We start from the raw sequence: 143829 nt of genomic DNA, 5'->3' as shown, positions 1-143829 counted from the left end.
AGGCTGGGAGAACTGTCACCACAGGTAGTATAAACGGGCTGGAACATTCGCAATGTCAGCTACAGGTGCCCATCTCCATCTCAGACCCCGAGTAGAGCTCAGCTTAGGCCGGGGACTCCGGAGGTGGTTGGATATGGCTCAGGGTAATTTTGACAAGGGATTCTAAGAGAAGCATGCATTTTTATGGCGGGTTCCTTGGAGTGATTCACTTTGCTTTGTTCATGATCCCACTCTTTAGTGATGGAGGTTTTATCTGGGCTCATGACTGCCCATGGCAGCGCAGTACCTTCTCACATGACTCCATCATGTGGATGGAGGTGATGGGGGAAGCGCCTGGAGCCAGGAAGATGTTATTTTCTCCTTTCCCCTCCAGTCGGAAGTCACATGGTAGCAGCCATCTTTGGCCTTCCTAGGCAGTGCCTCTGGAGCAATTTCCCGGGTTCATAACAAGGCATCACACAGTTGGGGCTTCCATAGCAGCCATTTACTATCCTACAGTTCATGAGGCTGAGAGCCAGTGTCAGGGTAGTGGCAGGGTTGTCCTGAGGATGTGAGCTGTTCAAGGCCTCTCTCCTTGGATTGTAGATGACTATTTTCTCTGTGGCTTCAGTCTTCTCTTTGTGTGAGTGGGCATGCAGATGATTTTCCATTCTTATAGAGACCCTGGTATTAGGCATTAAGGGCACATCTTGATGACTTCATGCTAACTTAATTGCATTTGCAAATGACGCTGTTTTCAAATAAGGCCATGTCCTGAGGTCCTGGGTTAGGATTTCTGCGTACATGTTTTTGGAGGAGAAACAATGCAGCTGATGTAAGCCTTGCAAACAGATCTCTTTCTGGGACTGGGAGGCTCTGTGGTGGCCAGACTGAAGCTCTCAATGCAAATCTCTACCAAGGAGTCTATGGGTCCAAGATCACACCCTTTCCCAGGTAGCCCAGTGTCTTTCTGTGAGTGTACTACAGCCTTGAATGAGGCCACCATGGCTTCAGGGTACTTCCAGGCAGCTGAAGCTTTGTAACCACATTGCTACCCAGCTCCTCCTCTGCAGACCTGCTTCTATTCCTCTCTGTTGATGCTGATCCTGAGGCCAGTCTGAATAACTCAAAGTCAGCTTCGAGTTGACTTCCTAGATATATCACAGAGAAGCCAGAGCTGAGAGGAACCCTGTGCACATAATGCCACCAGCCAGCATAGGCATGTAGGCTATCTACAGCTGGGCTGTGACATGCATGAGAAAGACATTCTACCCCAGGGATGCAAGGAGCCTATCTCCAGGTTCTGTGGACCTGGCATAATACATGCCTCCCACCACTACCCCAGGTCTGTCTGCACATCACTAAAACATGCTTACTTGTGGCTTTTACCCAGCATGTTGGGAGGTTGTGTTACAGGCACTGAGCCTGGCATGCAGCTGGCATCGGGGGGTGCACTGGTGCTACCGAACATGTTGAACTTTGACTCAGGCCCTCAGTTCAGTTCTAAGCATCTCTTCCTGCCTCTGGATTTCGATCTCCCCATCAGTAAAGCATCGCCAGGTTACCTGAAGTCCCCTTGTTCTGCCTGTTTCATAAAGATGCCTGAGGCCGAATCAAACCCAGATGAGGACCTTAGGAAGGTCAGCAGCACAGTCCGAACCCAAGGTGTCCTTAGCATGATTGCTTTTGACATTAAAAGGCTGGTTTGGTTCCAGGTCACATGCAGCTTGGGCTTGACAGATGGTGCTCCCCAAATGCTCCCAGGAGCCTCTTAACTTGGGGATTTTCCACTGAATGCAGCTTTCTTTCAAAGTTTTGTTTTGTTTTGAAACCAGAGAGCCAGTGAGGAGCCTGGGCTAATCCTACATGCAGGGCCGAGAGGCTCAACCCGCAGAGAGCAGGGCAGGCCTTTTATTCCAGCTTGAGCTGCCTGAACCTTTGAAGAGGTAGTCGCTCAGTCCCCAATACAGCTGGCCACAACAGACCAGAGGCGAGAGGCAGGCTATGGCACTTCCCGAGGTTCCTGGGCTGAGCTGAGCTAACTCCCAGTCTTTGTCTTGTTATTAGGAGGGGAGGTAGTGGATGTGGGGTGGAAGAGAGGGAGAAGTAAACAAGACTGGATTTGGAGGATATCTTTCTCTATCAATTCCAACCTTCTCTATTGCTAATTGGGGCACAAGGCCCAGAGAGGTCTAGGAGCTCACAAACATCACACAGTTCCAAAGAGTGCAGAGGACTTCTAACCTCACAGCCCTTGGGCTGCTTATCATTCCCAGTTGACTGCAGCAGCTGAATGGTTTCATCAGAGTTGGAGAGCAGGGGTAGGGGGGGAAGGGGGGAGGGAGGGTGTTGGACCCAATGTCACATTCAGTTCCAGGGTCCTCTCTCTGGTATGGCTAGGTGTTTGGTAGATGGGCTGATGGTAGACAGGCAGTGGCCTGGGTGATTCTACAATAGCACAATAGTACAATAGTAGTTGAAGTCAGTCTTATCACTAGAGAACCTGGTCCCTGGGAGCCCCTAAGAAGCCAGGTTCAGCCACCTGTCCTCCACAGTCCAATTAAAGACACAATTACTAATGAAAAGCAGAATAAGGGAATTTATTCAATGTGACTACTTTGGGACGAAGAACAAAGAGGTCCAGTGAACCCTGCCAAGTTCATCTTTAGTTTCTTGAAGGAAGTTTATGTTTAAACAGAGGGCAAGAGGTAAGCATAGCTCTTTGGACCTGGCCAAGACATGGCCTCTCCTGTCACTGGAGTCCAGGCTCCAGTCTCTTCTGCATGATGGCCCGACAGACATCAGAACTGAAAAATCTCTTCCCTGGAGATGAGATCCTCCCCTGGCTCTGGTCTGTTCCTTCACCCATCATGAGAGTCCTGGGAAATTCCAGTTTCTTGGGAGCCTTTGTGTCAATAGTCTGATAGCCAAAGGGAAGGACACAAGTATTTCTCTAGAATCTTTTCCTTCTTGCCAGGATGGCCAAGTCCTCAGACTGCCCCAACCCAGGGAAGGCATCCCTTCATGAAAACCCCACTTTGGGATGCCACTTTAGACTCTTCTGGAAAAAAAAAAGATCCTGGGAGTACAGCTGAACTCTGTGGGCAGCTGGTGTTTCTGTAGGCTGGTGTTGCCTGGAGGGACATCTGCCCCTCTTGCCAGATAACCTTGGCCTGGCTTCTAACTTGGCCCAGGCAACCTGGGTAGTCCAGACTGGCCTCAAGCCTTCCTCTCACTTCTCTTAGAGATGAGGGAGTAGACTGGGGGAGAGGGGGAACTTATCCCCCTAGAGCTGAGATGCTGAGGAGTAAGGGCCCAGGAGGAGGGCACTGCCTCTTCAGGCCATTTCAGGGGCACAGAAGATCTCAAGCAGAGGCATGGCTCTGCTGTGTTGGCCAGATGGGGAAGGTCTTTTCAAAGAGGGTTGTGGGTGTGGCTCTGTTCCTGAGGTGGGTCCAAGGGAAGGGAAGCAGTACTCACCGACCCCTAAGCTTGTCCCCAACTGCCTTCTCACCAAGGGATCAGCATGTATTGAAACAAGAGCATTAGGACAAATCAAGCTCATGTTTGTCACAGAAAATGTATAGACATTCCTAAAGAAATTAAAACCAAGCTCCCAGAGTCCTGCTCAGAGCTCCCCATTGTAACTGCTGGGCATGTGTCCTCCAGTATTTGGGATCTGTGTGAATATAGGATCTGACAAAAGCAGATCTTTCCTGTGCAATGTTTGAGCCTCTTGAGAGCATAGGCAGGATAGGTCCAAATGAAGAGGAATGATGACTGGCATTGTGAAGGTTAAGGACCAAACAAGCAATGGCCCCACACTAACAACAAAGAATTCAGCCTCCTGTGGGGATGCTGGGAAAGCAGAGGGTTCCTTTTGGAGAGCCTGTGGCTACAGGGCAGGATACAGGTCTGTGAAGGATCCAGAGACTGCTGGCAAGAGGGCATGCACCACCCTCTTGCTCCTTGCTGGAGTTTCCCATTGCTACACCCAGCTGGAAGCCAGAGGTCAGTGGAGTGCAGGATGGGAGGGACAGCTCATGGGGGCAGGGGTGTCAACCTCTGGGGCAGGAGAATGGATGTCATGTGACAAGTCTTCTTCTCCTGGGAGAAAGGAGTGAGTGAGGAGTCAGAGGGGTCCATGGGGACAGCAAGACTATGCTGCAAGGAAATGAAAGGTCAAAAATGAGAAAACCGCTTCAGGTCCATTATCTGTGTATCTGTCATCTTCTGTTTATTTACATTTCTATCATCTATCTATCTCTATATCATCTGTCTGTCTGTCTATCTATCTATCTATCTATCTATCTATCATCTGTCTGTCTATCTAGCTGTCTGTCTGTCTATCTATCTATCTATCTATCTACCTATCTATCATCTATTTAGCTATCATTGATTTGTCTGTCTATCAATAGACATTAATTGCATCTACCTATCAAGTATCTGCCTATCATTTATTTAATTATCTACTTATCAACTATTTATTTCTCTATCATTCTCTCTTTATCTACATATCTGTTATTGTCTACCATATCTATATATCTATATTATCTATCTATATGTCTGTTATGTATCTAATTATCACCTATCTACCTATGTATCATCCAGCTGTCAATCATCTGTCTGTCAATCATCTATCTATCATCTATCTATCTATCTATCTATCTATCTATCTATCTATCTATCTGTCTGTCTGTCTGTCTGTCTATCCATCCATCCATCCATCCATCCATCTATCTATCTATCTATCTATCTATCTATCTATCTATCTATCTATCTACTATCTAGATCAATATTGGTCAGTGTTCTATTGCTGTAAAGAACACCATGACCACGGCAACTCTTATAAAGGAAAACATTTAATTGGAGCCTGCTTACAGTTCAGAGGCTTCAGTTCATTGTTGTCATGGAGGGAAGCATGGTGGTATGTAGGCAGACATCTTGCTAGAGAAATAGCTTGAGAGTTCTACATCCTGATCCACAAGCAGCAGGAAAAGAGAGAATGACCACAGGGTCTGGCTTGGGCTTCTGGAACCACAAAGCCCACCCCCAGTGACACACTTCCTCCAACAAGGCTGTACCTGCTAATCCCTCAAGTAGCACCATTCCCTAATGACCAAACATTCACATGTAAGTCTATAGGGGCCATTCCTATTTAAACCACCTATCTGTCTGTCTGTCTGTTGATCTATCTGTCTTGATCTATCATGTTATCTGTTTCTAAATCCTAGGAAACAATCAGAAGCAGTGTAGATTAGTAATTAAGTGCAGTCATAGAACCAGGTCAAGAGGGCTTGAGCTGAGTGCTAAGGGATCACTTACCACCTGTGCAAGTTTGAACTGGTTATTTACTTCCAAGGCTCAGTTTTCTCATGTCACAATGAGACTCCTGGTACTTAGGAGACCTAGATGAGTAAATAATATTAGAAATGCCACCTAGAACATAGCAGGCAACTTCGTCAACAAGTCACCATAAAGAGACTGGTGAATATTTGGGTAACACTTTCTGATGGAAAAGAAGAGCCAGTTCCTATGTCTGTATCTATGGGTGGGTGGGTGGGGGGAGGGTCTGCTTGTCCCTCACTTCTCGTGTTGGCTCACCCTAGGTTAGATTTAGTAAGTAGTTTCCCTCTGCAAGCCCAGGAAGTGGCCCTCCAGAGAGTTTTTTTGGGATTTTCTTTTCCAGTTCAGCCTTTGAAAATAAAATCCTCCAGGAGAGGAAGGAATGAGTCTCACAGAGGTGCTGAGAATTCACTAGACCCTGGCAGGCAGGAGGGAGCTGTTTACCTTGCCTAGATCCTGAAAAGAGAGAAAGGGGAGGGGATGGAGCCAGGAGAGGAAGGGATCACTAAAGGGAATATTGTATTGGAGACACGAAGAGCAGCTGCCCAGGCCAAGTGCTCACTCACTTTTCCCTCCTGGCTCCCTTCCCAGAGAACCTGCTGTCTGAACTGCTGGGTCACAAGCCTGCCTCAGATCCTTCTCTGCTCCACCTGGGTGTGCACTGGGGCAAATCATTAAAAAAGACTCAATTGCATCAGCTGAAAAATTGAAGTAACATTCCTCACTTGCTTTTAGCAAATTTAAATGACTAATGTCCCTGTGGAGCTGCAGAGGAGCCTGACAAGAAATATGGAAGCCATATGTGGTCACAACAAGCCAAATCAAGGAACTCGGATAGACATTTTTCCACAGAGAAATGGCCATGTCTACAAGTGACCAATAAGGGTAGGACAATAATCCAGACATAACTAATCATGTGCAGAATGAAAAAAAATACAAGTATGACAGTAATCCAGACATAACTAATCATGAAAAATAAAACTATATGGACTACCATTTCAAACCCATTAGGATAGTCGTTATTATTATTATTATTATTATTATTTTACAACAACAACAACAATAACTAAAATCAGAGAATAAAAGGTGTTAGAGAAGACACAGAGGAATCAGACCCTCTGTGGACTGGTGGGCTGGTAAAATAGTGTAACCACTGTAGAAAATAGGATTGTGGGTCTTAAGAAAATTAAACAGAATAACCACATGATCCACAAATTTAACTTTTGTGTACAGATGTATCTCAGAAATGACAGCAGGACTCAGAGGAGATATTTATACATACATGTGCATAGCAGCATTGCTCACGGTAGCTAAAGCATAGAAATAACCTAAACGCTGACAGATGGATGGATGGATGGATGGATGGATGGATGGATGGATGGATAAACAAGGTGCAGTCTACACAAATGTGGGAACTATGAAATGAAGGGATTCTGAAAACTACTATAATGTGGGTGAAACTTGAAGTTATGTTTGTTGAAGTTAACTAGGCACAAAGCACATGTAGTGACCAAGGCCACTATCTCAGATACTTCGGACAGTCAGATCCACAGAGACAAGAAGAGAATGGTGGTTGCCAGGGACCAGGGGGAGAGAGATGGAAGTTAATGATGGGTGTCCAGTGATATGAATGAGCACTGTCCCTGAACTATACACTTACAAAATGGCTAAGACAGTAAATTTTGCTACACAATTTTATCACCAAGAGGTGATAAAAATAAATAAAGCAAAGTATTATGGCACTGTTATTAATGGCAATTAGTTAATCTCATCTTTCTGAAGTAGATCCTGTTCATGGACGTTCCTGAGCTCAGCTTTGTCAGGTTCTTAACACATGACAACTCAAAGCCTAGCAGCCCAAGTCCCAATCCCAGGCTTAGGAAGATTTTCTGCCCTTGGGGGTCCGTCCTTCTGGAAGTTACATCCTGCATCTCTTCATCATTTTATTTCTGGAGTCTACCAGTAGGCCAGCTTGCTAGAGGCTTTTCAAAGAATGAATAAAACACAAAAGGATCTAAGACAAGTCCTGCTCACTCCTTAGGGCTACTGAGGTGGGGTGTGTGAATGCAGCTGTGAAGGAGGCATTGAAGAGGTTAATAGGATATATTGTTCCTCTCTCCCGGGTGATCAGAAGTTCTCTTTAGCTTATTGAGACAGCCAGGTAGGGAAAGCAGAAGCTTTGGGCAGAGGGGTTGGGCTTGGTTTGAGAGAACTGCTGTAGATGCAAAGTCCTGATCACTAAACAGAAGAGCAGAGCAGTGTCCTCTGCAAGGCCCTGTCACTCCATACAGACTGGCTTTGTTCCTTTTGAATGACTCGAGAGCCTTCCTGGTACTGTTTTCTTCACAGAACATTCCTTTGCCGTGTTCTAATTCTGGGCTACACAATAGTCACTTCCTGTTAAAGCCAGGCCCGTCTCAGGTTTGAGGTTTGGTGTGTTGATGCTTTTGGAGATTGGAATGAGCTCACGTGTGGGGCTTATTTTCACGGTTGGCCCTTTCCCATCCTGGTGGTCAAGTGACTGGCCTCTAGAATAAGGGCAGAGGGGAAGAGGTGGGACCAGGCTCTGCAGCTTACTTGCTAAGGGCAGTAGGTGGGCTGCCTCACTTCTTTGTCCCTGCAAGAGTCTGTCCCGTGTCCCCTCTCCTCACCATCCCCACCATTGGGTACAAATCAAGGCAGCCCATGGTGTTAGTGAGCTTTGTAACAACGGGTTTTAAAACATGGTAGCTGAAATCTCCAGCCATTCATTTAGCTTCCAAGACTGTAGTTTGTTTCTGCTGTCTTGGGGAGGTTCGACTTCTGTCCTCTGGCTTCACGCATCTGAGGTCAGATCCAAGCTGACCCGAACGATTGGCTGTGATGTTGACTCATTTGCAGACTTGACTGTCCACTCACATGTCTGCCAGGCCAAGGTCATGGAATACATACTTAAATAGGGGAGTTAATATTTATGGGTGAAGTAGGAAGTCAAAAGCACTGGGTAGCTAACCCCCAATTTACCTGAGGGATACCCTAGAACGAGGTCGACAGGGTCGACCAGGACAACAGCGATGGTGGTTAGAATGAGCTTAGTTTTTATGAAGAGTCATCTATCTATTCACTATTTGTGTGTTATACACATGTTCATGCATGTGCAGGTGCATTACATGCATGTGGAGGCCAGAGGACAGATTTGGCTGTCTTTCCTCAGGCACTCTGTGAACTTCAGTTTATGAGGCAGGGTCTCTCATTTATCTGGGGTTTATGAGCCACTGGGATCCACTTGTCTTTGACTCCCCAGCTCTCATAGTATAAGTTTGTGCCATATCTGGCCTTTAAGCAGTTCATTATCATGAGAAATAGAGACAATAAAGCCATGACACCAGAGCCCTGGTCTGGGCTGATGGCATACTCTTGTCTCAAAGTCCACAGCCTTGGCATTTTACTGTACTCTTCTCATTGTTTATGTAGCCACACGGCTACACAGCTTCCAGGAGAGCCTGGGAAGTCAGTCTTCACTCTGAGTGGGCATCCATACAGTCAAAAACCAAGACTTGTATTTGTATAGAGACAAGACAGTGTGGTGGCACGGGCCTTTAATCCCAGTGCTGAGGAGGCAGGGGCAGGCAGATCTGCTTGAGTCTATGGGAGTCCAGCTGGTGTCTCACAGTGAGGCCCTGCCTGTCTCTAAACAACAGCAGCCACCAGCACAACACAAACAAACCAAGGAGACCACTAGTACCGAGGAAAGTCATGTATTTATTTTGTGAAGACCTTTTAGAACCTCGGCTTTCTCAAAGCGGGGTGGGTGGGACAAAGGGCTGACAATATTGGTTACCCAATGGTGTTAAGATTAACTATGATAGCCGGGCGGCTGTGGCTCATGCCTTTAATCCCAGCACTCAGGAGGCAGAGCCAGGCAGATCTCTGTGAGTTCAAGGCCAGCCTGGTCTATGAAGCAAGATCCAGGACAGGCACCAAAACTATACAGAAAAACCCTGTCTCAAAAAACCAGTTAAAAAAAAAGAAAGAAAGAAACCAAGATTAACTATGAAAGGGTGTCAAGTAGTGACTATTGTAACTGTCCTCAGCAGGAGCCAGGATTTGCTAAGGAGAGACACTTCTGCGCCCCTCCCTTTTGCTATGGAACTACTGAAACAATGGATCCCAAGGAATTGAGAATTCCCCAGGATGCTTATATGGGCGGGCGTAGGGTGGGGGGGGGGGGGGGGGGGGGGGTGAAGCCCAGTGCCAGCCCAAGGGGAGCTTGTCTCCCAGGAAGGAATTTCACAGTTCTGACAATTCATCACACATCTTGTGGGCCAGAGTGGCGCTAAGACAAGGACGGGTCAGAAATGGGCAGTACCGTACCTTAGATGGGACTGCTCATGGAAATGTACATCTTGTCCTCTACTTAAACCCAAATCTCAGTGCCAGGAAGACAGACTTGGGTGGGTCCCTGAACCTCTTTGTTTGTTCTTCCCAATGTGCTACACTGAATAAACCTCCTTTTCATGCTTTTGCCATTTCTCATCTTTTTAATCAGTGTCCTGAAGACAGGAGGCCCAGCCTCGCTGTCAGGGTTGTCCGAGTCCAGACAGCAACTCTAACAGCTCCAGGAGCACCACAGCAGAGAAAAAGTGGCAATAATAGGTGTGGGGCAGACAGAAGTCCCTTGGGAGCATAAGATTTTGTTTTGGTAAAATCATTGTGTTTATTTGTGTGTATGGTGTATGTCCTCCCGTGGGCCAGTGCCTGTATGTCCAGGTCAGAGAACAACTTGCTGGAATCAGCTCTCTCCCTACACAGTGTAGGTTCTAGGGATCAAATTCAGCTCAGCAGACTTGGTAGCAAGTGCCTTTACCGGCTAAGCCATCTCGGAGCCATCTTGGAGCCATCTCGGAGCCATCTTGGAGCCATCGCCAGCCTGGAGTGTAACCGTTGCTGTTCTAACATCCAACGGGTTGGGGCATAGGAAACTGGAAAGCAGACTATGGCTGTTCACCTCTGCCTTGGATATGAGCCAGGACTGAGCGCCCTCTCTGAATTTTCCTTAGCCTCTCCCCGGGGTGAAGGAGCTTCCTTAAACTCATGAAGGGCTTCACCTGGAGCAAGTAAAATTCAACCTTTCTGGATCTCAGGTTCCTCAAAGGGGGAAAAATGAGGCTCACAATGTGGCCACCCAGGGATGTTGCATTTAATGACAGCAGTGATACCAGGGATTTGCTAGAAAGCTTGTAAGGAGTTGGTACCCAGGATACTACTATTATTTATGGGTTCACTGCCGAATCACTGCCCAGCCTCAAACTGAATTTTGATTTCTAACAGAATGATAACTCTGAGAAACTTTGTTACTTCCTTAGCAGTTCTCTCTCAGCCTGGTTTTTTTTTTTTTTTTTCTTTTTTCCTTTCCTCTCTTATCAGCCTGAGTAAGTCAGATTTCCAGCTTCCTTTGCTGGGCAGCTGTGTGGCCAGATTCTGATCAGTCTGTATTGGGAAGTATTTAGAGCCCTTGTTCCCCTGGCCCATCTTCAGGCCTTCTCTTTAAACTGATAGCATGAGAGTGTGGTATCTGGGACCGTGGCAGCTATCTATGCCCATAAGGTAATAACCTAAATGCTTTAAAAACAAACAAAAAACCAAACCAAACCAAAACAACAACAAAACAAAACCAAAAAAGCTAAGCAAAAGAGGAAGCCAACTATATCCTTGATGTAACTGCAAAACAATTTACCCCCAGGCTTCCTCTCCTTCTATGGTCACAGTCCTGCACCTGCTCATTCAGCCCCTTCAGGTTGAAAACCTTCTGCTGTGATCCCTCCTCCCATCCGAGGAAAGTGCACCCCACCCCCAGACTGTTCAAAGTTCTGTATCCTGAAAAGACTTTTCCAAAAGGCCTCATCTGCCCTTTCTGCTGGCTAGTTAGAACTGGACATGTGGACTTTGGAATTCTGCATTCTGTTGCGTTTGTTTAAAAATACAATCAGCCTTTAGCTGCCTCCTCTTGTGCGTGTGTAATTGCACTTCTGGCTGGCCGCATAACTTAATTCGTATTTGCTCAATACCAACCTAGCGCTAGAGGTGCAGAGAAAAAGACTCAGACTGGATGGTTTCAAGAGCTCAGCATTTAGGAGAAGGACAGGCAGACGGGCAGATAATCCCAACAGAATCAGGAAAAGCAGGGGCATGTAGACACACTGAGGTGGTGTGGAAATATGATACAAATCAACTGAGGAAAAAGAATACTTATTGCCCACTCTGGGCTGTACAGTTTGTGTAGACACACTACTTTCAACTTGAAGTCCTAGTTCATCAGCATGAAAGAGGTCCCTGATGCCATTCAGGGACCACTGTATCTTCTCAGCCTCCATATATAAGGTAGCTAGATTGGACTTTACAGATACACCCTCCAAAGACAGCCATAGGAGGACAAGAAATGGGTGGGGAGGCAGAGATAGTTTGGGTACCAGACAAGCTATCTAGGAACAACACGGTAGGCTTGCTTATTTGCATACGGCCAATCAGAACAAGAGGGAGAACCATAGGGAAGCCAATCACAGAAAAGAAAGTCCCAGACCCCATGATAGCAACTAGCTAGGGGGCAGGGGCATGGGCTGTGTACCCCCCTCAACTACTTTCTTTTGCTGTGTGAAGATCCTAGAGTACAGGGTTCTTACTAGAACCTTCCTAGATATTAGTGGACTGATAGAGCCTTTGATCCCAAAAGAATATAGTCTGCCCTCAATCTGGAGGTTGTGTATCCGCAGATTCAACTGTCCATAGACTCCAAATGCTTAAAAATGGCCGTCCCCAACCAGCACTCTTGTTACTAGTCTCTAATGCAGTATAATGACTGTTTACTATTTGATTACACTTCAGTGAGTAATCTGCAGACAACTTCAAGTATATGGAGGATGGATGTAGACTAAATGCAGACTATGCCTTTATCATAAGTCACTGGAACATGGCTCAAGGGACTTTGTTCTCTGTAGGAGGTCCTGGGACCCTGGAGAATACCAAGGGACATTTGTGTGCCTGTGCATATTAATGAGAAGGTTTTATTTAGACAGCCTAGGTAATTTTTATATTGGATGATTTTTCTAAGGTTAGAAGGTGTGTGTGTGTGTGTGTGTGTGTGTGTGTGTGTGTGTGTGTGAGAGAGAGAGAGGGGGGGGGGCTGGGAAGATTTCATTCAGTAGACGCCAGCCTCGGAGCCTGCCTAGTGGCACGATCGTCACACACCTCAGATCCCTGTGGCTTTGACTGGGTGCTTTGTAAAGGGGCCCTGACAGATGCTTCTGCTAAAGTAAGATGGATTCTGGGGTGTTTACTGGGGTCTCTGCAGCTTCATTGTCTGCAGGTATCACTCACAAGACCAGAGCCACAGCCCAGGTTGGACTCTACAAGTCCAGCCTCTGAAGGCAGGCTGCCTTTCACCCGTGCTACCATACGGCACTTACTTCCAAAGGGGTGGATAGTCTCCTTCACCCACATCGGCTTTTCAAGCTTTTTTGGCTATGTCCCAGTTTTGTATCTTTTTGGTTAAGCCAAACATGGAATTTTTCCAAGTATTATTAAAATACAGGGCCAGTGAGATGGCTCAGCAGGTAGAGGTGATTTCTAAGCAGTACTGGTGACACTAATTTGATTCTTGGAACCCACATAAAGGTGGATGGAAAGAAGTGACTCTAAAAAGCTGTCCTCTGACTTGCAAATGTGTGCCATAACAAGCATGATCCCCCACATATGTAATCATGCACACAATATACAAATAATAAATAAGAAAAAAACACATTAAAATACATCCCCACTTGGAGAGTGTGCTTTCACACTGAACAAGGACAGGGATGCTTTTGCACTTCCATCCTGTCCCTGATGCCCCTGACAGTGGTATATGATAAGTCTGATGATTCTACTCGATTATTGCTGTGTAAACAGAGGCCTCCAAAGAAACTAAAAAGCAAGCCCTTGGCATGAATTCCAAATCTCTATGGATGATGCACATTCTCTGGCCTCCACTTCGCTTGTCTCCAAGTTGGATACAATAATGTGTAGCTCTCCTAACATTTATCTTTTTTGCTAGTTAATCTACCTGTCCATGCAGCTGTGCATCCCTGCTCCATGCATCTATGCATCTGTGCATCCATCCATCCATCCATCCATCCATCCATCCATCCATCCATCCTTGAACACATTCCTTCATTTGCACTTAGCAAGTGGTTCTTTGAAGCCTTGATTTAAAGTACAAGGAACTACCAGGGTGCCGAAAGAGAAATCACTGCCTCAAAATAACAAAACAATATATGTCTGTAGGGGCACATGCATGCCATGGTTCCAGTGTGGTGGCCAGAGGACAACTTTGTGGTTATGCAGGCCGCAAGAATATATTATAGAGATTCAGCTGTGTATTAAAGCTATACTTTGACCAACCAAGGGTCTGTCAAATGGGAAGCCATTTTACCACAGAATATTTGGTGTTATACAGCTTTAAATATTCAGCTGCACCTTGTGGGCCCATATACTATAGACCATTTGACAAACAGTTCAGCTTCTCAGACCTGTTGAACCGCTAGGTAACTAACTCCCCTGCTGAGCCTAGGAGACAAGCAGGCTGTAGATACATAGCTTTGTTTCTTTTGCAAAGGAAGCTCATACCATCCTCTTCCCTCAGGCTAGGGGCATGGCAGAGAGATTGACTGAGGACAGTAGGGCTTTTTGCACAAGCAGGTGCAGTAAGGACTGGCATGGAATTCCAGAGGCAACCCAGAACAGTGTGGCCAGAGAAAAGAGAGGGGACAGAGATTCTGGAGAGGGTAAGGCAGATCTCTTGTAGAGTTTATTAGGACCAGGGAGGGGTAAGGAGCCAGGAAGGATAGATGGAGGACAAAGGAACAGAGGACAAAGATGAGACCCAAAGCATAAGGGCTTAGTTATTACCAGGGCTATGAGGGGACAGAAAAAGTGGGTACAAAGAGGAGCTGAGACTTGGGACGGAACTGAAGCTGTATAGATAGTTTTGGCATAAAGGAATAAAGTAAATGGACAAAAGAGCATAGTGCATGTAGATTCCTTTCCCTCAGATATCCCATGACAGAGACAGTGTCTTCCCTAGGACTCTGGGAGGAATTTTCTCAGGGCTGGAACTTGGTAAAATTCTGTTATGTGGGGTTAGTTCTGTCTTTTACATGGGTTCTGGGTCATGGGAACTTAGGTCATCACACTTGTATGGCAAATTCATTAAACACTGAGCCATCTCACCAACTTGTCATTCCCATTTTGTAGGTGCAGAAACTGAGGCCCAAAAAGGTTAAGTGATTTGTCCAAGACCATACTAGTAGACACAGAGGGGTTGGGATTTGACTACCAGCTTTCATTCACAGTATTCTGCAGTCTCTTCCACATTGGAATTCCTGTTATTCTTTCAACTATTGGCTCAGGTGCAACATGGTCATGTGATGGTCTGAGATGGCAGGTAGGTAATAATCCTGGCACTGAAAGTGTTAAATGGTAAAACAATTCTAAGAATATATTGTATATTCAACATATTTTACCCCTACTCCATTCCCTCCACACCTCCTTTTCTCACCTCTTCCCCTCCCATACGTACCTTTTGTTCCTCTAGATAACTTTGTTTTTATTCTGAATATATACACACATGACTTTATGTTGTGAAGGCCTAGACTTAACTTTCCAGGCTTAGGAATATGCCATGATAACTCGAACGGATACAGAGCAGAATCCTCCTGCAGACTTCCTGTCTGCTGTTTATAAAGGAAAGCTTAACAGGATCCTGTCTGTGGTTTATGGCCCTTGGAGATATCTAGATAATCCTGCTGAGCAGTCCAGATAATCCTGTTCAACAGGTTGTGGTTCCCCGCCAAAAGTCTAGACCAATAGTTTCAAAAAATCACCTTGCCCCTTCTACCCAAGCCTAAGTTGCCAATTCCTGGCTTGTGGTTTTTCCCTATAAAAACCCTCTACACCTGGGCCGTCTCCACATTTCCTTCCATCAGCCATGCAGCAGCCCAGGTTAAACCTGAATAAAAGGACCCTTATGTGCTTGCATTGGAAACCGGCTCCTTGGTCTCTGAGGGTTTCTTGAAACGGTACAACAATATGACTATATAAAATCTAGGAACCACAAATGACAGAAAAAAATGTATGCCTTTCTGAGACTGGCTTAATAGAATTGTTTCCATTTGCATCCATTTTATTTCAAAGAATTTCATTTTTCTTTATGGCTGAAAACCTTCCTCCCCCGTGTACATACACCACATTTTCTTTAAACAAAATATTTAGGTTTTATGTGTATGAGTGTTTACCTGTATGTATGTATGTGCACCATGTGCAAGCCTGGTACCCACAGAGGTCAGAGGAGTACATCAGGTCCATTGAAACTGGAGTTATGGATGGTTGTAAACCACCAGGTGGGTGCTGTTAACTGAACCCTAGGCCTCTGCAAAAACAAGTGCCCCTAACCACTGAGCCATCCCTCCAGGCTTACACACCACACTTTCTTTACCCATTCCTCTGTTGCTGGACACTAGTTGGTTCCATAACTTAGCTGTTGCGAACAGTTCAGCAAGAACAGTATGTCCAGGTATTTGACTAGGAGTCCTTGGGTCAATACACAGCGGTGGGATAGCTATGACCCAGGCGTTTTGGTGAGCCCTCTGGGACATCAAAGTTAAGGTACCGAGGGGATCGATCACTCTGATCCCTGCTGGATCTGTGCTATGGCTAGAGTGGATGGGAGGGGCTGCTCAGTCTCCTGCCTCAGCAGCAGATTCTCACCTCTTCTCTTGCACCACCTGGGGGTGTGCCCATGGCCCCTCTTCCTCATCATGGGGACTTGATCCTCTGGGCCAGAGTCCACTCATTACCTGTCATGTGTCTGCTAGGTGTGGCTGGTACCAGATCTGAAGATTGAGCACAAGTTTAACCTGAGGTCTGGGCTGAGACCTCCTAAGCAAGGAAAAAGGACTGTTGGGTCAAAGTAACCCATGGAAACTGATTTCCCAAAGTGCCCTTGCAGGAAAACAAAGGTCCCAACAATCCAATCAACCTCTTTTCAAAAAGAGCAGTAGGTTAACACAGCTGCTCTTTCTTCAAAAGCAGGAGGCAGGCTAAACCTTTTGTCCTGGCTTATGATCTTCTAGCCTACAGGCTGAACACCCATTGTATTCTATTTCATCGTAGGAAGGATATTGGAGACCTAAACTAGACTGCTTTCACGGAGGCACCAAGAGATTGTGGCAGCAGGTGTTAGAGGACCCTGACTCTAACTTGGCTCTAATCTAATAGTGGACATGGCATGTGTTTTCCTACACTATTGGTAGAGTGTTTTGAGTATATTAGTTTTTGTTTGTTTGTTTGATTTTGGTATTTTTTTTTTTAACCACTCAACAAATCTGGTGATTAGGGATCTGTCTGATTCTGAAGATCAGTCAGTGGTGAATGTAGTCCCCTCACTTCATGCTGTTCTCTCCATCTCAACACCCAAGCCTCCATCACAGGATTTGGACATTTTCCCTTGCTGTAATGGACACCTATACAGGCACTCCATGCACTTCTGCACCCAGAGCTTGGAAGTAGGCACAGATGTTCCTAAATAGGTGGACATGGTTGGATTCCTGTACACTTTTGTTTCTGCCTCTGGAATTTGTATTGAAATCATTGAACAAAGATTGTTCTTATTTTATTTCTTTTCCCTAGCCACCTAGCAAAGAGAACACCATTTTTTTTTTCTTAGCATAATTAGCAGAGAGCCTTCCTATCAACTGTAAAGATAGGGAGTTAATCTTACATGTCCTCACCTGAGGACATCACGCTTCTGGGTTTCACCTGAATTTCCACCCATTTTTATTCTGCCTACCGCTTTCTATTGTCAGTATTGTGACTGGACTCACTCGGGAGAGGTGAACCAGCAATCTCCTGGTGTAAAAAGACTCAGCCACTGGGTGGCGCTGTGGGAAGACATTTACACTGGCAAAGGCATCAGAACACAGAGAATTCGGGCTTGCAGAGTTACAGACATCAGAATTGGTGCAGGCTGGAAAGACTGTGGTGGCGGTGTGGGAACACGTGTGCTTTCCTGGTGTGTGCTCTCAGTTTTGTTTACACCCTGCTAGTTTGGGCAGTCTGTGCTCTGAGGTCAGATGTTTCATGAATCTTAAGGAGATCACTTGGATTGAAGGAAAAAGGCAAAGCCAGATGGGTGGGACAAGGGTCTCCAGCCATCACATTTCTGGAAGTTCCTCGGTGGTCCCCATCTGTTCTGGAGGGAATTTTTTTCCTCATCATGTATAACCTGCAGTTTCTTTTGAAGTCACTGTTATACAATTCAATGGCCCTTATCTTCCTGCGAGTTCGGTTTTGAACATTTTTCTATGACTGTAAGAGAGATGCCATGTTTAAATGTCATGTGATAGAGAAATAACTGAGTCCTGCTTCCTCATCTCTAAGCTGCAAGAGCTCAGTGTGGTCTCTCAGTCTCTTTGCATATCTGTGAGGAATAGGGAACATAAAAATCAAGTCCCCGGTCAAATGTTAGCACTAGTATTAAAAGATCACTGGTAGTCAGATGTCCTATAAACTGTAAAATCCAACTACAACGGCAGTGTCAGAAACCCCAGGAGGACAGAGATCCATTCTGTCTTTTTTTTTTTTTTTTAGTTCTTGTTTCTTTTGTTTTCATTTATTTGTTTGTTTGTTTGTTTTGTTTTGTTTACAGCATGTATGACTGCAGGCCAGAAGAGGGCACCAGATCTCATTACAGATGGTTGTGAGCCACCATGTGGTTGCTGGGAATTGAACTCAGGACCTCTGGAAGAGCAGTCAGTGCTCTTAACCACTGAGCCATCTCTCCAGCCCACCCCCCGCCCCCATTCTGTCTTTTTATCCCAGGCTTGACACTATGACAATCACCACAGACTATGTTAGATGAGTGATGAGTAGCTGTTTCCATAGCTCGATGCAGCAGGGCACAGATTGGATACGTGCCTGGTAAATGACGGGCTTCAAAGGAGAAAGCTGGAGAGGGGCCAGAGAAGCAGGCCCTTAAGGGGACTACAGGGCTTGTGCCTCATCTGCTAGGAAAGCATTTAGCACGTCCCTAGCCATCTGGCCCTTGGGGAGCCTGGCTCTGCTGGGGCCCAGTTACCAGGCTCAGGCCATCTCAGGCCAGAGTGACTTCTCTCAGAGCAGGCGGACTTAGAGTTTTGTCACCCACCATGGCACTCTGTTGACCGGCCTGGAATGTTGTCCTTCTCATGGCCACTTTGAAGGCCTTAGTCCCCGGTGATGGTAAACACCCTGGACACAGGGCCTGACACTGAGATGCCCTGGATCTGAGCAGGTTGGGACTGACTGACCTGTCTCCCATGGTTAACAAACACAAACACAAACAGCACAGGTACGCAAACACAGGCAAGTGAGGAGCAAAGCCTCATCTGAGCCTATTTTTTCCTGACCTACTTTTTTGTTTGTTTGCAACAGAACTACTTGGGAAATCGTCACTGTTTCACGTGGTGGTCATGGATCTGGGAGAAGAATCTAATAATAAGTCTGTTGTGTAAATAGTAGTAATGGCAACTACTATTTTGCCCCTGCTCACCACATAGTTATTATGCACTTCCTAGGCATTATCTTAATTAGTCTCTTAAGGTGGTTGTGAGCCCTGTAGGATTCTCTCAGGCCACCCGTAGGACACACTACTACTACAGCTATTTTATGGAGAGGAAATTTGAAGTCCAGCCACTTCCTGGATCACAGAACTAGAGATGGAAACTCAAACCATCATTTGCTCCTCTGTTCATTCCCAGAACTATTATTGAGCTTGTGCTATGTACCAGCCACAGTGGGTCATGTGAAGTAATGCAGTCAAAATCCCGGGTGTGCAGCTAGAGGGCCAGGTAAGCAAAGGGAGCGATGGAGCACACGGCAGGAAGAGCAACATAGCATCGAAGGAGGAAGGATGTGGGGATGGTGGAGAGAGAGGGTGGGGACACTGCCTTGGACAGGGAGGAACAAAGGTGGCCTCTGGGGAGGCTAGGTCTCTGAGTCGAGTGGGTCAGAGGACAGAACCCAGCTGCTGATAAACTGTCCAGTGGGGTAAATGGTCAGGTTACAACCTAATGAAGATTTACTTATCCTGGATCTCACTCTGTAGCCCAGGCTGGCCTCGAACTCACAGAGATCCACCTGGCTCTGTTTCCTGAGTGCTGGGAATATGTGTGCCACCACCGCCCAGCTCCCATTTCTATGGATTCATCTTTCCCAGGGTTTCTCTTCACTTCTTTTCTTGGGTTATGCATTTCCAGGATAGGAAGTTGAGTAATACTTTAGGAAGGAAATAAAACAAATTCATCTACTCCTTCTTGTTATTCAACTCTGTTTACCAATCTATGCATCATTCCCATCCATCCACCCACCCACGCACCCACTCATCCATCCACCCACTCATCCATCCACCCATCCACCCACCCATCCATCATCTATCCATCCATCCACCTACCCACCCTCCCATCCATGCACCCACCTATCCATCTGTCCGTCCATCCATCCATCCATCCATCCATCCATCCATCCATCCATCCATGTTTGTAAGGTAACCAATGAGTACTAGTCAGATCTATACCCCTGCTGCAGATATGAATAAGATGTAGCTCTGTGCTTTGGTGTCTAGTAACAACTAGCTACATGAGGCCATTGAATCCTTGAAATGTTGGCTTCATGACACAATAACTTAACAATCTATACAATGAGCTAAAGTTGAAATGAAACAAACCAGAAGCAGCCCTAACTTTTTCTGCTAAATGAAATTTCATTGCTTTGATAGTGTCATCCATATCCCAGTGTAACCATTGAACACTAGCCCTGAGGTGAAATTGGTGTACACAATCAATTTTAGAAGACAGCATAAAAAAGAATGTAAACTATTTCATCAGTGAGCCATTTTAATAAATTAAATATTTAAGCAATGCTTTGACATATCTGCTAATATCACACACATTATTAAAATGTGTTTCTTTTGTTTTTGATGTGATGTCTGGAAAGGCTGGATTCCTGTATGTGGCTCACACTAAATTTCTGTTGGGCAGAGCTTCACTACACCTGCTCATTCCAGAGCAGGAGGCAGCTGGGGGCAGCCAGGCCAGCACACAATGGATCATTGGAATGTCATGAGCTAACGGCTATAACAGACCCTGGAACTGAATGCTCTGGGGACAGAGAACCAAGCCTTAGTTCTGTCCAGTGCAGGATCAGAGAGATGACATCTTCTGCCAGGTCTCTGAGATGAGCAGGGGCTTGTCATTGAGAGGACAGGGCAGGGCAGGGCAGGAGGCATTTCCAGAAATGAGTGCAGCATGTGCAAAGACCACAGGGCATATGTCATGGAGAAGTGCCCTAGAATGTGAGGTGCTGTGGCGGAAGGAGATGGTGTGGCTGAAATCAGAATCGGCAGTGGCTGTCTCTGCCTGAGAGAATAAAATCCAAAGTGCTAACGTCATTCCGCAAGGCCCCAGGGATGCTGTCTGCTGTCTCTCTCTGGACTTAACTTCTACCATTTCCTCCCATTGCATTCCATCCTAGACCATGCCAAGGATATTTCTGCCTTAGGGCCTTTGCTCATACCAGTCCATTGGCCTCTATGGCTCTTCCCCAAGATGCTGAGATTGTCCAATGCTGATGTCTTTGAAGCTTCCCCCTTCCACATCATCCTTATCTGCTCCCCTTTACACTGCCTTCCCAAGCCCCTTCAGCCTCAGTAAATCCCCAGGCCGGTTTATTGCAGCTATCTGCCCTTTCCTCCCACACCCTTTGGCACATCCTTGAATGCCTATTCAACCTCTCCGCTTTCCCACCGGCCGCTACTCTTCCTGGTGTGGCATGGGTATTGTCTGCTCTGGTGTGCTCAATGCAGGGAATTCACCACCTGTCCATTTCCCTTTTCTTGAGAGGAGTGCTCTTATTTTTCAGTATAAAGTCGAAGAAAGAGAAAGACAGAGGGCATTCAACCCCTTGCCATGTGCACAAGGAGCTGAGGAAAATGGCCATGTACAAGGAATGTCAACTCTGAAGGAATGAGGACTGTCAGCACTGGGGGGTCATGGGTTATCTTCTGTCCCACTGACTATCCCCAAACTAAGATGAATACCTGTTCACTCTTCCCAATGGACTCCTTTGCCCTTCAACTGCCAAGTACAGAAACGGGAAAGAAAATGCTAGTCTGAGTGATTTGTTGGAACGCTTGTATTACCCCAATTGTTTTGCAGACTTTTACCTCTCATTAGGCGTTCTTGGGACCAGGAGTGAGTGTTGCAGATTTTTATTTTTATTATTTTAGATTGTGGAATATTTGCATATGCATGACAAGGTATCTTGAGGCTAGGACCCAAGTGTAGACATGACATCCACTTGTTTCATAGAACTTTACACATAGGACCTGATTGTGTAAACATTTAGCTAATCTTGTGCATGGCACAGAGCATCCATTGTGGGATTCTCTTCCTGTGCCATAAAGATTCTGACTTTGGACTTTTGGATTAGGTAACTCTCTGTATCATCTCCCAACCCACCTATCAGTCCCATGAACAGACCTTGTGTGTGTTTGCCTGTACAAACTGTAACCCCACTGGGAAGGCAGCAGAGCATATTTACATCTGACACTTAGTTCATGCTGCTGCCTGGGTCTTACTGTTCTTACTGCCTTCTGTTTTTTGCACTAACTCATGGTTCCTGTAATCTGCTTTCTGTTATTGTAACAAATCCATTTGATTATGAACTTAAAAGTTTATGTAGGCTCACGATTCTGGAGGTTTCATTTCCATGACTGGTCGACTCTAACTGCTTTGGGCCTGTGTCAAGGTAACAGGCCCTCTGTGGGGGAATGCAGTAGAACAGGGGACTGCTCACTCCATGACTAATAGAGGCAGGCAGAGGGAGCAAGAAGCCCACACTTCTGTTCATGAGCACCCCTAGTGTGTGGGAAAACCTCTTGCTAGGCCCCACATTTTCTTTTTTGGAGTTGAGGATTGAACCCAGGGCCTTGCTCTTGCTAGGCAAGCACTCTACCATTGAGCTAAATCCCCAACCCCATAGGCCCCACATCTTAAAAAGGACTAACCAGTAGTCCCACACTGGGGAGTAAGCTTTTCTACACTCATCTTTAGGAGACACTTGCCAAACTGTAAGAATCTTCAACCAAAACTTTTTAAATGCCTCTACTTTACAGATGAGAAAACAGACATGAAGAGAAGACAGCCCAGGACCACACAGCCAGGAGAACTTGAACTTGGCTGCCTTTGATTCTGAAACCTGTGCCCCTGCAGTTGCCATAGTTACAGGCCCCTTACCAGGTGGGAAGCATCTGAGCCTTTGTTATCAATTCCTGATTGACTTTTGCTGGTGTCTGTCCCATGTTCAGATAGCATGAGTTCTCCCAAGCTTAGTGGCTGGAGTCAGCAGGATGCTGTAACTGCGCTTACTCCTCACTACTCTAGACTGGTAGCTGGAAGAGGAACCATGCCTGACCGAAACCCATTGTCAGCCCTAGGCACATCGCAGGAAAGAGGTACTTCTGAAGAGATTGTCTTTTGTACCATTTAATAAAACTGTTGAATTCTTCTCTAATTAGATCTCTCATATAAGTGATACTAAATAAATAAATGAAACCTCACCACCTCTAATCAGAAGCAACTTAAAGGAGACCATGACTCCTTCTGGTTCACAGTTTGAAAGTCTCCAGTCCGTGGTGGTAGGGAAGTCAAGGCAGAGTTCATGGCAGTGGGAGTCCGTGGCTGGGGTTACTCACAGCTCTGGGGACCTGGAAGCAGACATCACCTGGGACAGGACTATAATAAATCACCACATCCTCTCTGCTGTGATCTACTTCCTCCAGCGGTGCCTAACTCTAAGATTCCACAACTTCCCCAAACAGCACTATCATATGAGAAACAAGTGTTCAAACACGGGAGTCTATGGGTGACAGTTCAGTTTATTTAAACCACTATATATATGCTTTGAATGAGATACACACACACGAACCCCACACACCCCAGGCAGAAAGGCCTAGGAAGGAGGAGTATGAATTTCCGGTTGACAGATTTATTCTGCCATAGTGAAGAATAAGAATGTTCTAAAGTGGCTATTTCCAAGTCAGCTGTCCATCAGCTCACAGATCCAAGTTAGAAATGTCATAATCTTAGGTAATGTGTCAAACCTCACCTATTAGTATAGACCAACAACAGCAACTCATGCGAGTTGTACCACAGGCAGCTTGGAGCCTTAGTTAGATGAGTGGGTTCAAATCCTGACTTATACTGTTACTGTTTGATAGCACACAATGTATTCAACCTTTGTTGATATTCCTCTCAACAGTGAAATGGGGATCCTAATAACACACACACACACACACACACACACACACACACACACACACACACACACGATAAACAATAGTTGGTATTATTGTGTTTTCTGAACAAAGCTTTCTTAAGAAAGCAAACATACACACTTTAAGTTGCTTTGAAACAGCAAATGTAATAAAGGCCCCATGATGAACCTAAGGCTACTCTAACTTGTGAGTACAGATGTTACAACAGTACCAGAAGCTGACAAGTAGTATGATCAAACTGCACATCATTCCTCAGAGCTTGAAGGAAATAGAGTGAGCCTGACAGCAACAGCCATCACCTACTGAGTTTGTATCCTATCCATTAAGACCCACACCAACTGGCAGTGACACAGGGAAAATAATGGTTCAAGACAGTCACCATGAGTGTCAGGACAGGATTTGAACCCGGTCAGTTTGACTCTGGAACTCAAACTCTGAACCAAGGAGCCTGGGCTGGTTAGAGGAGATGTGCTGTGTAAAATAAACCACACATGCCATGCCTCAGCAGATAAAGGCACTTGCCATCAAGTTTGATGGTCAGAGTTTGGTCCCTAGGTGCCACATGGTGGAGGGAGAGAACTGACTTCTGAAAGCTTGTACCCCACACATGCATACGTACATGCATACATATACAGGAGAGGTTCATGTAATTAAAAAACCCACACTGACCAATGCTACAGGAATCCAGGCTTGGCAGGAGCTGCCAATGCTCAGACATGACTGTGCCGCACACTGTAGTGGGTTTTACTCCTTCCCATGGCTCCTGTAGGCCAGGGGCAGGGAGGGCTGTTACTCAGTACAAGCTGAGTGATGTTAGGCAAAGTTTTAAACCTGTCTGATATGACTGCCCCAAGTGAAAACAGATTACAGCAGCTACCTTCCACAGCGTTTATAGTTGTGAAACAGCTGCCAGCTTGTGGCAGGTTCTGGCCCTTCAGGTGGGACAAAGCCCTCACACTTGAGGGATGCTCTCAGAACAGGCTCTGCCACTGTAACGAACACACATCATCTCACCGGCTGAACACAGCAAGCGGCTTTGCTCAAGCTGCCTTTCCAGCTCAGGCGTCCTGGGGACTATTCTGTTCGCTGTCCAGGGTCTCAGCTGGCCCCTTCTCTGCACTGCTTGTCAAGGTGAGGAGAGCACATGGCAGTTTACTCCCTAGCTGTCAAAGCTTCCAGGTAGAAGATTGATCATTTTTGCACTGACTCTATCAAGCTCTGTAAGCTATATGGCCACATGGTACCTTGAGGGAGTCAGGTAAGAGTTTCCTACCACATCCTGGGGGGAGAGAAGGGACCAGAACACTTGTCATTTTAATGACCAATACAGACACAATCTGTTTACCTGAAAACCAAACCAAACAAAAACTAAAATCAACCAGACCCAGTGACACATATTTTAACAAGAGCAAACTGAAGAAGGTTCACAAGGTTAAGTCGTTTGACTAAAGTCTCCCAGGCAATTCAACGGGGGCCCAGGACTCGACCTGCAGGCCACTAACTTGTCTCACCCTCTACACATGCAGGTCTGCGGACTGTTTGAAAAAGCAGCGTACAGCTTCAGGATGAAGGCAGGGAGATTCTGTAAGGGCTGGTGGGATGAATAGATTAGAATAAACATGGCCTTTGCGTTTGCTGAGTGCTTTGAAGGAAGGCAGTGGCTGGTAGAGGGGTTTCCGGCGTCAGTGAAATAAGTCAATGAAGTTTGGAGAGAAGATTATCAAGTGCAGAGCGGAGCAGAGGGGTGGGGGGCGATTTGAGTCCTGCAGTGTTTCAGGCCATGACTCTGGCAGCAGGGAGGGGGCTGTCGCGCAGGCAGTCTGTTGCCTGAGTCCCGTGTAAGGTGATAAGTGGACAGGAGTGAAGACAGAAGGAAGGCCGAGGGCCGGAGGAACCTGAGAGGTGCAGAGGAAGCGCCAGCGCAGTCAGGCAACTTGCGGGACACAAAGTCGCTCTTCTGACCCTAGTCTGGAACACTGCAATTTACATGCAATTACTTAAAAATTTTTCCTAACATCTGTCTTATTTTTCCTCCCTACAGCCTAGGCGCAGCTGGGAGGCCTTCCTGCTTGACCCTCACCTGGTGGGGTGAGATCCGGCCTTTTTAAGTCAAAGGAAAATTCCCATCACCTGAGGGGGTCAAGAGGCCTGCAAGAGGCCTCTGGCTTGGGCAAGGAATTGCTCAGCAGGCCCAGGCCCTAGTCCATCCCAGAGCCATGGTTTGTCCACCTCGGAAAGGGGCCTTTCCACTGGTGCTAAGCAGCTCAGGGAACCCAGCTCCATCCAGGCCCCTCTCCTCCCCTCTTTGGAGGTTGTCCCGGACCTCACGGGGAGACCAGAGCCTGGGAGAAGGCCCGGGTTCCTCCTTCGAGTCTCCCTTCGTACCCGACTCCGTTTTTCTCCCCGAGAGAGCCCGGAGCGAGGTCCCGGGGTCCCGAAGTACCCCTCCCGGGAGACTTTCCTGGTTCTGCCGTTGCCCAAGGAGGGCGCTGCCCTGGCCGGGCCGGAGTTGGGGGGCCTGCAGGGCCTCGGCAGCGGGAGGGGACCGTGACTCACCGCCGGTAACCCAACACCGCCGGGCCTCCTCTCCCCGGCCTCCCCCAGCTCTCGCGGGCCTGGTGGCCGCCGCGACACCATAACAAACACGAGGGATGGCCCGGGGAGGGTGCAGCCCCGGGCCACCACGCGCACGCCTGGGCTACCGGGGCTCTGTGCGTAGTCGCCTTTGCGGCCTCCGGGCCCCGCGAGCTTTATCCTGGGCCGATGGGCCCAAGCCAGCGGCAGATCGCCCGCAGTGGCTGCGGAGGGTGAGTGCCGGACGCCCGGGGAGGGGACAAGCGCGCTGAGGACCCCTCCCCACCCCACCCGGGACCGTCCGTCCCCGCCCGGCGAGGACAAAGCGCCCCTGGCCGCCGCCCGGGCCTGCGCCGCGCCGCACAAAGGGTGAAAAGCACGCACCCCGCCCCCTCCCGGCGCGGTGGCCCGACGCGGAGGTGGGGACACCCGGGCGCCCGCCCCGCGCTCCCCTCCCGCCCCGCCCCGTCTGCGCGTCCTCCTGGCGCGGGGGCGGGGGGCGCGGCGCCCCACATAACACTCCCCTCCCGGCGCGCGGAGCCACCCTCTCCCCTCCTCTCGCGAACACCACCGCCTCCCCTGACACCGCCGCCACCTCGCCGGACGCTCGGCAGATTGCGGCGGCCGGCTGGGGGGGCGGTGCGCCGAGCGTGCGCGCCCTGGGCGCCAGATGTGCTGTCTCCGCCGCCGCGGGTGATCCAGCGGCAGCCCGAGCCAGGTCCGGTTGTCTCAGCAATGCTGCGGGGGCGACCTTGAACGCACCCTGCTTTCCCTCAGCCGGGACCACTCTGAGCCCCTGTGCCGGGTCCTGCCCTCTCCAGCCCGGCTCGCCCCGCGCTCGGACATGGAAGGGGCCGCAGTGCCTGCGGCAGGGGATGGCCCTGATGTGGAGCCGGGGCCGCAGGGCTCTCTGCGGGAGGCGGTGGCCGGGGCGACTGCATCCCCAGCGGAGCCCAAGAAGCCGCACGGGGTGAAGCGACATCACCACAAGCACAACTTGAAGCATCGCTATGAGCTGCAGGAGACCCTGGGCAAAGGTACCTACGGCAAAGTCAAGAGAGCCACCGAGAGGTTTTCAGGTCGAGTGGTGAGTAGGGGAACCTCCTGGGTGGTACCTGCTAGCTCCTTAGGGGAACCAGTGGGGTCTGGGCACACCACACTACCCGGTGGGGCTTTCTCCACCAAGAGAGGTCTCAGCAGTAGCCCCCCAGTCAGACTCCTCACTTTCCTTTCGGCTCCTATGACTCAGGTTGTATATCTCTGGAAACACTTGTTACATCCTATCTGCACATATTTTGGGGCTCCCCCCTTTTTAAATCTCAGCTGGCAAAGTAGTTGTTTAGAATTCGCAAACATTTGGCAGCTTTGGGAACATGGGGTCTCCCCCGCACACACACCTTTAGACCTTGCCCAAGAGTTCCTTATTTGTACATCCTCAAAAAGACCCTCATCCTTAGTCATGAGGCTGGACTCTCAGTCTTGGGTCCTGCAGCTGCTCCCGACCCTCACTTCTTTCCCATCTACCCACAGTCCCCCTTCTCTGTATCCTTTCACTGAGCTTGACCGCCCTGCTGCTGCTGCTGCTGCTGCTGTAGCTGCACAGGACGACAGACTTCTGCCTGGAGAAACCAAAAGCTGCTACTGACAGCTTGCATTCCGGCCTCTGCAGGACTGACATGGCCAGGGCATGGTGGCCATTCTGACAGAGCTCTGACTTGCCAGGCTCGCCTGCCTTCCAGGTCCTGTTCCAGGGGTCTGGCTAGCTGCCCCTATGGTCCCAGCTTTGGTTTGTTGTCATTCAGAGCAGGCCCTTGGAATCCACACTGCTTGTGGCTAGAGCTGGGTTCAAAGGGACTGGTGGTTGCAGAAAGGGATTCTGTGGTGTGGCCGAAACGAACATGGTTCTTTGATTTTAAAGTGCATTAGATGCATGTTAATCGATTTAGGGCCAAAGTCAGAAACTAACTAGGCGACTTCTCCCGTGCACTTTTGGGGGGTATTTAGGGGCCCACTGTTGCATATAAACCTAACCGGTGGCTACAAGGGAGGGTAAGTGAGCTGTCAGATAGCATTTGGGTGTTATTTTACAGTTGTACAGCGACAGGTCTGTGGAAAATGATGGCAGGCAGCAAGGTTTACCCTCCTAATTTTCAAATATGTGGCCAGCTAGGTACCTCTCCCTCCTGCTTCTTAGGTTCACTGCCCAGGTTGACACAACATTATCACTTAAAAAGTCTGTTATCAATGAATTGGGGATCGGGACTTGTGTTCTTAATAAACTGCACTGCCGCACATGAATTCTATGTTAAGTTGCAAAGCCATTGTGCAGGTGTCCTTTGCTTTACAGGCTGCGATGTTGCAAAGGTGTTCTCTGCTGAAGGAAGAGCTTGAGAGGCACGCTTCATTCATGCATGTCTTCTGAGTTGATATTCCCCAGGCTGGGTGTTGAATAAGCAGAAAACTAAGAGTAGCTCCTTGCCCTGGTTGTCTTTAAAGCTGCTGGAGAATCGTGCTGAGGAGCTGGAAAGCTGGATGATGAAAACCAGACATAGTTTGAGGCGCAGGTTGAAGATGTGCGAATGTGAGGGGCTGCACCTATCTGTGGCACCTAAGTGCTCAGGAGTCAGCCCAGCTGCATTGAGTCTTTGTGGCATGTGCTTGCCTGCTGAGCTCCATTGTGGCTTTCAGTCAGGCGTTCGCTGTCTGAGCCCCAGGCTGGGCTAGACTTGCGTTGGTAGGCAGGCGCCTGCCTTCCTCTTTCGGTGGGTGTCTGGCTCTTTATTTGCACAAAACTGAACATTCTGCCAGGATTTAGCCTCGTGGCCACTAGGGGGCGCCCGGAGAACGATGGAGCCTCGTTTATCCTCAGCGAGACCAGTTCGCTGTTATTGTCTAGTTCACCCTCCCATTGTCCTATTAATTTCGGCGAAATTGCTTGTTTCATTAAAAAAATTATGTAAAGATTTTGAAGCTGGCAGTAGATATAGGCCCAGGGACTGACAGTTCCCAGGCTGCGTCACTTCTCGTGGGACTGTTTTCTCCTTGATTGCTAAGTGGAGTGCTAGCAAGACCCTCTGGTGAACAGCTTGCCCTGAACAGATAGGAAACTGACAGTTTGGAGGAGAGAAGTCCTCCTGGGTCCAGCATCCTCCCCCGCCGAGTGCGCTGTTCACAGATGGCAGAGGAGCTCAAATGAGAAACTGGATTTGTCAGGTGGAAATTCCCCATGTCTGGCTGCATAGAAAAGAATAGAAGTAACAACAACAAAACTATCGGTCAGCTTTGTGCTTGCCCATTCAGTGCCTGGTGACTCAATGTCAAGAGCAGCGAAATTTCATGAGATTAGTGTGACACTCGCAACTCGCCTCCAAGCTCCTGTTGAGGAAGCGCAGGAGCAGGCTTAATTCTGCTGGCTGCGGTGGATGCTTTTGATCCAGTCCCTTGGAGAGCATCTCGCAGCAGCAGCAGTGATGTCCCCTGCTCTGTTGATGTAAATCAGGTGCTGGGTATTAATGCGAGTCAACCAGTCAGAAATGCTTGGGGGAGTCAGCCTTCCTGCCCAAAGCAGGGGTTCTGTTCACAGAGGAGAGTAATTTCTTGTAGCTTAGAACTTCTACCTGGAAGGGCCTTCTGGGTGAGACACTGCTTGGCACAGCATTGTGGCAGACTTAGGAGCCTGCAGCCAGCTGGTTCAGCTCTGCATGGTCCAGCTCTTTCCTTGTCATGCCCAGATGTGGTCTCCCGGCCACAGCTTAAGCATGTCTGTAAGGCAGGAGCTCACAGTGGCTTTGGAGGACGAGCCTGATGTGGGGTCAGCCTTACATAAAGGCTCTGGCTGCCATTCCAACTCTTGACTGATCCCTTCCTGGCACTGGAGCTGTTGGGAAGCTGTTTAACTGTGAAATGCCAGTTTCCTCAGCTGGGAAGTTGGATGCCTACAGTAATAACTTCTTAGGCTTTTGAGAGTTGCAGAAGATAAACTGGGTAGTCTCAAAGGGGAAAAATGGAAACATTCTAGTGTCCCTTCCTGGTAGATTTTATTTCTTATTCTCATTTATGATTGCATCTATATTTTAAGGCTGTCAGAGAGGTTGCAACGGCCAATTAGCCTTGGATCTTTCAGAGAGAGAGAGGGAGGGAGAGAGAGAGAGAGAGAGAGAGAGAGAGAGAGAGAGAGAGAGAGGGGCAAGGGAGCTACTCACTTTGCCAGGGTAATTAGATTAATTAGGGAGGTGCAGGCATAGGAAGGCAAGACAGTCGACCAGATCCAGATAGGATCTGAATGTGTTTCTACAGTGTTGAATTTGGGCCCCATTTATTACACAACCTTTGTTTGGATGAAGTTTTGGACTGGCTGTGGAATGAACTTCTGGGTCATCCTATGGCATGCACTTTTTGGGAGCCAATTCCTTGGACCTTTAGGGCACACAAAGTATTGCTAAAACAAACACTATACAGCACAACAAAACAAAAAATAGAACCCAAACACACAATTTGGGGTGGAGCATTTGACCAAAGTGAATCTTACAAGCATAAGCTCTTGCCAAAAGCAGTTCCTTCAGCCCAGTGATGGCAAACTATAGATCTGAGAGCTAAGCGAACAAGGTGGCCTGCCCAGCTTTGTGATGCATGGGCATCACGTGCACAGTGGCTGAGGTGCTGTATTAGAATTAAGGCTCAAGTTCAGTTTCCAGAGAACCAGAGATCTCTGCCAATGTGTCAGCCCAACCTCTCACAGAAATGTTAAGTGACTAGCTTGGGTGAAGAAACCTGATTGTTGATCAGGGATGTCTGTCTGTCCTTTGTTTAATGACGTGGTCCTCGTTCTTTAAGAACTTATCTCTAGCAGCAGACATGAGATGCATCTGCAGATATTGAATGAATTCTGTTAGATAGTATGACTAAGATTTCATACTGTCTGCCACGCACACTCACCATGTTAAATGTGGAGCCAGGCGTGAATAAGCCCAAGGAGCCTACAGTAGAAGACAGGGAGGGGACAGTTCCCAGGCCTGTGTCACACTTTATGGAGGTGTCATAATTTCAGGGGGTGACCAGCACTAGCTTGATGGAGCTTAGTTCATTAATATGAGTTTGATCCTGAGCGGAAATATCTGTTCCTGCTGTTACAACCAGAAGAATGTGTGTGAGAATATTTAAGAGTGTGTATAAGAGAGAAAATATGTAAGTGTGTGTGTGTGTGTGTGTGTGTGTGTGTGTGTGTGTGTATGAGAGAGAGACTATTTAAGAGTGTGTGTGTAAGTGAGAGAATATGAAAGAGTGTATGTGTGTGTCTGAGAGAGAGAACGTAAGAGACTGTGTGTGATAGAGAGAGCATATGTAAGAGTGTATGATAGAGAATATATAAGTGTGTGTGTGTGTGTGTGTGTGTGTGTGTGTGTGTGTGAGAGAGAGAGAGAGAGAGAGAGAGAGAGAGAGAGAGAGAGAGAGAAAAGAGAGAGAATAAGTAAGAGTGTGTGTGTGTGTGTCCCTGTGTATATGTGGGTCTACATGTTCATGTGGGTGAACATGTGGAGACCAGAGGAAAACCTTGGGTGCTGTCCCTTTCTGCTTTGAGAATGTCTCTCATTAGTATGGCTGTGGACTGGCTGGCCAGCAAGCCCCAGGGATTTACCTCCCCAGTGCTGGGATTTCAAGAGTGTATCACCATAGCCAGCATTTTTATGTGGGTTAAACTCAGGTCTTCTTGCTTGTACAAGTAATGCACCAACTGAGCCATCTTCCAGCCCTCACCACTGATGTTGTGAGATGAGGTGTGTCATGTTGAGCCTTCACAGACATGTCCCTCATTAAACCCTCTCCTCTGAGGTGTTAAACCTTAGTTGGACCCATTTTACAGATGGAGAAAATAACACATTAGTGCATAATGAGTCAAGGGTCACAACTGGACAGTGTCTCATAGGTCTGTCTGGAAACACATTGCTGTTAGAGGAATCAAGAACCTCCCTTATGCCACACAGCAGTGACTCTGGACATGCCACTTTGCCAGTTGTACCAGGTCAGCTGCAGCCTGCTTCTGTTTTGAGATGGGTTCTTGCTGTAGTTTAGGAAGTGACTAGAGAGGCAGGGCCTTGGCAACTAAGGCTTCTAGGATGGCACAGGGGCAATTCACAGAGCAAAGGACTATCACGGAGGGGTGGAGATTATGGGTTACTGTCTATGACCTCAGAAGGCACTAGAATTTGTTGGCAACAGAAGGCATGGCTGGTAATGAGTGAACAGAAGCAGAAAGTCTGCAAACAGGCAGACATGCCCTGCACACACCCCTGTGCTTGCTGTTCTAGTCTCTACCAGCCAAGGAGAGGGGAGGCCAAGTATCACTGAAGCTGTCGCTGCGTCTGGGCTTCAGAAGCCTGGGACCTGGGGACATCACAGGGATGGGTGATGTCAGATTTATGCTGGGCTGTAGTGGGATGCAAGATTGATCAGGTAGATGGAGGCTGGGATAGTTGAGAATAGTAGCAGTTAATACTTCTCTAGTGTTGGGGGATATGCCAAGTACATAGTAACAGACCGAACTTCCCGTTTTCCAGAAGAAGCAGCCGAGGCCTAGTGAGGTTATCCAGCTTCTACAGGGTCACACTCAGCAGCAAGGCCAGTGTTTGCCCCAGAGACCTTGGTCATGACTCTTGGAAGTCAGCAGAGCTGGATGCAGGTCATAGAGGGGTTCTGTGCTTGGGGGTTTGGGGTGCTGGCCTGGAGCAGGGAGGGTTTCCCAAGAGTTAAGGTATGAAAAGATTAAGAGTTGGAAGCATCTTGGGAAAGAGATGGGCCAGGGGTGGCAAGGTGTTGTTTCTTGTACCCAAAGCACATGTTAATGACTCAGACCAACCAAGGAGCTCTTCATCACTGCATTCTTTGTTCCCCAAAGAGCCTGATCCTGAATGCCTGGGGCTGGGGGTGGGGGCTTCCATGGTGAACAAGTTTGCTTTCTTAGCCTGTAGAGAAAAAAGCACCCACAGTGTGCCAGGATTTCTTGATCTCCTTCCTCTTAGGATGTGGCAGGAGATAAGCAGGTCAGCTGAGGCTCCTTGTCTGAGTTACACCCTGTCTGACTGCCTTGAACCCATCTCACACGGCCGCCCACCAGAGATGTTTCGCTGAGGGCCAAGCATGAAATAGGCCCCCAACCAAGACTTGCAGGATGGAGCTGAGATGAATAAATCTAGCTCGGGAACATCGGAGAAGTGTAGTTGCTGAAGCTTGTCCTCCCTGACCCCGAGGAACATTTACATTAGTTGGCAAGGAAACACAAGACTGTAGATGAATGGATGAGCAGAGCCATGTCTGCAAAGACAGGCAGACCCTTCCCTGCACGAATTCCTTTGCTGTTACATTCGCTCATCCATTCATCAGGGAGAGACGTAGATCCAGGGCTTGTCGGGTTCCTGGCTGTGGCTTCCTGTCCTCAGTGGCTCCAGAGTCAGACAGCAGAAATCTCATTCATCTTTCCCACATGAAAGTCTTGGAGCATCTGTAAGTTATGATTTGTGAAGTATCCACTTTAAAGCAGAATGCATTTATCACTGCGCGGGTCCAGACGACACTGGCAAGTGTCACTGTGAGAAGATCCCAGGCCCCAGGAGGGGAGGGGCTGGGCCAGATGACCCACCCGTGAGTGGAGTCTGGCGAAATTGATAAAATTCCCTGGAAACAGCCCAGGAGCAGCCAGATGTTGGCTTCATGGCAAGATTCTTCAGTAAGCTTTTAACTTACTGTAAAAACCGAGGCTGGGCAATTTCACTCCTAGGTCTACCCAGGAGAAATATAAACACATGTCCTCATAGAAACATGTTCACAAAGACTTGGAACAGCTAAGTGGAAGGCGTACAAATGTTCACCTCCCTATGAATGGCTACATGAAATATGGTGTGTTCACTTTACTTGGAATATTCTTGTGACCTCTTGCATAATTTTATTTATTGAGAATTTGTGGAATGTTATTCAGCAATGAAAAGAAACAAAGGGCTTCGTATGTGCTGTGGCATGCAGCAACCTTGAAGACATGACGCTAAGTGGAAGAAGCCAGTTGTGAGAGACCACCACACAGCACACGATTCTATGTCTGTGAAATGTCCCACGTCAGCCAGACTGTACAGACTGAAAGATTAGCAATTGCAGTGCTGATGGGAGAGTTGGCAGTAAGCGGGAAGTGCCTGCTAACCGGTATGTTTATTTTTGGGGTCATGAGAATATTTTACAGTTGTGATGAAGATTGCACAACTTTGAGAATAGACTAAAACCCCTGACTTATGTACTTTAAAGTGAGTGAACTGAAGGACATGTGGATCATATTTCAAGAAAACTGTTATTTGAAAAATGTGGGACTTTGGGGCAGGGAGTGGTGATGACTGGGAAGGCCATGGTCTGTCTGTCAGCCCTCCAAGATGTCAAACCTGCAGTCCTATGAGACCCCCATTTTTTGTAAAAAGTGTTGGGACACACACGCACATGCACAGGCAAACACGCAGGCACATACATCTTGGAGATAGAATCTCTGTATCCATATCTCATCCCAGTCCTTGACAGCAAGGTGACCTTGGGCAGGTTACTCTATTTTGGCTTCTGCTTCTCTTTTTCTCATCAGGAGGCTATGATGGATCTTGTCTGGTGGCTTGCTGAGAGGATTCAATGAGATGATGTAGCTAAGTCTACTGCCTGGTGTGGTAGCCGCCATCCCTGCGGCCAGGGTCATTGCTAGTCTAGATGTCTTCTGCTCACTTGTCTGACCTTGTGCCCGCAGGCATGCATATCCTGCTTGGCAAACCCAGGTGGTGGCTGTAACTTTTCTCTGCTCTTCCCAGATGGCATGCTGCCCTGCTCTGGCTGACACAGGACGCATGTACCTTTCTTCCTTCCCACTTAGCAGTCACCTGGAGTGTTTCACGTGTGCTGAAAATGGGCCCAACACTGTGGGGACATTTCAGAGGAGACTGTGGTGTCTCCTGCTATCGAGATACCTAGAATTTAGAATATAGCAAGTAATTCATCTGAAATAACCAGAGTATAAAATCAAGCAGTTGTGTAAGAAATGCCAGCAGTGTAGTAGGCAGACCGAGGGCCACATCCCACTTGCTTCTCAGTAGCTGCAGGCCCCTGGGAGAGCTGCATGTTTTTGTGGTTAGCAAAAGCATCTCCCAGTACCATATTACTTAGAATCAACATTAGAAGAAGGATTTGGAAGCTTCTGATGCAGAACCTGTGGCACAGTAGGACTTTAGACACATTAGCTAGTAGTTTTATTACTGATAAGGTCTGGATTGATGCTTTCTGTCAAAAGTGTATGGAGCTGGGTATGGTGCTGCACACCTCTGGGTACTGTGGAGAACCCGAGGGCCTTGGCTCGGCTCTCTCTGTTAAAATCCCCCTTTGGGTTCACAGGGACTCAGTTCTGTGTTTACATTTGCCATAGCCATCAAGATTCCTTCCTTGTTCCTCTGTCCCAGCTCAGCTTTGGTTTCCTCCCAGCATGGAGGTTGGATTTTTGTGTGTGCAGCCCCTTCTTGTCTATCAGCCACTAGGGAAGACCCAGGCTCTGTCGCACTGGTGTTGTGTGCATGGTAGGTACTCTGAATGAATGAATGAATGAATGGGTAGTCTGAATGAATGAATGGACAACTGCTGCAGTGTGTCACCATCCTGAGAAGGGAAGGTCCCGGAAGGCCAGAGGCAGCAGGAAGTTCCCCTGGGGGCTTTGTTATTGCTCTGCTCACCATTTGTACAGACGTATGCTTCTGTGTGGCTGGGGAGAGAAGAAGGCGGAACCATCCACTGCCTGCTTCCTGCGCATCTGCTCCTCACTTCTGGGGAACTCTGTACCTTCCTTGCCTGGGCCGCTTCTGGGAGCCTACTGTCTAGCCCTTTTCATGGGCTGCATGTTGTGGGTTTCATCCTGTTCGATATTACATCAGAGCAGCAGGAGCCAGGGTGTCCTCTGCTCGTCCTCCTCCGCCGTAAGACACACCCCACTGCCCAGGGCCTTTCGGCAGCCTCGTTTTTCTGTTGTTTCTGTGTGGCTGAGAAATATGGGCAACCCGAGTGCATGAGTGATTGCAGTATCTGTTTTGCTAATGAAATCTCAAAGCCAGGCCTGGTGGCACAGGTTTATAATCCCAGCCATTTGAGAGACTGAGAGGCGGGAGGATTGTAAATCCAAGGCCTATCTGGGCAATTCAGTGAGACCTTGTCTCAAAATAAAAAGTATAAGAAAAGGCTAGGGTTGTAACTAAGTGGTAGATCACGTGCCTAGCATGTGCAAAGCCCAGCGTTCAATCCCCAGCACTTGGGGGGGGGGGGGGGGGGGGGGGGGAGGGATCCCAGGATGTAAATGTTCTGGAGTTAAGTGAAGTCTCAGAAGAAAAGAATTAGGCTGTGCAAGCCCCATTTTCCAGGAAAATGCTATTATCAAAAGTTTTTAAAAATTACTTTTTTTTTATTTCGAAAACTACTGTTTTTATAAATCAAGATGTAGCAGAAAAAAACAGGGTTTGTTGCTACAAAGGAGGAGGGGGTTAGGCAGGGCTTCTTAATGCTTCATTTGGTGATGCCATTTGCAAACCACAAATGAAACAAAACAAAAACACAATAACCCCCCCCTCCCCCTTGCTTCAAGTAGAAAAAGCAATTGTTTCCTAAAACAGCTCACGAAGGAAAAAATATAACAACTATTTAGCATTTCTCTGGGGACAGTACCGTCTGACATTCCTTTCAGCCCCACGATGAGCTCTAATTTTATGAAAAGTTTGGATCGGCCACCAGTTTTCTGGAGGAACTTAAGAGACTTGTATTTGTGCTTATGCGTAACGTGAAGAAATCTCCTAAAATCTGCCTAGCTTGCCAAGGACAAAGTGGTCACCAGTGGAGTGACAGAGGGGAGAGAGATCTCTGTCAGCTTTGGCTGACAGTGGCGTGTGCTCGGCTTCAGGCCCTGGCGCTTGGCTGGCCTGCCTGCTGCTTCTAGCTGGTCACGGGCTATGAAAGCTCCAGCTGAGCACAATGCCTCACACCTGACTTTGTCCAGTGTTCTCTGAGCCGGGAACATTAGGGCATCTGGTAATTGGGTGAGACGCACTGGGTAGCATGTGGTGCTCTGGACGACCCTTGCTCACAGTGCGTGCTGGTCTCTTCCTCTCATTTTTATCTCTCCTCTGCCCCAGACCAGCACTGTCACATAGGGACACCTGTAGTTATTAAAATTAATTACCATGAAATTAAATGAAAGGTTCGGTTTCTTAATTGCATAAGTAGTCCTGTATGCTTGGAGTCTACCATTGGATAGTGCATGGCAGATCAGTTCCACCGACCCAGGAAGTTCTGTCTGGCAGAATTTAAGCTCTCTATATGCTGAGTTTAATGAGGTAGGGACAGGTGCACCTCCTCCCCACAGCTCCTGGTACTGCTTCACAAGCACCTCTTCCGGGATTTGCTGTACTCCCCACCCCCATGTCTAGATGAGAGCCTAATGAGTGAGAAAATGTCTGTGTTAGCATTGTTTGGTGTATGCATGAAACCTTCCAAAATATGAAATACTTCCAGGGTTGCCACTGACTGGAGTTATTCTGGTATTTTTGATCATGTCCTGTGTGTTGGGCACCATGCAAGTCTCTGGGGATACAGGGATGGGGCCTCTCTAGTTAGGGTGCTTATGTAATCCAATGATTTTAAATTTGGAGGGACAAGCCATACTACAGGCTGCCGCTGTGAACATTCATAGACAGTCTTTGACACCCCCACCCCTCACCCCTGCCACCAAGAGTGTGATGAGTAGGACTGGGCTAGTCTCTGGGACATGAGGGGCATCTTAAGTTAACCAGGATGCGCCAGGGAATGAAAGGAAGGTAACCCACTACAGTTGGTATTTCGAGAAATAGCTTTGGACAGAACAGTGTTGTTTGGGGACACACCACACTGGTTTCTGCTGTCTGTTTTATAACACGCAGCACATGCAGAGGCCCTTGGTTCTTGTCTTGGGGTAGAAGCTTGTGATCTCCTTTCTTATTTCCCTTGTACAACGTGGTAACAGCAACAACTACATGAGTGAGGGTCATTGTGTGTTAGTGACATCCCAGTTGTGTTAAACTGCTGATCTGCATTCATCCTCACGGGGACCTGAAGAGACATACCTCACTGTCGCTCCTATTGGACAAATGGACAAGCTGAGGGCAGGAAAGTGATGCTCTCATTCACACTTACACAGCTTGTAAGTGGATCTGAATCCTGAACCATTGTGATACCGCCACTCACAGCCTCTGTGCTCACTCTCCAGAATGCCTGATATACCTCTTTTCCAGTTGCTTAAAGACAAGTTCAGGTACATTTAGGAAGTTTGTTTAGAGAAGTAACTCTCTAAACAATGTGAACATAGGTAGATACAATGTCCACTTCTGGATCCCTGTCTACCCCTACATCTCTGTACCTAAGGAACATAATTAATTTATTTAGAGAATATTCCTGTAGGCCTACTGTGTGCCAGTCCTGTTTAGTGTACAAGGCATATAACTTATACTTAGCTTGCTAAAGACTGCCTGAGCAAATGTGACCCCAGGTCATTGTGCCCTGCTGGAGTGGAGAGCACCAGCTGTGTATAAGCATGGAATCACAGAGGCTCTGGGGCCTGCACTCCTGAAGATGTCCCCATCTAGGCCTGGTCACACTGGGGCCTCACTCTTAGCAGGATGAGCCTCCCATGTCTTTGCCCCTGTATGTTCTCTCCATAGGGACCTGGCTGTCCAAGCCATCTCACAGGGCCTGGGCTGGGACCTTTTGCCCTGTTGCATCATAAGCTTGCCCGTAACTCGGCAGCTGGCTTGTTTTCTTTCTAGGCCCCAGTTGTAGTGACCTTTGCCTGTCTGTTTATTTCAGGGAAATAATTCCATCCGGCAAGTATCGATTCCCTGGGGGCTGGAGAGGCATGTCTGGAGGGATTTCTTTTAGTGGGGTGGCCTGAAATGGCCTCTCTAAGAGGTGACAGCTGTCTCCTTTCCCTCAGCTCCTTCTCACGTTGCCCTCTGACATCTCCTTCTGAGGCTTAGCGTTTGAAGTCTTATGGGAATGTTCTTAGACATATGTCTGCATAGCTCTGTTTGTTAGCAACATTGATAAGAATAACCATGAGCATGCTTGGAACGTATACAGTGCTGTATATATGTGGGTCTGGGCATTTTCCATAGCTTAGCTCATTGTACTTTGCTTGTTCTTAGAGGTAAAACTAAGCTTTTTAGTCTTATAAGGGGGGTTATGATTGTGCAACAATTTCCTGGCCTTAGAGATGCTGTGTTTCATGATACAGAGAGGGCCATGTTGGGGCCGCTGACCGGCTGGGTGGGAATGAAGCATAAGTGAATGAGGAAAGTGGCCTTGCAGCCCCTGAACATTCAGCCTGCCCCGAGCTGCCGGCAAGGAAATGCAGGACCGGGCAAATCGCATGTTTAGTGTGGAAATAGTAATGAGTTATAACAGTCTGAATGCAGATGTGTTTCCAAGTGGACAAAGCCCACTTGTAGATGAACCAGTTCTCTTAAAAGCTGTAGGCATTAAGGACACTTTGTCAGCAGTGTCTCTGGCTCACCCCTAAGTGTTCCTCAGTAGTTCAGGAATCTTCATGTCTGCTATTTACAGTGGGTCTGTCTTCTCCATCAACTTTTATTCCTCTTTTTGTGACCTGTTTGAAGGATAAAATTCCCCTTTTCCTACAGTAAAAGAAATGGCCCGCTCTAATTCTGAATGTTCATGAGACAGAGGAGTTAAAGATTAACGTTAGTTGACATGTCTCAAAAAACTTTGTGTATCTTTTTCTGTGTGTGCATGCATACATGCAGGTGTGTGTGTTAGTTAGTTGATGTTAGGTGCCTTCCTGTGCGAGTATGAGTCTGTGCATGTGAGTGCAGGTACCTAAAAAGGCTGAGGCATCCAGTCCCCTGGAGCTGGAGTTACAGGTGGTTGTGAGCTGTCTGACATAGATGCTGGGATCAAAATGTGGGTCCTCTGAAGAAGCAGTATGTGCTCTGAGCCACTGGGCCATCTTTCCAGCCCCCTCCTCCTTATTTTTTGAGACAGCATCTCTTGCTGAACCTAAAATTAATGGATTAGGCTAGGTTGCCTGATCAGCAGCCCTGGGATCCTCCTGTCTCTACCTCCACAGTCCTGGGGCTACAAACCTAAGCCACAGTGCCCAGCTTTTTTATGTGGGTGCTGGGGATATGAACCCATGTCTTCGTGCTTGTGTGGCAAGTACTTCCTGTCCCCATCCTGGTAGCTGCCACATTTTAATTCTGTCAGAGAGGCTGTTTCTGAGTCCATGTGTCCAGCTTCTCTATTGTTTGCTGTGACTAAACTTTTTGAAATTACATTAATATGAATACTCTGCATGGGTGTCTGCAGGGGCCCAGTGCATGGATTCTGGGGCATTTCTATGGGTGGCTTTCTGGGGGTTACGGTCCATTCTTGTATTGGTTCTGAGAGTGCATCTAATGAAGTCTGTGTTTTTTAATCACTGGGTGAGCCGATGGTGGGGAGCAGGGCTCCTGGGGTCGTCACTTGGTTGGCATGTGGCTGAGCTGGGTGTCATGACTGAAGGTCATGAGCATTTCATATTTTCTACCTGTTACTTGTGTCTTAGATTGTGGGTTAAGGGGTAAGTGATTTGGGTATAAAGGAGCCATGGCTGTTTGGAAAATTGAAACCAGAAAAAATAGTCCTTCTCTTAGTTCAATCATCTATGGTGCTCAAGAGACAGAATTTTGGACAGCTGTTGTAAGGGGATAAGAAACAGCATTTGGCCTCGTTAGCAGGCCAGACCAATCTCTGTTGGAGCACCAGTCTTAGGTTAGTTAACTCTGAGATCGACTCCGAAACAGACTTGAAAGCAACTTGCATTATTATCTGTACATAGCTTACGTTTTATGGCCTGCTTAGAGCCTAGCTCTTGGGAAGGGTTGTCTCATTTACTTCTTCGTCTTCAATACAGATGGGTGCTCACATCAGAGGGAGGCTGGCTTCAGATGTCTGCTCCAGGTGTTGTAGCTGGACTGTAGGAGTCCACTAAATAAATGTAAGAGTTTGAGGGAAGAGAGAGCTATGTCTCAAACCAGATGTTTTACATGCAGAACATCTGGGCAACACTGGTATTTGTGTGTATGGTACACCAGAAAGCAGCTTGGTGGGGCTCCGCTGAGATGTCTCTGGCCTGGTGGCTGGGTCTGGCAGTTCTGCTGGGAGGTCCTGGTTGTTATGAAGCACTGCCTTGAAGGCCCTGCTCTGGGATGAGTGTCTCTGTGGCTACACACTCTGGAGTGTGCTGGTTAGCTCATCTCCCTGACCAGATGGTCACCACTCATGGACAGTTTGACAGCTGAGCTGTCTGTGCCCTGAGCCCGTCTCCTAGTGAGATACATTTCTGCTTTACCAGTTGTTTGACTGCCACCAGTTCCTGCCCTCCTTCAGGCTTCGCTTATGTTCCCCGGGAAAGCATAATAATGTTGTTGCAAGGCTTTAATGAGGGAGAGGCTGAGAGATTTCACAGAATGGTACCCGAGGCTAGGCATCCACTAAGAGCTTGATAACTGGTAATTATTGTGATCACTGTTAGCAATTACGTGAGTCAGTCTGAACCATTTCCATTGGAAAGATGGGAAGTTCACGGTCAAGGAATTTGGCAGCAACTGGGGATTTAGCACCTCAGAGCCATGTAATGGAAGACTCAGTGGCTGGTGGCTGAGGTTTGGGCTGGTGGAATGAGGTGATCTATTATAGTTTTGTCTGTTTTAACCTGTCTTTTAAAATTCTTAGAGTACATCTTAACAGCAAGCCTTGGTGTGGACTGTGTATTGGGAACTTGCTCCATCCTGGGTGTGCTATGATTTGGCTTGGATATGCTGTAGAGGTGGCTTCAGTGTGAATAGAGTTTATGATATTGGTGATGGAGGTGATGGGAGGCAACCCAGGTGTCCAACACAGGACCATGTCTCCAGATTGATGCAGAATCCTTGGCAAGATGGAAAAGTTAGTAGAGATAGACTGTGGAAGGATCCTGGCAGAGCAAATGACAGGCACAGACCTCCAGGGAGACATGATCACACTCTCTCAACCCAGGCCTTCCCAGAGTCCCTGGGATGATCACAGAGCCCTTCCTCAATTTTCTCAGGAGTGGGAGACCAAGGATGTGACACTGGCTAAGTCTTCACTGAGTGGGGCTTCAGGAAGTGCCAGCCCAAGAGGAGTATACTCCATGGGGTTCACGTTGTCATTGCTTGGGACTGTTGTCAGTAGCCAGAAGGGTGTTCCCACAAGCATCCTTGAGTAGGCCTGTGGAGCACTAATTAGGGAGCTGAGAAGCCTGAAGAAGTGTAAGGGGTGTGAGCTGGGATCAGCCTATTCATTCTGAATAGTGAGCAGCAAGGGCTTCCCTTTGCAAGGAACAAAGGTGCTGATGAGGCCAGAGGGTGAGGCTGAGGTGACAGACGGGAAGCCTGTGACATCTTCACTCCCACTATATTATGGCCTTGCACATCATAACTGTTATTCACAACTTTTCCTAATAGCGGGAGTTCTGTCAGGATAAAAATAACTTCTGACAAATCTTTCCTTTACTTATCAGTAAGATCATCCATGATAAAGATGGAAAATAAAGTTCTATTGGAAGGAATGGCTTTGTGCCCCTGAAAGCTTTTATCTGTCATGTCCTCCACCAGGGCCCCCCATTTCAGCATCTGTAATAACATGCTCAGCTGGCTCATTCCTCTGCATCCATACCAAGATGCAGCCCACGCTCTGCTGTAGTCTGTGGCACACAGGTCCCTTTCCAGTCCTCTGCTTCTGCCTGTTGTACCTCACCATCTTATGACTTGAACGACTTTGTTCAGATCCCCAGCTGAGGTGAACGCAATAGAGTAATTTCCTTTCTCATTGGAACTGAACTTGGCCTCTTAGGCCTTTTGTGTCCTTGGCTTATTGTTTCCAATGTCAGTGATTCAGCTACAATCTGAAGTTAATATTGAAAATCATTTGCAGTGAATGAAGCAAGGATGGGACCCCCGCCCCAGTACATGTTATGTCTGATAGCAGCAGGTCAGGCCTCAGAAATTGGAGCAAGGTTTGCACCCGACATCACCTCCACAGCTCTGAGGACATCGCCCTGACATCACCACTATGCTTAGACAGTGCTTTCATTTTCTTCCTTAATTTACTAATAATGCAAGAGTTCTGCCGTAGGAGCCTGCCTCACATGTAAATGTTAACAAGCCTTTGTCCACCAGTTTCTACACCAGGACTTCCTGCTCAGACTGTTAGTCTCTCTCTTGTGTATTATTGTTAAGTTTGGGAGCCTTGGCTTATCCTTTAGCTGCCTCGGGACCCAGTTTCCTCATCTGTGGAGTAGGGAGGTGGGCAGGGACCATCGTACCATCCTTACAGGTCTGGTGTCTACTTAGGATGCCATGGTTATGCCTTACATCCTCCCTGCTCCTTCCTCTAAAGCTTGATGTGATTCCCATACTGGCCTCCTGAGGTTAGACCTGAGGTCAGCCTCATTGTCAGATGGGGAAACAGAGCATGTGACTTGCTTATCCTAGGACCTCTCCAGCAAGTTTGTGGATGTACTGACAGGCCTGAGCACTGATGCTGCCTTCTCAGCGGTCCCGGCTGGAACTTTATTGGGTTCAGAAGTCCATAAATATAAGTTGTCCAGCCTTGACTTACTGAAATCCTGCTGTAAACAGCAGCAGGGGACCAGAGATTGGGATGGAGGTCTTCCAGCTTCTAGGCTCACCCAACCTCAAACCTTCTACCTCTTCTCAGGGCATTTGTCACCTGGGAGAAAACCATCTGTACTTCATGGGCTGGAGACATGGGTTAGTAGGTACGAAAGTCTTTGCTGTGCAAGCTTTAGAAACTGAATTTGGATCCTCAGCACCCTATGAAAGACTGAGTGGGTGTGATGGTCCACCTGTGTTCCCAACACATAGCAGGCAGAGACCAGGTCTTCAGAATAAGCAAACTAGACTAGCCAATGCCATGGATTCTGGGTTCAAGTGAGAGACCCTGCCTCAATCTGTGTGATGGAGAGTGACCAAGAAGGACAATGGCAACCTGGCCTCCACATGTATGTGCATACACATATACAGGTATCCACCCCATGTGGCCTGCCCCCCATAAGCATGCATACACATGACACACATGCACTAAAAATAATTCAGTTGCATTGCAGAATTGTGCTCTGGTGTGTTTGGCTTTCAGAAATGTGCAGCGCTAAAAATAAAGAGCAGTTTGGTGATTCTAGGCACAGCCCCCAGCCTTGCATTTGGAGTGCTTTTGTGGATCTAACAGTGTCAGAGTTAGCATCTCTGATGTTACCAGCAGGTTCTCAATGCCTCAGGCCATGTGCAGACTGTGAAGACACCCATCCGCCTTGGCTTCTGTGGCCTTGTGTCATCCATAGGCTCACTTTGAGCCAGGACAAGTGAACTGTTTCTTGGCAGCTAAGTTTCCATATGCTGGGGGTAAATTATCTGGGCCTCCTGCAGGAAGCAGCTCACTTTTAATCGTCCTCTGTATACGTGGGCAGCTCATTACCTCTGTCGGTCATTTAATGTGTAATGTGACTTATGTCATGGATAAGCTACAGACTAGAAAGAGCCAGCAGGGTCAGTGACACCTCAGAATATAGTAAATCACCTGAGATATAAAGTCTTTGGTATAGTGGATTTCAGGTCAGCCATGGTGACCTTATCTCAAAAACAAGGACTTCCCCCAAAAAACTCCTCCAAAAAACCAAAACAAAGCCTTGTGGTAGGGTCTCCTCTAGCCCCACCTCCACTCCTGAATTTTATCATTGCTTTCCACTCACCCATCTGGGATATCCACTGCCCATCCCTTGACAGCCACTGGTTCAGAGAACCTGCCCACCCTTCTTGGCCAACCCATTACTTGCTGTTGGCATGATCACCTGACACTACCTTTCCACGTGATTTCTTTTCACCCCTCTTGGTTCTTGCCAGGTCAGCCATGATCACTAACTTGTGTTTGTAAACCTTGACATAATACAAGGAGTGTAAATCCGCACTGAAATGTCTTGGCCCTAAGTTCCCCCTGTTGCAACATTGATACTGCACTCTGGGCATACTTGGCACAGTCCTTGGAGGGGGAAGGGTAGGTGGGGTGGATGCAGGAGAGTGAGGACTGACTGTGCAGATGAAGATGTTCCCAATCATTGCTCTGAGCTGACCCAGGCCAGAGAGAACAAACCTTTGCTGTTTAAAATCTGGAGCTAGAACATGTTTCTCGTAGTAGAAGAAAAATTGAAATCATCCGAGGAATCGTTTTGTTTCTGATGGGAGTTATAGAGAATATAGGGTTGAGACAGGTTGTTGAGGACTGTAGTTTCCAGAACTTCTTTCAGTGGTGGGCTGCCTTAGGGCACACACATACAATTCTTGGCTTCTCCCTACCCCTTGCTTGCAAAAACACCCATATTGGAACGTGAATAAACAGGCCTGGGAGGAAGGCAGAGGAGCCACCTGCCCTCAGGCAGAGCTGGCACAGGCCCTAGGTGGCCTGTTGAAGCCTGGCAGCTTGCTGCTCGGCACAGAGTGGAGGGTCACTGAATTGATTAGGGTTTAGGTTGCAACATAGGCTTCTGGGTGGCATTATCATGATCCAGGCAAAGACTTTCTGAATAAAGGCCCTCTGGTGGTTTGGGAAATCTTGGGTGTGTGTGGCCCATATGGAGCATGCAGGGCTTTGCCAGACACTGGCTGTGCTGCAGGGCTGTTGCTCTCCTGCTGTGGACTCTGACCCTTTGGTAAGAAGGGAAGACCCGGCTTACCAGGCTGCCTCTGACACAGTGTCCTGCTGCTCCTTTGGTGGCACGTGGAACTGGACCGGGCAGGTGTGAGATCACACCTTGTAAATGGCAGAGGGGCTGCCAGCTGGCCCTGCTGGGATTAGATGCACTCTGGTTCTGAGTGGTGTTTATGACAGGCCTCTTCCTGTGAGGCTCACCCCCCCAGGCTTCCTTTCTTCAGAGACCTCAGTCCAAAGCCCTTCACCATCATTTCTGAGGATACCCATTTTACCAGCTTTTGGAGACTTAGACATTCTTCAACACCCTCATTTGCCATGTCAGTGTTCTGGTTTTTAAGTTTTCTTTTGTTTCAATGTTTTGAGAAAGAGTCTCACTGTATAGCCCTGGCTGTCCTGGAACTCACTAACTCACTATGTAGATCCTTCTGCCTCTGCCTCTGGAGTGCTGGGATTAAAGGCATGTACCAATGTACCTGGCCCTTACTAGTGTTCATCCTACCTGTATCTACAGTGTCTGGAGTGAACAGTCTCCAGGCTCAGTGTCTGGCTATCAAATGTTGTAATTAGGACCAAATGAAATAAGATCTATGGATGTCAGTTATTGCTCTCATTGGGAACAGCATCAGAAGTTTGACCTGGTGGCAAAGGTTGCATCCTAGCCACCTCGGAGGCCGAGGCAGGCAGATCACAAGTTTAAGGTCTGTTTGAGCTATAGGCCTATTTGCAGGCCAGTCTGGGCAACTCAGGGAGACCCTGTATCTAAATGAATAGATAAATACAATAGGGTGGGGCGTGCAGCTCAAGAATGCTTACCTAGTATGCACAAGGCTTCAGGTTCCATCCACAATATTGCAAAAAAGAAAAAAAATACCATCAGTTATTGTAAATGTTGTTATGTTATGTCAGGCCTAAAGACAGGCAGTCATAGCTGGCTCCTTAAAATGAGGTCCCTTGAATAGCATGACTGCATCACTAGCAGCTTGCTACAAATCCGGAATCACGGGCCGTGCCCCCCACTTCTAGATTTAGAATTTGTGTCTTGTTTGAGAGGTGCTGTTTTAGAGTGTTCTCTGCTGGCCAGTATTGGGCAGTGCATAAGTGACCATTTGTATGAGGAGACTGGGGACCGAAGGGGCCTGCCACTATCTTGGTTAGAGCAGTGCCTCTGTCATGGCCAGAGCAGTGTCTGCTGTACACTGGCATGCCTTTCCATGGCCTCTCTGGAAATGTATTTAAATTTCAGCCTGTGTTTGCCACTGTGTGATGGAGGGGAATGGGGGGCTTGTGGGGTCCGGCCTAGTTATGACTTGCTGTGGCTAATGACCTCTTGGGCATGGCTCAGGTCTGCATCATTGTATCCTTCAGCCAGGCCTGGTCTATGAGCACTACCATTCAGTGAACAGATGTTCAGGGTCTTTAACTCCATTGAGAGGTGAGCAAGCAGAACTTCGAGGTCTGGGATTGCCCAAAGCCCCCCGCCAGGGGAAAGCCTGTGCAGACCGCTCTCTGCCTTCTTTCTCCTGCTTGTCACTGGGCTCTGGGCATGGATGACATGCCCCGCAGGCTGCGCAGCAGGTGGTTTGTGGAGACTAATCAATGAAAGAAAATCTGCCAACCCCAAAGAGAAGACTGGGCCTGTTACATTTAACGAGAGATGGGAATTGGCTGGGCTGCAGTGTGCCTCTGACAGCAAGCAGTCGGCACAGGGCAGAATTGAGAGCCCCACCCACGGCCAAGCGTGCTGCCACTGCATAAGGTTTCTACATTAAACTAAGGCCTTATTTAAAAGCAGACTGTTTTATACGTTGCACAGTGCTGTCTAGACTGGGGAACATTTATGGACGTGGCTGCAGTGTGTCACACACACACACACACCTGAGCCTCTTGCCCCAAGCTCGCCCTCTGCCTTGTGCTGGAAAGAAGTGGATTTGGGGTGGGAGAAGATGTGTGATTTAAGAAATCTGATCATCCACCCTAAGTCCTCTACTTCTCTCCATGATCCTTTGTAAATGTGAGAGTTGGAAAACTGGAAAAAAACTGTGTCGATGGTTTGGCCACCAGAGGAATGACATGATTTTTGTTGTAATTTTTTCTCATTGTCGGTGCATCTCCACCACCCCTTGCCTTGAGGACATGATGGACATGTCTTCCTGCATGTTTGGCCTAGTCAGGGGCAGGTTCTCAAAAAGAGATTGTGAAGCCTGAGGTCACAATGACATTGCATTTCCTTGTTTAGCTGGTGGGCATTTGCAAGAAGGAAATCGGGGTGATCCTGGGGTTGCTTTATGGGTTCAGGCTATTTGCCTTCCTGTCTGGTATGAATCTAAGGATGTAGGTACCAACTGTACTAACAATGGCTTTAGCTATCTTGAGCTTACCATTTTAAGTGACATTCTATTCCAAGACCAGGATGGTGCTATCTAGTCTTGTCTTCACTTAGGGGAAAACAAACATGGTCTCCACATGTAAGACCTCCACTTGCTGTGTCTTGAGGAACCAAGGGGAAATCAAGGTTGCTTTGAGGAAGAAAGGAAGGGTCTACTTATGGGACACTGACTCTGAGTAAAAGTGACTGACATTTACTGAGCAGTTACCTGGTCCAAGCATGTCTTAAGCACCTCACATGCAGTGTTTACAGGGCCTGTGAAACAGATTCTGTTAGCTCCTCACAAATGGATGGGGACACTGGGGTATGGGGAGGATACATAACATGCTTAAGGTCACACAGCTAGAGAATGGTTTTAGCCAGGGCACCGAGCCATGTTTCTAGCATTTACCTTATAATGCCTGTACACTAGCTCAGTTCATCCTTTACCTTCTTGAGGCAGAAACCCAGTTAGGGGCTGTGGTTCTGGGTCTCCATTCTCTATGCCTTTATAAAGGAACTTTTTGGCTGTCTGGGTCCTACACAAACAGGCCTAGTGTGCAACAAACCAAAAAAGAAAGAAGACTCAGTTGTTAGCTGATGTCCTGAAGAAGATGGAGTGGGGCGGGTGCAGACTAGGGCAATGTGGCTGTGCCAGTTGGAGGAGGAGGCATGAAGCAGAAGCCGCCATGAGAAGGATGCCAAGACCCACAGCGCACAGAGCTCCTCACAGTGTCTGTCTTGTGTGTTAGATGCTCGCTGAATGCTGACTCTTAGGGTGGCTCTGACAGTTTTCTTGGTTTGCCATGAACTGGCTGGCTGGCTCCGGAAGGGTTGTCTCCACAGTGGAACCCAGCGTCTGCCTGGCAGTTGCACTACACTCAGTGGTTTCTGGCTTTTGTTTCCCTGCGATTCCCACCACCCCATTCGAAATGGGAGCAGAAATGGGCCCCTGGCATTTTCAGTGGAAGATGTGCTGCAGTCGCAAAGGAGCTTTGGTTGGAGGGACAGTCACCCTGGTTATTAGCGGTTGTGGAGCCTTTGGGTTTCTGTGCACTGAGTGGGGATTGATCATAATGTGGACACTTTCCTTTCTTTCCCAGCTACAAGCATTGGCTTGGCAGTGGCACCATGAGACCCTTGGCCTGCCACTGGACTCTTGCAGGGAGTAGACAGAGGGCTCATTTTCTTATGTATTAGAATGTCCTTACTTCTCTGACCCTGGATGATGAAGGCATGTATTGCTGTTGTGATTTGACAATGGGGCTTCCTGGAGGCCAAGCTCAGCTTGCTGCACAGCCAGAGGGGGGGGTTTTCTGTCCTTGGCCCATCTTTAGTTTTTGAAGGAATGTAGAAGTTGGTCCAGCAGCCACCCACATCCTCCAGGGCCTGTGTGTGTTCACTGTCTGTTTCATCCAGGAATCAGCGCCCAGGATATAGGCCTCACTCAGCCAAAATAAAGCTTTCCAGTCATGGTTTTCCTTCTGACGTAAGCAGAGGTGGCTTTTCCTGCTGCACACTGAATGGGCCTCTCATGAGGGGCCTGAGCAGCGCTGAGCCTGGCACTGTGGTTACCAGAGGCCTTGAAGCTGGAAGCTCGTTCATCTTCCTGAAGTCTTCTTTAACCAGCCCCCATGGTCCACCCAGGATGGCGGGGGTGCCTCCAGTGGATCCCCAGCTGTGCGTCCTGTGTGTTATACTTGTGCCTTTCTTGATTACCAGGGAGACAGGATGTCAAGGAGACCAGAGATCATCTCTATGTGCGAGTATGGGCAGCATCATTTAGTGCGTGTGCCTCCCCCCTTTAAGTAAAGAGTTTTGTTCATTTAGTTAGTATGTGGGTGTGCATACATGTATGTGTGCATGTGTGTGTGTGTGTGTGTACTCATGTGTATCACAGTGCACATGTGATGGTCAGAGACAACGTTACCTTTCAGGCGATGCTTCCCCCCCCCCCCCCCCCTTGTTTTCTGAGGCAGTGTCTTGTTTGTCCGGCTGCACTGTGTGCTTCAGGCGAGCTGGCTGTAACCTGTCCGCGGTGATGCTCCCTGCCTGCATTCACCCCCTGTCACCAATAGGAGTAGTGACAGACAGGAGCCACTGTATTTGGCTCACTCCCCTCCCTTCCTCCCTCTCTCCCTTCCTTTCAAAATGTGGGTTGCAGAAATCGAATGCCTGTCTCCAGGCCTTGCTGCAAAGCACTTTTAACTGCTGCTGCATCTCACAGGTCCTGATTCCTTTCTTTTGCCCCCATTACCACTTTCTAGTCTAGGGTCTAATGCCCCTCCATGCTGTTCTCTCCTTTTCTCCTTTCTCTCTTTGTTTTTTCTTTCTACCTGATGCCTGTCTGTGCTGAATGTCTGTTCAGGTCTGTCATGAGCCCAGCATGGGGGTCAAGGACCGGAGACACAGCAGAGGCTAAGCTCCCCAGCTGGGAAGGCAAAAGGCTGTAAAAGTGCACATCCTGGAGAGGGATAATGTAAGGAGAAATACAAGGGGCAGCTGTGCCAGCTCAACCAGCTTCCAGGAGGCGTGCACATAGCAAGGCCAATAACAGTGGCTCCTAATCCTTGATGGTCTCGGTAGAAGTGCTTGTATTAACGTACGTTTCTATTTATAGTTGGTGGGAGCTGGGTGGGGCAGGAGTTGCAGGTGTGGGTCCATTCCTGCTGTAGTGGGCTGGGGGCCACTCTGTGATTCACCTGTGGTAGTCAACGCGTGGTTAGTTGTGAACTGCTTCTCACAAGGATTTGTTTTGCAGATAACACCATGCCTTATAACCTAGAGGGATGGGCTAAGTGCCTTTCACCTAGGAAAGGATGGAGGTCAGGGGAGAGCTCATTTGGGGAACTGAGCAGGCTTACAGGGTGGCAGTGGGTTGGTGGAAGGTTCCCTGTTTCTGTCCATTGCCAACTTGTTTGTGCACAGACAGATCCATTGGCAAAAGTCTTTTCCTCATTAGACTCCTGTTACTGTTTGATGTCCTTTCACATGTTTGAGTGGCCTGTGCTGGCCTCGGCACAGACACTGGCAGGCAGCTTCTGGAATTGACAGGGGCTGGGCACAGAGAGAAGCTCTTGCATCCTTTGCTTGGTCCTGGTCCTTTGTAATTGAACCTGCCTGGGAAGGGGGAGGGATGCAGGAAGGATCTGAGGCCTAAGAAGATGTGTGAGCGCAGCCTGGGCTGTGCGTTCAGAACAAGGGGCTGGAGGCACGCTGGCTTTGGGAGTGGCCACCCAGGGGTTTTGCTTGTTTTTAAGTCATCCCTCCAGCCTCACAGTGAATCAAAAGCTTAGATTTCCCTTCCCGTGATTGGCCTGCAAAGCCACCTCGCCTTTGACCCCTCCTTTACCCTCAAAGGATCAAGACTCCTAGAATAAATGAATCTTGCCTGGTTAAAAAGCTACTCCTAATGAAGACCTAAAGCCCAGGCTGTTACACATGCAAGGCATGACAGGGGTTGCTGGGGAGCTCTGTTGTGGTGGTTGTCAGTTTGGCCAACAAGCAACATCTGTATTTATTTTCCACCCCACTCCCCCATCCCCAAAAATGGCTGATTTGCGTCTGTTTAGTTCTGTGAGTAACATTTCATTTCCTGACTTTATAGGTTGCTATAAAATCCATCCGTAAGGACAAAATTAAGGATGAACTAGACATGGTTCACATCAGACGAGAAATTGAGATCATGTCATCCCTCAACCATCCTCATATCATCAGTATTTATGAAGGTCAGTAATTCCTCTCCTCCTCTACTTCTGTGTTAGTTACCATTTCACATACCACAGGGGCCTTCCTTGCCAAGACTTTGAGGTAATTGCCCTTCTGGGCAGGAGCCAAATATTTTGCTTCATGATATAAAAATAGCCAAGCATTATCTCTTACTTGGTTACCTTGAATGCAACTAGATACATGTAGGGCAGCTCATCTGAATCGTGAAGCATCTGTGGCTGCGCCTTCTCTCCTCTTCCCAGTTCCTTCACTTTGGCTGTTGCTAAGTAACCTGTCTTATTGAAAGCCGGTATGCTGGAAAAAAAAAAAAAAAGGACAGCTTGCTTGGTGACCAGCAACAGTCAGTACGTTGTCAGCGTCATTGACATTCCTCACACTGATGCTACTTCGGGTGAAGAGGTCCTCCAGGTCATTGTGAGTTGGAAATAAATTTAGAGGGCTGAAGAGTCAGGGAGAAAAATGCCCTGGAGGTTTCCTAAGGGGAGTCCAGCTTGTAGCTGGTGTTTATAAAGTGTAGGGCAGGGAAAGCTTGTAAAATGCTGAGCTTCGCTTTAGCTTTGGGCCTTTACAGGAGGAAACAGAATGTCTAAACCCCCCACAGCCAGTAATTCTTCATATTCTGTAAAGACATTACATGCGCCGTGACTGTTCATTACAGCAGAGATTGAAACCCTCACAGTCAAGAACAGTTTCTCTTCTTACTCACAGTTTGACAAATAATTCTTACTTAATTAAAACCACCCCATTTCTCTCTATATGTGTGGTTTGTTTTGTTGTTGTTGTTTGGTTTTTTTTTTTGAGCTGAGGCTCAAACCCAGGGCCTTGTGTTTGCTAGGCAAGCACTCTACCACTGAGCTAAATCCCTACCCATATGTGCAGTTTTTATTCAGGGATAGAGTATACCGCTTTGGTTGCTCTTTTGCTGGCTTTTATCATTTTATATCATGCATCTCTGTGTCAAATAAAGGCTTCCCATAAAGACATTTTACAAGGCTTTATAATATTTCATTTAGGGGCATAAGTAATTTATTGAGTCTAATTTCTTTTGCCGAACATTATTACTGTTACTCCAGATTTCTAGTTGTTACAAACAGGGTTTCTCGATTTCCATTTATGTATTCATTTCTGATTGTTTTCTTATGAAGAATTACTGCTTTTAAACTTATTGAGTTCAGTGTTTCCCCAGATCTATAAATATATGTAAATAGAATGTATTTTATTTTAAGATATATATTTAAATATATTTGTATAAATACAAATATGTATTTATGTATATTGATTTTTTTTTTTGAGATAGGGTCTCACTATATAGCCTTAGCTTATCTGTAGCTCTTAGAAATCCTCCTGCTTCTGCCTCCTGAAGCCTGGGATTAAAGACCTTCCCAGAATATTTTCAAATATGTGGTTAAGTCAGAAAAATGAACTTCCTTTTCATTTCTGGCCCATAAAAACGTCTCGGGTAAAGGAAACAAGATGGCAGCCCCGATTTCTAGCTCTCCTTCCTCTGTCTCCCTCTCCTTTTCCCTGTTACTTCTCATTGAGAAATCAACAATGGTAACACCGTTTCTGCTTTTTTCAATCTCAGGGGTTGTTTGTTTGATCTCCTCCAGGATTGAGTTTAAAATATTTAATTTGAATTTTAAATTATATGACTATTATTTGTGTGGGTAGATGATGTGAAAGCCATGCTCAAGGAGGTTAGATTCCCTGGAACTGGAGTTACAGGTGATTGTGAGCCGCCTGACATGGTGGCTGAGGCAGACTTGGGTCCTACAGAAGAGCTGTGTGTTATCTTACCCCCTGAACCATCGGAAGAGCGGTGTGTTATCTTACCCCCTGAACCATCGGAAGAGCGGTGTGATATCTTACCCCCTGAACCATCAGAAGAACAGTGTGATATCTTACCCCCTGAACCATCGGAAGAGCAGTGTGCTTCTCACCCTCTGAACCATCTCTAACAGTTTGGGGATGGGATTTTTTAAATGGAAATTTTCACTTATTCAATTATGTATTGATTTTCCAAATACCTCTTCTGTGACCCTTGAAGTACAATGTCTGGTCAGCAGTCTTAGAAGATGAGAAGACATGAGTCTCAGGTCCTGGTCTGGGACTACAGGATGGGAAAGTCTCGGGCCAGGCCAGGCCAGGCCAGGCCAGGCAGTTTGGCAAGCTTCAGTTATGCACAGGGTTAAGTGGACTACATATGTAGCAATGGATAAGGCTTGCATCATAAGCAAGGAACTACAAACCAACATAGACAAAGTATAATGTGGGGACTGGGGTGCAGCTCAGTGGTGGAGCACTTGCCTGATGTGTGAGACCTTGGGTTGAGTTTTTTTTTTTAAAGTAGTATGTAGTTAGGTGAGTATCATAAGTGGGACCACAGAGGCTTTAGTGTTAGGAATGTTCATGCAGATGTGGGGCATCCTAGCTGATCCTTAAAGATTTTTGGAGGGAAAAGTTAGAAAAAACAAAAATCCACTTTTAAAAACAATGCTAAACTTGCCTGGTGAAGGAGGTGTTTCTGGATGTTAGAAGTGAGCAGATATACTAATGTGGGTGAGAATGAATTTCCTGACTTTTTGAGGGGTTTGCTCTGTATGGGTCCGTTACTATGGAAACCAGAAAACCAAAGTGAAGGATGCCCTGTGTAGTATGGACTAGGCTGAGTCCTGTGATATATGAACATTGCTGTTTCTAGGTGATCAGCTCTGCACCCAGCATGGGGTTCTCAGGTTTCTTATTTAGGAGACCACCCGCAGTAACTGACTTCCAGCATGGAGAAAGTGACTTCAGGTCAGGGTTAGGGAAGCTGGGTGCCAGACAGGATCAGTGGGGAACAGGAAACCATTGTCCTCCCAAAGGGAAAGGCCAAGCTGGACCCTTATACAAAAATATTCTGCTGCCAAGGCTGCCTTGGTCATGGTCTGTCCCCTCCTGGAGGATTCTGGAAGAAGAGAAACCCTGTCATTATAGCTTTAAAGATGGCTACTGATGTGAATGATGTGAGTTAAAGTTCTTTTGGAGACTAGGACTGATCTCTACCAAGGCCTCAGGAGGGAGCTTGGGCCTCATTTGTACCTTGAGAGCATGTTTTTGGCAGTCAGAGAAGAGCTTGAGTTTGCAGGTCAGACAGACTTAGGGTTCAGCTCTAGATGTGGCCTACACAGAAGAGTTTGGGGAAGATAGTGGGCATCAATAACATACCTATCAAGTGGGCATGGCAGGGGTGGGGATGTAGCTCAGTGGCAGAGCACTTTCTAAGTGTGCATGAGGCCCCATAGTACCATAAGAAGGATGGTGACCACCATATCTTTCTCCTAGGGCTGTTGTTAGGCTTAAATGGCACGTCACACACAGGAACTCAAAAAGGTAATTATGACAGGGAAATACAGTTATCACATTCCACTACATGCAGTTAGTGGCTACTATGCTGAGCAGTGTAGATCTAGAACATTCTCATCACCCCAGAAGTTTCCTTTGGACAATGCTGCTATATATTGTTTATGTCCATACACATGGGTTGCTTTTTATTTCTGAAGGTAAGTCACATTCCTTTCATTGACACTATAGGGATTCCTGTCTGTAGATAAGTTAAATGGGTTAAAGAAATCCCATTGTCTTCGCATGTTTAGACCAGCAAATGCTATGCAAATAAATTTCCCAGGGACTTTCATGTAGTGTTTTTGTTTCTTAAAATTTTCAGCTTTCAGGTCTGTTCTCCCACACAGGCTGTGTGTCTCCCACATCCACTGGGGATGAGGCCCGCTCTCCAGTTCCCCAGGGGCTAGGAACAGGCTGGCTGAGGCTATTCCAGCCCTCACACCTCTGACTATGACTCTGCTTTCGTTGGCCCCATGACTTTGTCTTCCTGCCTAGCATCATAGGGTCCAGCTCTGCGGGTGGAGTTGGATCTCCTAGTGTTCTCTGAAGAGCCCTTTAACAGCGTACAGAAGTCTCTTTGGATCCCCAATGCCAATCTGTGAAGTGGGAAGGTCAGGTGTGCCCATTTTGTAGTTGTGGACACTGAGGTCCTGGGAGGGGAATAATGACTTACTGGGTGTACTCATTTGCTAGGGCTTTGGTAATGCAGTACCACAGGCTGGTAGCTTCAAAAACAGCAACCTGCTTCCTTTCCATTCCAAGGGCTGGTATCCAAGATCAAGGTGATGGCTGTGAGGTTCCTTCTGAGGCTTCAAGGGAAGGAGCTGTTCTAAGATTCTCCATCTTCTCACAGGGTCTGCAAACCATCTTCCCTATATCCATGTACAAGTGCTGTCCTCTTGGATCATACTAGGTTAGGGGCCGTGCTAATGGCCTCATTTAAACTTAATTATCTCCATGAGGACATTTAGATGGGGCCACATAAGGATTCAACCTCAGATTTGATCAGGGAACACAATTCAGCTGGTCACACAGCTGCCTGGTGGTCTCCTGACTATATCCTGTTTTCCTCCCAAGTACCTCCACCTGTTCTCTGATCTTGTGCCTTGCCCTGCTGGCTCTGTGGCCATGTTGCCTGGCCTTTTCTTTCCTGACCTTGTTGCCCATCCAGGCCTGAACTTTGGCAGAGGAGGTGCAGAGGCACAGGGGACAGAGGGAGGCCTTGTGTGTCTGGGAGATTGTGTGCTGATCCCCGCCACTCCCAGACTGAGAAGGACTCTTCTGGAAACTGAAGGATGACAGGCCATCCAGGAGTCTGTGCTGAGTACAGACATGTTCATTTGCTTCATGGATTGTCTGAGTGGCCATCTGGACATTAGATAAGTGAGTAGGCCTTAGAAAAGCGCTTTATAGTTTCCTCTTCAATAGGACTGCTAGGATCATCCCAGGTGTGTGTGTGTACGTACATGGACATGCATACAAGCAGGCACACACACAAAGATACACACCCACACTCACGGCTTCAGGGTGATGAAACAAGACTGTGCCTAACCCTTTGTGTTTGGTGACCGAGTTCTCCTGAGGGAAGGAATGTCATGTTGGGCACAAGTGGTTGGGTCAGAGGTTTATGGCCCAGAGGAAATGGCATGGTTAAGTACCCACTGTCTGAGGTCCTGTCAGACCCTTGAAACACAAGAGCAAAGGAAACAGAGGTCACACTTCCTCAGCACTGACATGTGAGAAGGGGACATGTACAGGGTGAATAGGTAGGCTGTCCACTGACTCTTGAGCTGAGTGGATTTTCACCACCCAGTGTTTGTGATGAGTCCTGCATGGAGAAGGGTCTGAGCCCTTTGGAGAGCTGGGCTTCCAGGCAATGCAACAGCACATGCAGAGCCTAGAGAAGGAAGTGACAGGTGGGGTAAGCAGGGGTAAAGGGGTGCCCCCAAATCAGGGTCACGTGGGTTAAGGAGGTAGTGCAGCTCCCTCCTTAACCAGGAATGGGCAGCTACTGGAAGGTTCTGAAGAAAATGTAGTACTCTTTTTTTTTAACTTCCAAATGTGTGTGTGTGTCTGTGTGTCTGTGTGTGTGTGTGTGTGTGTGTGTGTGTGTGTGTGTGTGTGTGTGTCTGTGTGTGTCTGTGTGTGTACATGTGGAATCAGAGGACAACCTGTGCGTCATTCCTCAGGTGTCTTCCACCCTTTGTTCTCAAGAGGGTTTCACTGGCCTGGAACTTCACCAGGTAGGTTAGACTAGCTGGTTGGTGAGCCCCAGGCAGCTGCCTGTCTCTGCCTCCCCTCTCACCACCCTGGGATTTACACACGCAGCACCCTGTCTATCCGGCTTTGTAATGTGGGTCCTAGGGACTCAAATGAAAGTCCTCATGCTTGTGAGTCACGCCCTTCACCGGCCGAGCTGTCTCCCCAAGAAAATGTGTTTAACTCAGGTTAATAAACTATAGATTACATTGTATGTTTTATAATACATACAAAATACAGTGACAGAGTGCAGTGGGCATGTGCCCTGTGCTATCTCATTCAGCCCTTGTATCTGATAAATAAAATCATAAACACACACACCTCTTGCATGGGAAATTTGGCTTAGAGACAAAATTCATTTTCTAATGTCATGTCACTTAGTGAGTAGGGTTGGAATTTTGAATTCTGCCAGTGACACTGTTCTAATGAAGGGCCTAGGGCGGTCTGCAGGGACCTGCATTGAGGGACAGCATTGTCCCTGTGAGACACAGGCTTCTGGCATCTATATCTGATAGTACAAATTGCAGCTATGGGGGTATGTTACACACTGTTTCTGCCCATGTCTTGAGAAGAAGCCTGGTAGCCATCACATCAGGCCCACGAGTGGTAGACTTTACTGAATAGACTCTACTAGTCACCAGCTCTCAAACTTAATTCCTTCCAAACATGTCTTTCCAGAAGCAGACTTGGGGGTGAACTGTCCTGTTGACTCTCTGGTGAGGATGCTTTACCCTCAAATTTGTCAACTCTGTGTGGACACAAACCACCGCGGGGTTTCTACTGCTAAGTCAATAAGAGAAGAGGCATGTCCTTTCTAGTGTGTGATGCTGGGGTAACCTAATCAAGAGCAAAAAGAGAAATCTCAGTCAGCATCTCAGGGTGGACCCCTGGTTCCCACTCATAGGAATTCATTCTCTCAGCAGGGAGCCAATTGACACTATGGAGAAGCAGCAGAAAAAGGAAGTTCAGGAGCTTTCACTTGGTCTCTAGAATGGAAGAGATAAAAACAGATTTTGTCTGTGGTTCTGATTTCAGGACTGAGTTCAGACATCAAAGGCAGGTTGTCTCTCCCCCCTACCCCACGTCCCCTTTGAAAGCCTAGGAAACCCTATCCACAAGTCCTCTGAGACTAACATCTTTACTGCACAGCACAAGGCTCAGGAATTCCAGCATCCCATCTGGTAGTAGTATGGCATTTGAAAGCAAAATAGGGAGATGCAGCCTGGGTCTTCCCTTGTGTGCCCTCTGTTTGGGGTTCTGGAAATCTCTCTTCCTGCCCATAGCTGATGGCATCTCTTCATTGGCTCTTTGTGTTGTGGTGTGCTGGGGGGTGGGTGACCCCTTCATTCCTTTGATCTTAGATGAGGGGGATCCTGGCTTCCGGCAACATACAGAAAGACTTACTTTGGTATCCATTACTTACGATTGTTCTCTTGAGTAAGAATGTTTAAAATATTATCAAATTAAAATACCCTGCATAGCTCTGTGAGCCCTGCGCCTTGAGAAGATATAGGAGATGTATTCTCAAATGAACGCTGGATTCCCACCACAGAACATTTTGGATGAAGTTACTGTCCGTGAAAAGTTCTTCCCACCTCTCTAGAAGGCAAATTAACATAGGCTTTTATATTATTTATTACCTGCCCTCTCTCCACTGTTGCTGGTAAATTAAGGTAGAGTCTCATCCACAGTCAAGATGAAGGAATGAATGCACCAACACTTGCTTGTGCTCAGCTCTCTTGCATCACGTACACAGTCCTGGACCCAGAGGAAGGGCGCTGCCACAGTGGGCGATTCTGCCCGCCTATTGATGTAATGAAGTCAATCTCCAAGACAAACCCATAGTCAGCCAGATCTCGAAAATCCTCATTGAGGTTCTCATCCCAGGTGATTTTACCAAGTTGATGGCAAAACTGTTTCTCCACCCCACCCACCTGTGTGTGTGCAAGTGCATGTGTGTCCATGGGTATGTGCAGGTGGATGCTAGTTATTGTGTGTGTGTGTGTGTGTGTGTGTGTGTGTGTGTGTGTATCTATCTGTCTGCCTGCTTATCTATCTATCTATCTATCTATCTATCTATCTATCTATCATCTATCTATCTAGTTTCTTTCTCAATTACTTGGTTTGAGACAGTCTTTCACTGAACCTGAGTTCACTGATTTGGTTAGATTAGCCATAAGCTCTAGGGATTCTCTTCTCCACCACCGCACTTAGCATGCTGGGATTTTAGGGAGTATAGACCAGCAATGCTACAGTCCGATCTTTTATTGAGTCCTGAGGACCAGAGTTTGGTAAACATTCTGCCAAGGGGGCTATCTTCCAGCCCCAAATATGCTTCTTAATAGCTGTTTGTGCCATGTGGGATTTTGATAGACCCTTCCAGAATGGAATATCTCTTTTGTTCCCTGTAGGGGAAAAAAATCTCTGTTCCAGAAATCCAAATCAGCAGAGGAGAAATGAAAAGACAGGTCTGTGGAGAAGGCCATCGCCTACATTGTGTACCACAGACCCTCACCTGTGGCCAGGGTCAGGGGGATTGTGTAAAATGTTTCACAGAATCCAACAGAGGGCTAGGGGTCAGAGCATGTTGCTGCCCATCCCCTGACAAGTGAAGGTAGCTCCTTGGAGTGTGATGAGACCTTGGTAAACTGCCTGATGATACATCTGAGTGGTGATCTCAAAGGGTGGTCCAGAACCAGCAAAATCAGCGTCAGATGGGCCCGCCCAATCCCCTGAGTCAGAACCTTTGGCCTGCTCTGCCATACAAGCAGGCTGCTGGAAGTGTGATTTGTCCTTAAGTGTGAGATCCACTCGTGAGAAGAAAACCCCTCCCTCCATAGCAGCTCAGAAGCTGAAATGAGACTGAGTGTCTTGCGTCATTTGTTTGGGAGTACTAATGGCGGAAGCATTATGGGGGGCTCTAGTGTGCTGCTTATCCAGGGGGTCTTGAGAGACAAGATGTGCAAGCCGGTCCTGATTTAGGATGGGTCCTGGTCTGGGCTCTCACAAAGGCTGAGATGGTTGAGTTAATCTTGTGTTTGCGTAGTTATTCTTTGCTCACCAAAAATGGGTTTCACTCTTATGGTCTCAGTATTCTCCTAGTTGGACAAGTGTGGAAGTGATCAGTGTCTGACTTAGCCCTAGGAAGCTCGGGCCCCTTCTCTCTGCAGTGGGGCATTGTCTTGTACAGCTGTAGGGTTACATGAGCAAATGAATAGAGGCTAGACATGTGCTGGTATCTGCTTAATGAACGCTAAAGAGTATAACTTTTTAGTTTATTGTGTGTGTGTGTGTGTGTGTGTGTGTGTGTGTGTGTGTGTGTGTGTAGGCCCAAGATTGATGTTGGTCTCCCTTGAGTGTTTTCCACCTTATTTATGTATTGAGGTGGGGTCTATCACTTAAACATGTACCCCCGATATGGCTGGTCTCTTTAGCCATCTTACTCTGGGAGATCCTCTCTCTCTTTCGATGCCCATTTGGCTTTTACATGGTTCTGGGGATTCAAACTCCAGTGGCAGTCACTTTACCCAGGGAGCTCTCTCTTTATCCTGATTATTATGTCTATGATACCTGATAATATCTGATGATAAGTGAGATGCCCTTTCTGGTTGGAGTAGAAACTTACTGGGATGGGTGTTGGGTACTAGCGCAGCTGGCTGAGACCGTATTACCCTGGTCCCTGATTGGCATATTAGGTGCACGTGGACACTCCTGTGGCACTTGTGACACTAATGTCAGCACCTCAGCCCCAAGGCTTCTGACTGAAGTGGTCAGGCTGAGAACTGTGGAGTGATTCCTGAAACCAAGAGGGTGATAAGCACTGCTCTGGAAACCTGTGTTGTCAGTGAGTCAGAGAACATATTCTCTGTGACAGTGGGTGACGCCGTTAGCCTTGGGATGACTTCATAAGCCATTTGGATGTTGTCCTCCTCAGGGAGCTCAGAGCCTCGTGAAACCATTTATTGAACTTGGCAAAACAGTTTGTTATGCTTATGTTTGCTCTTTTGAATACATGGCAAATTCCTGGGTATTGATGGAACACACTCCGCTGCCAGCCTGACAAGTTCCCAGTGAAATCCTTGCAGATTGGACCCAAGTGCACAGCTCTCCTCTGTTCCTAAGTGCCCAAGGGCTCTCCTCACTTTTAACTGTGGGGGTGAGCGCCTCAGCTGTGTGTCGGCGCAACCACATTTTAAATGAGCTTCCTGTTAAATTAGCTCTTTGACCTTCAAGTGTATTATTTTCATTTGATTACCCCCAAGTCATTTTTCTAGAGGCCGGAGATCAGAAATAAAACAAACAAAAACTAATGTTTCTCCCTGCTTGGCTTGCCTCGCCCTCCTGAGTTTCCTGGAATTCAATATTTTCTAATGCTTTAAATAATGCCACTTGTACTTGAAACTAATTTTTTAAAGAATAAATAAAACTATATTGTGTTTAATATAGAGCCTTTTGAGATGAACTGGGGCCGCTTAGTTGTTAGTTTAGACCACTAACAGCCGTTAGGAAGGAAGGCTCATGGAATCCCAAGAGTGGCCTTTATGTGGCAGCTGAAGGAAGACTGATGACCTGTGACTTCTGTCTGGGCTCTTTTGATTGGGGATTCGTGCTTCTCTTCACTGTCCACCAATTCTGACATACCCTCATGCGATAACTTGTTGTTGAGGGCATCACCTTCACTGGACTCTGACATTGGTGGCCATGCTCTGAGTAGCACTAGGGACTGAAACAGAGACCCTGGTTAAGAGAGCGGGCCTTGGGCATGGAGGGATGCATCAGTGGTTAAGAGCATTTCCCAAGGACCCAAGCTGGTTCCCAGCACCTACATCCAGTAGCTGGTAACCATCTTCAACTCCAGGGGATCTGATACCGTCTTCTCTTGCTGGCAAGTGCTCACACTCACAAGCTCACATCCACACATAGATAAACACACATACATGTATTTTATAATAAAAATTCTTAAGGAGAGAGAGAGAGAGAGAGAGAGAGAGAGAGAGAGAGAGAGAGAGAGAGAGACTGGACTTAATTTTTCAGGGGCCATAGGAGTCTCATGTCTACACCAGTGAATTCACTGACTTCATCATTGTCCTCTCACCTCCTTCCATCTCTCTCTCTCACATACACTCCCAACACCACCACCACCTCCACTATCACCACCACCACCACCACCTCCACTATCACCACCACCACCACCACCACCACCTAAATGTGCTCTTGAGGGTGGATTCTACTGCTGCAGATCTGTGACCCTGGCTCTCATCCAGGCTCCTCTTCATCTTACCCCGTGACACTTGCTGCCCATTGCAGCAGCTGGCACATCTTCGTGTTCCAGCACTTACAGGGAGGCCCCAGTGGAGAGTGACGAGGTGCTCTGAGAAGGGCTCAGTTGTAACAGTGCAGGGGGAGGGGGTGAGGAGTACTGTGCTGGCTTTTCTTCCTTGGCCAGGTGGTTGAGGGTGAGCCAAGCCCCCATAGCAAAGCCTCCTGCTGAGGTTTGTGGGAGAGGAACCAAGGCTGTCACTGCTGGAGTCAGGGTAGCAGGCTTGTTTAAAGAAATTGACTATGTCAATCTAGATCCCTTGCTTCTCTCTGGGGTGATTGTGAGAGTCCAGGGATACCGACTGACTGACACTCATCCTCTAATAGTGACTGGTGTGCACATGTGCCCCCCATCTCTCTCTCTCTCTCTCTCTGGTGTGTGTGTGTGTGTGTGTGTGTGTGTGTGTGTGTGTGTGAGGCTGTGACACAGCAGTGGAAGAGATAGCCAGTCTGATGAGTTTGTGGTGGTACCAATGGAGCCCATTCCACCTCAGAGCCCTGCTGAGTTGCCATGGAGATGCCCCACCACACCACTACTAGGAGGATGGAGTCCTATGATTAGTCCAGGCTGGTACCCTTGAGACCCCTCTTCTTTATCCTAGCCTTGTCCTTGGATCTCATTTGGCATTGGCCCCCAGAGCATTTAGAACCTTGGCATAAGGGCAGAGTACTTAGTGAGCCTTCAACACCTCCTCTGCCCAAGATGGTGCCCGTACCTTGCCTTTTTCTGGTTATCTGACTTTTTGAGACTAGGTCTCTAACCCTGACTAGCCTCCTTTCCCAGTGTCCGGAGAGTCAGGGTTATAGGTACACACCACCACACCTGGTTACACTTTCACCCCTTTTCTTCTGAGTTTCCTGAAGTCTACCTCTGCAGTGGGTGGCCAGCCTGGGCATGGTTCTCCTCAGGCATTCCAGCCAACAGCCAGAAGAGTGTTGGTGTATTGTAAGACATGTGTGAACCAGAAAGCCTTCCATTGTCCAAACTGGGAAGTGCCTGTCTGTGATTCAGCTCTGACCACCCCATTGACAATGGGAGCTATTAGTCCAGCTGAATTTCTCACCCTCACTGCAGGAGGCTTCCAGACATCACAGGACTGTTTTGTGAAGCATTCACCCCTGAGGTATTTGCAGTTTAGTTCTTGGGAATATACTTTTGAAGAATTAATCCTGTAATAATTCAATGGCAGCCGACTCTTTCAAGAAGAGTTCTTGTGTTTCTGAAATAAAACACAGGCTAGGAATTTCCCTGAGAACCTCCCTGTCTTTAATAGAAGTGAGTCCCCGGGAGTGGCAGGTCCTCCTGTCAGTTTGAGGACATCAATAAAACACTGTTGCTGTCTGGTGTGAGCAGAAGTGCCCTGGACAGATAGAATCTAAGCCAACCCCATGAGAACTCTGATCAGTCCCCTCCTAAGCCCTGTTCCTGTTCCTTAAAACCAGCAAACCAATCTTCCTTCCTCAGAGTCCATGTGAATCAGAACGTTCTCCTCTATCTCCACAGGAAGAAATTTTTTATTTTCCAGAACCATCTGCCCCAACCTAGACCATCCTGTAAATTGATCCCCACTCTCCTGCTAATAAAAGGCCTAGTGTATTTGGCTCAAAGATGGCCAGTGGATGGTTAAAAATCCCATGGTCACCTGACTCATTGGTGTTTCTCCTAGGCCAGAATGTTGTTTTTATGTTGTGCCCTTTCTCAAGCTATACAAGTTGTGTTATTAACCTTGGGGGCAGCAGAAGGGAATGGCTAGGAGCCTTGTGAGTAATTAGTGCAGCTGTGAAAGCCAGACCATCAGAAGTCAGACGTGAACTGTCAGAATGAACTGATAAAATTCAAGTTTAATGTGGATGAGCAGGTGTTACCCTAGCAACCAGCCCCCACTCTCTCCCTTGAAATAGAAATAAACAGAAAACAAGAAAAGTAATCCAAGTTGGTTTCTGGGAAGAAGTAAGACACTGGTAGAAAGGGGGAGGGCCTGGATTTTCTGTGCCAGAACAATAGCAATGGTATCTGATTAAAGCGAACCCCTGGTCATTTGGCCTGCTGGGTTCCATGCCTATTTTCTGTAAATCCTTTCAGACTCATCCATATTTATATCACCAATCCTTCTCTCTGGTCCTCTAGATACTAAAAGTCTGAGCCACACATAGTTTGGCTCGTGGATCATTTGGTAAGCTCTATTTCTTTCCAAGTAGGACACAACTCCGCAGAGGCAAAGACGGTGCCTTGTATTGTCTTACCAGCGTTAGCACAGCAGTTTCCTCGCTGATAAAGGTGTTCGGGAAAAGCCTTGAGTTGGACTCCATCAAGGAGAAACTTCGCTGGGCACAGTGCCGGGGGAGGGAGTGAATGGAGGGGGAGCCAGTAAAACCAGGCATTTTTTTCAGTCACAAACATTTGGATCCAAAGCCTCATTGGGGTAACAACAATGCATACAGATACGCATCAGAAGACATGTGGCATGCAAGCATGTTCCCAGTCGGGCTAGAGGGACAGCTCACTAGTTAAATGCCTTTGGTCTTGTAGGGGACCTAGGTTCAGTTCTTGTCATAGACATGGTGGCTCATAACCACCCATAACTCCAGTTCCAGGGGCACTGATACCCTCCTCTTACCTATGAGGGTACCAGGCACAAACCTGGTGAACATACACACATGTAGGCAAAATACCCATACACATAAAAAATCAATAAATATAACAACAAAATAATAACAATAAATGTTCCCAGCCACTCTGCTCATAAGGATCCTCAGCTAGAATTGGCTAAATGATTACCTGATGTAGAATGGTTAAAACCACCACAATACCCCAGAAAGACAGAGAATTCATAGCAGCAAGAATGAGGACTCTTCAACATCAATCTGAATTATTCTCACAGTATTTGGGGTTATTGAAACCACACACAAGAATATATCCTAGATGATCCACTGTTTAAGAACTTCAAAAGAAGCAAAATTCATCCACCTGATTGACTTATAATCAACATATTGTGATATTGGCTTACTTTAAAAATTTTATTTACATATATTATGTATGAGTGTTCTGCATGTCTACCTGCATGCCAGGAGAAGGCATCAGATCCTACTGTAGATGATTGTGAGCTACCCTGTGGGTGCTGGGAATTGAACTCAGGACCTCTGGAAGAGCAGCCAGTGCTCCTAACTGCTGAGCCATGCCCCCATGCTATTGACTTATTTATAAGCTCAGGGAGATGGTTAGTGGCAGAGGGAACTGTAGTTAGAATTTTCCTGCCTGGCCCAGTCAGGACAAATCTCTCTTACCCGCCAGTCCCACAGTCGCTCAGACCCAACCAAGAAAGTACACAGAAACTTACATTGTTTAGAAACTGTATGGCCGTGGCAGGCTTCTTGTTATCTGCTTCTTCTATCTTAAATTAACCCATTTCTGTTAGTCTATACTTTGCCACATGGCTTGTGGCTTACCAGTGTCTTTACATCTTGCTTTTCATGGCAGCGGCTGGTGGTGTCTCTCCCCAGCCTTCTGCTTCCCAGAATTCTCTTCTCTCTTGTACCGCCTATACTTCCTGCCTGGCCACTGGCCAATCAGAACTTTATTTACACAGAGCGATATCCACAGCACTTCCCTTTTTCTTTTTTTTTCAAGGAAGGTTTTAACTTTTACATAGTACAATTACATATAACAAAACAATTATCAAGCAAGAATTACAGTTACAATATTAAAGAAGATATCCTATCTATCTTATATTTGTGAGTCTAAGGTTTTATATCTAACTTATCTTTTATCATAACTGAGGAAATTATAACTATCTAGTCTTCAACCACATCAAAGACCTCAGAAGGATATACTATTACCTGAGAACCAGGAGAAGGATGCAAGCAACTTTCGGGAGTCTTGCAGGGTAGACAGAGACAGCTGGCAGTCTGGACAGTCACCTAATGTTCCTTTGTAAAGTTGGGGCATTTGTCTTCAGCCCACAGGGCTAGAGTCTCTCGGTCACTTCTCTCAGTGTCCTGTAGAATGTCTGGCAGTTTCCTCTGTGAAGCAGGAACCTGAAGGACCATTTTGTCAAGCAAAGTTCAGTGGTCACCTTTCTATGGGTCCTGCATGTCCAGTTGATCAAGCAGTCCAGGCAAGAACAGTTTCTTGCCCAAATGGCTATTTTTGCCAAGGTGAAGATAAACTCCATATGAAGTGTCTTCAATGCCCATCCTCCTCTCTGAAGTAAATCGGTGCTGCCAGGAGCAGACATGTCTCACTGTCCAGAAAGTCTAAATTTTAAAAATATTTTAAATGCCATATTCTGAAGGTCTTTGAAGTATTTGAAGATTACCTATCTATCTGAAATATCTCTATGTATATGTAGAAGACTTAACTAACATGGCTACAAGTATGATTATCATAGATGACTAATTATTAATCTATTTTTAATTATCCATTACAATTTTAAATGAGCTGTACAAACATAATACTTTAAACAAGAGTAGAAATATACACACAGTATAACAAAATTAACTAAGTTTGTATCAATAGACTAAAATCTAAACCAATGTAAAACATTTTAAACAAGTTGTTGCTCTTTAGAAGTAAGTTCCCTAATCTACCCTTTCATCCTATTATATCTATATCATATCCCCCTTTCTTCTTTAGAAAGAGATCTCATTTATAATCAACCTGCTTTAAAGAAAAATAGTGTTTTTTTCTCTGTCCCACACCAGAGGGCTCTTCTGATTTGGGACACAAGAATCTCTTAACCTTTTCTTTTAGCAATATGTCTGGGTTTAGAGAAGGAGTGAGCCAATTCCATCTCCAAAGCCAGCTTGATAATTTTGGGAATGTGGGCGTAGTTTCTCTTACTACTTCCTGCTGGAGGGGGGCGCTGTATCTTATGGGGATACAAAGAAAATTTTAGGATTATGGAGTAGTCCATTAGGGTGAACCTCTGAGCCAGTTGTCTTGAAACCATTCTGGATGTTGGATCATCTGGGCCATGGTATCATCGGAGACCTTTCAGGTGGTCTTGGCTGATGAAGCCTCATGTATCTTAATGTGGAACAAATCCATAGCCTCTGGCTTTCTGTGGAAACAAAAGCAGAGACTCCTTTCCAAAGCAACATATCCTTATATCCAAATTTTGAAGTCAAGTTACCTTTAAAATTTACATATTTGTTTAACTCAACAGCTTTTACGGTCAAATCTTTTTCTGCAGTTAAAAATCCCAAAGACAAGACAAACCAGATTCTCTGTGTAATATCCATCTTTGTAAGACTGAAATGTTGCTGTGGCTGCTGGCTCCGCCCACCTCAGCTTCCCAACATGGCGGTGGTACAGTTTACCACCAGCTCTGGGTCTGGAGCCATGTGTACCATCAACTATCAGAAGCAGTTCTATCAAAGCAGCGCATAGCCCAGAAATCTTTTTTTTTTTTTTTTTTTTTTTAAACTATCAAAGGCTAAATCCACCATGGAGCAGAGCAACGTGTCGCTTGTAGACTCCTCATTCCCGCCACACTGCAGGTCAGACGCACATGCCAGGAACCCGCCATCGTAGCTCAAACCGGCAGGCTGCCACTAACTTGAGAGAGACAACTAGGAAGCTGTTTTTAGCTCCATTTTAGAATCTTTTTTCTCAGGTTTTAGGTGGAAACTCTTGCCAACACGTTGGACGCCATTTGTAGTTAGAATTTTCCTGCCTGGCCCAGTCAGGACAAATCTCTCTTACCCGCCAGTCCCACAGTCGCTCAGACCCAACCAAGAAAGCACACAGAAACTTACATTGTTTAGAAACTGTATGGCCGTGGCAGGCTTCTTGTTATCTGCTTCTTCTATCTTAAATTAACCTATTTCTGTTAGTCTATACTTTGCCACATGGCTTGTGGCTTACCAGTGTCTTTACATCTTGCTTTTCATGGCAGCGGCTGGCGGTGTCTCTCCCCAGCCTTCTGCTTCCCAGAATTCTCTTCTCTCTTGTACCGCCTATACTTCCTGCCTGGCCACTGGCCAATCAGAACTTTATTTACACAGAGCGATATCCACAGCAGGGAACCCAGTGGGATGACTGAAGGGTGCTGGCAGAGCTGCTCCTCGGTGGGAGTAATGATTCTCATGCAGGTTGAGTATCCCTGATCCAAACATCTGAAGTCAGAGAAGTAATAAATGTTTTGAGCACTAAGGTGATAGACCACACATGGAAAACCCCATACCATGAAACTTTGTTTCATGCCCACAGTTACTAAAAATATTGGGCAGGATTATTGTTTCAACTTGGGGTGATAAATGCCATGCAAAAAAAAAAAAAAGAAAAAAAAAGGCAAAAGCTGAGGAGGAAGGGGTTTATTTCAGCTTACTTGTTACAGTCTACTCTGGAGGGAAGACAGGCCAGGAACTCAAGACAGGAACCTGGAGGCGGAGCTGAAGCAGAGGCCATGAGGAACGCTGCTGACTGGCTTGCTTTCAGGCTGTCATTCAACTACTTTCCTTACACAGCCTGGGGGTATATTTCCTGGGGCTGGCACTACCCACAGTGGGTGTGCCTTTCTCTATCAATTAACAAGAAGATGCCCACAGACCAATATGATGAAGGCAGTTGCTCACCTGAGGGTGTCCCTGTCTGGTGTCTCTTGAGTTTGTGTCAATTACTTCCAGCCTATTTGTTTAAGATGTATATGAAATACAAGTAAATTTCGTGTTTAGACTGGGGTCCCTCAAGGTGTGTCATTTTGTATATGCAGATATTCTAAAACCCAAGGAAGCCATTTTTGGTCCCAAGCTCCTGGTCCCTGTACTGGTTTCACAGGATCACTGAGACCAGTCAGTGCTGAGTGTATGGCATGTATGCACTGATGGAGAGACACAGATGCATCATGAGGGAGGGAGAGGTCGTTGTGGGAGGAAGTGAGTTCTGAGTGGTCCGACAAGTCCAGGATTCCTTGTTCTTCTCTGGCCTTCATTTCATGCCTCTGTCATCTTGGCAATGTTCACTCACCTGCTTGGCTGCCTGGGAGCGTCTCATGGGCATTTGCTGCCTCAGTAGTCATTCATAGCTCTCTTCCTGCTTGTTCCCTGGGACCTGCCAGAGGCTGGTCACACTGCTGTTTCTGCCGGCGAGCCTGCCCTCTCCCTCTCCTGAGTTGGTAATGTCTCCTTTAATGCCATCCGCATAGTAGGTGCTTTATGCTGCTTTGTCGATTTCCTGGGTGGGCACCCAGGCTAGGCACCACAGGGTCCTGGCACAGTGCTGTGGGCTGACTCAAGCTGAGCTAAGTTTCTATTCAGGGCCTGCAGTTTCCTGGTAGGCCTGGCATGTCAAGAGCCTCAGCTTTCCTTACCATCCTGGAGCCACCACGCTTCTGGTTAAAACTGTCTGGCCAAGAGACACAGGCTTTCATTTTTCAGAAAGGAAACCCTTCCCAACTGGTGGAAAATAAGCTTTGGCTTGGTGACTAATAACATAAACACAGACAAGATTTCTGGGCTTATAAATAGGCAGCTGTGAAAGTGCCCAAGGGGAACAGCCCATTTCGTGAGAAGAATGGTGACGCGGACCCCTGCCACTCTCCAATATCGACCTTAGTCTTGGGTCAGGCGTCTCAGGTCTAGGGCAGAAGCTGGCCGATCCTCAGTGCTGATCCCCAAGACCTTACCCTTAGCCATTGTGAGTACTGGGAAAGTAAAAGCTGTCTTGGAAGAGCTGCCCAAGAGACAGGTGGAAAGAATTCTTCAAGTGGGATGGAGGCACAGTGCTGACTCAGCTCACTGATTCTGTCCCTGAATTCTCTCAGTGTCTTGGTTTGAGGAGAGTCAGGCCAGGGGGATTGGTGTGCATGGATGGGAACAGAGGCTGAGCTCAGAGCCTACAGGCCGATTGCACAGTCCTGTCTCAGCCCAGCTTGAGCTCTCTGTAATCATGGTGACTATTCTGAGCCTTGCTCTACCAGGTGTTCCCCTCTATAAAATAAGGTTAAAGGACTACACCCGTATGACATCATTCACACAAAATGCCTCTTAGCACAGGACTGGCACATAGTAGGCCTACAGTACTTGGTGCTGTTGTTAAGAAAAGACTCAGGAGGCTTTAGCGGCCTCCTTGATGGAGTCATTATGTTCTCCAAAAGTAGAATTCTCTTTGGCATTTAGCTCATCTAATGTGATATTCGAGCCTTGACTGAAACTTGGCCTGCCTTCTATAGAGGGTGTGGATGGTGTCCCATAGCCAGGCCTAGCCACATGGGAAATTCTTTGGCCTTGCCGACTTCTCATAACAACCAGAGGGTGGGTGGTCTTATTCAGATACCGTCACACGCATCCAGTGTTTCCTGTACTGGGTCCAGAGCCCTTCCTCTGGATGTGAGTAGGAACATGGAGGTGCCCTGGTTCACCTGCAGAACCTAAGATAAGAACCTGGGGTCCAAGGGCAGCCAAGCCTGGGTCTGAGCATCTTCCAGATGTTTTATCTGCTTTGTCAAAAGTCTTTTTCCCAGAACACTTTGCGGGATCTGTGTTCCTGGAAGCAGAACCATGCAGACGTTCTGCTTCTTGGCCATTTGGTGGCAGGGTGACAGAGAAGGCTTAGAAGCCAGAGAGGATGGAGCTGTGATGGGGTGACCCAGGTAGAGGGACCCAGAACATGTGTTTTAGAAGTCACACCATGAGGCCACACCAGCAGGAGTTACTTAGTGAAAAAGCTGTCATTCTGAGTTGTGTTGAAAGGGAGGAGCCAGCCAGCCTCTGGGATAGTCCTGTCCTCTGCCACCTGTTCTTCCGATGACAGTCTCAGCCTCCTTTAGGGATGCTCCAGAGTCTGAGAGTGAGGGCCTTGTTGACACGTCAAAGCACCTAACTTTTTTCTTCCTTTAGAAAGCCTGCCCTTCCTCCATGTACAGCACGCCCTCATCAGCTCGAACCATATACCTCGAGGCCACCTTCCCACTTGGCAGAGTTTAGAGTTAATGAAAAGTGCACTCCAGGCTGAAATCCTGTAGGAGCCAAAGTGGCTGGGTACTGAGAGGCCAGCAGACACTGGGCAGCCAGTGTTATCTGACTGCACCCTCCCTCCCCAGCTTCTTACCTCCTTCCCCTTCGCTTTATCAGAGAGCATTGGCTGGACTGAAGGAGCCGGAAGGAACTGGGGTGGGTTGGGGAGGGTGGCCTTCTAGCAGCTGGTGACAAAGTTTGGGAGACAGGAGACTGAGGCCTCAGGCAGGTTCCAGTTCAATGCAGTTGACGTGTGTGTGTGTGTGTGTGTGTGTGTGTGTGTGTGTGTGTGTGTGTGTTTTGGTGCCAGGTGCTGGGGTCCAATAATAATAAAATAATAACAGCCAACATTGTTGAGTGCTGTGCATACAGGCTTTGTTCTAAGCACCTACTACCCTGTTATCAATACGTTCTCCCAACAGTTCTAAGAAATGCTTACTAATTCCACTCACATCTCACATTGGATGTAACAATGGCATAGAGAAGGTAAGCAATTTCCTAGAGTCCCAGAGCCAGGGGGACAAAATCCTAGGTTTTAGCTCTCTTAGCCCAAGCTCAGAGTCCAGGACGAGGAAAATGAATATGTTGCCATGAGCAAGTATGGACCAGGATGTAAGAGGCAGAAGACACATGATATGCTGATAAACATGAGCAAAGCCTTGATGGTTGATGAATCCTTAGCCAGGATAGGCAGGGGTGAGGGCAGGCATGTAATTGCAGGTGACAGTTCTGGGGTGTTGGATGTTGAGGTGGGCAGACACCCAAGGCCAACACAGGGTCAGAAGGGAAGAAGCCAAGGAAGAGAGAAGGCTCTAGGTCCTGGTACCCTTTCAGCCGGTCACTCCACGGCCACTGGAGTCTTCTGAGTGAAGATCTGACTATGCCCATCTTGAAGTGTGTCCTTCCTGGAAGGCCCTCCCTCTGCCCACCTCTACCTTGTCAGCTTCTGCTGTACTTGATTCCATTCCAGGTTGGCTCTGCGGCTCCCTAGTCATGCCAGGAACCAGAGTTGGTTCTGGTCAGTTCTTTAGGAAGCCTCCTCCTTACATGGATCCACACTTCATCTTGGAAGTACTACCTGCAGGTTCTACAAAGCTCACAACCTCCATAGGCCTCACCAGCTTCTTTCTTTTTCAAATGGAATCAAATAACCCCTGGTGGTGTGTTGTAAAGTTAAAATAATAAGGCAGGTCTAAGCAGGGCCTATAGGAATGTGTAGGATGTAGTAAAATGAATGCATCAATGTTGATATGAAAAAATGGGAAGTCCAAATGGTTTTGAGCAAAGAGATAACAGGATGGGGGCCAGAGAGGCATTGTCAGAGATGTGGTCCCCGGTGGTCTGCATCAGATGGTTGATGAGTGGTAGTGTGTGTGAGTGCACATGAGCCGTGGTGGACGTGGAGGTCAACTTCCGGAGTCGGCCCTCACTTCCCACCTTGTTCCCAACAGTCTCTGATATGGTGCTGTGTAAGCCAGCCTGGGTATCCTCCAGGGACTCTTATGTCTCTGCCTCCCTTTCCCCGCATAGCAGCACTGGGGTCACAGACAGGTCATGCTGTTGTGTTTGACTTTTACTTGGTTTCTAGGGTTCTGAGCGCCGTCCTCACATCTGGGCAGCAAGGCCTTTACCTCCTAAGCCGTCTCCACAGTCCTGTTCTTTCTTGTTCTGTTAATTCTCCTCTATCCTCTCCACAGAGAACGAAGCAGGGGTGGGTGTGGACTGGGGAGTGGAGTCTGTAGAAAAGACCCCGGGATGCTTCTCTCAACTGTACAAGGCGGTGACAGAGCGAAGCTACCATTATCCCAAGTCCTCCCAATGTTGAATGCAGATTTGTGACTCCCGCTCCCTCCCCAGCCCCGTCTGGCTCAGTGACATCTCCATGGTCTTCCTTGCTCCATCTCTGCTGTCATAATTAACCCTGCTGGTTAACAGTGTTTGTTTATTTCCTCCCCTCCCCCACAGTGTTTGAGAACAAAGATAAGATTGTGATCATCATGGAATATGCCAGCAAAGGAGAGCTGTATGATTACATCAGCGAGCGGAGACGCCTCAGCGAGAGGGAGACCAGACATTTCTTCAGGCAGATCGTGTCTGCTGTGCATTATTGTCACAAGGTATGTGGGGCTTGCACTTTGGCCATAGATGGCCTTCTGACACCTTGTGACACTTTCAATATCACAAAGGCCTTGTTAGTTCATTGTGATGAGTATGGAGAATTTACAGAGAAGGGAAGGAAAGATCTCCCTATTCAAATCCTGTGTGTGTGTGTGTGTGTGTGTGTGTGTGTGTGTGTGTGTGTTCATTTGTACATGTGTACATAGAGGTCAGAGGTCAATGTCAAGGGTCCTCCTCACTCACTTCCCACCTTTGTTTTAGAGACAGGGTCTCTCACTGGAGCTCCACGGTTCCACTAGACTGGCTTGCTAGTGAATCCTGAGGATCTGCCTGTCTCTGTCAGTGCTAGGGTTAGAGACATGCACCCCACGACCTTTGGTTGACCTCTGCGGACATGAGAGGCACACGTGATCAGACTTATCTGCAAGTAACACTGGAAAGCCCCACAGACTGTACTTCCGTTATCTGAAGTGTGTGAATGTGTGGCTGGTGTGTGAATGGGACTTAGACTCCTCCATCTTCTTCTGTCAGCCAGGAATGTGACCACGGGAACCAGCTCCTCTAGGTATTTAATTGAAGTGAACTAGCTTCCCCCTTCTCCAGGAGACTTGGTTGTTTTTGTTTTTTTGTTTTTTTCCTTTTGCATTTGTGAATTCAGCATGCCTCCTCAGAGCTTGGATTAGCAAAAGCAGTAGTAAGAATGCATGCCATCTCTCTCCAGTTGGGGATTTTGAGATATCAGAGGCTGCCACACAGGAAGAAAAACAAATTACCAAGACCCAACTGTAGCTATGCCCATCAGTTTGCTCAACACAGCAGCTTCCTCCGAGGAAGCCATTTCTGCACAGTGGTGTTAGAAACCCACTCTCCATCACATCCACACAGTCCCCAAGCATTTTTCAGTCCCCTGCTCTCCCCTGCCCCCTCCTGGGAGACTTGTGGAGGCCAGGCATTACTGCTGGGCAGGTCCACGCCTCCAGCCCTTTGGTGTCCTCTTCTTAAGCTGGCTGGCTGCTCTGAAGTTCAGCTTCCAGACTGGTCAGAGCTTTCCTGAATGAAAAGGGCACGCGGTATGACAGTCCCCAGTGGCTCTAGTCTCATTGGCCTGCAACCACATCTCCCTTTTCATCAGCCTGCAGAGTGGAGAGGGACTTTCAAGTCTTTCCAGCTGGCTGCTTAGGAAGTATCCCAGACAAAGCTTAGGAGACTGGGTCAGGCCTCTTTCCAGCATGAGGGATGCAGGCAGGCAGGCAGGCAGGCAGACAGACAGACATGCAGGCAGGCTGTCACTGGAGCCCTATGCTCCAAGTCCCCAGCTGAGATGTCTGCTGCTTCCCTGGAACCCATCTCAGACAGGGTCTGCATTGCCTGGGATTATGTTGCTCTCACACAGCGGAATTACATTCCCACAAAGAATCCCCCTGCTGGTTTACAGGCTCTGGGGGAGAATGGATTCCAGTCATTTTTCCTGTAACCACACAGCAAGTGACTAATGCTCTCCTGTCGCTGGGTGCTGTCTGGGGAGTGTCCTGACAGCAGGAGCGGGCCTGAAGGAAGGAGGTGAAGACCACCGGGGCTGGTTGTCTCTTTCATCTGTCAGAGGGCCTCTGTTGCCCCGCCCCCAGCTCTCTTGGTGTCTGTCATCTCACCAGCTCCTGTTCAGTTCTTCCGTTTCCTCATTGCAGAATGGTGTGGTCCACCGGGACTTGAAGCTGGAGAATATACTGCTTGATGACAACTGCAATATTAAGGTAAAGCTCAGACATGGCCTGGGTATTGTGGGTGGGTGTGGCGGGTGGGTGTGGCTTCCCAGAGGCCTGCATCTGGGGCAGCCACTCCCTCTGCTGGCAGGCAGGCTCTGGGAAAGACTCCCAGCAATCAGCTCATTCAGACAGTTTAATTCAGCCATCAGGCTTTAAGGAAACCCCTACAACCTCCCAGATTCTCTTCTCCCTGCTAGCACAATGACTGACACACAGTCCCTGCCCGCAGGAAGCTCACAATCTGGAATTCTTGTCACAAAAGTGACATACATGTTTCGTGTGTACTTCAGTTCCCATTTGCTTAATGCTCTCCTAAGTACTTTATTTGGACAACATATGATGGGTGTTATTTATTTTATAACTCATGTATACATAGGGAAACTGAGGCACAGACAAATCATCCAGGATAACAGTGGTTGGTGTATAAGGGTTGTAGTCTGAGCCCACTGGTCCAAGTTCACATCACTATGCAGATATGATAATAGGCCCCAAGTTATCTTAAACCTACAAGTCTTCCCCACCCCACCTACCCCCATTTTTTGGCTTTTGAAGTAGGGTCTCATGTATCCTGGGCTAGTTTCAAGCTTGCTATGTAGCTCAGGATGACCTTGAACTGATTCTTCTTCTCTCTACCTCCCAAGTACTGAGGGTTAGGGTTAGAGTTAGGGTACAGGCAAACACCCGACATAGAAGCCTTTCCCTGGGCTTCCTCATCATTATCTCACATTTGAACCAGCTATGGAATTGAGAGCTGGATAAAATGATGGTAGCGTTTATTCAGCAAGAGTGAGTTGGGGGCTGGAGAGATGGCCCAGCAATTAAGAACACTTGCTGCTCTTCCTGAGAACCTGAGTTTAGTTCATAGCTCCCACATTGGGCTGCTCCCAAACACCTGTAATCCCAGCTCCAGGGGATTGTGTGCCCTCTTCTGGGTTCTGTGGACACCCACTCTCACGTGTGCATAGGCCTGCATGCCAGACACATGTACATGCACATAATTAGAAATAAAAATCAATCTTTAAAAAAGAAAGGACGAGTGATAGAGTTCACTTTTTTTTCTGGCCGCTGCTGGAGCTGGAGAAAGCTCTACAGGGCTCAAGGGCCTCCTGGGGAGCACTCTGGATGTCCTTTAGACCACGGCTACAAAATAAGCAAACACCATTTCAAAGTAAACGGAGCTCGCTCTGAAATGGACTCAGTACTCCCAGCCCAGACACTTGTGACGTGAAGGGCTTGGCCCTGGTCTCCAGACAAGGTCTAAAACAGTCTCACACCTTCCTCTATTGCTGTTGCTGCCACTGTCTGTTGATGGCCATGTGATGGGAGCACATCCTTGCTTGGAAGGATGGAGCTCTTTTAGGGTTTGGACTCTGTAGAACATGACAGTCAACCATTAGTCACCAGTGTCCTTTGACAGCCCTTGAAAGATACATCCCCATGACCTCCTACTCAGCAGAATAGTTGGCCTCCCTCCCATATTTCTGTGAGGCCCATAGAGTCTAGTGAAGATAATTGGTTGAAGCAATTTTCCCTAGGAATAGGAAGTGAAATCTGAAGATCTCTGTCTTCCTTTCTGGCAAGTGGCTGGATTATTCTAGAAGGAACACTGACTGTCAGGTTAAATAATTATGGATTGGGGATATATTTCAGTTGCGGAGCACTTGCTGATCATGTATGAAGCCCTGGGTTTAGCCTCGGTGTTAAAAGGCAGGTGGCCAACTTGAGGGCTGTGGGGTTTCCTAGCTCCTTGATGTTAGAAAACCAGAGAACCCAATTTCTTCAGTTACAAAACTGATAATAGTAACAGCCACAGACTTGCTCTGGGGCCTTTCCAAGGTATTCTCTATGTTCAGATTTCAACTGTTGAAATCACTGTGTTCAAATGAGTCCGGGCCAGGGGGAGTGGCTCTGGAGGTGGGAAGCCTAGGTTTGTGCGGCAGCTCTGCCTCTTATTCAAGGCAGGCTTTCGGATATATTTTTCACATTGAACTTAGTTTCTCCGTGAGGTAGGGAGGCCAGCTCTGTGTCTAGGGTTTATTTGCTCATTATCTCCAGTGAGTTTTTCTGGGAGTTTCTGTGGGCCAATTGTAGACACCGGTAACAAATGTGAAAATTGTAGCTAAAAATATAGTTGAAGGAGCCAGCACTCAACTATGTCGGTCCTCAAGCTTCCTAAGTGGCTGGCCCTGGAGGAGGGATTGCAGGGGAAGCCAGCTGCTGGGAAAATGGCCTCAGGGGGTGATGGCTGGGCCCTGCTGCAAGATTGGAGCCTTGCTTTCTGAGGGGTTTGTCCGTGGATCTCAGTGACTTTCTGTCCAGACTCTTCCTGTCACCTGTCACCCGGAGCCCTCAGAACTAAATGTAGTCTTTACAAGGGCTGGGGTGTGAGCCTGTCTCCTGGGGTTGGGCTTCTGTGGCACAGTGCGACCTCTCGGTCCCATGGTGTAGCCCCAGAACTGATAAGACGCATAGTTTCCCGTGGAGTCATATGACCCCCATAGAGGAGAAGAATGGTTAGAATTCAGGAAGCAATTGTGTAGAGGACAGCGGGGCGGCAGCCTGGAAGAAAAGCTCCTTTGAAAATGCAAGGGAGCAGTGACTTTGGGGTGAGCTGCTCCTGGGGACCAGGTTTTCAGCCTGGAACCCTATGTTTTTGTAGCCAAGTAGCAGACACGGTACTTCACAAAATTCAAGTTTGGTTCTGTATTCACTTTGTATTTTTCTTAGGGATCTCTGCTTCTGCTCCTCAAATTTTCCAGAATGGGAACATACACACACACACACACACACACACACACACACACACACACACACACAAATAAAGTCTTTCCTTTTAAAAAGCCATTATTTATTGTTTTCTCCATTGTTGAAAAGAATTCAACAAAGACCTCTTTTTCTACTTGAAAAAACTTGATGAGGGTCATTTACCAATGCAGAACGTCTAAGGGATGTGCCTGAGATCGCACCATGAATCAGTAGTTTGTTGTGTCTTTGTTTTCCCAGAGTGCCCCGTGGTGCCTGCATATGTAGGCATTTAGAACTGTTTGATTGGGGGCAAAGGGGTGCTGACGTAGGATTAGAACCCACATGTTCAACTGCCAGGCAAGCTCTTCTTATCATCTCACACCCACTTCCAAGGTTTTTAAGAATGTGTTTCAGCTGGTGTTGATCTGTCTGCCGGCTGCTTGGGCTCCACTCTTCCTGACTCAGCATTTTGCAGAAGCATATTTAGAAAGGACACTTGCTGACAGAGGCAGTCAGACACATGGCCACAAGCTGGCCTCTGTGAATGAGAGGCCATCGCTGCCTGGGCCGAGGGGGACCATGGGTACAAATGAATGTGCTACCAACCAACCGGATGTGAGCAGCAAGGTCTTCCTAAGAGTGTGTGTGTGTGTGTGTGTGTGTGTGTGTGTGTGTGTGTCACATTGGGGGTCCACATCTCCTGTGTTTAAGGAAGTAGGATGGCAGCCAGGAAGCCCCAAAAGATGCTTCTGGCTTAAGCTTGTTAGATGTTGCTACAATTTTGGTGTGATTGGTGTGAGCTGTGTGGCCCATTCCTCTCCCTTCTCTGCCTGAGGACGATTTGCAAAGAGCACATCTGGTTTTGGAAATTATTTATCTGGCCATGGCAAGAGGGTGCGGTTTCTAAAAATATTCCTGCAGTCCAACGGCAGAAGGAATGATTGCGATGCAGTGCTTGGGATTGCATTCCATGCGCTGTGGAAGTGTGGACTAAAATAGCACCCAGCCTAGCATTAATTTGCAATTAATAAAAACAGGCCAGATTCACATCCCACTCTCTGGGAGACTGGAATGCTGACAATTCCCATAGAAGGCTCCTGTAAAAGTGCCTCCCCGGAAGAGGGCCAGGCACCCGGGTCAGCTGACCTCCTCCAAGAGGGCTGGGAATGTGCTGAGCTCTCAGAGCTCAGGGTAGAGGAGCAGAGGGGAGATGATCCGCTGCCCCTGTGACAATGACAGCATGGCCACTGTGGACAAGAAAAGAAGCTCTGAATGGCAGGGACGAGATGAGATAGGAATCTTGGCAGCTTAGCACGATGAGGCTAGGGATCATGGACCTCTCACGCTGGTTAGACGAGTGTGAGAACCGTGTATTCTTGCATTAACCACTTCATTTACTAATTGTGTGTGCACGTGTGTACGTGTGTGTCGTGTTTATATTGCAGTATACCTCTGTTGCCTGCAGTCATTCACCTGTTCCTTCAGGAGCTGAATATCTACTGTAGGCAATAGTTCTTGATCATAAAATACTTACCGAGCCTCTAATACTGTATTTTTAATCCTGTGCTGGGTGTTGGGGACTTTAATGCTCAGTCAGATGGCCAGGACTCTTTTGTCCCGGAGCCCAGGGTCTGGCAATCTTAACTACTGGTGATAATGAGCCACCAGATGTTGAGAAGGCAAAGAAGATAAGGTTCTTCCCGGAGTGGACTTGGGATTCCAGCTGGGGCTGAGAGCAATAAACAAAGGAATGCATGATGCGGTTGTCCAGTGAAGGAAGTCAGGTCAGGTGGGGATGGAGCCTGGTGCTGCTGTCTAGTGAGCAAGGTGCAGGAAGCCTCCTTTGCATTGCACTTGGACTCCTCAAATCTACAGTGCTTTCTCCGGCTTCCTGACCTTGGAACATATTGTTCCCTCTGTCTGGAATGCCCTTTCCACTCCTCTTTGTCTGTCTGTTCTTCAGGAGTATTCCTCCAGAAAGTCCTTCTTATCCCCTGGCAGGCCAGATGCTCCCATGCCGTCTGGGCACGCTAAGCAGGAGGAAGTGAATCTGTCTAGCCAGATGGAGCAGAAAGCCTTGTGACAGTCTGAGTTCTGGAGGCTGGGGAAGGGTCCCGTGGAAAGGGATATGATGCTGAGCTTGCAGAGGAAGAGAAACTTCACTGAACTCCAGCTGGAAGCCAGCGGCCTGGGCCAGACCTTCTGTGTGTCTCCTTTGTTCTTTAGAACATCTTCAGATGAGGGGGACTGATGGCCTCATTGTGGAAGAAAGGAAGAGTCCTCTAGCTGCTGAGGAATGAGGCTGGCTACAGACCTCTGCCTACTGAGTCACAGAGTCTACTGTTTATTGCCAACCCTAAGGTTTGCCCTCTGTCTGAAGGAAGGTCACCTGGGGGCCCTTTCATTTCCTCTTATCTAGAGTGTTGCTGATTTGCAGAACAGCTATCCCTGGGAGAGACTCTCCAAGTGCTGGTAGTGACCAGTGACCAGGCTGATCGAGTCACTGTGCGCAGAACAGCCACACAGGACACTAGAGATGTGTGTGTAGCTAAGAGGCATGACTGTGCATTAGCATCCTTTGCAAGGTAGCCCTTGCCACGCCCTCGATTAAGTGTTTCCCAGATTGTCCGTGGTATGTGAGCTTTCTGAAGATGAAAGCCAGTTCACCTCCTCCTGTTCATTGTTCCACTCGCTGCCTTCCCTGCAACTGCACAGGACAGCGTGTGTCCTGTGAAGCCGCAGTAATTAACCCTAAGGCCGGAAAGGAGCAGTGGACCGTGTCTTCCTGCATGGAATTACTACCATTTCCTGTGAACAATAACTCCCCTTGACATGGAGTCTAATAGCCAGGATGGCTCTGTGCAGACTCCTCAGGCAAGCTGCTTGCCTCAGTTTCTTTATCTGCCAAGAGGGAATAATAATGAGACCATTCTCCAAGGGCTGTTGTGAGAACCGTCTTACAGGGGTTTATGGAGGGCTCCTGGACAGTGCCTGGCTCACAGCAATGCTGCTGTGCTCAATGCAGTCCTTACACCAAGTGTGATTTTCTCAGCCCTGGTTGTTGCTATTGCAGATCTGTTTCCTAGCAGAGGCAACTGAGACTCAGGGATGTGTCACAACTCTATTACTGAAAAGCCTGCTGTATGGTGGACATGGGGTTTGCACTTGCTGTGTGTAGACCATGGTGTCACCATCAGCCACGATTTACAGATAAGAAGCTTAGGCTTGGGAGGGCTGGAAGTACAGCTTTCCATTCAGCAGGCCTGGGGCGGGCCTGGGGCAGGCCTGGGGCGGGCCTGGGGCGGGCCTGGGGCAGGCCTGGGGCAGGGTCTGTTGTCTAAGGTGCTCTGAGATGCTGATGCTGACAATACTGGGTCCAGAACCAGGGAGGATCTAGTGGTAGACTGGCTGGCATGCCTCAGAGTTGGAAAGGGATGGAGCTGGGGTTGGAACTAGAGTACTTAAGCTTTTTCCTGTCCTGTGATGTAGCCACTCACACTGGGCCTGCCTCTCTCATACATGGGTGGAAATCATATCTCTTCTGAGTTGGCCTCTAGCTGTTAATGGAGATGGCTGTAACATAGAGTCTCCGGTCCTTTTAACAACTCTGTAGACAAGAGTTCTGAGCCCATTTTGCAGACAGACAATTGAGAGGCGTGATGGTACCTACCAATTATTACCTAGTAATGGCAAGGTCAAAGTTCAGCCCTGATTCTCGTGACTCCTAAGCCTCTGGTCTTTGAGTGCAGGGGACTTCCTCTAGGACAGAGCAAGGGACTGGCGGACATTCCTAAGAAGCCTCGTCACAAGCTTCCTTTATTAGCGGTTCAAATCAACCAGCTGGTCCCTCCTTTCCCATCAAGTGAGTTTGTCATTCACAGTGGCCTTGGGGTTAATTCTATTTTGATGGTGGCAAACTACACTCAATGTAACTGAAAACCTACATACTTGGGCATCTAGCACAGAAGTGGGAAGCTTCCCAGCCCCTGGCTGCAGACTACAGGCCTCCTCTGCCCCTGGATCTCCATGCCCATTATGTTCTGGCTCCTTGCTTCTCCTTCCCCCAGCCCCTGGCAATCACTACCGTTCAACTCTCTGTTTCTATGAATTTGTCTACTCTGGGGACTACGTATAAATAGAATCAGACAATGAGTGTCTTTCTGTGCCTGGCTTATTTCAAACTGCACCTGTCTTCAGGGTTCACCTGCGTTGAAATGGGGTTAATCCTGCTGACATGGGAATGATCCCCCTAATTTATCTCTTTCACTCCAATTTTCACTTAGGAGGGCACACCCCTGCAGAGGATGGATAGCCACAAAGACAGTCCAAATTAAACTCATGAGGTTTACCTTCTCTGTTGCCTTTCAGAGTGGAAGCTGAGCTGCATGCAGGAGGTAGTGTGAGATCAAAGGGTGGTTCTGATCCAGTATGGGACAGAGCAACAGTTTAGTATCAGCAACAACAACAAAAACAAATCACCCCCCCCTCCCCAAACAGAGAGGCCTCTTTTTCCAAAGCTGAACAGTGTGTCAGCAAAGAGCACCAGGGTGGGGCTTCAGAGTCCATGTTCCAAGATGCTGTGTAACGATGCTGGGGATGCTGGCTCAAGGACCAGATGGGAGTGGGGCCAGCCTGACTGGCATGCCTCCGTTCGTTAGAGATGGAGTGATGGGTGGAAATGTCCTTTTACAGAGTTGGGCAGCCATGTATCTTGTGACCGTCAGCAAATCTTCCTAGGACCCCCAACCTTCCGCAACTTCATTTCCTGCCATTCAGGTCTCTCCTACCTGGCAATCACATCTAAAATGTGATGGTTTTGCATAGTTATATTTACACTGAATCCTCACATATTTCAGTTTTTCCCTCATGCTTTTTCTCAGGTTGCTGGCATTTGTATCTAGTTTGAGTCTCTTTGTAGAGTGGTATTTACTTAGAAAGGAGGCCTTAAATAATGGCATTTGATGGAAAACTAGTACCACCACCCAAAGAAAAGCTTAAGAGTGAAAATAATAGAAACCAATAGCAGCGTTATTTTGTTTGGTGTTGGTCGCTGCTCCCAGCTGCGAGCCCAAGGCTGGTTGGGTCTCTCTGGAAAATGTGGAGATGCTTTAATGTGACCCATGTGACTCACCACCTTCCTGACTCATGTCAGAGAAGAGAATGACTTCTTCATTTTGTAATTCAAAGTAATTCACTTGTGTGACTGTTCAGCTTCTTGAACCTCTGTTCCTTTCTTGTTGACAGTCTCAGTGTTACGGTGAAGGCTGTCTCACATGTCCTGAGATCAATCACCTATCAGGATTTAAAGACAGATATGCCACTGCTGTTGGATACACTTCATATATGCTGTATGCCATTCCATAGTCATGACACAACACAGGCAGGAAGATCCTTCCTTTTACAGATGGGAGAACTGAGGCTTCTGAGAAGTGGATTCGCACCCAGTGGTGTCTCCTCACTAGCACTAGTTGGCATAAGCTCCATGTGGCTTTAAATCCTAGAGCTGAGTGGCTCAGGGTCTGAAAACACTGCGTGTGTGTTGATTAATACTGCTTTTCCGTTCAAGGGCCAAGAACACAGCTAATCTAGATTTCTATTAATCTTGTGTCCATGGCAATGACAGTTTTACAGGGAGGCTGATAAGCACCAGTCTGCGAGGATGGGAGTGGGCTGAAATGCAAACACACTTTCTCCAGAGTGCCTTGGTGGCAAGCAAAGATGCCCAGCCCATGTGTGAGAGGCGACTGTGTGCATGTGCAATGGGTGGGCTCACACTCACGTGTTTGTGCCCCAGACAGTATTGGCACTGGTGAGTGTATTCGCCTGCACTGTGGCTGAGCAGAGCTGCAGCTGTAGGCAGAGAGGCTGAAGCCTCAGGGCTCCATGGAACCTCCAGAGCTGATGCTGGTCCATTCTTCTGATTGACAGGGCACGCTTTGTAAAGCTTCCCACCAACTTCCTGCAAGCCAGTCAGGGGCCTTGATAAGCAAGTGGAATTCGGAGCAGTTAAGTGCAATCTGAGCCCCAAGAATGCCTTTCTGAGGGTGGTTATGCACAGCTGCTTTGAAGGACATTCCATTCATCCAAGGATGACTTTTTTTTTTTCAACAAAAGTAGGCTTATTGGAGGGGCTTCATTCAAAAAAGCTTCTTTGGCATTCAGCACCAGAGGCTCCCTGGCATGTGGCTCAACTAGCACATTGCTAACACTCAAGTGGAAATCAGGCTGGGCATAGTTGAACACACAGGGGTTCAGTTCGCAAGGCTGGCTGAGACTGAGGGGCCCGAAGTATGAGAGAGGCACATGTGCATGGCTGCCCAGTGCTCATATATCTTCAGATGAATAACTCCAACTCTTTCCTTGTTTAAGAGGAGTTCTTAAAATGTTGTGGTAAAATTACTATAACATAAAATTGACATTTTTTGAGCATTTAAAAAATTTAAATCCATTTTTAATTAGTATTAGGTGACCTTATGACATTTGACAAAAAGTATATTCATATTTTTATAAATACAGCTTTTGATAGATTAGAGGATTCAATGGGGTTGGATAATTGGGAGTTTTCAAGAAATGGTAATTGGGATTGTTACTACTTTATATAACTATTATTTCCTATGCTTTTCAAAATACAGCACCCGTTTCAGTGATGAGTATGTCTTGGACAGGGACAGCAGCCAGGAGGGTGGTACAAAAATGTGGAACCTGCCACAGGGGACTCAGAGTCTGGTAGAGAAGGCAGATGTGTATGTATGTGTAGTATGTACAGATGCATATATGTGTGCACATATACTATACACATACAGATGTAACAGCATTGCTCTAAAGGACATTACAGAAAACACCCTACAAAACTAAAGACAATACTACAGAAGTGAGGCTAGATCAAACACTCATACTGAACATCCACACTAGGGAGGACTCTTGTGTGCTCCATCACATCTCAGTTGATGCTTTCTTCTTAGTCTCATAATAAACCTGTGAAATGGGACAGGTAGATGTCCTGGGCTTCTGTCTTCTGGTGGTATGCCTGGCTCACAGCTGTTTTGATGATCTCCACGTCACACAGCTGGCCAGTGGTAAAGTTTAGGCTGAAATGTAATGATTCACAGATTAAATTTCATCCTGCGTCATACGCAGGTGGTGGCGTCAGCTGCACGAGTCAGGATTTTCTGCAGTGTGACATGCACACCACTGTGGGTGTAGTGAAGTAAACAGTCACTCACTAGTCCCCCTTAGTCAGGACTGGTGGCACACCTCTTGTCCCAGCAGGTCGAAGCGGAAGCAGGAGAATCACAGCATCCAGTTCATCCTGGAATACAGTTAGTTCAAGGCCATTCTGAGAAACTTACTAAGATCCTGTTGCCAATTAATAATAATAATGAAAGGACTAAGGTCTTGTGTTTAGTCCTGAGGGCTGGAGGAAAGGGAAAAGGTGAGGATTGGGCATGTAGCTCAGTGGTTAAGTGCTTGCTTAACATGCCCGAGGCCCTAGACCCAGTCCTCAATACAGCAAACTAAAACAATTCAAAATCCTGCTTCCTCTTAACTGGGACTTCCGTTTCCATGGCTTTAAATACCCACAGTATTCTATGAAATATTCCAGAAACAATTTGTGTGTTTTAAATTGTGTGCCATTCTGAATGGTGTGATGTAGTCTTGTACCATCTGTCTTGATGGGAAACGAGTCATCTGTTTGTCCAGGGTATCCATGTTGTATATGCTACCCACCCAACTGTCACTCACTAGTTGTCCTATTTGTCAAATTGACTGTTGCAGTACCTGTGTTCAGGTGAACTTATTTTACCCAATCATTGCACATAGTGCTGGAACCATGATACTGCTGTTAATTTTATTTTGGAATATTATTATAATTGTTCCATTTTGTTATTATATATTATTGCAAATCTCTTACTGTTTTGATTTATAAATTATACTAGTCATGCATGTATAGAAAAAAAACATAGCAGATACAGGGGATAGTATTTTTTGAAAATTTTAAGTATCCCTTTGCAACTTTGGAATATAGATGAGGCCTACCCTACACATTAATGCTTATTTGGAACATGAAGTGGCGATTTTTGTGGTAGCTGTTGTTATTGGGATGTTGTAGTTTACATGTGAAATGTCCTCCCCTGCTGGTGGTTTTGTTTGAGGAGAAAGTGGTTCATTAAGAACCTTGATGTTTTATAGTTTAGCCATACTGGTATTGGGTGCAGTGGGAAACACTGGTTGGTTGATGCAGACTAGGGACTAGAGAGACAGTGGTGGCCCAGGTGCCCTTATCTGCCCTGGGTGGCAGTTTTTAGACACTTCACTCTTTAACAGAGCTCTGTGGGTTTTGCTTCCCTTTGCAGATCGCTGACTTCGGGCTTTCCAACCTGTACCAGAAGGACAAGTACTTGCAGACATTTTGTGGGAGCCCACTCTATGCATCTCCTGAGATTGTCAATGGGAGGCCTTACCGAGGGCCAGAGGTAAGCAGCCTGCAGGTGTAGGTGATGGGAGAGCGGGAGGGAGAGGAAGAAGGGAGGCAAGAACTAGATCTGGGAAAGTTCTTAAAACCCCCAAAGACCAAACAAAGAAAACTTGCCATCATTTGATTTTAGGAACATTAATACAGGCCCTAGAGAAGATGTGGGGAAACCTTAAGAGAGTCCTAAAAGAGCAGATAAAGATGCCTGTTACACTGGATGGCAGCTGCTTAGGAGTTCTTTGATTTTTTTTTTTTTTTAAGATTTTTCCAAGGTAACATTTTTAGAAATAGTTGAGATCATCTGAAAATAATTGAAATCAAGTTAGTAAAGGACAAGTTATGCATACTGTGACACACACACACACACACACACACACACACTTTTTGCCAATTTAAAATTATTTTGTGACACCTTCCAATGTCATTATTAACATGATTTGTAATAACCACATAATATCTTGCTTTAGCATATGTTATTATATATTTTATAATTTCACTGGCTCTAGATGCTTAATTTTTCCCTATTATATCAAAATAAAGAGGGCAAAGAAAATTGTTATTGATGTCTATCTCTTTTGCCCATTTAGTAGTGTGTATGTTTAAGGAAATAACTTTTAGTGGTATCTTCTCTTTTCATGAGAAATGTATTTTGTGGCATGCCTTAGAAGGACTCGCATGGTCACTGTCAGAGACACATCTGCTTAGCCTGCTTTCAGTTGCTCTAATAAACACCACAATCAAAAGCAGCTGGGGGTTTAATTCATCTGACAGCACACAGTCCATCATGAAGGAAGTCAGGGCAGGAACTCAAGGCAGGAATTTGGAGGCAGAAACTGAAGCAGAGACTGTGGAAGAACTGTTTACTGGATTGCTCCGCATGGCTCACTTAGCCTGCGTCCTTGTATCACCCAGGACCGCCTTCCAGGACTGACACTGTCCCCGGCACATGGGCCCTCCCATGTCTGATTAACCAAGAGCGTGCCCATAGACTGGTCTACAGGCCACTCTGATGGAGGCATTTTCTCAGTTGAGGTCCCCTCTTCCCAGGTGACCCTAGCTTGTGTCAGATCGACAGAATCCAGCCAGCACAGTGTCTATGGAACTATGAGTTAGTATCTTTTCTTGTCAGATGGTGAGCCTCCCTTGAGGAGGTTCACCCAGCCCTCAGCCTTTAAATAGCAGCTGCTTGGTGTGTAGAAATGTTTTCTTCCAAATGTTTATCCATCTGAGAGTGTTTTGGTGGTAGGGCTGGGATAAAGGGAAGAATGCCAAGAATCACCAGCAATTAAAGTCAAGAGAAGGTCTTCAAAAATAAAATATAAGGGATGAACATAGGGTTCAATTTAGAAAAACGTTAAATCAGGCTGTAAATTTGTTGTTGGATGCTTCTTTGGTCGTTGGTGGTTGGTGTCTGAGGTGCAGAGCTAGCACTCAGGTCTGGGCAGCAAACATGCTTTAATTGACCACATTCATCACCCTTTAAAAAAATGAACAAACATTTAATAGCTGAGAGATTCCACAGAAAAGTCATATTTCTGACTTCTCTGTAAAAATCAAACACTCTGGCAGTAGTGGGCCTACATTTGTACACGGTAATATAAGCCATGAAGAAACTGCCTGCCTGAGATGGGTGAATGCACACTACACTTTGTCTCTGTCCCCAACTTTCCCCATTTACACCCCAAGTTCTTTTTTGCTTTTTTTTTTGTGTGTGTGTGTGTGTGTGTGTGTGTGTCTGTGTGTGTGTTTATTGTCTGCCCGGCTCTGACAGGGTACTTCCATTACCTGGAAGGTGCTTTTCTGGGGAAGCCATTTAGTTATCTCTATTTTTCTATTCTCATTTTTCAAATTGAGTTAGAAGCATTCTAGACCCTGCCTGCCTCACAGAATCATTATGAGAACCAGTGACAGTTCCCTACTTCAGAGTACTCTTAAACAGGTGGGCTGTGGTGAGAACCTGCCTTCCAGGTGCTAAATCCCACTCCTGAAGGTACAATGGGTGGCCAGTGGTTTGGAAAGCATCTGGGGTCTGCATCCTAGCTCCTCTGTCTCCTGTCTCTCTGCTCCAGGTGGATAGCTGGGCCCTGGGTGTCTTGCTTTACACTCTCATTTATGGAACGATGCCTTTCGATGGTTTTGATCACAAAAACCTCATTCGACAGATCAGCAGCGGAGAATACCGGGAACCCACGCAGCCCTCAGGTGTGTGTCCTGTGGAGGTCGGGGGTTGAGGGGAGAGTACTTGGTTTATCTACCCAAACTCACACACACTTTCTTGGTTTATAAGGCATCTCCTGTTATTTTCCATTCTTCTTTCATAGTAGTTCCTGGAAAAGCTGGCTTTTTAGGGTTGCCAAACTGCACCAAGTGAGATGTTCAGAACAGCTGTTCTTCAGATCGGCCCAAGAGTCCTTCTTGCTTCTACATTCTGTATAAAACGTGGGAAGCCAGTTCTCCACTGTACATTAAAGCTTTGGAAGGCTTTCTATTCCCGGAAGTCCTTCACAGGTCATGTAGGGACTCAAATCCCCACCCCCAATGGTAAGGCCCACAAGGGTGGCCATTCCTCTCACATTTTCACTGCTGTGTCCAGTGCCTGAGCTCTGGTGCACAGACACTGTTACATCATTTCTTCTTGTACAGCAACCATGTTATACTCTACAACAAACCTATCTGTTTAAACGACCACCATGGACAGTCAGTCCTTCAGGTAGGGTAGTATGGTTCTGGCTTCACGTGGCATCTCTACCTACTTTCAGCCATCTGGGAGTTGGGGTTGCAGCTGGGGCTGTGTGTCCCTTACCTCTGTGCCTATCTGTGTGGGCTTGACTCTTGAGGTGCCTCCCTATGGCTGGTCATTCCGGAACAGAGCCTGGATCTTACTTTCCAGCTAAGGGCTCTGAAGATGGAGAAGGTGTCAGGCATTCCTATTAATTGTGCTTAGCAATGGGGCTCTTGTTATCATTGGGATTTTTTGTTGGTCAGAGCAACCAAGGTCAAAAGTTCTATGTCTTCATGGGAGAGCGCTAGGTACATACAATAGTGTGGACAGGTGGCCAGCACAGAATGTGGTTAATATTTGTATACATTCCATTTAATGTACACACAGGTTTTTTAATTATTCACAATTGTTTTATACAATTGTTACAAACACAAAATGAGTGGATATTGAACCATTTTTGAAACATTTGAACCATGTTTCTAGGGGACACATAGGCTTAGCTTTAAGTCTCTGAGCCTGATAAGTACTTTTGTCTTTATCAGTATGTAACATTTTTTTGCTATATTTCTGTTTAGGAACATCTCATTTAGTATGCAATTTTGATCTGTTAACCTCAAATTCAGTGGCCAATGGCACCTTTACTCATGTCTGAATGAGTTTATTTAGCACACATGTTTTCTCCTAAAGGCCACCATGGTCTTCTTGCATTTAAGGACAGTATACAGAACTTCTGCCTTGTGTGTGGGGTGCCATTTTAAACGGCACATTTCTAGCAGGAAGAACAAAAATGTGACAAACCAAGCACTAAGCAAAAGGAGAAAGGACTGCATGTTTACAACCTAAGAGCAGCAGCCAGAGCACCAGGCATGCCTGCTTCAGAGCCCAGGACATCACTGCTCTGTGTATACAGGATGCCTGCAAAAGAGCTGTGGGCATTGGCTTGGGACTCACCAACAAATTTAGGTCAATTTGCCAGTGTAGCAAGATGAGGACTAACATGGGTGGGTAGGTAGGTAAATGGTAGGCAGATGAGGGGGCGTGGAGGGAGGGAGAGGGAGGGGAGGAGAGGGAAGGCAGACAGACGGACAGACAGACGTGACTTCTGTGGTGCTGGTCTTTTACTCACTAACTGGTACCAGTAAACTTCCTGGCACCCTGTAAGAGTTCAGGAAATCCTTACCGAGTGGTTGATCGCTCTGTACTTCTCAGGACTGTCTGATCACTCTGTCCCCACTGCTGGGCTCTACCAGCCTCTTATCAGCCTTTAGACACTCCTGAGGGAAGGAGGCAGCCTCCCAGGGTAAAACTCAGTGCCAGGGGAGGCGCAGGGCACAGCTTGATCCTGAAAGTTTATCAGCTGTGAGGTTGGCTCCTGCAGCTTCTTCAGCATCCTTGGGGGCCTTTCCTCTATCTCCCTGGCAATAGAATTTACAAAGGGACTTTTTTTTTTAAGAAAGGCTATGGCCACCTGGGTAGCAGATAGAGATCAGCCCTCGGTGTGGATACCAAGAGGGCTTATGTCAGCCACAGGAGGTGAGCTCACTGGGTGTGGCTCTCTAAGACGGGAGTGGGGCCAGCCATGTGAAGCTGTTCTCCTTGCCCGGGTGTGTCAGGCAAGAGCCACACCTGGCACAGGTGAGCGGCTGTCTCTCCATCCTCTGCCTCCAGCACCTTTTCCAGGTGATGAGGACTGTGTGTTTACATGTAGCCAGCTCTGGAAGGCTTCTGGTGAACACCTGCGTTTTGTTTTGGAGAGAATGATACTGACCAAAGCTGTAGTGAGATTGAGTGTGAATTCTTTCCCAGTTACCTGGCCTTTTGGACTTGATGCAGATCTGGGTGACAGAGAGATCAGTAGTTCCAGGACATTTCTTTACATGTGGAGAAGCAGACCATGGCTGGGAGGGGGGGTAGCACAGGTGATGACTGCCTGCCTAGTAGGCATGAAAACAAGAGTGTGGTCCTGAGAACTCACCCCCAAACACCAGCATGATAACGCACATTAGGATCTGCTGCTGGGGAGTTATAAATAGATGGGTCCCTGGGGCTGGCTGGTTAGCCAGCCAGGCCTGCTCAGTGAGGTCCAGGCCAGTGGTTTCTAGAAGTGGTCTCCACGTACACACAGATGTATGCACCAGCACACACGTGCACTTGACACATTGGAAGATGTACCACAGAAAGAAAAGGAAAACAAGTCAGGATGGGACCTGCTCTGTGGCTTGTGGTCCTGAGCCGTGGTTGGTTAAGTTTGTGTTGTATGGTCTAAAGACTGGCTTCCTGCTTCAGCATGAAGCTGGCACACTCCAAATGGATACTTTTTTTTCTTGAAGTGTGCGTGTCTCTGTGACCATTCACAAGGAAAGTCACCTGCCAAAAGTTCCCAAGGATAGCCTGATGCTTTTGTCTTTCACCCCTAGATGCCCGAGGACTCATCAGGTGGATGCTCATGGTGAACCCGGACCGCAGGGCCACCATCGAGGACATTGCCAACCACTGGTGGGTGAATTGGGGCTACAAGAGCAGTGTCTGTGACTGTGATGCCCTCACCGACTCAGAGTCGCCACTCTTGGCACGGATCATTGATTGGCACCATCGTTCCACCGGGCTGCAGGCTGAGGCTGAAGCCAAGATGAAGGGCCTGGCCAAAGCCGGAGCCTCTGAGGTTGTGCTGGAGCGGCAGCGGTCACTGAAGAAATCCAAAAAGGAAAGTGACTTCCCCCCGTCTGGCCAGGACGCCGTCCCTGAAAGCCCATCCAAGCTGAGTTCCAAGCGGCCCAAGGGGATTCTGAAGAAACGGGGCAACAGTGAGCATCGTTCCCACAGCACTGGCTTCATCGAAGGCATTGTGGGCCCCACCTTACCGTCTCCTTTCAAAATGGAGCAAGATTTGTGCCGGACTGGCATCCCCCTCCCTAGTTCCCCCGAGGCAGAGATGTCAGGGAAGCTCAGCCTCAAACAGTCAGCCACGATGCCCAAGAAAGGCATCTTGAAAAAGACCCAGCAGAGGGAATCTGGTTATTATTCATCCCCAGAGCGCAGCGAGTCTTCAGAGCTGCTGGACAGTAATGACGTCATCATCGGCAGTGGCCTCACTTCTCCTTCCTCAGAGGCAGCCCGGGGGACTTCCCACAGCCTGTCCTGCAGGAGGAAGGGCATCTTGAAACACAGCAGCAGGTACTCCGATGGTGCCACAGACCCTGCCCTTGCCGGCCCGGAAATGCCCACACTGGAATCCTTGTCAGCTCCTGGTGTCCCCCCTGATGGCGTCTCTCGGAGCTACAGCCGCCCGTCCAGTGTCATCAGCGATGACAGTGTCCTCTCCAGCGACTCCTTTGACTTGTTAGATCTCCAGGAGAATCGTCCCGCCCGCCAGCGCATCCGCAGCTGTGTCTCTGCTGAAAATTTCCTCCAGCTTCAGGACTTTGAGACCCTCCACAACCGGCCCCCCCAGCACCTGAAGCGGTACCGGAACCGGCTGGCAGACAGTAGTTTCTCCCTCCTCACTGATATGGACGATGTGACTCAGGTGTATAAAAAAGCCCTGGAGATCTGCAGCAAGCTCAACTAGCCCCTCAGGGCACAGAGGATGGGATGGGTGGGCGGGCGGGTCTAAGGGAGGCGGGGAACAGAACTCAGCTTCAGGCTGGTTACCTCTTTGCTGGCCATGGCAATGGACTGGAAAAGGACGGATAACTGGTAAAGTGTGGCCCGGCCAGGGTTTGCAGCCTTGAGTCTGCACCTAAAAGGGATGGAAATGGTTCTTTACCAGTTCAGAATGTGGGTCCTAACTGGCATTCCCATATGGCATCTCGCATAGGCTTGGCTCTCCAGGGAAGGCGATGTTGCCAGTGTGAAGTGGGAGGGGGCATTATGGGGAAGGGGTGTTTCCCTAGAAGTCATCTAGACATTTCTGGAGAAGGGGCAGGAAGACAGACCATCTGCTTTGGGTGAATACATTAGCAAGCCTGGTCTGACTATAGGGGCTAGTAAGATTTCAGCACCCTGAGCTTGACTTGGTCATCAGTTAATATCTGTACTGTGTGTTGGTTTGAGTAGCCGAGGCACAGCACAGGGTGATGTGACGCAGTACCAGTAACTGCCATGGGATCAGGAATGGCGGTAATAGCTCTCCCGCCAGGACTGAGCCCTGGGAGTTAGGTTACAGAGCCCTGTGGTGCCAGCTGACCCCTTCATGGCCGACCATGGCATTTGTTAATTTGCTCCTGGACCTTGAGTAGAAGACAGAGGGACTTGCTGAGAGCAGATGCTTTGAAATCTGCTAAGGACATAGGCATGTGGTGGTAAGTCTTTGACTTTCCAGGATCTGCTTCCTCTTTCCTGCCTGGTTCTTTAGCATAACATGAAGGTGGGAAGAAGGATGGTAGTGTGAGAGGCCAGGGCATGGTGTCTGACATGGCAAAGAGCCGCTGTGGCTCTTGCACAGTTCGATGGAAGGTGAGGCATGCCAGCCAGGGGCAACTTACCACTTTCTTAAATGTCTCGGTATTAACTGGAACACCGCCTCTTGGCTTCTCACCTGCATGGATGCTTGAATTGGATATGATGTGGTCAGGGCCTCCAGAGGATTTTGGTTCAGCTGCGGGCTCTGTCCATCCAGAAGTGTGGAACCTTAACAGTACATGGGTTGCTTTTAGGGAGCTAGTGTGTAGGTGGGCACGTGGATGCGGAAGGTACGGTTTGATTGAAGGTTCTTGTCTCCTCTAACTTAAGCGTTCTGTCTTGGGGCTCTGCTCTCCTGCACTGTGGGGAACAAGATGTTGAAAGAGGAGATTGGGGGAAGGGTAGGGACATTTCTTCAGGAGTCATCCAGATGGCTCTGAGGGAGGCAGAGAAGAGGTATGACAGGATGCTTCAAAATGTTCAAGCTAGTTATCTAATCTCCCGACACTAAGATTCCAGGTGATGTCATACCCACAGTCAGCATCCTGGTGATACTGGGGTTGAAATGGTCTTTTTGTGCTGACCTTGGAATCCACTGGCTTGGGCAAATTAGAATCCTTCTGATAGTCTCTAAGAGAGGGGGTGGAGGAGGATGACCCAGAGTCTGCCACAGCACTGAGAACGTTGTCAGGAAGATGCTGCCCTGCTTTTCCAGGACTGTTCTGCATCCCTGTGTACCACCCACTCTGGCTTTAGGCCTGTGCCTTTCTTTGGGTTGAGCTGAGCAGGATAGTGTGGGAAGCTGCTTGGATTCCTTTCTCTCAGTTCCACCTCCTTCCTGAACTCTGGTATGGGCTAAAAGGGAGAAAAATCTATAGGTAGAGAATTGGGCTTGGGGGTTTGGGGCTGCATAGATGGCAGCATGCAACTTCTGATCCCCATCCCCTTGCCTCCTTCTGTGAATAGCCCCTGCTTCTTTGCTGCTTGGCCACTGCTATACTCAGGTATAGCAGCCATTGCTGGTTGGTGGGATGGTCTGTTCAGTATTTCCCATCATTCTGGAAACCCATTCTCCTCTGCCTTCTCTCTTCCTGGTCACCAGAATATTCTCTTTTGTCAGCACACTCAAAGACAAAGGAAAAACAGGTTTCCTACCCAGAACAGAGGCTCTGGTATGTCCTCCATTCTGGGACACTCTGAATTCAGGACTGCTGTAAGATCTGGTGGTCTCAGGCCCACGCAGTGGTGTGAGAGCCGCTTCCTACATGTGGAGGCTGGAGAAGTGGGTGGATGGTTTCCCAAGGCCAGGCTCGGTCTTGCTGTCTGCTCCTCAGTGAGATGCCAACTGTCCCTGCAAGGAAGAGTTAGAACAGAGTAGACCCCTAACAAGCAGCTTCCCAATGAAGTCCTGTTACCTACAAGCTGATCCTCAGCCGAAGATGGTATGCTTAGTTCATTTTCCTGGAGTCACTAGTGAGAGACACATTGATGATCCCGACAGGCAGACCGGGAGACCGGCTGTCAGCGTCCTGGTCCTTCTTTTGCTTCCTGGGTCCTGGCTGTTAGCGTCCTGGTCCTTCCTTTGCTTTCTGAGTCCTTTTGTGGTCCTCGTTTACACATCTGCCAAAGGGGTGGGATTGTACTTCGTTTTACAGGTAAATTTCAAGGCACAATCAGTTTTTAGGAAAGTGCTTCAGGACCCTAGGCCACATGACAAGGCTAAATTCCCTCTGAATTTGGTCTCTGTGACCAGGCACTCCTTTATCACAGGAGTGTGCAGGGTGAAATTCAGGGGGTTTTGCCCAGGCCTGCTGTCTTGAGTACAAATGTGAATGATGGACTGACTGCTTGCTGCCAAACTGGAAGTGTTCTGTGGGGATTTACTGGCATGGTATCATTCCTAGGAAGAAGAAGAAAAAAAGGAAAAAAAAAAAAAAAAAAAAAGGAAAGGAATGGAGAGCGGGAAAACTTGACTGCACATTTTTTTTTTAAATCCATGTTGTGACTTTTATTTAATTTCTATATTTTTTGGTAATAAAAAGTTGACTTTAATTTGAATTTGTCTTTTATTTATTGGTCTAAAAGGCATTTCAAAGGTATTATAATAATATATTGGTATAATTTAATTGGTGCAGCATGCTTTTATGGCCCCAGTCAAAGTTGGTCTTCACTTATTTGACTGGTTTGAGAACAGCCTACAGGGAAAATAAAATAAAAGCTGGCTAATTACCCAAAGTGTTCATTTTTCATTGGAATCTGATTTGTGTCATTTTTTTGTTTCTGTTTTTATTTTTAAATTAAATAAATTGCAATGAACTGAACCGGGGCCTTGTTTTGCTGGTTGTTTCTCCTTAACTCCAATGTCATGGTGGGTGCAGGTGCCCCAAGCCCACTGCGCTGAGCTGAGCCCCCAGGGGTGTGGCTGTCACTACTCTGGAACTGAGATAGCTGTGCTTGCTTCTCCGTGTCTCCTAGGGTGTGTGTACATGAGCACGAGCCTCTGCATGAGTGTGTGTGCATGTGTGCATGTACGCTCATGTGTGTGAAGGCCAGAGGACAACCACGGGCTGCTGCTCCTCCAGCGCTGTCTCCCTTGCTCTTCTGAAGCAGGGTCTCTTGCTGGCCCAGGGGTTGTCAGGTAGCTAAAGCTCCAGGCTCTGCACGTCACAGCTGTGCTCATCTGTGTTCACCACCAGAAAAGTGACTTTGCAGAACAATGGTTGGTGCACGCTTTGCTTTTTTGCTTTTGGGTGCCGTTGGAGGAATTCAGGTGTGTCCGTCACCTTTATATTTCTCCTCTCTGATCATGCAGCAACCCCCGCCCCTATTAAATTTCACATTTAGCCCTTCAGTCTGGGATGGAGGTTCACCAAGGGCTGACAGCCTTGCTGTTCCCTCACCATGCTTCAGCTTCCCAGAGGTACCCTTCCCCCATCCCACTCTCTGGGGCCAAGGTCAGTGGGCCACTGTTTTCTAAGGGGATAGGCCACTGCCCTGCCTATGGCGTCTGGTGATTACTGTTATCATGATGTCTTCCATGAACAAACACTACCCCGGGGCCCCTACCTACAGTTCTTGGAAAGAAAGATGACTAACAGGGCAAAACTGAGGAGTTCTTGGATCCTGGCCATATCAAATGATATTAAGTTCAGTATAGAACATCATTCCATCTAAGAAAAGCCTGGCTTTACAGAGAAATGAGAACGGGTACTCATTCCTGACCAGGGTGAGCCTCAGCTCTGACAGCAGTACAGGAAGCCGAGTCAAATTTAATCTCCAGATAAACACCAGGATAATTTTTAGTGTGTGTCCCATGTGATATTTAGGCCATATTTATGTCTTTAAAAACATGTCCCCTAGAATCCCAGTGTACCTGAGCATTTACTGGATGGGTCTTAAATTGGCTAAACTCAGTGGTTGCCAGGTATCATCAAGGTGGGTGAATGGATGCTTCTACCTGTCAGATTTAGAATGTTCTGTTGCCTCTTGTCTTTCTTACTCTATTACTATGACAAAGCACAATGGCCAAGTCACCGTGGCTCAGAGTGTGATGGCAGGAAGGCGGGCACAGTGCTGGAGCACTAGCGGAGTGCTTATGTCTGATCCGGAAGTTGCAAGTAGAGAGCAAAACTGTGCCAGGTGTGGGCACGTGAAGCCCACCCTAGAGACACACCTCCCCCAACAAGACTACACCTCCTTATCCTTCCCAAACAGTTCCACAAACTGGGGACCAAACATTCCAATATATGAGCCTGTTGGGGCCATTTTCATCCAAACCATCACACCTCACGTTAGGCTGCAACAGAAAGAATTCCACTTCTAGGCTGGACATGTTGTTTTTTCAACTGTTTAATGGCTTGCTTGATTCCTTTCTTCCTTCCTCCCCCCTTCTTCCCCCCTCCCTCCCTCCCTCCCTCCCTCCCTCCCTCCCTCCCTCCCTCCCTCCCTTTCTTTCTTCATTGATTCGTTTATTTATTTACTTATTTATTGTGTGCATGTGTATATGTGCACATTTGCATATATGCGTAAAATCCAGAGGATAGTCTTGGTGCCTCAAGTGCCACCCTCCTTAGTTTTTGAGACAAAGGCCTCTTTAGACTAAGCTGCTGGCCAATGAGCCCCAGGGGTCTCCCTGTCTCCATCTTCTCAGTGCTGGGATTACAAACACATTATCACACCTGGCTTTTTTCAGTGTGGATTCTGGCATTTGAATTTAGGTCCTCTATTTGCAAGATAAGCATCATACCACCTGAGCCATCTTTCCAGCTAATGGCTTTATTGATAGCATTCTTGCTTATCTCTGCAGCTGTACAAGTGAGAGAATTCTTAAGAAGTTATACTGAGTATAAAACTCCATGGACAACAATGGACCCTTCTTTATGGAGCAACATTCATTGGCTTTTACTCATCTCTTCTTTGTCTAAGATAAATTTTTAGTGATCCTGCAGATATTTTAGCAATACCTAGGGCATGATGAGTATGAAGGGTGGGAACACCCCAGCCCTTCAGTGAGTTTTAATGTATTTGCCCTGCTGATACTTGATTCTCGCTGCTGTCCTTGCCTCCATTAACAAATGGCAGACATTGTAGAGGAAGGGATGAAGTTGAAATTTACTTAAAGTAGGTCCTTTTGGAAATATGTAAGTCTGCACTCACACAGAAAGAATGGCATGTACGTGGCCTAGAGACTGTAGCAAATGTGACATAAACAAGCCAGAGAGGAAATGCAGGGTGATCACAGTGAAATACCAGCTATCCTGGGTTCCATAAAACCTTGCAGAAGAAGAAGGAAAAAAAGCTCTAGCCACTGTAAGTGTGGACATTCCTATTTATTCTAGACGGGACAGTAGAGGATGCAAAGACCTCAGAATCTTCAAAAACACTCAAGGATTGATTTCTGGCCCACTGGCATAGGACAATCACAGGCTAGGGAGTGTAGTGTTTGTTTAAACATATGTGTCCACATTCTGACAAGGACTGGCTGTGATCATTTATGACCTTGTATTTCCTTAATTACAAATGACTGCACCCTTCAACAGGTGGTCCCCAGACATGACGCATGCTGTGATGTGCAATTTTAAATGAGAATATGTTTCTGCTGCAGAGATTGACTGCTACTTATTGAAATTTATGGAAAAGATGTTTTTAATCCACAGGATCATGCAAGGCTCTGGGCATGGGAATGGAATGGCTGTGATGCTATTCGTGAAGAGCAGGGTCTGCGCGATCAGGTTTTCCTGTGACTAGACCTGCCCCATGCCAGCACAGCTGTCTGGTTCCAACACAGAATGATGCAACAAGTCAGCAGTTATCCGTATTTTAAGGTTCCAACAATTACTTTCCTCTTGATGAAAAACGCACTTCCCATGAATATTAGTCTTCCAGAGTCCAATCCTCGGCAGAGCAATTTAAGAGGGAATTGTGTATTTTAATTCAGAGTTCCCATCAGTCATAGTGGAGAGGGTGTTGGCCCCTAGTAGACAGGAAGCAGAGAGGAGAGAAAAGGACCAAGGATTGGGGATAACCTTCAAGTGCATGCCTCTCATTGGCCTACTTCCTCTTGCTAGGCCGGCCTCCCAAAGTTCCTACCTCCCCAAATAGTGCCATCTCAGCCGGGGAGTAGTCATCCAACACAAGCCTGGGGCAGCTTGGGGGAGCATTTGATACTCAGATTATACCAGCATCTCTCTCAAGCTAGGACTTCCTGACATATCACTGGCTTGATGTAATAAGCTATCGGCTGTCCCTCTCTGGCCAGCACTGGCTGGGCAGTTGTCCCTTCATGCCCTCTCCATGCTAAGATTCTTGCATCCTGTGGCTTTGGCACCCCAGGCTTCTTCATTCCTGACTGTACAAATGAGAGAGGCCAGGGATGAGAACCTGTAACCAGCAGGCCTAGATCCAGTGTGCATACTTTGGGCCCACATCCCTTTGGTCAGAATCCAGTCACCCGACCCTAACCTTCCATCGTGGGTAGTTTTGGAGTATCTAGTAGCAGAAAGTAAAATGGGGTCAGATGAATTCTTGGCAACATTTCCATTACATCTTATTTCTGCATCCTGTGAGGAGCCCCAGCCTGAAGAAAAAGAATTATAACTAACTAATATTAACCAAGAGACTATGAATTCGTCTGTGTTCTGATCCTTCATATCTATCATCTTTTAATGCCTCTCATGCTTCTTTAGCTCCATTATCACAGAGGAGGAAACTGTTTTAGGAAAATGCAATGACTTGCCCGAGTCACCCAACTGTGAAATATAAAGCTGGATTCAAATGTGGGCCCGGGCTGCATAGCTTCTGAGCTGGCTGTGTTTGCTCTGTTTATCACTTACAATGATCCTTATGAAACTCAGACTCCTCACCATCTTATTCACGTACACAGTATTTCCCTGCACAAGCCCAGTAGACATCATTAGAAAGGAAGACACAGGCTACTGTCAGTTATTGTTCAAACAAAGAGGAAGAGAGCAACCCTGCCCAGTCTTCCATTGATGGCAAGTTCTAGAATATCCAGTCTCAACAGATGAGACATAAGATGATTCATGTACCCTAACTCTTCGAGTGTGGAATGGGTTAGAAGGATTCACCTTTCTTTTTGTTTAGTTGCTCAGAATTCCAGAGTGGAGACAGGAGACCTTTAGTGGCCAGGTGCAATTCACAGCTGTCAGTACTCACATGCTAACAGGGTTCCATGTGATGTTTCCTGTATTGCTGGGCTTCAGGAAGTCCCTGGAGCCTTCTAGAGGTCCCAGAGTTCACAGACCTGCCTGGGGTCTAGTACTGCAAAAGGAACGTCTGTCATACCGACATCAGGGCAGAGTAATGTCTTCAAAGCCATGGGGTGGAGCTGGAGGCAGTACAGACATTCCCTTCAGTCATATCTCACTGTCAGATGAAACTGGGCCTGGAGGACACCGCATTTTAGAGGCAGCTAAAGAAAAGGGGGGCTTCAAAAAATAGCTATCCCAAGAATGTTCTGCACATTGGAATTTGTGAATCACTGAAGCTGAAAAAACATCTGATTCAGCAATGCCTAGGGCATTCCAGAAGCTGCAGCCATCAGGCTTTGGAGCCTAGATAGAGCATGTGTGCAAAGCTGGAAGCCAGATGTAGACTCAGAGCCAGCCAGCTGGTTTGCTCCAAAGAGGTCCTGGTTGTGGGTTCAATCCCTGTGAAGTACAGATGGCCTCTGGAAGTGGGCCCTGCCTGCTGAACTGGCTTCTCAGACACATATGATGATGAAGTAAGGAGGGGGGAAATAAACTCCTTTTCTAGAGAAACAACCAATAAGAATGCAATCAGGCCCTCTGGAGATTCAAGATGGTGGATCACATCACCCATGAGGTCTTCCTGGCATTGGACTTTACATTCTGGCTGATTTCCAGTGATCCTGCTTCAGACTCATTGTCAACCATAATGCTTGCGGCCGATCTCTGGAGCCTCTGTGCTCTGTTCCTACCCACTCCCCTCCCACCAAACCATTTCTGCCTTTTCTTGGCCCTGAACAAGGCCTTACCTTTGTTCTTAGCTTCATGTCTGTTCCTTGAATGTCATCGTTATGTGACTTTCTTAGTTAGCATGGACTTGAAACACTTGGCACTGGACATTTTCTGACCCAACACCTCACTTGAGAATTATCCTTTCAAACTTAAGTCATGGCATGGGACCCAACATAGACATCAATGCTGAAAGAAGAGTCAAGGGCTCAAACCTGTTCACAGAGGTGTGGGTGAGCCAGCCCTGAAGTTGTGAGCATGGGAGAGCTGTTCCTACTACCCATCTGTCTTGTGGTGGGTGGCATGGATGGGGGAATGATGCCCTCCCTGCCCATCAACACCTGAGGCAGGTGGGAAAGTTGGCCCTTTGGTCATAAGAGTGAGAGAGCCATCCTGACCCCCACCAGCTGCAACAGTTGGGAGAGCAGGCCCTGCACTTTGCCAGGGCAGCACAATGGAGCCAACCCTGTTTGTGGAGGTGTGAGTGAGCCAGCCCTGAAGTTGTGAGCACGGGAGAGCTGTCCCCATTACCCATCTGTCTTGTGGTGGCATGGACAGGGAAGAGTTGCCCTCCATCTCCCCAGTTGCCTGGCTTGATGGTCATAAGAGCAGGAAAGCCAACCCTATTAGTACAGGAATGCTTGAGTCAGCCCCGAAGTTGTAAACCTGGGAGAGCTGTCCCCATTTCTCATCTGGCAGACCAACCCTACAACTGCCCAGGCCCAGACCCAGGGTTATGACTTGGCCTGCCCCAACATCCATCCCCATCTATGATTTGCTGGGGCATGTGAAGGAACCGGTCCTGAAGACCCAAAGCTACAGGATCTCCATAGCACAGTGCAACAACAGGATGTCCTAGAAGAGTCCTAGTGAGTACAAAGCAGAGGCCTTGAACCAGACCAACAACTCTTTGCAATGAACACTTGCAAGTAAAGATGTATGGACAAAGGGGTGTACTGTGTGACTCACTGTGTCACAATGTAGCTTCCATGATGAGATTTTAATTTTTTTCCCTTTTTTCTCTTAAATTTTGTTTTAATGAGGGGGGGGGCGAGTACAGGGGTGGAGAGCAGATGGGAAGGGACAGGGAAATGAATGGGATCAAGATACATGATGTAAAAGACACATAGAATAATTTTTCTCCTTTTTTTATTAAGAGATTTTCTATTCATTTTATATATCAACTACAGATTCCCCTGTCCTTCCTCCTCCCACCCTCCAGCCTTCTCCCCCAAACCACCCCCATTCCCACCTCCTCCAAGGCAAGGTCTCCCATGGGGAGTCAGCAGAGCCTGGTACATTCAGCTGAGGCAGGACCAAGCCCCCCTCCTTGCACTGAGGCTGTGCAAAGTGTCTCAGCATAGGCACTAGGTTCCAAAAAGCCAACTCATGCACTAGGGACAGGTCCTGGTCCCACTGCCTGGGGGCCCCCTAAACAGTTCAAGCTAAAAAACTGTCTCACTCATCCAGAGGGTCTAGTCCAGTACCATGGGGGCTCCTCAACTATTGGTCCATAGTTCATGTGTTTCCACTAGTTTGGCTAGTTGTCTCTGTACTTTTTCCAATCATGGTCTCGATATCTCTTGTTCGTATAATCTCTCCTCTCTCTCATCATTTGGACTCCTGGAGCTCTGCCTGGGGCCTGGCTATGGATCTCTGCATCTGCTTCCACCAGTCACTGGGTGAGAGTTCTATCATGACAGTTAGGGTATTCAGCCATCCCATCACCAGAGTAGGTTAGCTCAGGCACCCTCTCAACTATTACCAGTAGTCTAGTCTATAGAGGAGGTATCTTTGTGGATTCCTGGGGACCTCCCTAGCACTCTGCTTCTCCCTATTCCCATGGGGTCTTCATTTATCATGGTGTCTCTTTCCTTGTTCTCCCACTCTGTTCCTGATCCAGCTAGGACCTCCCACTCCCTTAAGCTCTCATCTCCCTTGTCCTCCATTACCCCTCCTCAACCCCCAATTTGCTCCTGGAGATCTCATCCATTTCTCTATCTCTGGGCGATCCCTGTGTCTTTCCTAGGGTCCTCCTTACTAGCTAGCCTCCCTGGACTTGTGAGCTGCAGTCTGGCTATCCTTTGCTTTACATCTAGTATCCACTTATGAGTGAGTACATACCATGTTTGTCCTTCCCGGTCTGGGTTACCTCACTCAGGATGATTTTTTTCTAGTTCCATCCATTTGCCTACAAACCTCATGATGTCATTGTTTTTCTCTGCCGAGTAGTACTCCATTGTGCATATGTACCACATTTTCTTCAGTTGAGGGGCATCTAGGTTGTTTCCAGAATCTGGCTATTACAAATAATGCTGCTATGAACACAGTTGAGCATGTGTTCTTGTGGTGAGATTGAGTATTCCTTGGGTATACGCCCAAGAGTGGTACAGCTGGGTCTTGAGGGAGATGGATTCCCAGTTTTCTGAGAAACCGCCATACTGATTTCCAAAGTAGCAGTACAAGTTTGTTTGTTTGTTTTTAAAGAGTCAAGGACTCTCAAGTCTACTGTTTGTGACCTTAATCTTTTGTTTACCCTTTATAGACTCTTTTCCTCATGTATAAAAAGAGGGACTGCACTGTAGCAATGAGGTGTGGCGTTCACCAATTTCTGTGGTGTAAGTATTCCTGTCACAGCCTGTTTCAATACGACACCAAACAGGTACAAAGGGCTCTCGAAGTATAAACATGGGTGATTGCATTTGAGCCTCCCCAAATGCCAGCATGTGGGCTAGGGCTGCTGTATAGTGACAGAGTACGTTGGTGTGTGTGCCTGTGTTGCAAGACCCCTGAGGAAGACCACCACAGAGCTGATACCTGATGCAAAACACACAGGGGTTTATTGATAACAAGCAAGCCTGGGCTTGGTCCATGTCCAACACTCCGATGGAGGAGGACAGCCCTGAGCTTTCAGAATGGGGGTTTTTAAAGGGAAAACCGCAAGCAGAGTGGTAGAAGCCTTTGTGTCATATGGGTGAGGGTATGTTACCTTTGAATTTACTGGTTGGGGGTTGCAGTTATCATTTTTGGACAGGCCTGTCTTTGTCCTTGAGCTGGCTGGCCTCACACCTCCTGTCTGTAGGGGCTGACTCAATGGCCCAGGTTCTGTCCTTGACTCATGCATGTAGCTCTAAGTTTGTAAGGGATCCCAGACAGTAAACAATTGGCCGAACCTTGAGCAGTCAGAGTACGTTCAGAAAGGGAGCTACTGTGAGGATTGTGTCTTTTGTTTACAGCCCTCCCAGAAATTTCAAGCAACTTGCTTAAGTCTCAGGAAACTGAAATTGAGGTCTGATCTCTGAGAGAAGACTGAGCAGCCTGTTATGGCATCTGCTTGGTCCTTTCACTTGTATAGCATGTGCAGGCCCCGGGTTTAACTCTTAGCACCCCAAAATACAGAAGTAGCTACTCCAGGCTGTTTGGGTTTTCACTGCTCAGATGTATTAGACGTGCTCGGCAGTGCCACTCTCTATTGTTTCTGTCATTGGAAACGCTCTTGGTAGGAAAAACATCTCACCTCACTGTTAATTGATTCACTCCGTGAACGCTCGTTGCATGCACTGTTACAGGTGCAGGAGACGGAGCAGCAGATAGAATGGTCAAGTCAGGTCTAAACCCTTTGCTATGATGCCGAGATCCAGCCAAATGCTTCTGCATTTAGACTTTGGTTTTGTGCCTGTTAGCTCTGCATGGCTTCTCTCAGGCTGAGTATATCCCCTCCTCTCCCTAGACTGCTGATCAATGTTTTGTTATTGTTGTAATAGGTTTACAAATTTGGTGAGTATTTTTCTTGAATTTATTAAGCTAATTGTGACTTTTCTCCTTTACTATTTAATGTGGTGACAGCCTTGTTTGATTTTTAAATATTAAACCCACCTTGCATTTTTAGCATAATTTGTGCCTTATCCACATCATGCTGCTCTCTTTGTATATATGAATTTTGAATTGCTGAAAATTTCTAAATTTCATTCCAGTTCTCATCCCCCTCTCCTTTCCCACTTCCTCCTCTCGGTCCCCTTTCTGTCTTTCCATCCTCCTCATCCTTTCTCTGTATGTCTTCACCTGGTTTTATTATTCACGTAACATTGATCATCAACTATCCTTTCTATTAGCTGAAAGCCTTGTGTAGGGCAGCTGTCATTTCTTCATTCAGTACTTGGCTTAGCTCAGCAGTTATGATGTCTAATACTGATTGATCAGAGACTCACATGGAGGCGACCCTCCAGGCTGTCTGTGAGGATTCAAAGATTAGGCTAGTCTCTGAGAGTGACAGAGAGAGGTTTATTCTAGGTTAGCCAGCCTGTAACTGGGCTGAATAATGAGAAAAACAAGCCTCTGTTCCCCAATGGTGTACAATGTGCATGGCCACTTCCTATACCTGCCCCAACAGGTCCTTCTGTCGCTTATGCCAGACTTTTTGTTTCCTCACATCAATGAGAAAAATAATATATCAGTGGAGACTCCTAACCCGGAGCTTCCTTTATTGCCCCAGCCAGCGGGGTTTCAACAGGAGTGACCCACCTATGGGAGCGAATGAGAGACAGGGGACACAAGAGACAGACAGCAAGACAAGATTCTGATCAAGCCGCCAATCTTTATTTCTCTCCACATGGCTTATATAGCATAAGAGGGGAAGGGGCAGGAAGGAGGGAAGGGGAAAAGGGGCATGTAGAACATGGAAGGGGTGCAAGACGTGTGAGGCAGATCATGCAACTGTCAGCTAAGGTCACTGGTCAGGGGCAGTTTATTCTGTTGCTAGGCTGCCTGACCCTGGTATGCTCTTTATGTTTGGTTGTCATGGCACCTGACTGTGGGATGTTCTCTTATCTTTGGGGGCCTCTGGTTACTGCTCTGGGAAGGGGCTTATGACTTGTTCTCTGGTCTAGCTAGTACTTTCCATGCTTCATGTTTGGTTCCTGACATCTTGGTCCCTAACATCTCCCCCTTCTATACATATAGCAAAACAAAGAAAGGAGGCCCAAATGTTCTGCCATGACGGGGGAGGGGTGACAGAGGCTCCATCCCTGTTGAGTTTGAGTTCTTTTGTTAATCAATCGGTTCATGTAGGCGTCCCCACATGTCCCGAAGGAAGCTGGAACGATGCAGTTTTTTACAGGGGGCGGGTTTTAATCTGGGAAGGAAGTGTATAGGGTCTGCATAACTGCCATGCAATAGAGCATGTCATCCAAGGCACCCAGGATGGTGGAGCACTTTAGTCCCCCTGCCTTCTGCAGTCCCAGCTGCACCCTCAATCCCTTAAGCAGTGGGCTCCAGTTCCCAGGCACAGGTGCATCCTCCCCTGGGCAGAGGGGTCTGTGCTGATATGGAGTCTGTATCTGGTTCATTGAGACCACGTTCATGGAGGTCAAGGTGATGGTAATGAACCTGAATTTGTTTTGCCTGAAGTTCAGCCAGCTGACTGCGCACAAATTGAGTTAGTCGAGACAAAGCCCAAGGGCCGAATGTCAAGGCAAGAATGAGGCCAACCAAGGGTCCCAGGAGGGACGGCAGGAGGGTGCTTAGCCAGGAAGATGCAGAGAACCAATTTTGGAACCAGCCTAGCTCTTGGTCCCTTTCTTTTTTGCGCTTCTCTAAGCCTTCATGGACCTTAGCCATGCTATCTATTGCTACTCCTGTGTGATCAGTATAGAAGCAACACTCTTCCTTAAAAGCGGCACAGAGGCCTCCTTGCTGTAAAAAGAGGAGGTCAAGCCCTCGGCGGTTTTTGAGGACCACCTCTGAAAGGGAGGTGAGGGAGGATTCAAGGGCGGAAATGCCTCGCTCCAGCTGCGCTATATCTTCATCTATGGAAATTCTAAGCTCTGAATAATGTTGATTAGATAAGACCAGGGAGGCTAGGCCCATACGGGCCCCTGCAGCCCCCACCCCTAGGAGGACGGCTAAAGTGACTGCAGTCACAGGCTCCCTTTTCAAGCGATGGGGGGGGGGGGGGGCGAGGGCAGCTGTCTCTGCCAGAGTCTTCTCTTCCCATCTTCTGGAGAATTGATCTGGAGAATAATAGGTTAGCCTAGGGATAAGCTGAACCAATATGTAAAATAAGGGGGCAGAGGGATTATTTAAATGAAGAGAAATGCATGGTGTTAGGCCATCAGTACAGGCCCACCAAGTATCGTTGGCAGGGAGAAGATATCCAGACTTAAGGGAAGTACTTAGGTTGTCTGTGACATTGCAAAGTGGTTGATAAACAGGGGGAATGATAGCACCTCGGGTGATAAGGCAGTGGCCTGAGCCCATAACTTGGGAGAGTGTAAGGCGAGATGTGGGTGGCGGTTGCCAGCGACAATCGTGTGGGTCAGTGGTTAGGGAGAAATCTAAATCAACAGCCACTCCTTCATAAAATGGTGGGGCAGAATGATAGCAAAGCCAGCAGGAGTCAACCAAATCAGGCTTGGAGGTATTAAGTACCTGGTAGGTTTTTGCGATAAGGGTGGTAATCATATCTTTGGTAGTTGGTGGGGAGGTGGGAACATGGGAGAAAAACCCATGGATGTCTGAGATATATTGGTTGTAAGCAAATCATTGTTGCTGAGAAAAGAGTTGGGACCTATGGCAGCAGCATTAGGGGAATTAACAGGCTGTTTTAAAAGTTTGATGAAGAAGATGACACCTGAATTATGGCCATCTTGGTAGAGTAAGAGGCCCCATTCATAGCCCCGCTCCCAATTGGTAGCCTTCTTTCCGGGGTCAGTAAATCGGATCCTAAGAGGATGACACCATGAATTAATGCACTCAGGTCTAATAGTCCAGGGATTCTTAGGGCGGGAGTAATTGGCCCTAACAGTTATAAAGTCCCAGGACGAGGAAGGGCCCCAGTATGTATCACCGGTGGTTTCACAGCCCCAGGCCTTGCAATGGCGCTCAGGGTGACCACCGCAGGTGTAATGACTCGAGCGGGGATGATGGTAACCAGGGCAGACATAGAGGGTGGGCCTAGTGAGGTGGGAGCGAAGGAAGGCATTGCTACATCCAGGAGGGGCACAGGCCTGTAGGGGGCGGTTAGGCGGTGTGTGGGGAGGCGGGGAGTCGTTTTCTAGACCCCAAGGGGCCATAGAGCCTGATGCGAGCTTACAGAGGTCCGGAAACAGGTCTGACTACCAAGGGTCAAGGGTGACTAGGGAGGTTTGCCAGGTGACATCCTGTCGCTCTGTCAACACCTGCCAGGTATGGTTTAGGGGCTGGTGGCGATTGGTGTTTTGTGATGGGCTAGAGAGGCTGTGGCTCGGGAGGAGGAGTATGAGACCCCAGGCAGCCAGCTGACTCACAATGGGCAGCTTCGTGGGTGATCTCCATCTCTTTGAGGTCTCAGTCTTTGATGGTAGCTTTAGCATCTGAAAGAGAAGAAGGAGAGTCCTGTCCCCTGGGAATGTTAGGTAAATTTACAGATTGGACCAGGCGCTCAGGGAGCCAGCGTGGGGCGTCATGTGCCTGATCAAGGATGCAAGCAGAGCCACGGCCCCAGATAAGTACAGGATCTGGACCATTCCAAAAGCCTGTAAGGGGGTCTCGCCACATGGCCAAAGGGCGTCTGGCATGTGCTGAGGGGTGCCAATGGCGGTCAGCCGCTGATCGACCTTCACCATCCAGGGTGAGGAAGTTAAGGACAAAGAGAGCATGGCTCAGGCGGTCTGGGGGGGGGGGGACAAAGGAAAGCTCGGACATCTTTAATCGAGAGAGCCAGGTTTTTAAGGTCTGGTGGGCTCGTTCTACAATGCCCTGACCTTGAGGGTTATAAGGAATACCAGTAGTATGAGAGATCTCCAATTGTTGGAGGAACCGTTTACGTCCTCCACTTGTGTAGGATGGGCCATTCATTGTCTGTTTTTATGTGTTTTGGGACACCCAGAGTAGAAAAGCAGACCAGCAGGTGAGCAATAACATCCTTGATGGCCTCACCAGTATGAGGGGAGGCAAAAATAAAACCGCTGAATGTATCAAGAGAAACATGGAGATATTTTTGTCTACCAAAGTCGGGAACATGTGTAACATCCATTTGTCAGATCATTTTGCCATTTAGTTTAAGGGTAAATGTGGGTCGAGAGTGAGAAATAGGCTGAACCCAATAAGCCTCTGATGAGTCAATCTGAGCAGCTCCTCGGGGCTGGGCAGACTGAATGGGGTTATCAGAGGAAAGCACAGGGAGAGTAACCAGCCAGGCAAGGCGGGTGCTGCGGGAGATGGCAACAAGACCCTGGAGTGCCGAGGCCAAAATCTTAATCTCTCCTGTATAGTCATTATCAATAATTCCAGGGTAGACCTGGACACCTTTTAAGGTGGATGAGGCATGGCGGCACAGAGGTCCAATCCTGCACTGCCTGGGGTTGCCCGTTGGAGGGAGCAGACAGTTGGGGAGTGGCCTGCGAGGCCCCATGGGGCACTCCCTGGAGCGGAGGGGCCAGGAGCTGGCCCTGAAGAAAGTTTCCTGACAGGCGTGGAGGGAGCTGGCGGGGAGGGAGCGGGCGACTATGAGCAACGGTTTTAGATTTACATTCTCTCGCCCAGTGAAGGCCATGGCCACATCTGGGACATGGGGTGGTTGGTAGTGGCCGAGTGGTGACCCCGAGCTGGGGCACCACGGCCGTGCCCCCTGAGGGGGCAGGGATCCACTTGGGGGCATTCCCGTGCAAAATGTCCCAGTTGTTTACAGGAGAAGCAAAGACGACTTTGTTGGGATCTCAATTCTTGGGCGCCCATCGACTTTAGGGCTGCGCCAATAGCCAGACCTATGGCGTGGGCGGAGCCAACTCCCGCACAAAGGCGGACATACTCAGAAAGGGGGGCCCTATCTCTGTGGGGGCGGAGAACCTCCTGACAGGCTGGGTTTGCATTTTCAAAGGCGAGGTGTTTAACAAATGTACTCTCGCTTTCTCCCGAGCCCAGGAGGTGCTCAGCGGCATCATTGAGATGGGATATAAAATCACTATAGGACTCATCTTGTCCCTGACGCACCTTGGCCAATGAGGTGGTAGCGGCACCTTTTTGGGGAAGCCGCTTCCAGGCTCGAAGGCCAGCGACCTGAATCTGGGCCAATAAGCCGCGTGGAAAGTGGCTTGAACCTCGTTTTTGTCATAAGGAGTTTTGCCAAGAGGTTTATTAATGGTCCAATGTTTTGAGGAAGGGTTATCAGCATTGCGCTGGGCCGTCTCATGGCAGTTTTCTGAAAAGTCAGTTTTCCATAAGACAAAATCTCCCCCAGACAGGGCAGCACGGGCCAAAAAATACCAATCATTTGGTGTAAACCAAGCCTTGCTCTGGTTTCCAAGCAACGCAAGGGTAAAGGCAGCGGTGGGGCCATACTGAGCACAGGCTGATTTAAGTCACTCAACAAAGAAAAAGCTAAGTTTTTGGTAAGACTGACCAGGTGGGGGGCCCTGATTGGCCCCAGAGCCTGGAACAAGGGGCTCCTCCTCATGAGGGGTCTCTCCCTCCTCCTCTTCAAGGGGAGGCAACTCCTCCGTCTCAGACAGATTTGGTGGATCCGATCCACTTGCCTGGCTTTGGGTAATGGGAAAAGCCAAGACTGGCTGTGGCCCAGGTTTTTTGAGCAAGGGGATGGGCGGTGGCTGAGACTTTGGGGCACCCAGGGTGAGGTCAGAGAGCTCCTGATCAAGGGAGCGTAATTCCTTTAGAAGGGCCAGGTGTTGTCTATAGGCCCAAAGTGTGCCCTGCAGGCACTGTAACTCTGCTACGAGATTAGGGGGGATTTCTGGTTCATCGGGAGCACTGGCGAACCCACAGGGGCCTCTACGACTGGGGCACAGAAGGGGGCAGTGAGGGGGCATCATAAGGAGGGGGCTGAGTAAGATTACATGTTATCTTTGTTGGGGATGGCTTTTGTGAGAGGGAGGTTAAGGGGGCCAAGTTGGAGGCCTCCTTTTTTAGACTGGCCTCATCGCCAGCGTTTAGGGGGGTCGGATCAAGACCCTGGAGGGAGGGGTAGATAGACTGAGGTGGGGGTGATTGGACTCCTTCTTCCATATTTTTAATCTCCTGTATAGAGGGTGCTCGTGAAGGGGGTCAGGGGAGTGGGGAGGATGTGAATCAGCCCGAGGGGGGGGGCGAGACTGTTCTTTCATGACTTTTTCTCCCTGAGAAATAACCGACTCAATGTCAGGGGAGGGGGAGGTCCTTTGGATCCTGAGAATATCATTAACAAGGTTCCAATAGGAAAAGGTTATGACAGGGACTTTATCTGGGCCAAAGGCTCGGTAGTTGTCCCTTAGGCAGTCACCCACCTTTTTTCCAACGGTTTTCATCAATTGTTCCTTCTTGGGGAAACCAAGGACAACAGTCCTCTAAGTGACTAAAGAATTTGTTGAGGTCTTTTTTACGAACCCTTATCCCTCGTGTCTGGAGGGCTTCTTTAATGCCCTTAACGAACAAATCATGAGAAGAAGTTCCCTGTCCCATGGTGAAGTCTATAGCTCAGACTCACCTCGTCCTTCCCACTTGCCTCCGGATCACCAGGATGCCGAGTCAAGTGGTCTCGATGGGCGATCGCTTCAAATCTCCACCAGACGTCTGGACTTTGCTGGAGAAGGACGTTCAACTCCTGACGAGCCCCACATTGGTCACCAGATGCCCGGGCCAGCTGGGTTTCAATGGGGGTGACCCACCTGTGGGAGCGAATGAGAGACAGGGGACACAAGAGATGGACAGCAAGACAAGATTCTGATCAAGCCGCCAATCTTTATTTCTCTCTGCATGGCTTATATAGCATAAGAGGGGAAGGGACAGGAAGGAGGGAAGGGGAAAAGGGGCGTGTAGAACATGGAAGGGGTGCAAGACGTGTGAGGCAGATCATGCAACTGCATGTCTGCTAAGGTCACTGGTCAGGGGCAGTTTATTCTGTTGCTAGGCTGCCTGACCCTGGAATGCTCTTTATGTTTGGTTGTCATGGCACCTGACTGTGGGATGTTCTCTTATCTTTGGGGGCCTCTGGTTACTGCTCTGGGAAGGGGCTTATGACTTGTTCTCTGGTCTAGCTAGTACTTTCCATGCTTCATGTTTGGTTCCTGACATCTTGGTGCCTAACACTTTATATAGAAGAATTTCAAATTAGGAATTTCATTTCTTCACCCAATACAAGGTTGTTTAGATTTCAGCTTCTTGGGTTACTTCGGAAAAGTTATCTCTTTCAAAGAATTAGTCCACAGCACCTAGCTTAGCTTTTTTTAGTATGCTTTTTGTTCCTAATGGCTCACTGTTTTTCTTTTAAGTTTTTATAGGATCCCTAGCAACGATCCTTCTTTTGGTCTTACTTTGCTGTCTTCTTATTCTCTTATCCCACACTGTCTGTTCTCCCAACAGTTCATCGATTTTATTGAATTTTTCTCAAACAATAAAGTTTTGGATATATTTGTCTTTAAATTCTGTTTTGTGAATTTTGGGGGGAGGATATCTGATTTTGGTCATTTCCCCACTCACTTTAGGTTTAATTTGTCCTTTTTTTGCCTTAGATTTTTAGAAGCTTAAGTCATGACTTTAGATTCTTTATTTTTTTCACATATTAACAGTGAAAGCTGTGTATTTTGGTAAATAACTGCTAACACCACAGCTTACAAATTTTGTATGCTATTTTTTATTTTCAATTAATTAAATTTACTAATAATCTCCCTGATTGGGCAATTTATAACTATATAGCCTAAATAAAAAAACAAAAAACAAAAAAAACTTAGTGTTTTTTTTCCCAGATAACTTTCTATTTCTAATTTTATACTCAGTTTGACTGTAGTCAGAGAACACACATTTTATTTTTAATCCTTCTATCATCATGGAAACTAGTTTAATGCTTAATATCTGGACTAGCATGGTGGATATTCCGTGCATGGTAGAAAATATTCACGTGGTTTTGTATTGATTGTTCTACTCAGTGTTGATGAAGTCAAGCTGGCTGATAGCACTGCTCAGCATGACTATAACTTTACAAATCTGGCCTTGTCTATCAACACAGAGAAAACTCCTGGAAGTACCTATTCCTGTGGATTTGCTGCTTCTCCTTTTGTCTAATCATACTTTTCTTGATGTATTCTGAAACTCATTTGTTAGGAGCATAATTTATGATATTCATGTTGCCTTGTTGTTATAAGAACTTCAGCATTATAAAGTATCTTATTTCCCTAATAGTACTACTTAGGATGAATAGATAATACTGCAGCCCCTCTAGTACTTATTATTAGTGTTACAACTGACTATTGTATTTGTTTATTTACATTTGATCTGAGTCTTTATATTTAAACAGGATTCTATAGATGGTGCCTACTGGGGCATTGGCATTGCTTTTTATCCATCTGGAAATTTGGTCCTATGCTTTGAAGATTGAGGGGATGATCCTGGAGATTCAAGGTTTGAGCATGAATAAGGGTAGCAGGAAAACAAGAGAGAGGAGGGGTGGGTGTAGGTTAACCCAAACTAAGAATGTATGAAAAAGCCTTTTGGAAGCCCTCCACTTTGTAAACGAATTAAAATATGAAATAAAAGAGGAATTTGAAAACAGGTACCCCGAATGGGCAGGCAACACTTCCTTCAGAAGAAATGGGTTATGAAAGTCAAGTCTAGATCTCACCAAGTTGACAATTAAGACGAACAAGATGGCTACAGGAAGGGCCACCTGCACCCTGCAAATGTCACCGGAGAGTCGGAGTGGGCAACAGTGTGGGCTTCTTAGGAAATGGTGCTGGAAGGGATGCCTGGAGAAGGAAAGGCATGGATTCAAGCCACTTCGCTGGGAAGTACACAGTCTGGATTTGAACTTGAGGGTTTCTGTTCCTAATTCTGTTGTGTCATCCAAGCATGCAGAGTTGCTTGCTATGACCAAGTGTTTTTTTGTCTTCATTACTGCTGCCATCAATTAAGCATTCTGCATGTGCAACCCCTCCACAGAGCATCAGGGTTTGGGTCCAAGGCCACTTGGATTCTTTGCATGTCATCCAGATGTTTGCTGCCAACTTTGGGAATGATTTCTTCCCCATTGTGGCCAGCTGATTGGAGTGCAAGTCAACAAAGAAATCAGGCCAGCTACTGCCTGGAAGACCAAGAAATGACTAACAAAGACATGGAGATGTTCTCTGAAAGCTCTGCACAACATCTGGGCAACCAAGCTGGAAAGAAAGAAATGGCTTTTGAGGAGAAGCAAGAATCAAATGATGGTCTGTTTGGAGGTTTATTGCTCCTGGCATGAGCAGGCCTGGAATTAGTGCTAGGTGGGTTAATGAAGTCACTGCATTTCCTGCCTTCCCATGATTTTATTTCTAAGGCTGCAACTAGATAATAATTCGATAAAGCTGAAATGGCAGGAATGTCTGGCAGATTTTTTGAAAGTGTTTGGAATAGTGTTCTTGGCTCATTAGGGTGATTCAGTTCCAGGACAGGGATAGAGCGAGGATGAAAGGCCAGCAGCAGCAATATATAGTTTTTCTTTTGCAGCTTCTAATACCACAGCACAGCCCACTCCTTTTGCCTTTATCCATGCCACTGTAAGAGGACTTACTGACAGCTTCCAAAGCGTAAGTCCTAGGAGACTTATGCTTATCATCCTCCCATTTGAGAATGATAAGGTTTCACTGTCTGCCTACGGAGGGCTACATAACATAATGAGGAAGTTGACACCTGAGTTAATGGTGTCTCTTTTCCTCTGGGTGTCATAAGAAACCTAGCTCTTTCCTTTGGATATTGCTGGGATTGAGGCTAGTGGCCATTTCCTTGGTTAGGGGCCCAAAGCCTATTTGATGGCTCCTCCTGGTCCATCTGAGTGTGGATATATGTAGCAAGCAGGGAAGTGAGCTTCATACCAGCAGAATTTTAGTCTCTGTTATGACAGCACTTACTTATTGGATATATATTATGTTCTCATTTAGCTCTGTGGTGATGGAAATGGGGTGTTTTATTTTTTATTTTTTCAGTCAGTTTTTGCAGTTATGTATCATCCATAGATGTGTTGCTCTTCTCAATGCAGCATGATGCTTGGGATGGGAGGAACATCACCTGGCCACAGCAGAGAGGACTTCACCATCTTAATGCTCAAGTTTCTTCTCCTGGATTCACATCTGGCCTAATGTTCACTAACGCCAAGATCCAAACAGGGTTGATCAGTGACATTGGAATGAAGTAGGGGTGCCAGGGGAGAGATTTACAATGCTCACCATCCTTTCCTCTCTCTCCCTATTCTTCCTTTCTTCCCTTCTTCCTCACACCTTCCTTCTTTCCTTTTTTCCTCTAAATTTCCATGAGAATGAGGTCAACCTAGAGATACTTCTGGTGGCAGATTTTATCTTTGAATGCCAAAAGAGATGAGTTACATGTGATGTCCAAGAGAAAGTGAGTGGAAAGGAGGGCAGCACTCCAGGATCATTGTCCCTACAGCAAGCACTGAGGCTTCCTGGTGCAGAGAGAAAGTCCCTTATTTGGATTCAATGTGTTGGATTTGGTTGTCTATTGTCTTGCAATGGACGGGTTCTTTCTGAACACAACGTGAGATTAAGACAAACTTGGTGGTAATTAAGGCAAGCTTAGCTTCTGATCTCATCCTGTCTGTGGTCCAAGAGATCTGTCACTTCACTGGCTGTACTGGTCAAAATTCTTAACCTCAAATATTGGGAGAAGATTCTGCATCCTTCCAACAGAGACAGAAATTATTAAGGTTCATTATAAACACAGAGCCTTGCAGCAGGACCAGTCATTAAGACTACACTCACAGAACCAAAACTCAGTTATAGAACTAGTCAGGTGGAGACTGGAGTAGGTTTGGGCATGAGCCTGTACATCTGTGACAAAGTTTCCATAGTAACCTCTTCCTTGTAGTAAGCATCCTAGGAAGGGGACTTCCTTAGACACACACGGGAAAGGCATCACAGGATCTGCACAGGATAAAATCCACAATGTTGAGTGTGGTAGGGAAGGCTAATTTAAGACCAGAACATCACCAACAAGGACATGACACATGGGAACACAACTTGAGCAAGGTTAATCAAGAAGGCTCAAGTGGCGTGTTTTCCCAGGAGACCAGGCAATCAAATGGAAGCTTATTTTCAGGCTAGGTATAAAGAATTCATGTTCAGACTTGGGTCCCTCCCCAATGGTGGCTCACTATGTCTGTGAAAACACTACAACATCTGCAAAAGTCTACAATCCAAAATGCTTCTGGTCTCAAGCATTTTGAATAGGAGACATTGAAGTTGTAGCCTCGTTTTTACAGACGAGGGAATCAGGGCTCAAAGAAGTCACATGGATAACTAGCCTAAAATCACCAATTAAGAGGCAAAGCCAGGCAGCAACTCTCTCCTCTTGACTAACACCGTACCCCTCTCCCCCAACTTTGGCCAGATTTGTTAGATTCTGAAAATATGTCTGCAGGACTGTGTGCCCAGACTAATGTCAATGTGGCTTTTACTTCACGCCAAGCACGGAATTAGGCATTGTACTCACAACAGGGCCACTGGTATACAATTACATATTGCATTCTGCATGTAATGAAGTATTCAGAACCTCAGAGGAGCCCAGTAACTAGCCTAGGTCTGTGGGATTCCACGGCCTATTATCTTTCCAAGACCGTCTAAGGCAGAGAGGAGGGAGTGGAAGCCTGTGTGGATGAAGAGGAAGAAAGAGGCTGTGATGGAGTGTGTTTGGAAGAAACAGAGAAGGCTCCAGGTGGTAGTGCCCTTTTTGGGCTGGGAAGCATAAGGCATGTGGGCAGAAAGCCCAGAGTGCCATCTGGACTCTCCTAATGCCACTGAGATGCTTTATCACTGCAAAATGAGGACAGCATGCCCGTGCAGGGCTGCAGACTCACAAGGATGCTCCCAGCCTGTGCTTTGCAAGTGAAAGCTGGGGAGGATGATTGCACAGCAGATGGGACCTTGGGATCATGTGCTTGGTATGGAGGCAGCCAGACTCTGACTCCCATTGCAGGCTGTCAGTAGGGACGCTCCTCCTTATACTTGCTCCCCTCGGTTACTTTCCATTCTCTGGCTTCCTCCCCCTCTCCCTTGTTTTCCCTTTAAACTTATGCTTTCATTTTCTCAAATTTTCTCTGCCTCTTTGCTGGGCTTGGGGATGACTCTGTGTTCCAATGATCTTCAGGTGTCCCAAGTTCAATGTACTGAACTATTTCTCCTTGGTTTCTTGTTATGTTCACTTATACCAAATGGTAGAAACAGACAACTAGGAGGAGACAGCCTTGCTTTTTGCCTCACTTCCTTTCCCTCCCTCCACCTCCAGCTATCTTCCCCATAGCTTTCAGCACCTCCTTTGCCTCCCACAGCACCTGTCACTTCAGATTAAAGACTTTCCAAGTTGAATTCCCTCTGTGTCATGTCTCTCCTTGCCTCCCTCTGGCACGTTCTGAGAGACTGGACTTTAAGAATATTTACTAGGCAATACCATCAGACTAAGCAACAGGAGAAAAAGAAAAATCAAATCATTTTGGAGTGTCTCTGGGAAGGAAAGTGGTGGCTGTTTTACAGCCCATAAAAATTAACAAGCCTGCTTAGCCTGTCATGGTTCATTGTGAACTTGACTCCATTAGGAGACATTGCATTGTCAACCCAACTTCATTAGGAATCACCTAGGAGACATACTTCTGAGTATATGAGTAAAGACATTCCAGAAAGGTTTAATTAAATGTGGATGGTACCATCCCATAGGTGGGAACTTCTGGATTGAATAAAAAGGAAAAAAGTAGACAAGAACTGGGTACCAGCCTTCATCTCTCTGCTTCCTGACTATGGTTACAGTGTGACCGGCCCTTATACTTAACATCATGGCTTTCTTGTTATGATGGACTGAACCCTCAAACTTGACTCAGGATAAGCTATTCCTTCCTTAAGTTGCTTTTTGTCCCCACTCAGGGCTGATCTTGTCTACTTACAGACACTGGCATCCACCAGTCTCTTCTGGAAACATCGCCATAACCATAGGCATGTGTGGTTCACCAGTCCTAGGGATCTATTAGTACAGTCAAGTTAATAGCTCACACCAACCATCACAGGGGCCAAAGGTCAAGGAAATGGGGGCCTCAAGTCCTACAGTCTCAAGGAAAATGAATTCTGCCAATAATTTAATGAGCTTAGGAGTGAGTTCTACCCTAGAGCCTCCAGAAGTGAATGTAGTTGTGTGCTACATTAGTTTTTTTTTTTGTTGTTGTTGTTGTTTTTTGTTTTTTTTTTTCAACTTGACACAGCTAGAGTCATCTGGGAAGAGGGAATGTCAGTTGAGGAATGAATTGGCTCCATCAGATTGGCCTGTGGGGCATTTTCTTGCTTAAGATTGACATGGGAATGTCCAGTTCATTGGAGTGTATGATAAAGGTAGCTGAGCAAGTTGTGAGGAGCAAGCCAGCAAGCAGCGCTCCCCCATGGCCTCTGCTTCTGCCCCCTTCTCCAGGTTCTCTGCCTGAGTTCCCTCCACTTCCTGAGTCCTCTCTTCATGATGGACTGCAGGTTGCTTTAGGTCATGTTGTTTACCACAGCAATAGAAAGCAAATTAGAAAAGCTGTCACCACATTTTGACTTTAAGAGATGCTGAGCAGAGGCTTTAGTCATTTTGGGTTAGATTTGTGAACTACAGAACTGTGAGGTGTGTGTGTGTGTGTGTGTGTGTGTGTGTGTGTGTACCATGGCACACATGTGGAGGTCATAGAGCAGCTTTTGAGAATTAGTTATCTCCTTCCACTCAGTGTGTGTGTGTGTGTGTGTGTGTGTGTGTGTGTGTGTGTGTCCCATGGTTTAAGGGTCCCGACTGGCCACACCCCAGAGGCATGTCCTTCAAGGTCATAGGCAAGTGTAATGGTTACCTGCCACCTCATTAGGGGCGGTGCTTCAAGGTCAAAGCTAGAACAGCTATCCACTACATGTGTGTGCATGTGCATGTGTATGTGCATACTAGGGCACATATGGGGAGGTCAGAGAGCAGCTTTTGAGAGGTAGTTATCTCCTTCCACTGTAAGTGTGCGTGTGTGTGTGTGTGTGTGTGTGTGTGTGTGTGTGTGTGTGTGTATACCTGGGCACACATGTGGAGGTCAGAGAGCAGCTTTTGAGAGACAGTTATCTCCTCCCACTGCAGGTTCTGGGGATGGAATTTAGTTATCAGGCCCAGGCAGCAGACATGCTTGCCTGCTGAGCTGCTTCACTGTCTCAGGTGAGTGGCGTTTTAAAGCCTGTGAGTTTGTAGTGCTTTGGTCTGGCAGCTCTCAGGCTTTTTTATACACACAGAAGACTAATAGGGAGGGTCATTATTATGTATTGGCAACTGTTGCTGCCCAGACACTAGAAGTCCCGCAGACTGCTCCACACAGCATGGCCCCCAAGGGTGAGCAACCTGAAGCAACTTTTAATTACTTAAGCGGAAAAGAAACGCAAAGGAAAAGAGATGTTTCCCACCTACCCAGGATTTTATTTGGCTACACAAGAGACACATCACAGCTGTGGGTGAGTCAGGGAACCTACCTGGTACACTTCGTTCTCGCCTCATTTAGCACCCTTGACCCACCTCCCTCTGGTATCACATTTCTTCCCAGCTTTGAGCCAGGCAAGAAACAAAGAGCAAAATATGCCCCAGTTTGGAACTTATTCTGAATCAGAATTCCAGAGACAATCTGATGTGGATGGTCACAATTTCTGCCATTATGAGTCATAATTGGTATTAATAATGACTGAAAGAGAACGGTTGAATGGTAGCATATATCATCAAGGCCTCATCTCTATCCAAACAAATTCCCACATGTTAGGATTTGAATGCGACATCTGTACAGGCTCAGGTTAAGGCTTGGTTGTAAGCCGATAGGCTTCAGGGAAGTAGACTCTAAGATTCTGATGTAGTTCACAAATAAATATCCTTTGATGATTCCATCACTATTGCAAGGTGATGGAAAGCAGGAGATGAAGGCTAGCTCAACAAATGTTGTTGAGGGTATGTATCTCTGGTGGACATGACTTCCTCTGTCTCATGTCTGTCTCTGCTTCTCTGTCTCCTCTCTCTCACATCTCTCTCTCTTCTCCCCCCCCCCCCCACTGCTGTGGGATGTTCTGTATGTCAAATGTTTTGCTCTGATTGGTTAATAAATAAAATACAGATTGGCCAGTAACCAGGCAGGAAGTATAGGCGAGACAAGCAGAGAAGAGAATTCTGTTAAGTGGAAGGCTGAAGCAGAGAGACATTGCCAGTTGCTGCCATGACAAGCAAGATATAAGTAAGCCACAAGCCACGTGACAATTTATAGATTAATAGAAATGGGTTAATTTAAGATAGAAGAAGTAGATAATAAGAAGCCTGCCATGGCCATACAGTTTATAAGTAATATAAGAGTCTGTGTGTTTATAAGTGGGCTATGGGACTGCTGGGGCTTGGCAGGACCTGGAGAGAAGCTCTCCAGCTACACCCCACCATGAGATGAACACCCTCTGCTATGTGGAGGCAAAAAAGCCTCCATGGTGTTCTGACTCAATGTGGGCCTAGAAGCATGGAACTAGAAGGCCACAGTCTGAAATTTCTTAAACAGTTAGCCAAATAACTCCCTTTAACATTGTCTTTCTCAAGTTCCTTGTGTGCAAGGACTAGAAAACTGACTAGCACATTGCATCTTTTAAGACGCATTAAACCCTAGACAAGATATTTTATTTACATCACTCATCTTGTCCTAACAACTGCACTAAGAGATGGAGTTGTTGTTATCCTCCTGTTACCATGGGAGAAACAGACACACAGCCAGAGACCAAGCAAGTTCAAGGTCATATGGCAGAGAATTTGCATGCATGCTGACAGTTGACTCTAGACTTACTCCTGCCTTCCCTGTGTCTTAAAGCTTGGGGAAAGCACTCTTAAAGGGACAGGCACAAACTCTTCTTTCCTTTTGTCTCTTCACAGTTCATTCTGTGTGTAGCTTAGAACTGAGAGTCTTCTTGCCACAGCCTTCCAAGTACTAAGATTGCAGGCATCACCACACCCCACAACTAGACTTTTTTGTTTGTTGTTGTTTTTTTTTTCTTGTTGAGAAAAGTAAGTTTAGTCTTGTTACTAATAATCAAATGGAATTTATAGCTGATAAACATCTTTTTAGTAAACATTTGATGAGCACCAATTATAGAAACAGATTGTACTGTGTTCTGGAAATGAAAGAAGCCCAGCCTATGGCCTTCTCAAACTTCATTTGAGGTTAATAGTTAGGTGAAAGCTTAGTGATTGCTCAGATCTATTTAATTAATTTATTATCTGTCTGATTTCTTTCTCACACGGTGAGACAAAGCAAATCCTCCCTCCAGTCAGAGCCAGAAAAGAGGTGACCACCCATTAGGTGTCATTTGCTCCCTCTCAGTGTGGAAGAGGCATACGTTTATTCACGTCTGCCAACCAAGGGACGGAGAACTGCCGTGTTTTCAGCAATCTGGCAGGCAAGGACAGGCATCCTGGCATGGATATAACTGATGATCCTATTAGGAATGTTTATTTGTTTTGCGTGTGGGTGCTGTGCCTTTAAATGCTATTCTCGGGGCTCTGTACATGTCTAATTTGCCCCTTGCTTATGCTGCGATGTATTCCATAGACTGCATCTGTCAGATTTAACTTGGTTACTTCTCTAGTATTTGCCATCATTGTAAGTCATTACCATGAGCCACAGGAAGAGAGAGTTTCTCTGGCATGCACATCTAGGGGGACATGTACATATTTGATTCACCGACAGAATTCTTGAAATGTCTGCAATTGTCTTTCCACTGACATGAAATAAGATTCCTGGCTTTGAATCTACTTATTTTACAGGATGTGAACTTTGATGGGGTCACATAGGAGGCAATGAGGGCTGAGATTCAAGTCTTGGTCATTCAAGTTCATCTTAATCACTCTAATCATCATTGAATAATGTTTGATTGTATAAAATGTATCAAGTCATTCTTTATTCAATTGTGTGCTCACTGCATGGCAAGATGAGTGGTGGGCCCTGGGGAAGTAACAAGGAGGCCAGGGTACTGAGGTGTGGAGCAGAGGACGTCAGTGCACACAGCAATGGTCAGGTCTTCCTTTGGCTTCCATTAGCACATCACGGAGGCTGCGTGCTCCGGCCAAGCCTGCCCTTCCCCTCTGCTCAACTCTGAGCAGGATAAATTGAGCTGGTGGCTTGCTCTTTAGCCATTTCCAGATCCCATCCCTGGTCACAAGCTCACTTTTATGATTCTTGGTGGGAGTGTTTCTAAATCTGAAAATGTTAGGCAACCGTCTGTTCTGCAAAGTTGCTCTCTGCAAAGCTCAGTCCACAGAGAGTCGGTAAAAATCAACACATCTTCCTCCGATGTTGTCCTCAGGGCTATTTCTGATGAGTATTGAGAGGAACGGAGTTCTTTTTATAGCTTTGTCCGACTTGTCTCCCACACTTGTCTGCCTTTATTGCAAGCGACTAGGTTGGTGGGAGTGGAGCAAAGCCACACACTTCTCATCTATTTACTTCGTTGTTGTCCGTGCTTTCAGAAATTGTCCTCAGAACAAAGTGTTTGTTAAGTAATAACTTTCTTTTCATGCTAAGTATGATTCAGATATATAAATATTTTTATTGCATAACAAAGTCATATTTTAGGGATTTTTATGATGGCTCTGACAGCCAATTAGAGATTCTAGTCAGCAAATGGTATAAACAGGGTGGAATAGTTGGTGCTCAGGATTCTAGAAGCTTACCAATATTGAAAACCTTCTCAGGACCCGCATCTATGATTCTCTATATCTACTCCTTTTGGGACCGACACCCCTAGAGATGCCGAATGTGTGGATTCTCAGGTCTCACACTTATCAAATGGCTTGGTGTGGGCTGGGGTATGGTTTAGTTGGTAAACTGCTTAGTGCACAGCATAGGGCCCTAAGTTAGACCCCCAGAACACAAGTCGAAATGACAGGTGTGATGGCACGCACTTGTAATTCATTGCTGGGGAAGGGAGGTGGAGACGCCTCCTTTGGGGCTTGCTGGCCAGCAGCTCTAGCCTACTTAGTGAGTACCAGCCCAGTGAGAGACCTTGTCTTAAAAACAAGGTGACATCTGAGGAGCGACACCAGAGGTTGTCCTCTGGCCTCTACGTGCAAATATGTTCATATGTATCTGTACACACTTGTCCACATGAGCATGCACATGCACAGAGCTCCTCCCTGGGAAAGGCTCTCTGCCCCTCTCAGCACCCTCCGTTGCCGGAGTCCTCGGCAGTGTAGGGCAGAGGCCTTGCAGACTTCCCGTCTACTTTAGCATGTTTGTTGCTGTCCCCTTTCAGCCTCTGTTCAGACAGTCGTGGTAGTGAGACTTCATTTTATAATCTCAAAAAAAAAAAAAAAATAGTGGACTAACCATAAAAGATGAAATGGCATAGTGTTCACATTTAACCTATGACTCATTCTTCCAAGCACTTTAAATCGCCACTAGATTATTTATAATACTCAATTCAATGTAAATACCATGAAAGTAGTTATTCAAAATTTTATGTTATTCTTACAGCAGGGACAAGAAAAAGGCCAGGACTTCCTCAATTTGAACACAATCTTTCTTATTTTTTGAATATTTTCTCCACACACCAACTTTTTCCAGCAATCTCTTTACTATGCCCTATGACTACCACCCCATAAAGCTTCAGTTGGCAGAAACACAAAGTCCCAAAATATGGCTCTTTTCCACATATAAAATGTCAGTCATTCTATCCATGTTGTGCAGATGCCACCGGGACAAAACAGTGCTCATAAAATGCCTAGAACATGATAGGTGCTCAACACATGACATCTATGAGCCAATCCAGTCTCCTCAACATGGTTCACAAGTCCTGTGTAGCTGGCTTGTCTCTCATGCTCTCCTTCTCACAGCGAAGGCCTGGAGTACACTTTCACCCCTCTGCTTCTCCACACAAAGCCTGTGCACTCATGCTCCCTCTGCCCTGAAAATCTTCTTCCTTGTAGTTGACCTCAGGGCTCCTCCTTGTTACTTGACTCTCTCATCCAAGAGGATGCTTCCCACTGTTTCTCACTAGTTAGGTTTACCCAAAGTCCTACTTCATTTTATCTCTTATGTGATTTAAAAAAGAAAAACAAGATTGGACTATTAGCCCAGGCCACAAACTCACTCACAGACCTCCTCCCTCTACCTCCTGAATGATGGGATCAGTGTTATGACTTGAAATTGTCTAATAGTCTTCTTCTGGGTGGGAGGTGCCGAGCAGGCAGAGACCTCTTCTGTGTGGCTCTTGCTGAGTTCTCAGCACCTGGTACCTTGTAGATGCTGGACATTTCCCAAAGGACAGTGATGATGGTGGCAGTGGTGTGGGAGGTGATGAGAACTCATTGATTGTCTCCTTCCCAGGCTTCAGAAAGATTTTCTTTTCTAGCTTGCCACAGCCCCAGAGTTTTCCCCTTGCCTAGGTCACGCAGGAGTTTGAAAAATAATGCGCTGGGCAGGTTGCAAAGGACCCAGCCATCGGTCATGCTTGTAGAGAGCCTGCTCAGTCTCCCGGAAGACGGGGCCTGTGGGAGATGATGACGTGCGGCAGTGGAGTTACTTTGGCCCAAAGCCCAAGACTCTAGGCAAGGTTATGGAATGCTCTGTAGCCAGGATCTTTTACAATCTCTTTTAATCAAGTTTGCTAAGAGCTTCACAAATTCTTGTTCATTAGCCATCCACCAGTACCCTGGCAGGATTACACCTGCGTCATAAAGGGGAACGTTTGCGTTTTGTGGGGCTGAGATGCTTTGCAATCTTGCGTGTCCGGCTCCATCTGCTTTGCTGGGTGTGTAAACACCAAAGAACAAAATGTCAGCACAACCTTGGCCCTTTCTGAGGCCTGGGAGAGGACAGGGTCAGATGAGGGGTGCATGTTCTCCAGATCAACCCAGCAGGCTTGGAGTTCTCTTGAGGAGAGAGAGAGAGGCTGGCTACAGCTCTCCCAAGAGTGTTCTTGCTTAAACAGCTGGTATTATCACTGGACATGTCACAGATGTAGCAAGTAATTCAGCATTGTGCTAGAAGCTTCTTGACAGGATCTGTGCAGCTTTCATACTGTTACAAGTCATCTAGAAGTGATTGGAAGTGTTGGGAAAAAAGTTACGGGAAAACATGAACCGTTATGTGAGGGGCTTGACTCCTTCAGATGTCAAGGATGAGCTGACATTTTGTTCTGATATTTGTAACACCCTGCAAAGCAGATGAAGCAACACATTTGAGAACAGATAGTATTCAGTCTCACAAAATGATGACATTCTTCTGGTTTTTAACTTTATTTTATCTATTCTTTGAAAAATTTTATACATGTGTATATTGTATCTTAAAAGTATTTATTTTTATTATCTTTATTTATGTTTATATATGTGTCTATATATGTGTCTATGTTGAACACTATGTGTATGTGGATGCTCACAGAGGCCGAAAGGACTTCCAATACCTTGCAGCTGGAGTTGCAGGAAGCTGTAAGCTGCCCAGTGTGGGTGTGGGAGACTGAATTTGGGTCCTTTGGAATAGCAGCAAATGTTTTCAGATGCTGAGTTGTTCCCTAGTTCTTACAATGTATCTTGAACATAACCACCCCTCACTATTTGATGAAATATCCCTGCCAGATTTCTAGTATAATTAACCCATCTCCCCACAAAAATTGATGAAGAACTGTATTTAAGACATTTTTAAATGAACACATAGTGTAAAGGATGAATCACTGGGACCTTTGTTGAACATGGATCACATGCAGCAATAACCATAGCTCAGCCCTGCCTCTGGCAGGCATTAGCTCTTTCTCTGCCTAAACCCCGAAAATGCAAACTTGCAGGTGTCATCAGCCTGCAAATCTGAACCCAAGGCCCGAGATAAGAATGTTCTTTTGTTAGCTGGCTGCCAATCAATTCGTTGAGGACCACTGTGTTGCAAGATGGTTGTAAGGATGTCAAAGGATGCAATATTTCTAACATCACAACAGCATTGAAAAACTTATTAAGCAAGTAACACAGGGACCTCATGTAGCTCATAAATATAAACAAAGGAAAAAGCTAGAAAACCTTTTGTGATCCTGCTACCCAGAATGAATCATGGCTGGTTTTCTAGCAGTTTTGAATTTACACACACACACACACACACACACACACACACACACACACACTATGCACAGACACACATATACATACAATACACACTGATGTGTATTGACAACCATGGTAATTGCAATATTTACCGGCCTTCCCATGCACGTCTTATTCTACTGCTTTTATTTGTTGTAGCGCACTTAAGCTCCATCATGACCCCAGGAGGCTGAGGAGCAAGGGTTAGTTATGAGGTAGGAATTATTACTATTATTATCCCTTGATTTGGAGATGAAGACACCGAGTCTCAGAAAGGCTAATTAGGTGATATAGCTATAACAGAATGAGTACTTGAACCTAGTCAGGTTGACTCCAAACTTTTTTTTTTTTCAAACAACAGACAAGAAAATCTTGTTTTGTTTCTTTATAGTGGTAGACACCGGGTTTCCATTGCACCACAGTGCATTTAAACCAAGACAGTTTGCAGAGTTCAAAGCAAGCATAGTTAACCATAAACAAAGTAAGTGGCCACACCAGATTAGTGCCTACCACAGCCACTGCATGTAAAACCCATGTCTTTGTGAAGACTGCCTCCAAACAGTGTCTCACTCTCAGGCGTTTGGCTTTCAATAGAAGTTTTCAGTAGAAAAGACACAATTCAGCTCATAACCATTCAAGTCAACACTGTGAAGCCATTTGCTCATATGATTTATTTTCTATATGTCTTTACAGAAGTATTGGTACTTTTGTTTTTGTGATTGTAGCCTACTGTGAAAAACAAAACAAATAATATGCATTAAGGGCTCCCAGAATTAGTTAATATATCAGAAAGATACATACAGTGAAATACAAGTGTTCTTTGGTTTTGTTTTATTTTTTTTTATTATTATTATTTTTTTTAGACAGGGTTTCTCTGTGTAGTCCTGGCCATCCTGGAACTCACTTTGTAGCCCAGGCTGGCCTCGAACTCAGAGATCTGCCTGCCTCTGCCTCCCGAGTGCCGGGACTAAAGGCGTGCACCACTACCGCCCAGTTAAGTGTTTTTTGTTAATTAAAAGATACTTTCACCATTTCTCTCCATTCTCTTTTCTTATTCCAACTCCCTGCATGTTCCCTATTTAAATTTCTGTTTTCCTCTTCTTTGTTATTGCGTTACACACACACACACACACACACACACACACACACACACACATGCACATGCATGCACACATACGCACACACACGCACACGCACACACACATCTATATAAATCCAACCTGTTGAGTCTGGTCAGTGCTACTTGCACCATGATATCAGGACTAATTGGTATTGGATAACCAAATAAGGGACTCCTTCCTGGACAAAGACTGCTTCTCCTCCTCAGAACCCCTTAGTTGTCTATAGTTTTTGTCTGGGGGAGCCCCAGGAGATTTCCTCCTTGCATGGTCACATGTCTGTCGGTGTTGTTCTTGTTCAGGTCTCATGTAGGCAATCATATTGGTGAGGTGTCATGGGCAGAGCTTCCCTGTCATGTCTAGGAGACACCCTTCCAGCTGACTTCCTGGTGCTCTGGGTTTTATAACCTTTCTGCCCCATCCTTTGAATGTTCCCTGAGCCTTCGGTGCAGGACTTGTGCTGTAGATCAGTTGGGGCTGGGTACCCAGGATCAATTATTCTCTGTATTTTGACCAGTTGTGCTTTTCTGTGGTTATCTCTGTCTGCTGCCAGAAGTTTCTTTGGTGAGGGGTGAGCACTGCTCTTCTCTGTGGGTAGAAGGTAAGTATTTAGAACACAGTAAGAAAGCATGCTGGCTTGGTGAAGTGGCAGGAGGAGGCTCTCCTCTGAGGTTCATGACCTCCCTAGCCCCGGGGAGTTGGCTAGCTTTCCAATCAATACGCCTCTGCTGCTGCTAGAATTTCTTTCTAGGGGGAGACATGATCAGCTTCTACCCTGTCTTCTAAGGTCCCAGTGACAAACAGAGGCACAATTCCACCAGAGTTCACTTGAGTTTATTGGGCTTCCCCACAGAGCATAGGTAAGTGGTCTCTTACAGAGGTGGATTTATCCAGTCATATAGCTAGAACTCCCATCCCCATGTTTTGGTCCCTCCTCTGCCTATAGGCCGTAGCCCCGCCCCCGAGGCCACATGCAATGAAGACAGAATAGGTGGTAGGAGCAGCTGGATACTCAGGTGTGACCATCCCCAACCCTCTATAAGGGAGTACACAGACTCAACAAACCCGGCGGGAACAATCCTTTTGCAAAGGGGGCTCAGCTGAACTCCCCAAGATGGTGGTTGCTTGACTCAGGGGACAGTCACTCATAACAACCTCCTAGGATGAGGAACAGCAAGTGCACAGTTCCTACGAAGCACAGAAGGCCAAGTCTTGGTTTTCAAGAAGCAGAACCAAGCCTGAGGCTGAGTGAAGTTAGGGGTAGATGAGACTGGAGATAGAAACAAGAACCATATTGTGAGGGACACCATAACCACAGAGGACAACAGAGGACAGAACCTGTTAGTTGTTGTCCTCACCTTCCTGGACACAAAGCTATATTTCCCATCATTCCTTGCATCCACATACAGCTATGTGATTGACTTCTAGCCAGTGGTGTCCCCATCTTGGGACTCCATGTTCTGTCCTCAACATGGCTCCACTAGAATTTGTGTGTCTGAGATGATGGAGCCACAGATGGAAGGAGCCTACATCTCTTTGTCATTATTTGGAGGTGAGCTGTTCTTTGGCCAGAAAAACATGTTTGGACCTCTGCTATGCAAGAAGAAAACTTCAGAATTGCAGACAAGCTTAATATGACTGTAAGTGTCCACTCACCAAGATAAGGGAAATTTTTAAGTGTAATGGGAAGCCATTCACAGATTTTTCAGCAGAAGCATACGACCATCTGATCGAAGTTGTGGCTAACTTAATGCTTCTAATATAGTCTGTTGACTTGGAGAGAGGATGGGATTCAATGAGAATTTCCTTCATCAGTGTGTTTGTGAGCTTCCGTTTCTTCCTGAGCAAATGGTACAGAGTGCAGACCTGACAACCAGGCTCCATTGTCTCCTTGGATAAACTTTTGACTTCATCTCCTAACCTTTCTCTAAAAGAAAGTCCATTTTCCTCTGCTTCCTGAATGTGCATGCAACATGGCCAGCTGCCTCAAGCTACTGCCACTACACCATCTTCCCCTCCATGATACCTCATATTATGAGCCAAGATAAACCCAACCCTTTCTGAGGTTATTTTGTCATATCAATAGGAAAGGTAACTTATGTATCTTCCTTGGAGCAGGACAGGAAAAGAGGAGGAGAGAGAAGGAGGGGGAGGAGGGGGAGAAGGGAAGGGAGAGACTGAGAGGGAGAAGTGGAGAGGAAGAGAAGGGGTGTATGTGTGGCAGGGTGGGGGGAGAGTCTGGCTGCTGACAGGGTGCTGTTGAGGGTAGTCCAGTTCAGGCTCCTAGATCTCATTGAGAGGTTTTGGTAGCAGCTGGCTTCCTGATCATATTTGTGTTGTGGTGTAGGGTACACAGAGAGATTCTTTTTGTTGCTGGTACTGGGTAGTGGGGAAAGTTGTAGCTAAAATTACATACCTTCTTCAAAGGAGGTGGGTATGATTAACTGGACTAAGACAGAAAGGTATGTAAAGCATGCCGACTCCGTATAGGGCCAGCCCCACAGGACATTTTTGTGGGCCGATTCTGAGAGGAGAGCTCAGCCAGCAAAGGACATCTGTTCTCATTGGTGTGTCCTGATGTAGGGATGAATCTTTACTTGGTAATGAGTAGTTGGAAGCTTTGGCCCAATAGGACTTTAGAAGAAACTCGCCTGTTTCCATGAAGGAAATGGGGGAAGTTTTGTTCTGCTTTTCAGGAGGCAGAAGTATTTGAGAGAAATATAATTAATCTATGTTGCCCATTGAGTTATTCCCCAAGAGATGAGGAAAGCCTGATTTGAGATATGACTAAATTATAAGAAGGACCTGAATATGTATGTTCATCCTTTCTTCTCTCTCTTGGCTGTCTGTAGGATGCAGGCTTTCCCAGAACCCATGACAGAGTTCTGCTCATGTTGTATATTGCTGCACCCTAGAGCTCAGTAGGGCTCAGGCTCCCAATGATTCTCCACACCATGACCTGAAGCCTCTAAAGACATGAGCCCAAATATATCTTTCCTCTTTTAAGTTGTTTATGTTACAACAACAACAAAAACTAACAACCTTCACAGCGCATTCTATTAGACTTCTCTGGGGGTGAAGTCTGGCCAGGAACACTTACCCCCTTCTCCAGTTAGGCAACACCAGCATCACAGCTGACAGCTGATCCCCCACCCGACTTCTGCATTTTCAGTTCTCTCTGTGTTTTACCCCTGGGGCTAGTGAAGCAGAGGTGGGATCAGTCCCTTAAGTCCCAAAGCCAAGAAAGGACTGGAGCACAGCAGAATCAGACCCTGAACACCCAGCACACAATAGGACTAAGCCCTCTAAGACAGTGGCTCTTAACTTTCCTAATGCTGTGATCCTTAACACAGTACTTCAAGTTGTGATGACCCCCCCAACCGTAGAATTATTTGAGATTTTTACTGAAAATTTGAGTTCTTAGAGAGACACCAGGCTGTACACACTGCTGCAAACAAGCTTGAAATACTGTTTACCGTTCTTGACAGTCTTCTCAGCTTCTGGCACCAGCTTCAGCGAGCCCTACTGTGTATGGTACTAGTCTCTCTTCTTCTCCTGTTTCTTGGCTAGAGTCTCCGGAATGGGGGCTCCAGCTGGATGTAGTGGGGATGTAGGGCTTTACAGTTACTGGTAGCTCACAGTTTTTTAAATCATTCTAGATTTATTACTCTTATGAAAAGAGCCACTGTTATCTATTTCACTGGGAGGCACTGGGGGATGGAAGCTTGTAGGCATTGCATGTGAGCAATGGGCTGTGGCCCTGACTCAGTAAGTCCTGGCTCCTGCTGTGGATATCGCTCTGTGTAAATAAAGTTCTGATTGGCCAGTGGCCAGGCAGGAAGTATAGGTGGGACAAGAGAGAAGAGAATTCTGGGAAGTAGAAGGCTGGGGAGAGACACCGCCAGCCGCTGCCATGAGAAGCAACGTGTAAAGACACTGGTAAGCCACAAGCCATGTGGCAAAGTATAGACTAACAGAAATGGGTTAATTTAAGATAGGAGAAGTAGATAACAAGAAGCCTGCCACAGCCATACAGTTTCTAAACAATGTAAGTTTCTGTGTGCTTACTTGGTTGGGTCTGAGCGACTGTGGGTGGGACTGGCGGGTGAGAGAGATTTGTCCTGACTGTGGGCCAGACAGGAAAACTCTAACTACAAATGGCGCCCAATGTGTTTGCAAGAGTTTCCACCTAAAACCTGAGAAAAGAGATTCTAAATGGAGCTAAAAACAGCTTCCTAGTTGTCTCAAGTTAGTGGCAGCCTGCTGGTTTGAGCTACTATGGCAGGTTCCTGGCAGGTTCCTGGCATGTGTGTCTGACCTGCAGTGTGGCAGGAATGAAGAATCTACAAGCAGCACTTTACTCTGCTGCGTGGTAGATTTAGCCTTTGCTAGTTAAAAACAACAACAACAAAAGATTTCTGGGCTATGAACTGCTTTGATAGAACTGCTTCTGATAGTTGATGGTACACATGGCTCCAGACCCAGAGCTAGCGGTAAACTGTACCACCTCCATGTTGGGAAGCTGAGGTGGGCGGAGCCAGCAGCCACAGTGGCATTTCAGTCTTACAAAGATGGATATTACACAGAGAATCTGGTTTATGTTGTCTTTGGTATTTTTAACTACAGAAAAAGATTTGATCGTAAAAGCTGTTGAGTTAAACATATATGTAAATTTTAAAGGTACCTTGACTTCAAAATTTGGATATAAGGATATGTTGCTTTGGAAAAGAGTCTCTGCTTTTGTTTCCACAGAAAGCCAGAGGCTGTGGATTTGTTCCAGATTAAGGTACATCAGGTTTGATCAGCCAAGACCACCTGAAAGGTCTCCGATGACACAGTGGCCCAGATGATCCAACATCTAGAATGCTTTCAAGGCAACTGGCTCAGAGGTTTACCCTCACGGACTACTCCATAATCCTAAAATTTTCTTTGTGTCCCCATAAGATACAGCGCCCCCCTCCAGCAGGAAGTAGTAAGAGAAACTATGCCCACATTCCCAAAATTATCAAGCTGGCTTTGGAGATGGAACTGGCTCACTCCTTCTCTAAACCCAGGCATATTGTTAAAAGAAAAGGTTGAGATTCTTTTGTCCCAAATCAGAAGAGCCCTCTGGTGTGGGACAGAGAAAAACCAATATTTTTATTTAAAGCAGTTTGATTATAAATGAGATCTCTTTCTAAAGAAGAAAAGGGGATATGATATAGATATAATAGGATAAAAGGGTAGATTGAGGAACTTACTTCTAAAGAGCAACAACTTGTTTAAAATGTTTTACATTGGTATAGATTTTAGTCTATTGATATAAACTTAAAGTTAATTTTGTTATACTGTGTGTATATTTCTACTCTTGTTTAAGGTATTATGTTTGTACAGCTCATTTAAAATTATAATGGATAATAAAAATAGATTAATAATTAGTTATCTATGATAATCATACTTGTAGCCATGTTAGTTAAGTCTTCTAGGTATACACAGAGATATTTCAGATAGGTAATCTTCAAATACTTCAAAGACCTACAGAATATGGCATTTAAAATATTTTTAAAATTTAGACTTTCTGGACAGTGAGACATGTCTGCTCCTGGCAACACCGATTTACTTCAGAGAGGAGGATGGGCATTAAAGACACTTCATATGGAGTTTATCTTCACCTTGGCAAAAATAGCCATTTGGGCAAGAAACTGTTCTTGCCTGGACTGCTTGATCGACTGGATGCGCAGGACCCATAGAAAGGTGACCACTAAACTTTGCTTGACAAAATGGTCCTTCAGGTACCTGCTTCGCAGAGAAAACTGCCAGACATTCTACAGGACACTGAGAGAAGTGACCAAGAGACTCTAGCCCTGTGGGCTGAAGACAAATGCCCCAACTTTACAAAGGAACATTAGGTGACTGTCCAGGCTTCCAGCTGTCTCTGTCTATCCTGCAAGACTCCCGAAAGTTGCTTACATCCTTCTCCCGGTTCTCAGGTAATATTATATCATTCTGAGGTCTTTGATGTGGTTGAAGACTAGATAGTTATAATTTCCTCAGTTATGATAAAAGATAAGTTAGATATAAAACCTTAGACTCACAAATATAAGATAGATAGGATATCTTCTTTAATATTGTAACTGTAATTCTTGCTTGATAATTGTTTTGTTTTATGTAATTGTACTATGTAAAAGTTAAAACCTTCCTTTAAAAAAAAAAGGGGAAGTGCTGTGGATATCGCTCTGTGTAAATAAAGTTCTGATTGGCCAGTGGCCAGGCAGGAAGTATAGGTGGGACAAGAGAGAAGAGAATTCTGGGAAGTAGAAGGCTGGGGAGAGACACCGCCAGCCGCTGCCATGAGAAGCAACGTGTAAAGACACTGGTAAGCCACAAGCCATGTGGCAAAGTATAGACTAACAGAAATGGGTTAATTTAAGATAGGAGAAGTAGATAACAAGAAGCCTGCCACAGCCATACAGTTTCTAAACAATGTAAGTTTCTGTGTGCTTACTTGGTTGGGTCTGAGCGACTGTGGGACTGGCGGGTGAGAGAGATTTGTCCTGACTGTGGGCCAGGCAGGAAAACTCTAACTACAGGCCCCCATTCTGCAAGGTTGGGACCGTGTTGGAGTTGGAATCAGGTTTATTCTGGGGGTTATGTAGGCCTGGGGGAAGCATCATCACTCTTACAAAACAGAGGAACTTATGGCCAATGGTTCTATAATGAGGGTAGAAGAGATCCGGTTTGCATGCCATCTCTGTTTGCAACAGCTCTGTGACCTTGTGTTAGTTACTTCCTCTCTTTGGTCCCAGTCTCTGTCTTCACCCTCCTTAGGCTGTTACTAATGCCAGTGTGATGATGTATTTAAAGGTAATCATGTATCTTCAAGGCTGGTTATACTGTGAGTGCTTGTCAGTAGTCACAGCCTGCTTGACTCAGCCCTGTATTATGGTGGAGGCAGGCGTTATTGTTCTGTGTGTGTGTGTGTGTGTGTGTGTGTGTGTGTGTGTGTGTGTGTGCAAGTGCACGTGTGTGTTCATGTTCAACTCTGAGGGTACCCATATACCACAGAGGGCATGGGGAGGTCAGGATAAACTGGTGGATCTGTCCTTGCCTCTCACCTTGTTTCAGGCAGGGCTTTTCTTGTGCTCTGTGCTCCAGGCTAGTTAACCCACAAGCTTCCTGAAGATTCTCCAATAATCTGCCTTTCATCTCACTGCAAAAGTGTGAGGTTGTAGACATGTGTCACCATGTCTGACTTTTAATATAGGTTTTAGGGATCCAAACTCAGGTTGTGAGACATGTCTACCCATTGAGCTATCTCCCCAGTCCCCATCTTGTGTTTTGAGACATGGTCTCTCATTGGATTGATACTCACCAATAGACCAGGTTGTCTGGCCAGCAGGCCCTAGAGATCTGCTTATCTCCTTCTCCATGATAGGGATATAGGAGAACATTTGGATATCCACCACTTCTCTCCTCGGGTTTTTATTTGATAGGACTTTAGATGGTAATGCAGTTCTTGATCTGTCTTCCCTCCTCTGGTTCCTGAGTTTTGTGGCTAGCTGTGGAAAGCCTTCTCTTTTTTTTTGTTTTTTTTGAGACAGGGTTTCTCTGTGTAGCTTTGTGCTTTTCCTGGATCTCGCTCTGTAGACCAGGCTGGCCTCGAACTCACAAAGATCCATCTGGCTCTGCCTCCTGAATGCTGGGATTAAAGGCGTGCGCCATGACCACCAGGCTAAGCCTTCTTTCCCAAAACATTTTTACCTCACACCATAAAATCTCGCCACATTTCTAGAGGTGAAGGCCAGGACAGGCATTGTCAGTTCATGTGGAGCTATCACTCAATGCTGAGGGACAGAGTCTCCATCACACTGTACCCACTGCTGAGGGACAGAGTCTCCATCACACCGTCACCACTGCTGAGGGACAGAGTCTCCATCACACTGTACCCACTGCTGAGGGACAGAATCTCCATCACACTGTCACCACTGCTGAGGGACAGAGTCTCCATCACACTGTACCCACTGCTGAGGGACAGAATCTCCATCACACAGTCACCACTGCTGAGGGACAGTGTCTCCATCACACACAGTCACCACTGCTGAAGGACAGAGTCTCCATCACACTGTCACCACTGCTGAAGGACAAGCCACCATCACCCACTGGCCATGCTGGTGCTCAACATGCCTGTGTGGAGTGTGTAGGTTTTGTTTTTATATTGAACTCTAATGCATCTGGCTTAGTGTTTCGTATAGCAAGAAGCAGCAATCAATTTCACTATTACAAATGAGCAGTTTTATCAGTGTGTATTGGTGGATCTTTCCTCCCTTCCTCTTTCTAGCTTTTAATCGCTGAGCTACCTCTCTAGCCCTTGCCTCCTTTCTTCTAATGGGAACAGGCACCTTTATCCTGAAGCCTGTCCGTACTTATGGGCACGTTTCTGAATCCCCTTCCATTCAAATATATGCAGGCTTAATTGAATCATGCACCTCTCTCTTCTGTTGCTCTGTACATGAGCCAGCTCTATACCGGCAAAGCTTAAATACTCAAATAACATGATAAATATTTCTGAATGAAGCAGATTACATCATGATTCTGGTATTCTTTTTAAATATGCTGCTAAATCTGATCTATTCCTATTTTCAGGGGATTTTGAATTTAGTGTAGTGAGGGTGGAGGAGGGACTTTTAGTCATGTGATTTCCTTGTTCACCCGTGGGAACACCAAGCGAGTTCCAATGTCTTTCCATTGGATCATGCATCTTTTTTACGGAATTTATATAGATGTTAGTGGCAGGTTTTATTCCAGCTGTTAACTGCAGGATGCCAACAAGAGGTTATAAACTAAAAAGAAACAAAACTTTGGATCTGGATCACGGGAGAAATTTCTGGAATCTGAGGGTTGTGTGAATCAGTGAGTTGGATGGCACTACTCAGGGGAGGCACATAGCAGTTCATTCCAGAGTTCAGTTGAGAGTGTCTCATCAACCAAAAGTTCACAGTACATGAATGTGTCTTTATACAGGACACTTGCATGTATATGCCTGATAGTGTAGTTTGTATGTACATGCATATAACATGTGAGTTTATGTACATGTATATGAATCTATGAGTGCTGGGTAAGGTATGTTGCATGTGTACTAAAGACATTTCTACCTCATTACAGAACTGGCCAGGTCTCTGTAGGGATCACTTCAGCCTTCCTGAGTATGGTTGTTTGAATGAGAATGGTCCCCATATGCTTATATATTTGAATATTTGGTCCCCAGCTGGTGGAACTGTTTGGGAAGGATTAGGAGGTGTGGCCTTGTTGAAGGAGGTATGTCAGTGGCGGTGGACTTTGAGGTTTCAAAATGACTGAAGAAATTCCCAGTGCTTTCTTCCTGCCTCAAGGCTGAAGATCAAGATGTGAGCTCTGAGCTGTTCCTTCACTCTGCCATCATGGATTCAGCTCTTTGAAACTGCAAGCCAAATTCAAGTCTTTTGTAAGTTGACTTGGTTATGGTGTTTTATCACAGCAAGAGAAAGCAGCTAAGACAACGGATTCGGGGTGTGCGGACAGAAGGCCAAGGTGAGACACAACTGGGGAACATGGAAGTAGACAGGCCTAGATCTGACCGTGCCATTTTGAGAAAGCGATTCTTGTAAAAATCTCGGTCTCAGTCCCTCCAGACAAAACAACGTGGAAAAGTCAGCCCTGCCCTGCCCCCTTCTCACGCTCTCAGGCTTCATGGTGGTCCAGGTCTGTGAGAGCTCCACAGATGAAAATCGAAGGGGATGCTAGCCACATCCAGCTTTGTGTTTCCCAAGTAGACAGGTGACAGAGACAGTGTTGTTGTGATGGTTCTATTTCATTGGCTCTGGGATTTTAAGCAACATGTGGGAACGTGTCTTTCCCTAGAAGCTCTGGTTCTCCATCAGAAGTCACAGGGCATAGAAACTCCAGATCCAGGCAGAAATCATCCCACTGAGCCTGAGCATGCTGGTGCTGGCTCCTCCTCCCTTGGCACTGAGGGGAGCCAAAGCAGGCAAAGTGGGTCTCTCTTTGGAGCAAACGCTGGAGAGGTGGTACTATCCTAAGAAGTTGCCCATCAGACGACATGAAGGCTTCAGTTATTCTTTCTCACCGAAACCAGTCTTCAGAGTCTGCCAATGTTCCCTCTGATAGTTACTTTAAATTTGAAAAGTGCCTTGACCCTCCCTGCACACAGCAAAGCTGCCTCCACCGTCTTTAGCAATAAGTGTGCGGGTATGTGTAGCACACTGTGTGGGTCTGCAGAAGGGATCCACACATGCTGCCAAGCAGCTGAGCACGGGAGAGCCAGGAGACCAGGGCATCAAAGAAGGCCTGAGCCAGGCATCTTCATATGACAGAGATCAAGCAGACATCAGTGTCTCTTCTAAGGACACATTTCAATGGAGCACCCTCCCTCCCTTATTTTTTTTTTAAGATTTGTTTACTTTTATGTGCATTGGCATGATGCCAGCATGTATGTTTGTGTGAGGGTAGAGCCCCCACAATCCAGATATCTCCCACTGAGCTCTACCACCTGACACCGCTGTACTTGGGCTACATGTGGATTAAGGGATGTACCCATATCAAAGCAGGGACAGCAGTGATTTTTATATGAACAGTGCTTTGCTTCTCCTCAGAGGGAGCCCCAGACTGTGTGAGCTTCAGACTTGCCATTTTACTGATTCAGGGACACAAGACCCTCTTTTCAAGCAAAAGGCAAAGGTTACAATGTCCCTACCCTCATGTCACCCTGCTGTGGTGGGTGTTGTGTTCCCTGAAATATTGTGTGTTCCCCAAAATAAACATATCTGGGGTCAGAGAACAGACAGCCACTAGAACAAAGCCAAAAATGGTGGCTAGAAAATAGCAAGAGTAAGCCCTAACAGAAGTTGGGCGGTGATGGTACTCACCTTTAATCCCAGCACTTGGGAGGCAGAGCCAGGTGGATCTCTGAGTTCAAGGCCACTTTAGAAACAGCTAAGCATGGAGACACACGCCTTTAATCCTAGAAACCCAACCTTTAATCCCAGGGAGTGGGGGAAGAAAGAAAAAGGTATATAAGGTGTGAGGACCAGGAACTAAAGAAGAAAAAGCATGTAGTTAGTTAAGCATTTGGTTGGTTAAGCGTTCAGGCTTTGGAGCAAGACAGTTCAGCTGAAAGCCATTGGGATGAGGACTCATAAGCTCCCAGCCTGAGGAAACAGGATCACCTGTGGCTTGTTCTGCTTCTCTGATCTTCCAGTATTCACCCCAATAACTAGCCTTGGGTTTGATTTTATTAACAAGTACCTTTAAGATTCCTACTACATCCTGCGGATCCTTCTTGGCTCTAAACAGAGTGACAGCCTGACCTAAGTGCCTCTGAGGAATTAGTCTAGTATCCACTAACAAGCCTGGCTATTCTATGGACCAATTAACCAGGGAAGCCATGGAGCGGGAAATTCTGAGACCATGAAAGTCTGCCTCTCTCTGCCCGCATCTCTGTTCTCCCCGCTATACCCTGGGACCCTGCCACTGTTTAACACACAAGACAGTTTGGCTCTCCCTGAATCTACAATTTGATCATGTGACTATTGCCTGGCTCTTGGTCAAACCACAGGGGAGCCTGCTAGCCAGTGATTAAACCTGAGCCGTGATTGTAATGGTTTTATGTGAGTTGGGCCTTTGTTTGTGACCCTGCTGCTATTAGAGCACCGTGTTATTATGATGAGGTATAAGCCTCATAGACACAACCATGAGAAGCGAGCAGGCTGGGAAACTTTGGATGATGGAGTTGGTTATCCGGCCCAGGCATCTTTCTGTGATCATTCATAGCGTGGTGAGAGTGTGGACGAGAGGTGAGGGAATGAGCTGTTGCTGAGTATGACTTAGGTGCTTTCTTCCTGTCAGGCACTGGAGTTTGAAGCCATCTGAAAGCCAGGATTGTTTCCCGAGGAGTCACATGAAGGAAAGAAATGGCCCTTGGTCACAAAGGACGCCATGAATGTGGTGTCTGCTGGAGAGATGCTTGGTGGTGGGTGGTATTTAGACCAACACTTCTAAATCCTGTGGGGCTTTCTGTTCTGTTTTTTATCCCAGAGTTCCCAGGTGGCTCTCCTTGACAGGAGGAGGCTCTAGGAGACCAGGCATCAGGAAGCATTTTTTTTTTTTTTTTTTTTTTGAAAGAGTCGTCATTAAGATTGTTTTTAGGGAGGGAGAGGTCATGGTTCAGTTGGTAAAGCACTTGCTGTAATAGCGTAAGGACCTGAGTGCTGAACCTCCAGAAACCACATACAAACTGGGTGAAGTGGTGTGTGTCCACAACTATACTGGAGGGAGTAGGCAGGCAGACTCCCAGGAACTTCCTGGTCAGCCAGTCTAGCCAACTGATGAGCTTTGAGTTTAGTGAGAAATCTTGTCTCAAAAAATAAGGTAGATGGTAACAAAGGAAGACACTCAATATCTACTGCTGGTGAGCATGCACACGCACACATGCACACACGCACACACACACACACACACTCATGCACGCACACACACACACACTCATGCACGCGTACACACACACACACATACCCTTATATCCATACACACACCACATACACACACGCACATGATCACACATACAAAGAAGTAAATACATTTGTGAGTATCTTGGTCCATTCTCTGTTACTGTCACAGAACACTGGAGCCTAGGTATTTCTGTGAAAGTAATCACCGAGGCTCTTGAGTCTGGGAAGTTCAGGAGTGCAGCGTGAGCACCTGTCAGATTCTGAGGAGGTTCTCAAGTCGGTTCTACTCATGGCCGTGATGGCAGTTGGCAAGTGTGGAAGAGGCAGAATAACTAGGGATGGGCTGGTTGTGTAACAGCTCACTCCCCTAGAACAGGTCCAGTTCACAGAGCCTGAGAGCTCATCTGAAGAGATGAGGTTGGCCCCTGCATGAGGGTAGAGCCCTCAGCACCCAGATGCCTCCCACTGAGGTCCACCACCTGACACTAGGGTTATTCGTGGGTTATGGGGACATAATGAAACCACAGCAGTGACAGCAGTGATTTCGCTCTTTTGCACCTTTGCGAACATAGTTCAGCTTCCTGAGGCAGCTGGATCTGAGAACAGGGCATGATTCTGGCTGTTCATTCGCTTCTCCATCTGTGTCCCTCAGCCAAGGCCTTGCCTCTGTCTGCTCCACTTCCCCCCCAGTCTGTGGTATGATTGCCTGCTGCTTTCTGTCTTCCTTACCCTGGGCCTTACAGAATGCAAGCTGCTTATTTGGGGACAGAAATGTAAAAGAAGAGAGCATGAGACAAGGAAGAAAGAAACCAATAGAGAGTGAATTAGTAGGATTGTCTGTGGACAACTAGAGTTTAATGCTATTCTGGGCTCTGGGATCCAGTCCAGAAACCCTCTGGGGTTATCCTGCCCTGGGGCACAGTGGCCTTCTTTCTGTATATTTGGTGAAAACATTCAAGGGTTCTAAGTCTGGAAGTTCGACTTAGTCTGGTGTCCAAGATGACATGGGACTGTCACTGTAGGAATGTAGTATTTATCCACTTTCTGCTCATGCTTCCTCTCACACAGACCAACAGGCCCCCAGTGAGACATTGTCTGCGAGTTCCTAACTAACAGACACCTGGGTGCCAGGATTTCTCACCTGGGAAATGAGTTTCCATCAGAGTGGGTGCTGGCATAACACACTCTGTCCTCAATCCCTTCCTCGACTCCTTGGGAGCCAGAGATCCCGGCTGCTGCTCTAGCTTCGAAGAGGCCTTAAGCCCAGGCCAGACTCCTATTTCGGCTGCCTGGGTTCTGAATTCTCTCTGCAGAGACCAGGCATGCTCTCTGTCACTGGGGCCAGAACTCTCCTTGGAGACCCCACCATTCTGTTGTTCCTCTGTGTCTCTCTCCAGGGCATTAATAGCTGTCCTAATAAACACCTTAACTTCACCCCACACTATACCCTATAATCCATTTCAGTGTCCTCTTAATCACCCCATACTGTGCAAAATCTAAAGTCACCTAATGATGTTTTAATACAATGAGAAAATAAGTCACAGTTTGTATAAAACCTAGCTTTGGAAGCCATGGGCTGTGACTCCATATGGTGCTGTGTATCTGGATGTGGAGATCATAAAAACATATTGACTGTAGAGGTTTCTGAACTTATGATCACAAATTAATTCAAAAGCAAAGCATCCAGCGAATCTCAGGTGCTTCAGGCAGAGCTCACCCGTATTGCATTTTGGGCATTACTGCAGCTTTGGGCCTGAACATACAGCTGGAGGACTTGGCATTGTGTGTGCCATCAGACCATGTGGCACCAGCAAACGCTGCCCACAACGCCTCTTCTCAGGTCGGAGAATCTTTGTATTATTATACATCACAGTGTCTGTTAGTCTGTTATTTCTGCACTTGGAGAAATGAATGGCTTAGTTATGGAAAACAAAGACTTTCAGTACTTTGCTCCAAGTGTATAGCCATCAAATCAGTGTAGCTTTACACTGTGCTGTGCTAGAATGTTTGACTTTAAAACCGCTGTTTGAGTTGCTGACGTGAGTTTCAGGAAAAAGTCATCCCATTTTGTACTCTATATGTATATGAAGTGATGTTCTCAGCACTGATGATTATAAAATCAGAATATCAATCAACTCTGAAAAAACGCAGAAGATAGTCTGTGTCCTACAGTATTGAATATTCAGAGAAGATTTATATTTATGCAAAAATAAAAAGCACGTTCATCTCATTAGCATGTAAATTTGCCTTCATCTTTAATAGAAGGTAAATGTATGTATATAAAATAATTGGTTTAAGATTAATTTTGTTATGATGTTTGATTGTGTACCTGTTTTATGTAACAACATACCCTGCCTGGGTCATGTAAACCACTTTTTGGTATAAAGGGGTCACAAGTAGAAAATATTTAAGAAGCTCTGTCTTAAATCATAGGAACGAGGCAAAGGGATTCAAGGACCAGTTCCTGTCACTCAGCTTGTCACGTCCTTTCCCTCACAGCCCTCTCACCCCGCCAGCACAAGCCAGTTGCTGATGGGAGAGGCAACTGCCCACAGCTTAGCAGCACAATACCTTCTCTCTTGGAACCAAAGTCTTCCCAAATTCAGACAAGACCAAATCCACTTGATTTTCAAATGAGTAGATTCATCTAGTATTCAGTCAGTCAGTCAAAGCTTCTAAATAAGTACTCTCTGCTCCCAGGTTGAGCTGTCCGGAAGCAGGCGGCCATTAGGTCAGCCTGAGTTTACAAACTGCAACCTCACTTAGTAGGAAATAAATAGAACCTAAATTAAGAAAGAGTGCAGCTTCGAAGAGTGTCTAGATTCCAGTCAGTTCTAACAACTGAACGTCAGTCAGTGATGGGCAGTCAATCCATTAGGCCACACCCCCAAAGGCAAACACTTTGCTGTCACCAGTCAAGTCATCTGTGTTTCAGTGTCTGCCAGTTGACTGCCTATGCTTCGAAGCAGAGCTCTTTTGTTTCCTGGTTCCGAGTGCTGCCCCCTTCATGAATCAGTCTTGGCTCAGATAAAGCCTGTAAAATGTATTCAACCCAACAGGGCTTATTACTGCATTAAAAAAGCGCACAGTGATTTCCTGGCTTAAAACGATTTCATTATCTCTTCTTGTGTCTTTGGATGGAGAATTTGGGAAGGGCTATGCTGGCTCTGGTTCGGTACCTTTTATGTGGTTGTAGCCTGAACTTTGAAAGGCTGGAGTTGGTGAGGGCTGTGTGGGCTTCTCTCTCATGTTCTCCGTAGACATAGGGTCATTCAAGTTGGTCTCTGGGTAGCAAGCGACTAGCTTCAGATTTCTTCCAACAAGATGACCTAGAGAAGT

At 46.9% G+C, this 143829-nt stretch overlaps 2 protein-coding genes across 2 annotated transcripts; one reads left to right on the top strand and one right to left on the bottom strand.

Annotated features, from left to right (window-relative positions):
- Positions 1-23302: 23302 nt before the first annotated feature.
- Positions 23303-27124, bottom strand: LOC118571256 (translation initiation factor IF-2-like). The gene is made up of 3 exons (XM_036170213.1): positions 27030-27124; positions 26261-26759; positions 23303-25599 (listed from the first exon to the last, which is right to left on the bottom strand). The coding sequence occupies exons 1-3, from the start codon at positions 27122-27124 to the stop codon at positions 25387-25389; spliced, it is 807 nt and encodes a 268-aa protein (XP_036026106.1). The 3' UTR covers positions 23303-25386.
- Positions 26204-93518, top strand: Nuak1 (NUAK family kinase 1). The gene is made up of 7 exons (XM_036170090.1): positions 26204-27365; positions 52069-52189; positions 74073-74224; positions 75911-75976; positions 87088-87207; positions 89276-89408; positions 92346-93518. Exons 1-7 carry the CDS (start codon positions 27123-27125, stop codon positions 93494-93496), a joined length of 1986 nt encoding a protein of 661 aa, XP_036025983.1. The 5' UTR covers positions 26204-27122; the 3' UTR covers positions 93497-93518.
- The last annotated feature ends 50311 nt before the right edge of the window (positions 93519-143829 follow it).

This window comes from Onychomys torridus, chromosome 20 (genome assembly GCF_903995425.1).
Source record: "Onychomys torridus chromosome 20, mOncTor1.1, whole genome shotgun sequence".
Classification (NCBI taxonomy): domain Eukaryota; kingdom Metazoa; phylum Chordata; class Mammalia; order Rodentia; family Cricetidae; genus Onychomys; species Onychomys torridus.
Note: the sequence above shows the minus strand (reverse complement) of the source record. Positions and strands in the feature narration are given on the sequence as shown.

Bases quoted from the DNA above. Each gene is read 5' to 3' on its own strand.
- Nuak1 (XM_036170090.1), top strand. From the start codon at position 27,123: ATGGAAGGGGCCGCAGTGCCTGCGGCAGGGGATGGCCCTGATGTGGAG. The intron at 87,208-89,275 runs GTAAGCAGCCTG...TCTCTGCTCCAG, and splicing joins GGCCTTACCGAGGGCCAGAG to GTGGATAGCTGGGCCCTGGG. The intron at 89,409-92,345 runs GTGTGTGTCCTG...TTTCACCCCTAG, and splicing joins GGAACCCACGCAGCCCTCAG to ATGCCCGAGGACTCATCAGG.
- LOC118571256 (XM_036170213.1), bottom strand. From the start codon at position 27,124: ATGTCCGAGCGCGGGGCGAGCCGGGCTGGAGAGGGCAGGACCCGGCAC. The intron at 26,760-27,029 runs GTCGCCCCCGCA...CCCCCGCGCCAG, and splicing joins GAAAGCAGGGTGCGTTCAAG to GAGGACGCGCAGACGGGGCG. The intron at 25,600-26,260 runs GTGAGTCACGGT...TGCACCTCTCAG, and splicing joins GCGGTGTTGGGTTACCGGCG to GTTCCTCCGGCCCTCGGCCT.